This window comes from Rhinoderma darwinii, chromosome 1 (genome assembly GCF_050947455.1).
Source record: "Rhinoderma darwinii isolate aRhiDar2 chromosome 1, aRhiDar2.hap1, whole genome shotgun sequence".
NCBI classification, from domain to species: Eukaryota; Metazoa; Chordata; class Amphibia; order Anura; family Rhinodermatidae; genus Rhinoderma; species Rhinoderma darwinii.
This window is the reverse complement of record NC_134687.1, coordinates 64094129-64238307: the sequence shown is the minus strand read 5'-3', so window position 1 is coordinate 64238307 and position 144179 is coordinate 64094129. Positions and strand designations below refer to the sequence as shown.

The 144179-nt window shown below is 44.8% G+C and overlaps 1 protein-coding gene and 1 long non-coding RNA gene across 2 annotated transcripts; both read right to left on the bottom strand.

Annotated features, from left to right (window-relative positions):
- Positions 1-43795: 43795 nt before the first annotated feature.
- Positions 43796-73524, bottom strand: UBE2K (ubiquitin conjugating enzyme E2 K). Its single transcript, XM_075859320.1, has 7 exons — positions 73255-73524; positions 60864-60957; positions 50632-50690; positions 49580-49662; positions 49135-49234; positions 47009-47137; positions 43796-45596 (listed from the first exon to the last, which is right to left on the bottom strand). Exons 1-7 carry the CDS (start codon positions 73315-73317, stop codon positions 45522-45524), a joined length of 603 nt encoding a protein of 200 aa, XP_075715435.1. The 5' UTR covers positions 73318-73524; the 3' UTR covers positions 43796-45521.
- Positions 73525-88668: 15144 nt separating this feature from the next.
- LOC142735483 (uncharacterized) lies at positions 88669-125641 on the bottom strand. Its single transcript, XR_012880546.1, has 3 exons — positions 124844-125641; positions 123298-123360; positions 88669-88782 (listed from the first exon to the last, which is right to left on the bottom strand). It is a non-coding gene; the product is annotated as an uncharacterized LOC142735483 (long non-coding RNA).
- Between the last annotated feature and the right edge of the window lie 18538 nt (positions 125642-144179).

The window sequence follows — 144179 nt, the reverse complement described above, 5'->3', positions numbered from 1 at the left end:
AATCGCTAAACCTACATTTTCTTTGAAAATATGTAGATTTTAATTTTCACGGCCTACTTCCAATAATTTCTGTAAAAAACCTGTGCTGTCAAAATGCTCACTTTACCCCTAGATAATTTCCTTGAGGTGTGTAGTTTCCCAAATGGGGTCACTTTTGGGGGATTTTCACTGTTTTGGCAACGTAAGAGCCCTTCAAACCTGACATGGTGCCTAAAATATATTCTAATAAAAATAAGGCCCCAAAATTCTCTAGGTGCTCCTTTGCTTCTGAGGCCGGGGCTTCATTCCAGTAGCACGCTACGGCCACATGTGGGATATTTCCAAAAACTGCAGAACCTGGGCAATAAATATTGAGTTGCATTTCTCTGGTAAAACTTTCTGTGTTATAAAAAAAAATTAATTAAAATTTAATTTCTTCAAAAAAAATATGACATTTGTAAATTTCACCTCTACTTTGCTTTAAATCCTGTGAAATGTCTAAAGGGTTAAGAAATTTTCTAAATGCTGTTTTGAATACTTTGAGGGGTGAAGTTTTTAAAATGGGGTGACTTTTTGGGGGTTTCTAATATATAAGGCCCTCAAAGCCACTTCACAAGTGAACTGATCCCTGTAAAAATCGCCTTTTGAAATTTTCTTGAAAATGTGAGAAATTGCTGCTAAAGTTCAAAGCCTTGTAATGTCCTAGAAAAATAAATGGATGTTCAAAAAACGATGCCAATCTAAAGTAGACATATGGGGGATGTTAATTAGGAACAATTTTGTGTGTTATATCTGCCCGTCTTACAAGCAGATACATTTAAATTGAGAAAAATGCTAATTTTTGCAATTTTTCGCTAAATTTTGGTGTTTATCACAATTAAATACTGAACATATCGAGCAAATTTTGGCAGTAACTTAAATTCCAATGTGTCACGAGAAAACAATCTCAGAATTGCTTGGATAAGTGAAAGCATTCCGGAGTTATTACCACATAAAGTGAAACATGTCAGATTTGAAAAATGAGGCTCTGTCAGCAAAGTCAAAAGTGGACAAAGAGGGAAGGGGTTAATGGTTTTAAATTTGGTTCTGATGTTCCTGCTTTTAAAGGTTCTGGTTGTTGCTGGGTGGAGAATTTAAAATCTATTCAGCAACATAAGGATATCGTATGTGATAAATTAATTAAATAACTTGAAGCTGGCAGGATTGCGAGTCCGTTTATTCAACCGCCTTTTAATGATTTTAGACTCTCCCCTTTGGGTATTGTACCTAAGAAAGAGCCTAATACATTTAGGCTTATTCATTTGACCAGGCAGTCTAACTATTGAGGCGTTTTGATCAGAATGCCCTGTTAGCTAAGGCGGATATTAAATCAGCCTTTCGATTATTACCAGTTAATCCTGCAGGTTTTAATTATCTTGGTTTTCAGTTTGATGATAAATATTTTTATAATAAATGTATGCCGATGGGTTTTTCGTTATCTTGTTTTTATTTTGAGGCGTTCTCTTCATTTTTATACTGGGTAGTTACATAGTTACATATAGTTACATAGTTCGTACGTTTGAAAAAAGACACATGGAGGGGGCGTGGCCAGCTATGGGAGAGTGAGGACGTGCTTTTCTTAGCTCCTCCACCAGCTTTGTAAGAATCGGCTAACATCCAATCTCTGCAATGGGGAAGGCTTCTAAAAAAGAATAAGGCTGCAGCCTCTACCCATCCCTCATCTCCCCAGGGTGGCATTGGGTCCTATTTTGGGCGAGTGACCCCGATGCAGCTGAGGACCTCGCTCCGGGAGGAAGCCCGAGGACAAGATGTCCTCCTGGCCTCTACACCTTCGCTGTCCCAGTGCTCCGAGCTTCCTGTGGTGTCCCAGGAGGACGGCACCTTACCTCACCAGGTTCAGCTGCTGGAGGCCTCTGACTCCTTGCCTCCTCGAGATGTGAAGAAGTATTCGGCACATAAACAAATGTGGTTCATAAATTCTTTTGTTTTATTGTATTGTACTCAATGCCATGGGCAGAGTGTGTGCAACGTTTCGGTCCAGAGACCTTCGTCAGGCACTATAGGTGTACAAAATATTACACGTAAGTATCTTGGCATCATTTCTGCACAATAAGAGTAATATATCTCATAACACAAATGATACAGCAATTTATCAAGACAAGAAATTAAAATTAAAACTAAATTTAAAATAAGAACAGAGTTTTTATGCAAAACACATACAGAGTTCATACTTTGTCAATATTCATATGACATTTCATTTGATAAAAAAATCATAAGCATGAGCATGTGTATGCCAAATGAAGACATCCCATCTGAGACACAATATCCAAGGCCAAAAAGTTGTGATATAAGGTAGAGTATCTCTTAGAGATCATGTTTAAATGGCATAATGACTTGATGAACAAGAGTAATTCTCTATAAATACCCCATGTGTATATTCAAAGAGATGCATCGAGGAAAACCTATATTAGCTAATAATCTTGTATCAGCGATCAAATATGACAAGATTCTGTTGCTGGGAAAACGATGTAGAGCATACCATGAAAACTATACAATGATCCTGTAGACGCTCTCTATATCTGGTTCCCATACTTAAGGAGAATGAATATTGTAACTTAGGAAAAAATTTAAAGTAAGACAAAAATAATGCAAAACAGTTGCGTCATTGATGCAATGACAGTATCCCCCATATCATGGAGAGCATAGAATCTATATGGTAGAAAATGGAAGCCTCTAAGGAGTGCCCTGTATTACTCTCAAAATTACAGCATCATCTGTACCTCTGAATGAGGTGTTGCACGTGTGTCGTCAGTGAATTCACTCATCACCCCTGTTTCAATATGACTGTCCTGGAGTAGGCAGCGTGTAGATGAGCTACCTCAAGACGTCATTCTTGTGACCTTGGATGTATGTAGCCTCTACACTTCCATCAAACACTCAAAAGGGCTTGTAGCAGTAGAGGAAATACTCAAAAAAAGCAGGGAAAGATAGAAAAATTGTAGACCTTAGTCTGGATCTACTAACCATTATTTTAAACGATAACTACTTCCTCTTTGAAGATACATATTACATCCAACAGAGGGGCACGGTTATGGGGGCCTACGTGGCACCACCATATGCCAACTGCTTCATGGCCCATTTTGAGGAGAATTTTGTTTATCCTACAACTACATTCAAGGAGCATGTATTGCTTTGGAAAAGATATATCGATTATATATTTTGTGTGTGGATGGGCTGGAATGAGTCACTTATAGAATTTTTGGAGTACCTTAACGACATCTGGCCAGAACTTAAATTCACACTAAATCATCATGTATCTAGGATCAGTTTCCTGGACACCATGGTCATCAAGGATAATAGGGGCCACCTCAGCGCAGATCTTTTCACAAAGGAAACAGATAGGAATGGGCTCCTACACTATGACAGCTGCCACCCCATAGCGACCAAAAAATCTTTACCGAGGTCCCAGTACAAACGAGTAACGAGGATAGTGGATGACACCGAAAACAGAACCATGAGAACGACCAACATGACACAAAAATTCAGGGAGAGAGGCTATCCGATTCGTACACTATTGGAGGCACAACAAAATACTGGCAGTAATAGGAGCGGTACTAAACCTAAATGCATACCATTCGTACACACGTACCACCCCAGTGCATATAGGGTCCACCATATAATTAGAAAGCACTGGCCCCTCCTTAAAGAAGCATACCCTAAAATCACAGAATTCCAATCTTCTTTTCTACCTTGCTTAAAAAGACCGCGTAACCTTAGGGACAAGTTGGTTAAAGCGGATGTTGGTTCAGCCAAAAGACCCTCAAGACAAACCTTCCCGAACACCCCCAAACAAGGGACTTTCCCATGCCGATCTTGCATGCAGTGCTCCCATGTGATCAAGGGTAATACGTTACAGTATCCTCAGACTGGCGAACGTATACCAGTGAATGAGTATTTCACTTGCAATACTAATTATGTCATCTATATGATAAAATGCCCCTGTGGACTAGCATATGTTGGTGAAACGACACAGCGCATACAGGATAGAATCGGACAACATAAGAGTAACATACGCTGCAATAAAACCTTACTACCAATCCCAGCGCACTTCTTAACAAGAACACACAACATTTCGCAACTACAATTCCAGGTGATAGAACATATACCAGCACCCAGGAGAGGCGGGGATAGAATTAGGACACTAAAACTTAGGGAAGCTTACTGGATCCATAGATTACAGACACTGGAGCCCCGAGGTTTGAACAGGGAATATGAAGTCGGCAGCTTTTTATAACTGTAGAACAATATTTTATAACTGTAGAACAATATTTAATGCATTATATTGATCTGAATATGTTATTCATGGAAACTAATGCTTCTTTTACTCCATCACAGACACGCTGATCTATCACATGGCATATAGCACACCTCCATCCGGTCCATCCAGACTACGGTATCCTTGATAATACTCAGTATTGAGTTTAATATTAAGTATTTAGTCAATTGGATTATGTGTAGTAGTGGTAATATACATAGGACACTCAATTTATAAATAACATATTTACTATACAGGTCTGTAGCATCACACACCAAACTAAGGCTACACTATGTGGAAGTGACACCACTGACCGTTGTCTTTCAATATATGGTTAATTATGTACCCCTGATTGATCAAATACAACCATCGTTACGACTACCAACACAGCATGAGATACCTCTTAATAATATACGGTCTCGATGTGCCTACCTTATTAGATCACGATATTCTAACACCTCCTGCTGAACTACCCCCTGATTTCATGCTCTCTGGGTATGGTGATATGTGTGGCATGGCAGGATTAGCTTAAGAGCCAGTTTTACGAGAGTGCAATACCTTCCGATAAACACGCCCCCGATAGCGGCGTCATACGACACACACCCACCTCCCATAGGAGCACCCTCCGAGTGACGTGCAGCCAATCACGCACACAGAGAACCGCCCACTGCCCGCCCCATGTTCAGAGCATTTAAACTGCAATAGTAAACACTGCAGTTAGCGCCAAAAACAAGCGGTAAACCGCCATACGAACGACAGCGCTCAACAACAGGATATATCCACGCCAACGGGGTTCTAGGTAAGAATATATACAAAATCCTTTTCACTCACTGTAGCCTCTTCCCTGCCACTACTATGTATCTCATACTGCCTTAAAAATGACATACACGCTGCCTACTCCAGGACAGTCATATTGAAACAGGGGTGATGAGTGAATTCACTGACGACACACGTGCAACACCTCATTCAGAGGTACAGATGATGCTGTATTTTTTAGAATAATACAGGGCACTACTTAGAGGCTTCCATTTTCTACCATATAGATTCTATGCTCTCCATGATATGAGGGATACTGTCATTGCATCAACGACGCAACAGTTTTGCATTATTTTTGGCTTACTTTACATTATTTCCTAAGTTACAATATTCATTCTCCTTAAGTATGGGAACCAGATATAGAGAGCGTCTACAGGATCATTGTATAGTTTTCATGGTATGCTCTACATCGTTTTCCCAGCAACAGAATCTTGTCATATTTGATCGCTGATACAAGATTATTAGCTAATCTAGGTTTTCCTCGATGCATCTCTTTGAATATACACATGGGGTATTTATAGAGAATTACTCTTGTTCATCAAGTCATTATGCCATTTAAACATGATCTCTAAGAGATACTCTACCTTATGTCACAACTTTTTGGCCTTGGATATTGTGTCTCAGATGGGATGTCTTTCTTTGGCATACACATGCTCATGCTTATGATTTTTTTTATCAAATGAAATGTCATATGAATATTGACAAAGTATGAACTCTGTATGTGTTTTGCATAAAAACTCTGTTCTTATTTTAAATTTAGTTTTAATTTTAATTGTCTCAATAAATTGCTGTATCATTTGTGTTATGAGATATATTACTCTTATTGTGCAGAAATGATCCCAAGATACTTACGTGTAATATTTTGTACACCTATAGTGCCTGACGAAGGTCTCTGGACCGAAACTTCACACGCACTCTGCCCATGGCATTGAATACAATACAATAAAACGAAAGAATTTATGAACCACATTTGTTTGTGTGCCGAATACTTCTTCACATACGATTGGGTTGGGACCCTATTCGTGCACCTCCTTCAGTCTAGTGCACTCTGAACCAATACCGACCTGCCTCCTCGAGATGTCGGTGGTGCGGAGGCCCGGCCGACGCCGCCGTTTGCCGCCGTCCAAGATGGCCGCCGGGACTTCCAGATGCTGGAGATCGGGCCTGCTCAGGCGAGTACGGCCCTCCAAACAGCCTCGGGGAGCTCCGGCTGCAACAGTACTGAAGCCCTCACCTGTCCTGGCAGCCTCCGGTGACTCTGCTGCGGCGGCCGCTCTCCATGCGGCTGAACACGTGGCTCCCCAAGATGGCCGACGGCACTCTCCCGAGGAGACACATCCGGATCCCTCACCTGTCCTGGCAGCTTCCGGTGACTCTGCTGTGGCGGCCGCTCTCCATGCTGCAGAACACGTGGCTCCTCAAGATGGCCGCTGGCACTCTCCCGAGGAGGCGCGGCCGACGGGACTCTGCCTCTCACACACTCTTCTTCCATGGCCTGCGGGCTGGATTCCGTGTCGGCGGTCTCTGGTGCAGTGGACTTCCCTCCTTCATCTGCCGGTGGACAGCTGGAGGCTACATCCAGGAGGCACAGTGAGTACCGAGGTCATGGGCCTCATGACACCTTGCCTGCTGCTAGACATTCAGGGCTGGGTGCCCCACAACTCCCCCATCCTCCCCATGGCCCTGTGTTGGTAGGGGTTTCCCCCTCTTGGTCCTCTGGCTCCTCATGGGGCAGCCCTCCTAATATACAGCCAACCATACCACCGTCACTGCCTCAGGGGTCTCCCCCACACCACTGGACTTTGCCTGTAGTGCACACCCAGAGTCCAACATCTCTGTTGCATTCCTCTACTCATCCGCACCAGTAATTTTTCATCACGGCACACAGATCCGTATCTTGCATACACTTGCGCAAAGATCTGCTCTTAAACCCCTTCTGGAAGTACTCCGGAGCCGAGGCATCATCTACAGATGGGGCTTCCTTTTTGCCCTGATGGTCAGGCAAGATCGTCACACCTACACTATAAGATCCCCAACGGACTTGCCTGTTTTTTTGCGGGACTTAGACCTTCCTCGTGTTTCACTACCGGAGTTGCCCTCGCTGTTATCCTCTGCAGGCGGAGGATCTTGAGCGGGACGTCCGCTCACTGCATTTGCCTACCCATGAGGGTCGCCCCCCACGCGGATCCAACAGACGGTCTAGACGTTGTCAGGAGCGTGACCCTTCACCACCTGTGGAGATTGCCCGTTCGGCGTGATGATCCGAGTTGCTTTGTCGCTGTCATATAGACTTTGGGTCTTATGTTATTGTGGTAGCTGCAATTGTTCCATCAGCTCATAGAATTTAGCCACTTATTTGCTGGTCAATGTAGAGCGTGCCTTTTGTTTTGAGTATTGTTTTCAAATGCCTTACAGTGCCTTCCTCCCTCTTTTATTTACAGTATATAAATAATGTTAGCTGTTCATACTTATAATAATGTGAGCTGGGGAGTGCGGATAGCTCTTATGCGTAGCTGTCACCTTCCCCCTGTAGGTATTGGACCGAACCTTTGGTCCTCCGCATGTTTGAGCTTAGCTTGCGCGGCAGTTGTTTTCTTACTGCCTTTTTTGTTTGAATTTTTGTCTTTGTTTTTGTCTTTCTCTCATGTTGTGCCTAGCTTGTCTCCTTCTCTCCTCATGGCGACGCTGGACTCCTGCCTTTATTGTGTTTTCCGGAACACCTCAGCGAGCCGTTTAGTCTGCATCCATGGCTGACCTTACTATTGCCTCCTTCAATGTGAAGGGGCTGAACACTCCTGAAAAGCGGGCGCAAATCCTACACCATCTACACAAGCGTAAGGTACACATTGCATGCTTCCAGGAAACACACTTTAAGGAAGGGCACTCCCCTGCCATCAAGCATAAATTTTACACTAATTGGCATTTCAATAATAATCCCTTTTCCAGATCGTGTGGAGTTGCCATAGCTCTCCACAAATCTCTCCCCCATCAGGTCGTAAACTCTGTTGTAGAGCCCGATGCTAGATGCATCATCCTAGTGCTTAATATTGGTGGGCTGGAGTTCACTGTGATTAATGCTTATGCTCCTAACCAGGGCCAGGTGCCTTTCCTTCTTCAACTCATAGATACGGCCCTTCCGGTGGTCCAGGGGACTGTGGTGTTGTGCGGAGACTTTAACCTTACTTTGGATCCGACGGTAGATAACTCCACTGGTCGCTCTAGTGTTGCACATGGTGCTATTAAGCGGGTGAGACGTGCTCTCTTACAGCTTCAACTTTGTGATGCTTGAGCCTTCAACATCCCACTGATAAGGATTATAGTTTTTATTCCCATCCGCATGGCACCTACAGTCGCTTGGATTACATTCTTCTTCAGCATCATGCTCTTCCCTGGGTCACCTCTACGTCCATCGGCAGTATCCTTTGGTCTGACCATGCCCCTGTGTATTGTACCTTACATCTCCCCTTCCTCACTAAGGGCCCCTGGACTTGGAGACTTAATGAATCCCTGCTCCTGGATGGGGTGTGCCATGCTGATCTGCTACAAACAGTTGAGCATTTCACATCTGATCACGCCCATGATGACAAGCCTCCCATCGTTCGATGGGAAGCCCTTAAGTGTGTACTTAGAGGGGTCCTTATAAAACACGGTGCACGCCTTAAAAGAGAGAGGTCTCATTCCCTTAAAACTGCTCTCCAAAAAAATAGCTCCCTTGAACTGGCTCACAAGCATGCGCTTTCTCTCCCGATTTTGCGGGAGATACAGATTGCCCGACAGGACATCAGACATCTGTTGGACTCGGCCCAAAAGCGTGCCCTTCAAGTCTGTCGTAGTAAGTTTTATGAATTTGGCAACAAGAGCGGACGCATGTTGGCCAGAGCTTTAAGGGCTAGGGTATCCCAGTCACATACCAAACACTAAATCTCCCTCTGACCAGGTTGTTCACACGACCCCAGAGATAGCGGATTGCTTTCATAAATTTTACTCTGATTTCTACAACCTTAGTCGGGTCGGGACTCTTTCTCCTCTCCCTTCACACCTTTGTCCAGGGAGATAGCTGAGGAACTTGATATGGACTTCACCTCTTCGGAGATCCTTGCGGTTATAACCGACCTTCCTGGGGGGAATAGTCCTGGTCCGGATGGCTATACTGCCAAGTTTTACAAAACATTAGCTGACCGTTTGCTGACGCTTTTGCTACAAGCTTTTAATTCTATTTCCCTGGAGGTCCTGTTTCCTCCTAGCTCCACTCTGGCCCATGTCGCTGTCATCCCTAAGCCGGGTAAGGATCCTCAACTCTGTTCCAGTTATCGTCCCATCTCATTACTCAATGTTGACCTAAAAATTTACGCCAAATTGCTTGCCAATAGACTGAATAAATATCTGCCTGAGCTAGTTCCACTGGACCAAGTGGGGTTTGTACCCGGTCGGGAGGCCCGCGACAACACCCTTAAAACCTTAGATATTATTCACCATGCCCAGACTCACCACATCCCACTCATGATCCTATCCCTAGACGCCGAAAAGGCGTTTGACAGAATACCATGGCCCGCCCTTTGCCAAACCCTTCAACATGTAGGAATAGGACCTTCCGTCCTGGCTAAAGTTATGGCATTGTATCGCTTTCCTTCCGCCCAAATAAAAATAAATGGCTCCCTCTCTGCACCTTTCACTATTCATAATGGCACAAGGCAGGGCTGCCCCTTATCCCCACTGTTGTATGTGCTGGTCATGGAGCATCTCATGGCCCCCATTCGGAACAGCACGGATATTAAAGGTATTACCATAGGAGGGACGGAATACAAATGCTCTGCATTTGCTGATGACTTATTGGTTTATCTCACAGACCCGCATGTCTCTCTCCCATCATTGATGTCCGAGCTGTCCCGTTTTGGAACATGGTCTAACTTCAAGATCAACTTCTCCAAGTCTGAAGCATTGAATGTTTCTCTTCCGGTCCCGTTAGTTTCGCTTCTCAAAAGCAATTTCCCCTTCTCTTGGCCCTCTAGGGGTATAACATACTTGGGTGCCCGTATAAGTAGTGACCTCACACAACTGTTTACAAATAATTTCATTCCCCTACTAGCCAAGTTTCGCACAGATCTCAATTCCTGGCATAAGACTGAATTTTCCTGGTTTGGCCGTATTAATATTATCAAAATGTCCCTTCTTCCCAGATTACTATTCCTCCTGCAGACGATCCCCATCTCCATCCTATCTTCTTACTGGTTGCGAATACAGCAATGCTTTGGATCCTTCATATGGCCAACAGGTCGTCCACGTTTGAGTCGAGCTCTTCTTACTCGATCCAGAGATGCGGGTGGGGTTGGTCTGCCGGACTGTCGGCTCTATTACTTGGCGTCGACTCATGTGTGTGTTTTGGATTTTTTTAATAATCACGAGTCAAAACTGTGGGTTCGTTTAGCCCAACAACTCTGTCCTAGTACCATATCTACCCTGCCGTGGACCCTGTCTGGGAACAGACCGACTCAAGCCTCATTTGTTGTTTACCATACCCTCTTGGCATTGCGGTCTTTAGGGCCGGGAGGTTCGCTCGTAAACCCATTGGGTCCTTTAACCCCTATTGCTGACAATCCAGCCTTTCCTGTTGGCAGTGCTGGTTGCAGGTCATCCATCAATCCTATGTATTTTGCTCAGGTCCTCTCTGATTCCTCTCTACTCCCTTTAGCCTCCATCTGCCCCGCTGATACGCCCTCTACTCGCCATATGTTTGAATACTCCCAGTTAAAGCATTTTTACGGTGCTATTAATCGCCGCGCCCATCTTCACCGCTGGCTGACTGATTTTGAACGCTTATGTGTTTCCACCCTGACCCCTACCCATGCTATCTCCACATTATACAAACTACTCCTTTCCCAGCGATCCTACTAACTCCCTTCCTTCTGTAGGGCTTGGGAGAGAGAATTACATACTAATTTCACTGACGCACAATGGAAGTGGTGTTTCTCCCTTTCTCAAAAAGCCTCTATTGCCATCAGGGCCCAGGAAACTAGTTACAAAATTGTCTCTAGATGGTACCGGGTCCCGGCTGCTCTTCATAAATGGTATCCGTCCGTGCCTGACAATTGTTGGCGTTGTGGTGCTATGGGAGGTTCCATGTCTCATGTTTAGTGGAGTTGCCCCTCGTTGAGGAGTTTTTGGGATGCGGTACTTAAAATAATATTAGAGGTTACTGGTGTCTCTGTTCCCAAGTCTCCTGAAGCGGCTCTTTTATTTATGTTCCCTATGTCATTACACATTTATAAGAGTTCCCTAACTAGACATCTCCTTCAGGCGGCAAAGTCAGTGATCCCGCATGGGTGGAAAATGGCGATACCCCCAACGTAAGATGAGTGGTATCAAGAGGTTGCCTTGATACGGAGAATGGAAAACCTGGTGGCCCATTCCCCGATGCTTCTGTAAACTACATGTCTACGTGGTCTCCATGGATTGTGTTCCTTTCTTCCCCCTCCAATCTTACTGCTGTAACTTGAGTCCGACTGATATCCGCAATGGATAGTCAAACTGAAACCACAGCTTCCCTTTCAGTCACCATTGATATCAATGGTGACGGAAACATTGCTAATGGTGACGGAAACATTGCTAATGGTTTCCATTCGTCACCATTCCACCAGGTTTCCGTTTTAACGACGGAATCAATAGCGCAGCCGACGGAACCCCGGAACGGAAAGGCAACGCTGTTGTAAACAGGCCCTACGCCTAATTTAAAGCCATCTACTGTCCCTGCTGTGACTAGCTCCTGCGGTAGACTATTCCATAGATTCACAGTTCTCACAGTAAAGAAGGCTTGTCGCCTCTGCAGGTTGAACCTTTTTTGCCTCCAGACGGAGGGAGTGCCCCCTTGTTTTTTGAGAGGGCTTTACATGGAACAGGATTTCACCATATTTTTTGTATGTGCCATTAATATATTTATATAAATTAATCATGTCCCCGCTTAGTCGTCTTTTTTCAAGGCTAAATAGGTTTGATTCTTTTAATCTTTCCTCATAACTTAGATTCCCCATGCCCCTTATCAGCTTCGTTGCTCTTCTTTGTATTTTTTCCAACTCCAGGGCATCCTTTCTATGAACTGGAGCCCAGAACTGAACTGCATATTCTAGATGAGGCCGTACTAATGCTTTGTAAAGTGGTAATATTACATCCCTGTCCAGCGAGTCCATGCCTCTTTTAATAGACGACAATATCTTGCTGGCCTTTGATGCAGCTGATTGACATTGCATGCTGTTATTTAGTTTTGATTTACAAGTACACCCAGATCCTTCTCAACAAGTGACTCCCCCAGTGTAGCTCCCCCTAGGACATATGATGCATGCAGGTTGTTCGTACCCAGGTGCATAACTTTACATTTATCTACATTAAACCTAATTTGCCAAGTGGACGCCCAAACACTTAGTTTGTTTAAATCCGCTTGCAATTCACAAACATCTTCCATAGACTGAACATTACTACATAGCTTGGTGTCATCTGCAAAAATAGAAATAGTGCTATTAATTCCATCCTCTATATCATTAATAAATAAGTTGAATAATAGTGTTCCCAGCATGGAACCCTGGGGTAGACCACTTATAACCTGGGACCATTCAGAGTAGGAATCATTGACCACAACTCTCTGGATACGGTCCTTAAGCCAATTCTCAATCCAATTACAAACTACACTTTCTAAACCTATAGTCCTTAAAGAGACTCTGTCACCACATTATAAGTGCCCTGTCTTCTACATAAGGAGATGGGCGCTGTAATGTAGGTGACAGAAATGCTTTTTATTTAAAAAAAACGATCTTTTTTCACAAAGTTAGGAGTGATTTAAGTTTATGTTAATGAGCTTTCTTAATGCCCAAGTGGGCGTACTTTTACTTTCGACTAAGTGGGCGTTTTACAGAGGAGTGCATGACGCTGACCAATCGGCATCATGCACTCCTCTCCATTCATTTACACTGCACTAGCGATATAGATATATCACTATGTGCAGCCTCATACACAAGCCCTAACATTACTAGTGTCCTGATAATGAATACACATGAAATCCAGCCTGGACGTCATGTGTACTCAGAATCCTGACACTTCTGACTCTTTTCTGTGAGATTCCAGCAACGGATACGAAATCTCGTTTAGCTCCGAGATCTCGCGAGATTTCGTATCCGTTGCTGGAATCTCACAAAAAAGAGTCAGAAGTGTCAGGATTCTGAGTACACATGACGTCCAGGCTGGATTTCATGTGTATTCATTATCAGGACACTAGTAATGTTAGGGCTTGTGTATGAGGCTGCACATAGTGATATATCTATATCGCTAGTGCAGTGTAAATGAATGGAGAGGAGTGCATGATGCCGATTGGTCAGCGTCATGCACTCCTCTGTACAACGCCCACTTGGTCGAAAGTAAAAGTACGCCCACTTGGGCATTAAGAAAGCTCATTAGCATAAACTTAAATCGCTCCTAACTTTGTGAAAAAAGATCGTTTTTTTTAATAAAAAGCATTACTGTCACCTATATTACAGCAGCCATCTCCTTATATAGGAGACAGGGCACTTATAATGTGGTGACAGAGTCTCTTTAATTTACCCATTAGATGTCTATGAGGGACAGTGTCAAATGCCTTTGCAAAGTCCAAAAACACTACATCCACAGTGGCCCTGCTGTCTAGGCTTCTGCTCACCCCTTCATAAAAACAAATCAGGTTACTTTGATAACTTCTGTCCTTAGTAAAACCATGCTGGCTGTCACTTATAATACTATTTTTTGTCACATAATTCTGTATATAGTCCCTCAATAGCACCTCAAACATTTTTCTCACAATGGATGTTAAGCTTACTGATCTATAATTACTCGGGGAAGACCTAGAGCCCTTTTTGAAAATAGGCACCACGTTTGCCCTGCGCCAGTCCCTTGGCACTATACCAGTCACTAGAGAATCTCTAAATATTATGAAGAGGGGGACAGAAATAACTGAACTAAGCTCTTTAAGAACTCTAGGGTGTAACCCATCTGATACCGGGGCTGTAATGATAGGGGTAGGGAAACGGACAAGTGAGCCCTAATCTACCCGCCACTCTGTCCCTGCCTACTTGCAACGACCCGCCCTAGGCGACGGGGTACAACTGGGCGGCGGTCCCTACGCTCAGTAAGTGCACGAGACAAACATACAAGGGAATATAAAGCAAAGGGAAAGGGGCAGTTGCCCACGGCAACACCGTGAGCAACAGAGTGGTGAACGAGCCAAGTCAAACCAGGAGAGCACGAGGTACCAAACGCAGAGCAGAAGAGTAGTCAGAAAGCCAGGGTCAGTATGGAGCAGGATCAAATAGTAGGAGCTGTAGCTGGGCCAGGAAACCACACGGAAAGAATCACAAGCAAGGAGGAACAGGAAAGGCAGGTATAAATAGACAGAGGGCGGGAGCTAGCTGAGTCTGGCCAGGCTGCTATAGGCTCTCCCATTCCTAAGCCTGCCAGCCTGAGTGGTGGAAGCTGGAGTCAGTCTCAGAGAGATAGACTCAGGTGAAGACTGATTACCTCTGGAAGTTAACCCCGAAGCTGTGCCTAGCAGATCCTTTACAGTACCCCCCCTTTTATGAGGGGCCACCGGACCCTTTCTAAGTGGACCTGGTTTACTGGGGAAACGAAGGTGGAACCTCCTGACCAATACCCCAGCGTGAACATCCCGGGCGGGTACCCAAGTCCTCTCCTCAGGCCCGTATCCTCTCCAATGGACCAGGTACTGGAGGGAGCCTTGGACCATCTTGCTGTCCACAATCTTGGCCACCTCGAATTCCACCCCCTCAGGGGTGAGAACGGGAACAGGAGGTTTCCTCGAGGGAGCCAAGGACGGGGAGCAGCGTTTAAGGAGGGAGGCATGAAACACGTCGTGTATACGAAAAGATGGGGGTAACTCCAGCCGGAAGGAGACACGATTGAGGACTTCAATGACCTTATACGGCCCAATAAACCGGGGAGCAAACTTCTTGGACGGGACCTTAAGATGCAAGTTCCTAGACGATAACCACACCAGATCCCCGACCATAAACAAGGGGTTAGCAGAACGTTTTTCTATCAGCCTGAGTTTTTTGTATGCTCTGGGACGCCTCTAGGTTCTTCTGAACCTGGGCCCAGACTGTGCACAGTTCCCGATGAACGACCTCTACCTCGGGATTGTTGGAACTACCAGGTGAAACGGAGGAGAACCGTGGATTAAACCCAAAATTACAGAAAAAGGGGAGACCACTGACGAGTTACTGACCCGGTTATTAAGGGAAAATTCAGCGAGGGGAATGAATGAGACCCAATCATATTGACAGTCAGAGATAAAACACCTTAAATATTGTTCTAGAGATTGATTAGTCCTCTCAGTTTGGCCATTGGTTTCAGGATGGAAAGCAGAGGAGAAGGACAGATCAATCTCCAACTTCTTACAGAAGGCTCTCCAAAACAAAGAAACAAATTGTAACCCTCTGTCCGAAACAATATTGACAGGGACCCCATGGAGACGGAGGATGTGTTTGACAAACAAGGTAGCTAACGTCTTGGCGTTGGGTAGTTTCTTGAGGGGCACAAAGTGGCACATCTTACTGAAGTGGTCTACTACCACCCACACCACCGACTTGCCTTGGGATGGAGGCAAATCGGTGATAAAATCCATGGAGATATGTGTCCAAGGTCTCTGGGGAATGGGCAACGAACGTAGTAAGCCCGCTGGTCGGGACCTGGGAGTCTTGGACCTAGCACAAACCTCACAAGCGGCGACGTAGGCCTTAACGTCTTTAGGCAACCCAGGCCACCAATAGTTTCTGGCAATGAGGTGTTTGGTACCCAGGATGCCTGGATGACCAGATAGTGCGGAGTCATGATTTTCCCTAAGTACCCTTAGCCGGTATTGCAGGGGAACAAACAGCTTGTCCTCAGGAAGGTTCCCGGGAGCTGAACCTTGATCAGCTGCAATTTCAGAGACTAAATCAGAATCAATAGAAGAAATGATTATACCGGGAGGCAAAATACAAGCAGGATCTTCCTCCGAAGGAGGGCTGGCCATGAAGCTACGCGACAGTGCATCGGCCTTAATATTTTTAGACCCAGCCCTATAGGTAAGCAAAAAGTTGAATCTGGTAAAAAATAGCGCCCATCGAGCTTGTCTCGGGTTTAGTCTCCGGGCAGATTCTAGGAAAACCAGATTCTTGTGGTCGGTAAGGACCGTTACCTGGTGCCTAGCCCCCTCCAGGAAGTGGCGCCACTCTTCAAATGCCCATTTAATGGCTAAGAGTTCGCGGTTGCCAATATCATAGTTACTCTCAGTGGGCGAAAACTTCCTGGAGAAGTAGGCACAGGGGCGGAGATGGGTGAGGGACCTGGTACCCTGGGACAAGACAGCCCCCACTCCCACCTCGAATGCATCAACTTCCACGATAAATGGCTCCATTTGGTTGGGCTGAACCAGCACCGGGGCCGAGATAAAGCACTTCTTAAGGACCTCAAAAGCCTGGACAGCCTCTGGAGACCAGTGGAGGAGATCAGCACCTTTGCGAGTGAGGTCCGTAAGAGGCTTAGCGATGACCGAGAAGTTAGCAATGAATCTCCTGTAATAATTAGCGAACCCCAAAAAATACTGTAACGCCTTCAGGGAGGCAGGTTGGACCCATTCCGTCACAGCCTGAACCTTGGCGGGGTCCATGCGGAATTCATGAGGAGTGAGGATTTGACCCAAAAATGGTATCTCCTGTACCCCAAACACACATTTTTCGGTTTTTGCAAACAGTTTGTTTTCCCGAAGGACTTGGAGCACCTTCCTGACATGCTCAATGTGGGAGGGCCAGTCCTTGGAAAACACCAGTATGTCATCAAGGTACACTACAAGAAATATCCCCAGGTAATCTCTCAAAATCTCATTTATGAAATTTTGGAAGACCGCCGGCGCATTACACAACCCAAAGGGCATGACGAGGTATTCGAAATGACCTTCGGGCGTGTTAAACGCAGTCTTCCACTCATCCCCCTCTTTGATGCGGATAAGGTTATACGCCCCCCCGTAGATCAAACTTAGAGAACCATTGGGCCCCCTGAACCTGATTAAAGAGATCAGGAATCAAAGGAAGGGGATACTGGTTCCTTACAGTGACCTTATTCAGGTTACGGTAGTCAATGCATGGCCTAAGACCACCATCCTTCTTCCCTACGAAGAAGAAGCCAGCACCTACCGGAGAAGTAGAGGGGCGAATGTAACCCTTGGCCAGGCATTCCTGGATATACTCTCTCATGGCTTCACGTTCGGGACAAGAAAGATTAAATATCCTACCCTTAGGAAGCTTAGCTCCTGGTACCAATTCGATAGCGCAATCGTATTCTCTATGAGGAGGTAACACTTCGGAGGCCTCCTTAGAGAAAACATCAGCGAAGTCCCGAACAAACTCAGGTAGCGTGTTCACCTCCTCAGGGGGAGAAATAGAATTAACAGAAAAACATGACGTCAAACATTCATTACCCCATTTGGTAAGCTCCCCAGTATTCCAGTCAAACGTGGGATTATGCAACTGCAACCAGGGAAGGCCTAAAACCAAATCAGACGATAATCCCTGCATCAACACTACAGAGCACTGCTCCAAATGCATGGAGCCAACAAGGAGTTCAAAAACAGGGGTATGCTGTGTAAAATAACCATTAGCAAGAGGAGTGGAGTCGATACCCACTACCGGGACAGGTATAGGCAAATCAATAAGAGGCATAGCAAGAGACAGAAAATTCCACAGACATGATATTAGCAGAAGACCCTGAATCCACGAAGGCACTGCCGGTAGCAGACCTACCACCAAAAGAGACTTGAAAGGGAAGCAAGATCTTATTACGTTTCATATTTACGGGAAATACCTGTGCGCCCAAGTGACCTCCCCGATGATCACTTAGGCGCGGAAGTTCTCCGGCTGCATTCTTACGCTTAGGACAGTTGTTCACTTGATGCTTGTCATCCCCACAGTAGAAGCAGAGACCATTCTTCCTGCGGAAATCTCTGCGTTGTTGGGGGGACACGAAGGCCCCGAGTTGCATAGGTACCTCTGAGTCTTCCGGGCAAGAACGAAGCAACGGAACCTCGGGAGGCATCATGGGGGAGTCGGAGGAGAAAACACATAAACGTTCGCGTTGTCGTTCCCTGAGACGTCGGTCAAGTCGTACCGCTAAAGCCATTGCCTGGTCTAGGGAGTCAGAAGAGGGATAGCTAACTAGCAGGTCTTTCAGGGCATTCGACAGACCCAACCTAAACTGGCACCTTAAGGCAGGGTCATTCCACCGAGAAGCTACGCACCACCTCCTAAAGTCAGAACAATACTCCTCAACAGGTCTCTTACCCTGACGTAAGGTCACCAGCTGACTCTCGGCAAAGGCAGTCTTGTCAGTCTCGTCATAAATGAGTCCGAGAGCAGAAAAGAAAAGATCAACGGAGGAAAGTTCAGGGGCGTCAGGAGCCAAGGAGAAGGCCCATTCTTGGGGCCCGTCCTGGAGCCGGGACATAATTATACCCACTCGCTGGCTCTCAGAACCTGAGGAGTGGGGCTTTAAGCGAAAGTAAAGCCTGCAACTCTCCCGAAAGGAGAGAAAAGCCCTCCGGTCCCCTGAGAACCGGTCGGGCAACTTGAGGTGGGGTTCAGGAATTGAGGTGAGGGGAACTACCAAGGTAGCATCAGGCTGGTTGACCTTCTGAGCCAGGGCCTGGACCTGTAGGGAGAGACCCTGCATTTGCCGAGCCAGGGTCTCAAGGGGGTCCATAGTAGTGTCAGGGACCAGGGTAGACTAGGTATATGGGCTTGTGATTATGTAATGATAGGGGTAGGGAAACGGACAAGTGAGCCCTAATCTACCCGCCACTCTGTCCCTGCCTACTTGCAACGACCTGCCCTAGGCGACGGGGTACAACTGGGCGGCGGTCCCTACGCTCAGTAAGTGCACGAAACAAACATACAAGGGAATATAAAGCAAAGGGAAAGGGGCAGTTGCCCACGGCAACACCGTGAGCAACAGAGTGGTGAACGAGCCAAGTCAAACCAGGAGAGCACGAGGTACCAAACGCAGAGCAGAAGAGTAGTCAGAAAGCCAGGGTCAGTATGGAGCAGGATCAAATAGTAGGAGTTGTAGCTGGGCCAGGAAACCACACGGAAAGAATCACAAGCAAGGAGGAACAGGAAAGGCAGGTATAAATAGACAGAGGGCGGGACCTAGCTGAGTCTGGCCAGGCTGCGATAGGCTCTCCCACTTCTAAGCCTGCCAGCCTGAGTGGTGGAAGCTGGAGTCAGTCTCAGAGAGATAGACTCAGGTGAAGGCTGATTACCTCTGGAAGTTAACCCCGAAGCTGTACCTGGCAGATCCTTTACAGGGGCCTTGTGTACATTTATTTTGTTTAATTTAGGTTGGACTATCTCTACATTCATCCAATTCAGTATATCAACTGATGTATTAACAGCACTGGCACCGGCTACATCAGCTGCTCTTTCTTCTGTTGTATATACAGAGCTGAAGAACCTATTTAGTAACTCTGCCTTCTCTTGATCCCCTGTTACCAACTCCCCATTACCACTATCTAAGGGTCCTACATGTTCAGACCTAGGCTTTTTTGCATTTATATACTTGAAGAATTTTTTGTGCAGAAGCAAATCCAAGAAGGTGGTGTTCTGCACTACTTAGAATATTTTTTATTTATAGGTGAATCTAGTTCTGTTGTTTGTAGTTCTCTGTTGTCAAAGTTTTCTGAGTTTATGTTGTTTTTTGGTGTTTCACTTGCAGGAGAAAAGACTGTTCGTCCTTGTAGATCATTAGAGTTTTTAGGTATTAAAATTGATACAGTTAAGATGGAATCAATTTATGCACGCCGGTAGCATTAGTACTGCGGGCTAGGCATGATTCAAAAAAGAAGCGTCCCCCCATAAATTACCACATAGGCAGCTCCATAGTATATACCAACCACAGAAAAGAAAAAAGAGCTTGTAGCCAGTAATATATATAGAAAATAAATATTTTATTCACATAAATAAACAAACAAATTTAAAAGAATGAATGAAAGGACAAGACCCTAGTAAAAAGGTTAGGAGCGATTACTGACACTTATAGTACAAATAGGGTAACAGTGCTACCAAATATCTCATCATATCATATATTCATGTACAAGGTTCCCCTAGATCCATTGGAAAGTGTAAACAATCAATGTTAAGATAAAGAAGCCAAGGAAAACCAATAGTATTCATAAAGTGCTAGTGCATAGGTATAATAGATGAAACAGATGGCAGCAGCTTACCCATAGATATAAGATAGTAATGGTCAGTGCTCGCTCCAGCACATAAGCCCCAACGCGCGTTTCGCTGACAAGGTGCTTCCTCAGGGGGAGATGTGTGTGCATGTTCTGTCCCTTGCTACCCTTTTATAGTGTAATGTGTATGAGAATGGCACAGTGGCGATGATTCTCGGCGCATGCCCCGTGACGCGACCGGAAGCGAGGACTGCCCCATTTCCGCATCCAGGCGATGGAGCGCACATCCGTTTTCCCGACGCGTAACGGGTGTTCCGGACATGCGCAGTGCACCAATCGGAGACGGAGCGGGGACAGCGTCGCCACCAGCAGCTGACACGGGCATGCGCACTCATCGCACCTGAGGGACTCCAAACATGTGTGTAGAATAGTGTCTATTTAGATGTAATTAGATGCGTGTGTGCACAGGAACCATACCCAGTTGGAATCCTACAAACATGGATCATGACTTAGAATCTAAACAAGTCATAAGAGATTACATAACTGTTGTAATGGGAATGAAAAATTAAGTTTAGGAAAAGTGCTTCCAAATCATAATGTATGTAAGAGTAATATATGCATGTGACACAAAGAAATATAAAAAATTTAAATGTTGAAGCTGCTCCCATTGCAAAAAACGGGGAGAGGACACTAATGAATAAAAAAATAAATAATGAAAAAAGTAATAAAATGTAATAAAAAAAGGGGGTGAAGACTATGATAACAAGTGGAAAAAGAGGAAAAGACAATTCTATATACATAATAAATAAAGAACAAATAAAGAAGTGTGACAAATAAAGATAGTATGTAAACAATCATATTATGACAATAGCACAGGCTATTGATCTCCAAAGTGACGAAAGTGCACCATTAGTAATATCTGACCCAAAAATAAACAAAAAAAAACCAAATGCATAGAAAAAACATGAGTGCACAAAAATGTGCTAAAGTACAAAGTGATATAAAAATAAATAAAGAATAATACAAAATATACTCAAAAGACAGTGAAAACAGACATAAATTTGAAATGAAATTACATTCACATATGTCAAATAGACGTATATATCTCTATATATTAGTTGCAAATAATGACAGGTGTTATTAGAATGACAAAATTCCCTATATCAAGGAAAGAGGCGTATACATATCAATAACACAAATCTTCAGCACAATGACAAATTGTTTAAATTAAAAATGTTGTTAGTATGTTATCACAGAAGAAATGTACATTGCGTGATATGCAGTCTTTGTTAGGTTTATTGAATTTGCTTCCAGAATCATTCCCATCGGAAGAGTATTTTTCTACTAGGGGCCTTAAAGAGACTCTGTCACCACATTATAAGTGCCCTGTCTCCTACATAAGGAGATGGGCGCTGTAATGTAGGTGACAGTAATGCTTTTTATTTAAAAAAACGATCTATTTTCACAACGTTAGGAGCGATTTTGGTTTATGCTAATGAGCTTTCTTAATGCCCAAGTGGGCATTGTACAGAGGAGTGCATGATGCTGACCAATCGGCATCATGCACTCCTCTCCATTCATTTACACTGCACTAGCGATATAGTTATATCACTATGTGCAGCTACATACACAAACCCTAACATTACTACAGTGTCCTGATAATGAATACACATGAAATCCAGCCTGTACGTCATGTGTACTCAGAATCCTGACACTTCTGACTCTTTTTTGTGAGATTCCGGCAAGTGAAACCAAATCTCGTTTAGCTCCGTAATCTCGCGAGATTTGGTTTCACTTGCCGGAATCTCACAGAAAAGATTCAGAAGTGTCAGGATTCTGAGTACACATGACGTCCAGGCTGTATTCATTATCAGGACACTAGTAATGTTAGGGCTTGTGTATGAGGCTGCACATAGTGATATATCTATATCGCTAGTGCAGTGTAAATGAATGGAGAGGAGTGCATGATGCCGATTGGTCAGCATCATACACTCCCCTGTACAACGCCCACTTGGTCGAAAGTAAAAATACGCCCACTTGGGCATTAAGAAAGCTCATTAGCATAAACCAAAATCGCTCCTAATGTTGTGAAAATAGATCGTTTTTTTTAAATAAAAAGCATTACTGTCACCTACATTATAGCGCCGATCTCCTTATATAGGAGATAGGGCACTTATAATGTGGTGACAGAGTCTCTTTAAGTCTCCCAGGGCCCACATTAGGTTAACGGTACAGCTCAAGGAAGATTTAGCTTTGTGGTTAGACTTTATAGGAAAATGTAATGGCCATAGCTGCAGCAGGTAGCATTGGCTATGGCGCTTTTTTAATGGCCAATGGTCGGCTGATTCTTGGCCTGATGTGTGGTTCAATAATAATGTTACTAAAAACATTGTTTTATTGGAGCGGTTTCCTGTAGTAGTAGCTATTGTAATATGGGGTCAGCAATTTAAGAATAGGAGAATTTTATTGTACACGGATAATAAAGGTGTGGTGTTTGCCATTAACACTTTATCTTCAAAATGTGATTTGGTGGTTAAGTTATTAAGGTATTTGACGCTGTGCTATCTTAAATTGAATTTATGGCTTAAAGCTAGTTATATAGAAGGTAAACGTAACGATATAACTGATTCTTTATCTCGTTGTCAGTGGCAGAGGTTCAGGAATCAGGCGCCGGAAGCGGACTTATGCGGACTTCCTTGCCCTCCTAATTTATGGAATCTAATTTAGGATTAATCTCTGCCAATATTCAGAGTTCTTTAGCCCCAAGAACCTGGGCTGATTATGCAGCAGCTTGGAAGGAGTGGATTTGCTTTTGTCATTTTATATGCTGTAGTTATTTTCACAATGAGGTAGGTTTAGTTGCAAGTATTACAAATTGTATGCCATCTGATTCAGAAGAAGCTTTAATTTGCTTCTATTTCCAAGATCCTTGCAGGTATCTCTTTGTTCCTTAAATTAAATGGTTGCCAAGCTATTTGCTCTCTCTTTCCGGTTAAACAAATGTTGAAAGGTTATCATAAATCGTCGCCGGTTTTTGATAAAAGATGGCCTATCTAGTTGAATTTGTTATTGAATTTATATGATGTTTTGCCTTTGGTCTGTGTTAATGAATTTGAAGTTTGCTTGTTTAGGACGGCGTTTGTATTATTCTTTTTTGCCGCTTTGCGTATTAGCGAATTAGTTGCTGAAAATAAGTTTTCTGTTTCTGGTTTGTTGTTTCAGGATGTTATCTGTAATAGGGATCATGTGTTGATCTTTTTGAGGAAATGGAAGACTGATCAATTAGGGAAAGGTTGTTTTATTAGAATTAATAGTTTTCATGGTTCTGTTTTATGTCCTGTGCCAAATGTTACACAATGGCTATCGTGCAGGCCTAGTTCCGGTGGTTCTTTTCTAGTTCACCAGAATCGTTCTAATTTGTCTAAGTTTCAGTTCAATTCTGTTTTAAGCAAATGTTTGAAGTGCTTAAAGGAACAGTGTCATCACAAATTATTTTTTTATATGTTAAAGATGTTAGTGCTTTATTAAAAACGTTTATATTCATTTGTGTGTTTGTGTTTTACTCTTTCTTATTTTTACACTTTTTCTTCCCTATGGGGGCTGCCATTTTTTGTTCCATTTCTGTGTGTGTCGATTAACGACACATACAGACATGGAATACGGCAGCCACAGTCCCATAGGGACTGCGAACGGCTCCCGTCCCATTGACTGCAGTGTACGGCGTCTGTGTGGGAACTGCCCATGCGCCGCTCCCACACAGTCCTATTCGAAATTGGCGCCGTCCGGCGCCATTTTCCTGTGGACCGGAAGTCGCGGCCGGACAGTAATATTACTACTTCCGGTCGCGGCTTCCGGATTTATGCACTTGCACCAGCGACAGCAAACGGAGCGGACGGGCCGGAGGGAGCCGCGGCGGCAGGAGCAGGTAAGCGATTTCAATGTATGTTCGTGTTTTTGTGTGTTTACTACTGTATGTAAACCTACTACACTGTGGGTTAGCTCAAAAAATGGCGACACACAGTGTAGGAGGTTCAAACCCCTCGTTTATCCCGGCACTAGCCAGGATAAAGGAGGGGGGGATGCCGAGAGCTCACTAGAGCGAGGGCTTTTAACCCAATGTTGCAATGCTGCAATTTTGGGAACAGCTCCATCTAGTGACCAAAAATGGGTAGTATTATAAATTAGAAATAATTTATAATATTTCCTGGCTCGTGCAAAAAAAAAAAAAAAAATTTGAACAATGTTTAATCACCCACACACTAAATGTTTAATTTTTAAAAAAAAAACATGTTTTTCTGGCAACACATTCCCTTTAAAGTTGGAATATTTAAAAACCTTTTTCACTCATTTAGTATTGGCGCAGCTACTGAAGCTACTCGCCTGGTTATTGATGAAGGGATTATAAAGAGAATTGGTAGATGGGATTCTAACAGATTTAAACTGTACATTAGACCTGATTTAGTACTTTAAATGGAATATTTTTCAGGTACGAGTTTGGTTATTTGGATCCTTGGCCACTCTTATATATTTTGGGCGCAGAAGAGAGCTGCCAGAAGGTCTTATTCTGAGAATCTGTCTTTGGATTCTTTAACCCCTTCCCGCTTTTGGGCGTGACTGTACATCTACATTCAAAGTGTGTTCCTGCACAAGGGCGTACAGTCACGCCCTGTAGATAAAGCCGGCAAAGGAGCTGTGCGCGCTTCATCTTCAGCGGCTGTCAGCTGTCATACACAGCTGACATCCTGCTGCAACGGCGGCGATGGAAGTCACCGTCGATCACCGCCGTTTAACCCCTTCAATGTGGCTGTCAATGGCGTCTGTGGCATTGAAGTGGTTGACAGAGGGAGGGGGTTCCCTCTGTACTCCCCTGCCCTCCCCGCGATGGATCGTGGGTGGCGATGGTTGCTATGGCAACCAGGAAGCCGTTGCTAGGCTTCCTGGTTGCCCAAGTACGGAAGCCTATTAGGTCCTGCCCGAGGTAGGACCTAATACGCTAACTGTCAGATGAAGAATACATAAGTAGTGCAGTGTATCGTACCGGGGATCAGAAGACCAGATCTTCAAGTCCCCAGGTAAGTGTAAAAAAAAATGTGAAAGAAAAATAAATAAATAAAAGTTTTAACTAATAAAAACAACAATCGCCCTGTTTCCCTGATCAACTCCTTTATAATTAGAAAAAATATTAAAACATGAAAAAAAAACTATACATAATAAGTATTACCGCGTTTGGAACGGCCTGATCTATAAAAATATCACATTATTTTTACCGCACGGTGAACACCGTAAATTTTTTTAATAAAAAATGATGAGAGCATTTTATTTTTTGGTCATCTTGTCTCAAAAATTTTTTAATAAAAAGTGATCAACATGTTGCAAGTAACGCAAAATGGTACCAATGGAAACTACAGTTTGTCACGCATAAAACAAGCCCTCCCGCAGCAAAATCAACTAAAAAATAAAAAAGTTATGGCTGTCAGAATATGGCAACACTAAACATGATTTTTTTTAGAAAAGAGTATTTTTATTGTGGGAACGTAGTGAAACGTAATAAAACAATATGAATTTGGTGTCGCTGTAATCGTATCGACCAACAGAATGAAGTTAACATGTTGTTTATACTGCACGGTGAACACTGTAAAAAATAAAAATAAAAACTGTGCTAGCATTGCTGTTTTTTGGTTTCCTCATCTCCCAATAAATTGAATAAATAGTGATAAAAAAAAAATTGCATGTACCCCAAAATGGAACCAAAAAAAGCAAGCCCTCACACAGCTCCGTCAACGGAAAAATAATACGTTATGACTCTCAAATCGCAATGATGCTAAATGATGGCCCAGACTAATATTTTAGGTCCAGTAGAATTTTACTAAATACCCCAATGGGTGTAGTTTGCCAAATGGAGTCACTTTTGGGTAGTTTCCACTGTACTGGTACCTATGGGGCTTTGCAAAAGCGACATGGTGCAGAAAAACCAATCCAGCAAAATCTGCTCTCCAAAAGCCAAATGGCGCTCCTTCCCTTCTGAGCCCTGATGTGTATTACAAATGTTATGGTTCTTTTTCTCCTTTATTTGATGAGAAAATTAAACATTTTGACCTAAAGCTACGTCTTAGTGGAAAAATATGTAATTTTTCATTTTTACTGCCCAATTCTAATGAAATCTATGAAACACCTGGGGGGTCAAAATGCTCACTACACCCCTAGTTGAGTTCCTCTAGGCAAGGGCGTAGCTAGGGGGGGGCAAGCGGGGCATGTGCCCCGGGCGCAGTTCAGACGGGGGGCGCCAGCGCCCCCTCCTCCTGCACTATAATTGTACCTGTGTCGCAAGGACACAGGTACAATTAGAAGCAATGAATGATCGGGCACGTTCCGTGCCCGGCCATTCAGCGCCTTTCCACGAATGAAGCGACTGGTACCTTTTGTACCAGTGACGCTTCTGTCGATGAAAGACGCTGACTGACTGACAGGGAAAGTCATCCTGCCCAGCCAATCAGCGCCTTTCATAGACGCTGTGTTCAACCCCCTGGAGACCTGCGCAGAAGAGAGCAGGTCTCTATAGCTGCCGGACGGCGTGGGAGCGGGAATAAGGTGAGTTTGAAATTAATTTTTTTAAATTATTATTTTTAAATTGTAATAGAAGTGCGGCTGTATCTGCGGGGGGGACTTTGTCTACACGGGGGACTTTATCTATGGGGGGTGTCTATCTACAGGGGGACTATATCTACAGGGCTGGGCTATATACAGGGGGACTATATCTACAGGGCTGGGCTATATACAGGGGGACTATATCTACAGGGCTGGGCTATATACAGGGGGACTATATCTACAGGGGGTGGGCTATATACAGGGGGACTATATCTACAGGGCTGGGCTATATACAGGGGGACTATATCTGCTGGGCTATATACAGGGGGACTATATCTACAGGGGGCTATATCTACAGGGCTGGGCTATATACAGGGGGACTATATCTACAGGGGGTGGGCTATATACAGGGGGACTATATCTGCTGGGCTATATACAGGGGGACTATATCTACAGGGGGGCTATATACAGGGGGACTATATCTACAGGGCTGGGCTATATACAGGGGGACTATATCTACATGGCTGGGCTATATACAGGGGGACTATATCTGCTGGGCTATATACAGGGGGACTATATCTACAGGGGGCTATAAACAGGGGGACTATATCTACAGGGCTGGGCTATATACAGGGGGACTATATCTACAGGGCTGGGCTATATACAGGGGGACTATATCTGCTGGGCTATATACAGGGGGACTATATCTACAGGGGGACTATATCTACAGGGGGGCTATATACAGGGGGACTATATCTACAGGGGGGCTATATATAGGGGGACTATATCTACAGGGGGGCTATATACAGGCTGACTATATCTACAGGGCTGGGCTATATACAGGGGGACTATATCTACAGGGGGGCTATAAACAGGGGGACTATATCTGCTGGGCTATATATACAGGGGGACTATATCTACAGGGGGGCTATAAACAGGGGGACTATATCTACAGGGGGGCTATATACTGGAGTGGGCTGTCTATAGAGCACCATATACAGGGGTGGGCTATATAGTATATAGCCCCCTGTAGATATAGCCCACCCCTGTATACGGTGCTCCATAGATAGCCCACCCCAGTATATAGCCCCCCCTGTAGATATATTCCCCCTGTATATAGCCCACCCCTGTAGATATAGCCCCCCTGTGTATAGCCCCCTCTGTAGATATAGCCCCCCTGTGTATAGCCCACCCCTGTATATATAGCCCCCCTGTGTGTATCCCAGCCCTGTAGATATAGCCCAGCCCTGTAGATATAGCCCAGCCCTGTAGATATAGCCCAGCCCTGTAGATATAGCCCACGCCTGTAGATATAGCCCAGCCCTGTAGATATAGCCCAGCCCTGTAGATATAGCCCACCCCTGTAGATATAGCCCAGCCCTGTAGATATAGCCCACCCCTGTAGATATAGCCCAGTCCTGTAGATATAGCCCAGCCCTGTAGATATGGTCCCCCTGTAGATATGGTCCCCCTGTAGATAGCCCACCCCTGTATATAGTCCCCCTGTAGATATAGCCCACCCCTGTATATAGTATCCCACAAATAGCGCCCCCCTATAGTGCTCCACAGAAAGCCCACCCCTGTATATAGCCCCCTTGTACATATAGTCCACCCCTGTATATAGTGCTCCACAGATAGCCCACCCTTGTATATAGTATATACAGGGGTGGGCTATCTGTGGAGCACTATATACAGGGGTGGACTATCTAGTGGAGCACTATATACAGGGGTGGACTATATGTACAAGGGGGGCTATATACAGGGGTGGGCTATCTGTGAAACACTATATACAGGGGTGGACTATATGTGGAGCACTATATACAGGGGTAGGCTATATCTACAGAGGGGCTACATACATGGTTGGGCTATCTGTAGAGCTCTATATACAGGGGTGGGCTATATCTACAGGGGGCTATATACAGGGGTGGGCTATCTGTAGAGCACTATAGGGGGAGTTATTTGTGGGACACTATATACAGGGGTGGGCTATATGGGGGCACTATCTACAGGGGCTCTATGGCAGGGGTCACGGTGTGTGTGGGGGACACGGTGTATGGTGCTATTATAACTAGAGGTGCAGTGTTTGGCGCTATTATATTTAGGGGTGTAGTGTGTGGTATAATGATAACTTAAAATTAAATGGGAACAGAATGTAGGAAATATTTTTCGAAAGAAGAATGGGCGGAGTTGACTGAATCTTCTAGTTGTCTGTCAGTTAATATGGCTCGGAGAAGATCGCAATTATTCCTTATACATAGAGCCTATAGAACCCCGGAGGTATTGAGAAGTATGGAGGTGAGGGCTGATGCCCGTTGTTCACGCTGTCCAGAAGAGAACACTGGTCTTTTGCATACGTTTTGCTCTTGTGGAAAGCTGGGGGAACTGTGGACAGAGACGACAAAGCTAATTAGAAAACTGTATGGGGTGAACTTACCGGAAACACCAAAAGTCTGAGTTTTGGGCATTGTGGAAGATGTGGTGGAAGATAGGATGGAAAGATTGGCAGTAGCAAAAATTTTGCATCATGTCTGAAAGGGTATAGCAAAATATTGGCTGCAGGCAGAACCGCCTAGTATAGGGGAAATTGTAAACTCTGTAAATGGTACCATACTGATGGAAAGAACGGTTTACTTGAAGAGGGGGGCTTCTAAAGAGTTTCACAAACAATGGGGGAGGTGGATAGACTATCCGGGATTGGCGACAAGAGAATTACTTAAAGGAACAGTGTCACCACAATTTTTTTTTTAATATGTTAAAGATGTTAGTGCTTTATTAAAAACGTTTGGATTAATTTGTGTGTTTGTGTGTTACTTTTTCTTATTTTTACACTTTTTCTTCCCTATGGGGGCTGCCATTTTTTTTTCCATTTCTGTATGTGTCGATTAACGACACATACAGACATGGAATACGGCAACTCCAGTCCCATAGGGACTGCGAACGGGGCCCGTTCCATCCACTAACATGTACGCCGCTGTGTGGGAACGGCGCATGCGCCGCTCCCACACAGTTCAATTTGAAATGCGCACCGTCCGGCGCCATTTTCCTGTGGACCGGAAGTCGCGGCCGGACAGTAAGATTACTACTTCCGGTCGCGGCTTCCGGACTTGTGCACATGGAGCAGCGGCAGCAGACGGAGCGGATGGACCGGAGGGAGCGGCGGCGACTGGAGCAGGTAAGGGATTTCTATGTATGTTTGTGTTTCAGTGTGTGTTTACTACTGTATGTAAACCTTCTACACTGTGTGTTAGCTCAAAAAATGGCGACACACAGTGTAGGAGGTTAGACCGTTCAAACCCCTCGTTTCTCCCGGCACTAGCCAGGATAAAGGAGGGGGGATGCTGAGAATTCACTAGAGCGAGGGCTTTTTGCCCAATTTTGCAGCATAAAGCAATGTGGTTGCTTTACCACATGCAATGCTGCAATTTTGGGAATGGCTCCATCTAGTGACCAGCAATGGGAAATATTATAAATTAGAATCCAATTGAATCCAATTTATAATATTTCCTGACTCAGGAAAAAATAAAATAATTAGAACAATGTTTAATCACCTACACACTAATTGTTTAACAAACAAAAAAAAACAAACATGTTTTGCTTGCAACACATTCCCTTTAAATATAGAGAAGGAATTGCTTTATCTGTAATGGCTTAGGTGGCTGAAGGGAGATAAGAGGTGTGAGGGGGTGGTTGGAGGGCTCTGGTAGGGGAAGAGATTAGGAGATTATGCAATAAAAGGGGTGTTTGTTTGGGGGGCTATGGGGGTTTTAAGACATAATGATGCTGCCATTTTATTTGAATGTGTGAATGTCAACACATTAACTTTACTTAACTAATTAACATTACTATTGTACAGCTGTGATTTATTTTATTTATGTTTGTACTGTCACAATAAACGAGTTGATTTAAAAAAAAAAAAATGGTTCACACGCTTAGCAAAAAACATCTGAAAATACAGAGCTGTAAACAGTTCCTGATTTTCAGCCGTTAATTAACTAGCGTTTTTCGCAGCGTTTTTTACGGCCGTTTTTTAAGTTGTTTTTCTATCAATGAAAAACGGCCCCAAAAACTTCTTTCCAGGACAGTCTTCTAATCTCTGTTGGAGGTTCAAATGGAGGCATAGTTAACCCTTTTAATGCAATGTTTAGGTCCCAGGTGGGGACTAGAATCCTCTTTTTTAAAGACAGCCTGTAGGCTCCTACAAAGAATCTTCTAATCAATCTGTGAGTAGCAAGGTCTTGATCGAAGTATGAACTTAAAGCTGATATATGTACTTTATTTTTGCTTTGTTGGGATGAAGAATATTTGTTTTTTCACCTCCACACCAGCAGAGGATTTTTTTCCAAACCTTGTTATATATCGCATTGGTCACTTCTTTTTTATACTTTTTTGTAGCGTGTTGATTACTGATTCAGATAGTCCTTTTGGAGGCTTCAGAAGCCAGGCTGCTAGTTGGAGCCTTTGAGGGGCTGTATTATTGGCAGTATCCATGGTTCTATCAGTTTAAGGGTATGTTCACACGCAGTGACCAGAAACGTCTGAAAATACGGAGCTGTTTTGAAGAGAAAACAGCTCCTGATTTTCAGACGTTGTTTGTGCCACTCGCGATTTTCGCTGCGTTTTTTACAGCCGTTTTAGGAGCTTTTTTCAAGAGTCTATAAAAAACGGCTCCAAAAATGTCGCAAGAAGTGTCCTTCACTTCTTTTTCGCGGTCGTTTTTTTACGCGTTTTGTTTACCCTGCCCCTTTATGTATTGCCTGAGATTTGTTGTTGTTACCCTAGTTTGTCTCTGCAAATGGTCTCCTAGTGTCTTCCAGTTCCCAGTGTTTCTCGTTCCTGCTACCTGTAACCTGTATCCCGTGCTATCCTGGTCAAGTGCCATATCGAGTTGGAGTCGTGCTGTGCCGTATACCACGCCTGTCCTGTTATACCACACCTGGTGTCCGCCTGCTGCCAAAGTCCCATCCGAGCCTGCCTTGCTACTGTCCGAACCTACCTCAGGTACACCTATACGAACTATAGACTTTGACCTGTGTCCTGTTGGCCAGCTGGCATACCGTTAAGGCGGTACGGTCGAGTGGGTCCACGTACCCAACGTGACAGTAAGCTCAGGCCATGGACCCCGCTGGTCAATCCAAGACCATGATGACGTCACCAGTGATGCGGGTGGGTATGCTAGACCGCCGGTCTCGACAGGACCAACTCTTCCAGGCATTGAACATTGTTGCACATCGGCCGGATATGCAAGCTGCCGTTCCTCTACTACACCTCCTGGCAGTACAGATCCTCCGACTACACCTCCTGGCAGTGCTGATCCCCGATACTCTTTGCCGCTTCCTGACCACTATGATAGAGACGCGAAGACCTGCAGGGGATTTTTCAACCAATGCCAGATCCACTTTAGCCTGTATGCAAGGGCATTTTTGTCTGACGGTGCAAGAGTCGCTTTCATCGTCTCTTTCCGCACTGGCAGGGCCCTTGCAAAGACGAAATCTATCTGGGAGAGACAAGGACCAGAGACCCGTGACTTTCAGGGGAACCTATGGACATTTTGCACGGTATTTGAGGAGCCTGGAGGAGTCTCATCTGCAGCCGCCTCCTTGCTGAACCTACGCCAGGGGGACACCTCCGTGGGCGAGTACGCCATCCACTTCCGCACCCTGACAGGAAGGCATTGTTGTGTGAGGCCCTGGTGGCTACATTCTGGCAGGGACAGTCTCCTGAGATTAAGGAAGAGCTTGCCGCCCGAGATCTACCGTCTACCCTTGATGACCTCATCATTCTGGCCGCCCGAATTGATATAAGGATCTGAGAACGGTTCCAAAAAGCTCATCGGGAGGGACGACTCCTGCTCTCCTCAGATGCTGATCCTCCAAAGGAGTCTGTGAGGACGGACCAGTTTAAGCTGTCTACCCAGGATAGACAACGCAGACACACCTCGGAACTGGTGGGAGAGACAACCCTGGGCAAAGAAGGACATTTGTTTAAATTGTCCATTCCTGTGACCATAGTGTCTGGCAAAAAAACGCACTGGGTCTCTGCTTATCTGGACTCTGGATCCGCTGCTAATTTCATTCGAAGGGACCTGGTGGATCTTCTCCAATTGCCCACAACCCCTCTGTTTATGCCTTTGATGGTTGCATCTGTGAATGGGCTACCTCTGCCAGACCCGGTTGTAGCTGTGACCAAGCCAAGTGGGAGCCCTCCATTCTGAGCTCATCTCGTTCTTTGTCCTGGCTAAAGCCGTCAACCCTGTGCTGCTGGGCCTGCCCTGGCTCCGACTACATGCCCCAGTCCTGGACTGGAATTCTGGAGAATTCTCCAGTGGGGTTCCGAGTGTCTCAACCGCTGCCTGGTACAGATTCGTTCGGCTCAGCCTCCTCTGCCTCGGTCCTTGGCAGGATTGCCTTGTCAGTATTCTGCATTCTCGGATGTCTTCAGCAAGAAAGAGGTGGAGACGCTGCCCCCACACCGGGCGTATGACTGCCCTATCGAGCTGGTTCCTGGTGCATCCCTTCCCCGTGGTAGGGTATATCCTCTCTCCTTGCCAGAGACTCTGTCCATGTCCGCCTATGTTAAGGAGACCTTGGAGAGGGGGTTTCATATGGAAGTACTCCTCCCAGTCTGGAGTCAGGTTCTTCTTCGTCAAGAAAAAGGATGGTTCTCTTCGTGCTTGCATCGACTACCGGGGTCTCAACCAGATTATGGTAAAAAATAGATATCCATTGCCATTGATCTCTGAACTGTTTGATCGTATACGAGGAGCCAAGATTTTTTCGAAGCTAGACCTACGGGGGCTTACAACCTAATCCGGATTCGCCGGGGTGATGAATGGAAGACGGCATTTAACACCCGTGACAGACACTATAAATATCTAGTAATGCCCTTCGGCTCCCGCGGTCTTCCAAGAGTTCGTTAATGACATCTTCCGTGACCTCCTCTATGTTTGTGTTGTGGTCTAACTTGATGACATCTTGATTTTTTTCTCCAGATCCAATGACTCATCGGAGACATGTCCGTCAAGTTTTGCTGCGGTTAAGGGAGAATCGCCTGTACGCCAAGATGGAGAAGTGCGTGTTTGAGAAAGATGCTCTAGCCTTCCTGAGCTACATCATCTCGAATGAAGGCCTCAAGATGGATCCTGAGAAGGTAAAGGCCGTCCTGGAGTGGCCACGCCCTCAAGGCTTGAAGTCCATACAGCGCTTCCTGGAATTCGCTAATTTCTACAGACAGTTCATTCCAAACTTCTCCCCACTGACATCTCCTATCTCTACCCTTACCAAAAAAGGCATGAATGCCAAGGTGTAGACTCCTGAGGCGGAATCCGCATTTGATAGCCTGAAGAGTGCCTTCGCATCAGCCTCTATCCTCCATCATCCAGATGTATCTCGACAGTTCTCGTTGGAGGTGGATGCCTCCTCTGTCGGTGCTGGTGCACTCCTGTTCCAGAGAGGTTGCATGGGCAAGACAATGGTATGTGGCTATTACTCTAAACTCTTCTCTTCCGCAGAACGCAACTACTCGATTGGGGATCGGGAGTTACTAGCCATCAAATTGGCTCTGGAGGAGTGGAGACATCTATTAGAGGGAGCAGTTCATCCCATTCTGATATTCACGGACCCTTCGAGATTTTGCAACAAATCAACCCTGTCTCCTACAAGCTTCGGCTACCCTCAAGATCCCCAACTCCTTCCATGTCTCCCTGCTGAAGCCTGTGATCTTGAACCACTACTCCAAGACTTCCACTCCTGCAGTGGCTGCCAGCGGTTCATCAGATACTTTTGAGGTTAAGGAGATCCTGGGCACTAAAAAAGTAAGGGGAAGAACCTTTTATTTAGTAGATTGGAAGGGGTTTGGTCCAGCAGAGAGGTCATGGGAGCCAGAAGAGAATCTCAATGCTCCTACCCTCATTAAGAAGTTTCTCTCTCGTTCTGGTCTCAAGAGGAGGGGGCGTAAGAGGGGGGATACTGTAATGTCCGTGGTCACTGACCACGAACTCCTTCCATCCGGTCGATGCCCTTCTCTCCAGAGATGTCTGCACATGCGGCCATCCTGTTCCACAGTAACCACAAGGGTGCGCTCCAGAGCTCAGTCCAGACCTAAGGAGCCAGAGCACACATAGGTGTAAGTTTGAGCTGATTGCTCCCAGAGCACACTGGACTATAAGGGTATGTGCACACATAAACTGCATTTACGTCTGAAATTACAGAGTTGTTTTCAGGAGAAAACAGCTCCGTCATTTCAGACGTAATTGGTCGTACTCGCATTTTGCGAGGCGTCTTTGACGGCCGTAATAGTGAGCTGTTGTTCATTGGAATCAATGAAAAACGGCTCAAATTACATCCAAAGAAGCGTCCTGCACTTCTTTGACGAGGCTGATATTTTACGCGTTGTCGTTTGACAGCTGTCAAACGACGACGCGTAAATTACAGGTCGTCGGCACAGTACGTCGGCACAGTACGTCGGCAAACCCATTCAAATGAATGGGCAGATGTTTGCCGACGTATTGGAGACGTATTTTCAGGCGTAAATTGAGGCATAATACGCCTCGTTTACGCCTGAAAATAGGTTGTGTGAACCCAGCCTAAGAAGGGATCTGCCCCTTCCTGTATTGCCTGAGCTTTGTTGTCGTTACCCTAGTTTGTCTTTGCAAATGGTCTCCTAGTATCTTCCAGTACCCAGTGTTTCCTGTTACCTGTATCCTGTATCCCATGCTATCCTGGTCAAGTACCGTATCGAGTTGGAGTCGTGCTGTGCCGTGTACCACGCCTGGTGTCCGCCTGCTGCCATAGTCCCATCTGAGCCTGCCTTGCTACTGTCCGAAGCTACCTCAGGTACACCTATACGAACTATAGACTTTGACCTGTGTCCTGTTGGCCAGCTGCCATACCGTTAAGGCGGTACGGTCCAGTGGGTCCACGTACCCAACGTGACACCCAGCATATCCTTACTATAGTTTGGGCCATGCTGGGAGCTGTAGTTTTACGCCATACAAACCTATATGGCAGGGGTTGCACTAAAGTCAGCTGTATTTGTTCTGGTGTTGTATATATGTACTGAGCTTGGTTCTGGGGCTGTATATATGTACTGAGCTCGGTTCTGGAGTCGTATATGTCAGAGCTTGGTTCTGATGCTGTAATTATACAGGATATATTTATAATAACAAAATTGCAGGGCAGATGGGATTGTTTTCAATTCATTGTGTATTTAATGGGAACCTGTCTGGTAGCTTTAACCCCTTGAACCGCCTACATGCATGACCTGAAGTGTCACACAGTCCTGCCTCCAAACCCAGCTTTCCATGTTTGCTTGACATCTTCCTGCCTTTCTTGGTTGCACCATTGCCTTGTACTACTTGGGCATGCACCGTGCAGTGAGTTGTACTCTGCCCGGCTTCATCGCTGCACTGCGCATGCCAGGGGAGTACAAAGCAACGGTGCATCCGCAAGAGTTTGAGGAGGCTGGTAGTGATGTAGAACAGCCAGGGGGATGCCAATCAAAATCTGGGGGGCGCCATTTCAATTTTCGCCTCCGGCAGCAGAAAAGCTAGAACTGGCCTTGAGGCTGCAGGCCACTATAGGCCTGCAGCCTATAAGGTGCTGGAAAGACTCCCTGCGCAGGCCGACGTGATGACGTCACTGCATCACGCTGGTCTGCGCATGTGTCCCAACCGGAGCCTGTGCAGCGCTTGGTCCGTCGTAAGAATGGGACAAGGTAAATACAATATATATATTTGGGGGGGGGCTGTGTGGCACTATATACAAGGGGGGAGCTGTCTCTATAAGGGGGGCTGTGTGTGGCACCTGGGGGGCCCCCAGTCGAAAGTTTGCTATGGGGCCTATTTACGCCCCTGGACACATAGTTTATTTTTTCCCCACAATCCAGGAAACATCTCATCCTGGATCGTAAGGGTTTTTTTTTTTGTATCTCTTCTACCCCCATAGTGCTTCCTACTGCACTAAGAAGTTCCTGCATATTTTTACTTGAAAAATAAAATGTATCATCCTTTTGGGGAGCAGAAAGCCCCGGTAGTTCCCACAAGGATATGCTCTGATATGGAGGAAAGCTAGCTACCCACTTCAGACCCTGAATACCCTTCTGCCACAATTTTCCTTTTCTTAGGTGTGGGAGGGGGTTGAGAGTGAAAATATGCCTGAGAGAAAGTGCCAAGATAAGATTGAATCCCCCTGCTTGACCATCCCCTTAATCTCTTCCATAAATGGCGGTTGTTCATCCCTGATAAACCTTTCTGTGCAGTAATGGCATAGGATTTTTTTTTTTTTTTTAATAGAAGATAATGTTTTGTAACATATAGCACATTTACGAGATGGGTGTTTCCTAGATGTCTCACACTGAAACAACTATAAGGAAGGGGGCGGGTTGAGTAACTAATCCCCAAACAATTCCCAGAATTTACTGGGTTGGAAAACACACTAGGCTTCACCACACCAGGTTTGGAGGCAGGCTTCTCAGACTCAGACATAAGGGTATGTCCACACGCACTATTTACGGACGTAATTCAGGCGTTTTACGCCTGGAATTACGGCCGAAAATACTGCTTGAAAGCGTCGGAAAACATCTGCCCATTCATTTGAATGGGTTTTACGATGTACTGTGCCGACGGTCATTTTTTTTAGGCGCTGCTGTCAAAAGACGGCGCGTAAAAAAGATGCCCGCGTCAAAGAAGTGCATGTCACTTCTTGGGACGTAATTGGAGCCGTTTTCCATTGACTCCATAGAAAAACAGCTCCAATTACGTCCGTAATGGACGCTGCAAAAACGCCTGCACATGCCATTACGTCTGAAATTCCGGAGCTGTTTTCGCCTGAAAACAGCTCCGTAATTTCAGCCGTAACGGACGTGCACGTGTGAACATACCCGAACAGTCAAGATAGAAGTGGTACAAAGGCTCCTACCTAAGAGAATGAGGCCTCATGTCCACATGACTTTGACCCTAATCACCGGGACCTGCGTGTCAATATCTACCAATCAGTAGCGCGTTCCTCCTCTACTTGCCACCTGGAAGCTCTGTATTGCAGCTTATTCCATGCAGACGCCAATAACAGGGCACCGCCATGACACTTCGTTCCGCCCAAAGTGACGTAAGCATACGTTCTATGCTGGAACATACACTACATTAGAGCAGCAAGCTCATGGCGGACCAGAGCCTGCAATTCACACCTCCGCTTTACCCAGCACAGCAGGAGAGGTGAACGGGGTCCCAAGTTCAGGAAAGGCAGGAGCAGTGCTTAAAGGGAATGTGACGCTAGAAAAAAATGTATTTTTTTTTTTAGTTAAACAATTAGTGTATAGGTGATTAAATATTGTTCTAATTTTTTACATTTTTTTCACGAGTCAGGAAATATTATAAATTAGATTCTAATTTATAATATTTCCCAGCGCTGGTCACTAGATGGAGCAATTCCCAAAATTGCAGCATTGCATGTGGTAAAGCAACCACATTGCTCTATGCTGCAAAATTAGTTTAAACTCACTCGCTCTAGTGATCTCTCAGAATCCCCCCCTCCTTTATCCTGGCTAGTGCCGGGAGAAACGAGGGGTTTGAACGGTCTAACCTCCTACACTGTGTGTCGCCATTTTTTGAGCTAACACAGTGTAGTAGGTTTACATACACTAGTAAACACACAGTAAAACACTTACATACACAGAAATAACTTACCTGCTCCAGCCGCCTCCGGTCCGTCCGATCCGTCTGCTACCTACCGCTCCAAGTGCACAAGTCCGGAAGCCGCGACCGGAAGTCGTAATCTTACTGTCCAGCCGCGACTTCCGGTCCACAGGAAAATGGGGCCTGACGTCGCACAGTTCAACTCGGACTGTGTGGGAGCGGCGCATGCGCCGTTCCCACACAGACGGCGTACAGCATAGTGGATGGAACGGGCCCCGTTCGCATTCACTATGGGACTGTATGTGCCGTATTCCATGTCTGTATGTGTCGTTAATCGACACATACAGAAATGGAAAAAAAAAATGGCAGCCCCCATAGGGAAGAAAAAGTTCAAAAATAAAAAAAAGTAAAACACAAACACACAAATAAATATAAAAGTTTTTAATAAAACACAAAAATCAAACTGATGTAAAAAAATTTTTTTTCAGGACACTGTTCCTTTAAGTGGATGTAAGCACGACCCCGCACTACCTGGTGATTTTCCTTTATAACGAGCTAACAGACTGACACCAGCCCAGCCGGAAACAACCTGCATGCCCAATAAGGACCGGAAAACCCACTGGGGAGGGAGGCGGCGAGGGGCTAAACTCGTGTGTTTCCTGTCCCTATTAGGGTATGTTCACACGCAAACGCAAAAACGTCAAAAAATACAGCGCTGTTTTCAAGGGAAACCAGCTCCTGATTTTCAGAAATTTTTTAAGCCACTCACGATTTTTTACTGCCATTTTTAGAGCGTTTTTGTATAGTCTATGAAAAACAGCTCCAAAAACGTCCCAAGAAGTGACCTGCACTTCTTTTTTGCGGCCGTTTTTTTTACGCAACCGTTTTACAAAACGGCCGCGTAAAAAAACGGCCCGTCGGAATAGAACGCCATTTTCCCATTGAAATCAATGGGCAGATGTTGGGAGGCGTTCTGCTTCCGATTTTTCGGCCCGAAAAAAGGCCGTGTGAACATACCCTTATATCCTCCTGTAGCACCGTCATGGAGGGTAAAGTGAGAAAAGTTACCCTTTTTTGAGCTTCGACTATTTCAACTAACATTAGGTTTCCTTTAATGGAGTGTTTAGTCATCTGTCAGCACATTCCCGCTGCCCTAACTAATATCACAGACAGCAGGATATCTGCTCAGCTTGATTGACAAGTCTCTCCCTATACAAAAATAGGGACAGATCTGTGAATCAAGCTGAACCACAGGCAGAGAGAAGCCTGAGTAAAGGCCGTTTTACACCGTCCAATTATGGGCAAACGAGCGTTCACAATAATTGCCCGGTGTAAAAAGGGAAAGGATGAACTGATTAACAAGCAAACGCTCATTCAATCGCATCGGTTTCATTATTAAAACCGATGCGATTATCGGTGTAAACAGGGAGACGTGCTGCTGACAAGATAGAACTGCATGCGATCGGCGTAACACGCGCTCGTCCCCATATTAGCTCCTTGTGAAAGGCGCAAACGAACACCAATCAACAAGCGGTCTCGTTAATCGGCTGCCAAAGCCACCCAGTGGACAATACTCCACCTGCCCAGCAGTTTTCTGTAGAGGGGAAAAAAAACAAAAAACTACAACTGGATTTTACTTATCTGTTGCAGAATAGCAAATCCACAGCATTTCCTCAAGCGCACATTTGAATAAAGTTTAAATCAATCCAGAGAAAAATCCGCAGCACGATTTGATGCAGATTTATATTGCGGTTTTACCCGTTGGATACGCTACAGATTTTCCACAACAAAAATTCTGCAGGGTATCCGTCCCGTGCGGACATCTCCTAAAGGATTGTGCAGAATTAGTACGTTTTTTTCCCCCCACAAATAGTGCCATGCTTGTCTATGGGCTGTGTCTGGTATTGCTGTTCCATCAAATGAATGGGGTTGAGCTATAATACCAGACATAGCCCAAGGAGAGATGTTTTGTTTTTTTAATAAATCTAATCCGAGACATCACTTTTAAACTGCAGTTCAGAATAGTTACCTCTTTTCATGTTTTTTTGCCTTGAAGGCCGGATTCACACGAGACAGGGACTCCTAGCGTCATAGATAATGATGTGTTTGGTCCGGGAAATGTGGCCGACGTATGGACCGTATATCCCGGACCAAACGCGCGTGCGTGTGTGCATGTGCGTCTCCTTAGAACGGTAAACTCAATGAGGGGACGATCACACTGCTGTTCATCACCAACTTTTTTTTTTAAAAACCACAATGGATTCTATTAAACAGTTTCCTACTTTCCCCTAATGCTGTGCTGGATGAAATGGTTCTTAAACCTAATTTGCTAGCAGTTAGTACCTGAATATATGGTCTTGGGAAGATTAACATTTTAATCTACCCCTCCTCACACCATATCCATTCCAATATAAGGCTATGTTCACACGCTTCACAAAAAAAAGTCTATTTAATACGGAGCTGTTTTCAAGGGAAAACAGCCTCTGATTTACAGCTGTTTCCTTTAGCAGTTTTCTACAGACAATTAAAAACAGCTCCAAAAACAGCTCAAGAAGTGACATGCACTTTTTATGGGGTGTTTTTACAAACGGCACATAAAAAAAAACCAGCCAAAAAAACACCATGTGGGAACGAAATGCCATTTTTCCCATTGAAATTAACCGGCAGATGTTTGGAGGTCGTTCAGCCTCCGTATTTCTATCCCTTTTTCTGGCATTTACGGCCGAAAGACGGCTGAAAATAGGCCGTGTGAACATAGTCTAAGGGAAAACAGCTCCTGATTTTCAGCAGTTTTTTTTTTCTAGCAACTCGTGTTTTTTACGGCCGTTTTTGGAGCTGTTTTTCTATAGAGCTCAAAAAACCACTCAAGAAGTGACATGCACTTCTTTGCGGGCTTTTTTTTATTTTATTTACACAGGCAGATTTTAAAAACTGCCATGTAAAAATACACCCCGTCGGAACAGACCGCCATAGTTCCCATTAAAATCAATGGGCAGATGTTTGGAGGGGGTTCTGTTTCCGATTTTTCGGCAAGAAATATGGCCGAAAATAAGCCATGTGCACATACCCTAAGAGGCCATTTACTCAGTAGAAAGGTGTACAAGTTTTCCTAACTTACTCCTTAATGCTCTCGTATCTCTGGTGGTTAGTGTTTCCTCTAAAACAAAAAGTTCAACAAAAAAAAAGAGACACAAAAGAGCCAAGGTTTAAAAGTTTATTTTTCAGATTTTTTATTTTTTTTCGTTTCGTTTTATTTCTTGAACTATTCCAAACATTCCAAACCTTTGTCAGACGATGTGGAACGTACCACAGGTATGCAAATAACAATATTTCCATAGCTTTACATGTTTCCTTTAAAACAAACATTCGGGCTACTGAAAATGGCACAGACCTAGAAAATGTGCAGAAAAGAAAAATATACATCCGGTACAATGTTTCCATTTTATTTATTAATAAAACTTTTTGGAGCACTTCATGACATGTTCTACAGAGGCCAAGAGATGAGTAAGCAAATTATCCACCAGAAACACATCATCGACTTTCTAAAAGAGATGGGGAGGAGATTAAACTGAATGTGTTTCAAACTATTACTTGACATAAATTTGGGAATTTAATTTATTGAAACCAGTTCATGAGAAGTGCTACAGAAATTGCAGGAATTAATTCCTGAAGTGCTAGTGATGTCTCCAATGACTGTATTCTTCTATTGCCAAAAATGGGAAACGATCGCAGGAGGAAGTAGAAGACATTTCCTTTGGCTGCCGGCAGTGGAAAGAGAGTAGCCATTCCCAATCCAATCAGTGAAGAGACCTCAACTAAGGTTGTGTAACTGACCTCTGGCTCTGTCACAACATTATAAGTGGCCTATCTTCTACATGATGTGATCGGCGCTGTAATGTAGATTACAGCTGTGTTTTTTATTTAGAAAAGCTATAATTTGACAGAGTTATGACCTATTTATGCTAATGAGTTTCTTAATTGACAACTGGGCGTGTTTTACTTTTTGACCAAGTGGGCGTTGTGGAGAGAAAAGTGTATGACGCTGACCAATCAGCGTCATACACTTCTCCCCATTCATTTACACATCACATAGTAATCTTACTAGATCACTATGTGCAGCCACATACATACACATTAACCTTACTCAAGTGTCCTGACAATGAATAGGCATCACCTCCAGCCAGGACGTGATGTCTATTCAGAATCCTGACACTTCGGTAACGTTTGTGTGGGATTTACAGCAAGGCAAACCTAATCTCGCGAGATTACGCTGTAAACGGTCATTTAAAACGAGACCACGCTTGCCTTGCTGTAAATCTCACACAAACGTTACCGAAGTGTCAGGATTCTGAATAGACATCACGTCCTGGCTGGTAGTGATGTCTATTCACCGTCAGGACACATGAGTAGCGTTATAGTGTGTTTATGTGATTGCACATAGTGATATAGCTATTTGCAGTGTAAATGAATGGAGAGAAGTGTATGACGCTGATTGGTCAGCGTCATACACCCCTCTCCACAGCACCCACTTGGTCAAAAGTAAACCACGCCCAGTTCTCCATTAAGAAACTCATTAGCATAAAGCTAAAATAGGTCCTAACTCCGTCAAAAATTATAGTTTTTCTAAATAAAAACCTGCTGTAATCTACATTACAGCGCCGATCACATCATGTACAAGATAGGCCACTTATAATGTGGTGACAGAGCCTCTTTAAAGGGGTTGTCGAAGATTAGACACAAAGTCTGCCATTTCCCCAGAACCACCCCCATTCATATCATTGAGCTTTGTCTGGTGTTGCAGCTCATACCCCTTTAGGTGTAACAGTTTCAGGAATAAAACCACCAAATGCTTATCCTAATGAATAGGATTCCTGTTGTGGATTCATTCTAGCATTTGACAATCTTTCAGAGAGGTTTCAAGGGAAAATTCAGTAAAGACCGTTCAGATTCTCATGAGGAATCAGAACATCCCACAAACACCCTTCATTCTAGTGTACAAGAAAAGGAGCCATTGTCACTTGCTGATCTTTAGTGAAGTAAATGTATATGTAACAATTGTAGACGTGGACAATCCAAAAGATTTTATAAATCGCAAATCGTTACGTCTATGGTCCTGGAATTCCATTGGTAGTTTCACTTTATGCTCAAAACTTTTTCACAGTGGTCAGAAACATTCATGGGGGGGGGGGGACAGATGAAGAAAAAATTAACTGGAAAAATTCATACCGTACGAAATATCTTTTTGTGCATGGCATATTGTTTAATTGGTCTATGAGCAGTCACAGGTTTTACAAGTGTGGGTGCTGAATGCATAAATCCAAATTCTTAACTCATCAAGTTTTCAGACAAATCATTCACTAAAAACCACTGAAGTAATTCATGATAAGCAGGGTGGAGGGCAGTGTTAAGGGGGTTTTACACTGGGCAATTATCAGGCATACAAGCGTTCATAGATCGCTCGTTGCCGATAATTGCCCTGTGTAAACAGGGGATCGATCAGCAGATGAACAAGCAAACGCTCGATCATCTGCTGATCGGATCATTTGAAAAAAACTGAAAAATATTATCTTTGTCGGCAGCACATCTCCCTGTGTAGACAGGAGACGCGCTGCCGACACGATAATGTATGGGGACGAGCGATCGGAGTAACGACCGCTCATCCTCATCCATAGCTCCTTGTGACAGGAGCAAACGAGCACTCAACAAGCTCTCTCGTTGATCCGCGCTCGTTGCACTGGCCAAAATCGGCCGCTGTTATAGGGCCTTTACCTATAGCCACCAGAGCGTCACCTTCACTTCATTCAAAATCACAGATGGATCCTGGGTTCCATGGTCAACAACATGCTCTTCTCTCAATTGCATACATTACACATGCTACACTAGGCAGCAACAACAACATGCTGTAAACTATATCCACCTTCACAATCTTTTTTGTTATTACTCTAACGAACCTAAAATAAAACAACTTTGCAAATAGTCTGCATAGTAACTGTGGACACAAAACAGTAAGATTTTTAAATAAAGACAAATTGCAAAGTTGCTTCAATTCTTATTTTAGATGCATGAGAAGAACAAAGCAAATTGGTGACAAAGGTGGACATAGCCTAACACAACAAGATCTGATACTGGCTTAAGGGCGCCAGTAACGAAGCTGGAAAACTATTTCATTTGCTTCTTCATTGGATGGCTCCCACCGTTATCTTTCTTCAGTTTTAAAAAATAAAATAAAAAATAAAATATTATTGTGGAAAGTAAAATAAACCCAATATTATAGTGTGGTAGACATAAGCATCATTCTCTAACACTGTCTGACCACAGCTGGCATGAAGTGACGGCTGGCACACCGCATCATGTCTATGCCTAGTTTATGGAAACCTCATCTTTCATGGCTCCAGTACCTCATGGGAAACCCCCCCCCCCCCAAAAAAAAACAACCATACCCAATATATTATAAATGAAGAGTTTGGACGAATCAATATAACCTAATGTTGTGCATGCAAGTTCACAGACACAAAGGATGGTCGGTACTAGCAATATGGTAGACGGTGACTGGCAAAATGAAGGCCTAGAACCTAAAGAATGAGCCTGCTGGCATGTCCCCTTTGGAAGGGAGAAAAAAAAAAACAAAAAAAAAACCCGCCAGGGTCATGGTGCCGCTCTTGGTCACATGATAAAACACAAATGCATATTTTTTTTTTCCATTGGTTCTATTTCACAATAATTAAAGAAAAAAAAAAAATTATACTCATACCCCCTCCCCTTTGGTTGTCATTTAATTTACATGTTTAATAAGCTTTATTTACAGAGCAGTCCCCCCCCCCCCCCCCCATCAGTCTCCAGTATGGCCTAAACAGCATTGTCAAGCAGGAGGGCGCCGTTTGTTTTTTTCCTCTTTTATGCAGAATCTTAAAAGTAACAGATGTCGAACTCTCGGGGAGGGGCGAGCGAGGACCAGATGATTTCTCTCAGTTACTCAGAAGTAGTTCTGTTGCAGTCTCTACATCCCATGCCTTGGATGACAAGGCAGCTATTACTGCGTTCTGTAAGAGGGAAGCAGAGGAAAAGATGAGGAGATTTCCACAGACCTAATAAAAGACTCAAAAAACCCAAGGCCTGATTCACACCAATGTTGTAAACGTCCGTGTGCTGCTCGTTAAAACAACGGACAGGCCACGGACCACTGCAATTCAAGGGGGCTATTCAGACGTGTGATTTTTCACGCAGCGTGTTTCCACTGCGTGAATCTCACTCCATGTCATATTCTAGTCCTTTTTGTAGACCACGCGTGAAAATCACACACAGCACACGGACATCATCTATGTGCGGTCTGTGTTCCACGCAATAGTTGCTAAAGAAAAGCGGAGGGAAAAGAAAAACAAAAATGTGCAGCAACACTGACAAACGGATGCTACACGGAACACACTGATGGCACATGGAAGAATCGTGCGGGTTTTTTGCAGTCGCAAAACTGACACGGACGTGTGAATCTGGTCTTAACCTCAAATGCCCTTCAACAGTAAAAACAGAGCTCCCCAATGTATTTCCTAATGAGCCCCCAAATATGTTCTGGTCATTATAGCGTCTGTTGCTAGGCAGTCACCATGTGACCATGCTCATGACTTCCATGTGAAACAGTGTAGTCACCCACCAGTTTGCAGAACGGCTGGTAGTAGGTTGGTGCCACCAAAGCTTCCACACATAGGATTTCTAGATTATATTCTCTACTTAAAAAAGAGCTGTACACTTTGGGGCGAAAATTTGGCTTTGTACTGTAGACCCAAGTAATCGGAGACTAGACTGATTTTTGGGAACACAATGCCTGACAAGATCATAAAAAAGGCTTCAACCCCAGCCCAGCACCCGCTACGTGACAAACGGAAACAGGCCTCAGGCTAGTGGACCGATAGCCAAAAGTGCAGCACGGAAAGAGAGTGAGCGTGTGTACTAGTAAGGCTTCGTTCACATCTGCGTCGGGGATCCGTCAGACCTTCCCGTCAGTGGAACCCATGAACGGAAACCCAAGCTTTCCGTTTGAAATACCATTGAATTCAATAGTAACGCTTCTGTTGCTAATGGTTTCCATTTGTCTCAGTTCTGTAAGGTTTCCATTTTTTGGTAGAATTAATAGCGTAGTTGACTACGCTACTGATTCCGCCTAAAACCCAGAAACCTTACGGAACGGAGACAAATGGAAACCATTAGCAACAGAAGCGTTACTATTGAAATCAATGGTAATGCAAACTGACAGGCCTGACGGAACCCATGGACGGAACCCTGATGCAGATGTGAACAAAGCCTTAGCCAACTCAAAAAATCCACTATGTACATTTCTAAAATGGAGAGTTAATGACATTTTCCCTTTCGTAGTATATTCCACTTTGCAACAACTGCCTCTTCTGACTGGTCAGTCACGTTATACCAGGAGCGCAAATGTAGCAAGCGCAATACTTACTCTATCAAAGCCCATAGCACAAAGATTCTCTATTTTTCTTGTGTATTCTGGACTAGTGACTGGTGCGCCTGCGTATATATGTGCCCACAGCCGAGCAGTCTGTTTGAACATTTCTGGATTTTGCTTGTACTAGAGGGGAAAAAAAAGGAAAAAAATAAAAAGCATGTGGAGGCGAAAAGGTAAGTAATTCCATGATACACGTCAGAGAAACTAATGTCGGCTTCGTAGATTTTCATACTTGTTTTCTCTTGGATTTTAAGTGGTTACGTCATGAAGAACAGCCCTGTGTATATTAGGACACATGGATGTCAGAGAGGATGGCATCCAGCTCACCACCCCTGGGATGGAAAACATGTGCTAGTTGCCAATACTGAGAAATTAGCCAGCAAATTGCATACGGTACATTTCCCATGATTCCCAGCTAGCCGGGAATTACACATGCTCAGGAGATTTACCAAGTTAGTCACAAAGAGCTCCACATTACAGCACAGACAGGATACAGATTTAAAGTGATTCTGTCAACCGTTTTGACCCCTCAAAACTGCCGACAATGCTATATAGAGAATGGGGAGAGAAGCGTAAACATACCTGGGGGGGTGATCATGCAGGTAGCGGGACCAAGAAATCCTGGTTTCAATGTCCCTGGCAAGTGCTATGAGGTGCCCTTCGTGTGCAGTGCTTTGGGCTCTCTGCACGGAACGCTTCCCAGCTCCTACCCTGAGTGACAGATCTAGCGGTCTCCTGATTGGATGTTAAAGCTGTCACTCAGAGCAGAGGGGGAAGGGCTGGGAGGAGATGAGTGCAGAGGCGCCAAAGCACTGGACATGAAGGGGCCTCCTCCATAGCACTTACAATATTGGCACAGGAGACATTAAAACCTAGATTTCTCAGTCATGCAACCTGCTTGACCATCACTCCCAGGTATGTCTACACTGCTCTCCCCGTTCTCTATATAGCACTGCCAGCAGTTTTGAGGGGTCATAACTGTTGACAAAGTCCTTTTAACCCCTGAACAAATATATCCGTCCTAAGCAGGAGCTAAGTTCCTGCATAGCGACGGATATATCAGTCGCTCTGATCTCATGGGTACTGACACTGTACCCACTAGATCAGCAGCAAGAGCACGGCTGTTATACACAGCCTGGCTCCAGCCGCAACTGCCGGAATCAAAGCGCGCTCAGATTCCGGCAGTTTAACCTTATTAGATCTTGCTATCAATAGCGACAGCGGCACCTAATGTGTTTGTCACCCCGTGACTAGATCGCGGGACGCCGATGGGTTTCAATGGCGGCCGGGGGCCTAACAAAAGCCCCTAGGTCTGCCTTCAGCAACTGAGGCATGGCCTAATAGATTGCAAGTCAGTTTTACACTGACAGGCAATAATGCTTTGGTATACTCAGTATACCAAAGCATATCAGCGAGCAGAAGATAAAGTGAAGTCCCCTAGTGGGACAAAAAAGAAATAAAAAGTTAAAGTTTCTGAAAAAAAAATTAAAGATTATAGTAAAAATAAAATCACTTATGGTATGATTTAAAGTGTTTTTATTTAGTAAAAAGGTGTCAAACAAAATAACACATGTATAGTATCGCCGCGATCATGACGAACAAAAAAGTTAAGATTAAACCGCCGGGTTTAATTAAAAAGATAAAAGTTAAATCAATATGCATCCAAAAATGGTTCAATTGAAAAATACAACGCGTTCCGCAAAAAACAAGCCCACATATGGCTACATCAACGGAATAATAATTATATAAAAAAAAAAAATAAAAAAAAAAAAGTTATGACTCATGCGACAGTGAAAAAACAAAATATAATCCCTGGTTATTAACGTGGAAAAAGGCCTGGTCATTAAGCGGTTCTACGCTTTGGACAATTTTGACTTTTTAGAAGAGTACCTTGACAATAAGATCGCAAAGTGCCCCCCAGCAATCAATGGTTATTGAAGGAAAGACAGATACCAACAAATGACTATAGTATATAGTTATTGAATAGAATGTGCATCTACCCCTTCAATAGGCTGTCCGGCCCTGCTAATAGATACCCATCCAAAAAGATGTCAAGTCAGGAACACCATTGCCAGGTGGGCTTTGATTTAACACAAGGTCACGTAGTGTAATGGGATCACCTGATTAGCCACCACTGCGTCCTGTGGGTCATCTGGTTCTGCTGCAGCCAACAAAGCTTGCAATGATAACAACACGGTTCTTAATGTCATAGCCGCTGCCCTGTGGTGAGATAGAACAGTAATAAGACAAACCCAATAATAAGTGTATAAAACTTTACATGAACTCATATGAATTGTATTTACATGACCCTCGATGCTATACGCTTTAGGCCACTTTCAGATAGCTGCAAGACCCATACCCCCTGCGGCTCTTGCGAGAATCCTACGGTGACCCAGGATCGGTCTAATAGAACTGCTGGGGGGGGGGGGGGGGTGTCTGGGCCTTCCAGTGGTAAGTTGGTTAAAACATGGTCTTATTAGAGCCATCTAAATCCAGCCTAAGCCTGAATTCTCTACGTACTCCGTAAAGGCAATGCAGCAAATACAGAAATATTAAAGGTCTTACCATTGATCTTTCAATATATCCAAACATATGGCTCCTGTAACTGAACTAATATTTGGATGCCAAATTTTAGTAATAAACCGCACCTGGAAGAGAGAAAAGCGGCATTAGTACGACAGCCTCAATAATGTCACCTGCAAACAGATATCGTCCAAACGTCTACGGTGTCTTCCGCACTGAACGCTTCATGTCTGGCCATACACAGAAGCTGCAGATATTTTCTCCATAAACACGCCTGCTAGTCTCCCAAAGGATCAGATCAGTTAAAATCCAACCCTCCAGACCCTTGTTTCCCTGAAGTGCGTCAGGGGGACAGTCTGGCAGCTCCCATAGATTGCTGGTAGAAATGACTCGGACTCTATCATATAGAGAGAACTGGGGTGACGAGCGTGAGTGTGACACCCCTGATAAAGGTTCTGCTGTACTCTGCTATTGCACATGCCCGGAAGCCGTCCTATTCACCGCTACTGCACATGCCCGGAAGCCGTCCTATTCACCGCTACTGCACATGCCCGGAAGCCGTCCTATTCACCGCTACTGCACATGCCCGGAAGCCGTCCTATTCACCGCTACTGCACATGCCCGGAAGCCGTCCTATTCACCGCTACTGCACACGCCCGGAAGCCGTCCTATTCACCGCTACTGCACATGCCCGGAAGCCGTCCTATTCACCGCTACTGCACATGCCCGGAAGCCGTCCTATTCACCGCTACTGCACATGCCCGGAAGCCGTCCTATTCACCGCTACTGCACATACTCCTGCTAAAAACTGATCAGAAACAATCAGTAGCATCTGTGCGAGCACGGCCACCGTTGCAGGACCGCGGTAGCGACCGTAGTCATGGGAACCATGTGTAACTCGGAAAGGGACCTAATCTAGAACATAAAAAATCTCAAAAAATGAGCGGAAGAGAAAAAGGATATTGCCAAATATTCATAAATTGACATTGAAATATGATCATTGAGAACCCCTTTACATGAGATTTTAGTATTAATATTAACTGAAATTAAATTTTAAACAAAACACAACTGAACAATTCCTTGCGTCTTCTTACCTTTGGTGGATTAAAAGGGTATGTTTCTGGTATTTTAATTTCTAACTGATACCGCCCACCTGTAATAAAAGAAACCCGATACATTACTATAAACATCAGTAACGTCTAATAAAAGGAGAATATTTCATGTAAATAAAGCTTAAAGATCGGTTTATGAGAAGTTCTAATGTCTATGGGGGCCTCTCAGTGGCAGATGTTGGGGAAAGGAGGATTGGATTTCCCCTCTGCCTGCTGAAATTAACACGCACGTTCGCCCGTTTATATAATTGTGCTACAATTCCTCACCAGTTTTAAGATCTCGGTTTGCTGTCTGTGAGCGGAAACATTCATTATATCCAGACGCTGAAACCCCTTTAAGGGCTTTTCCCAATAATCGATATTTATCACCTATATGTGATAAATTTTTGATCTGTGGGGATCCAACCGCTGGGACCTTACCGATCCAGAGAATGGGCTTACCTTGCCGTTCCTGGGAGCCCCATAGGAATGGAGCGTTAATGCGCATGCTCGACCATAACTCCATTCATTTCTATTGCGCTGCCGAGCGCAATTTTTAGCAGCCCAATAGAAATTAATGGAGCCGTGGCCGAGCACACGCATCACCGTTACATTCCTATGGGGCTCCCAGGAACGGCAAGATGAGCCCATTCTCGGGATCGGTGGGGTCCCATCTGTCGGACCCCCACCGATAAAATATTTATCACCTATCCTATGGATAGGTGATAATATTTATTATGAGAAAACCCTTTAAAGGACCTAATGGGTCTTACAGTTGAACGAGATAAAGACCTCTGCAAAACCAAATATCTCCTGTCCTGATCGTGTACAATGTATCAGTGCAGTTACAATGAATCAGGTGGAATTCAGGTTATTTGGCTCATATAGAATTGCCTAGTCTGGATACAATTGTACCAAACTCGCAGCTGTGTGTACAATGTATCAGTGCAGTTACAATGAATCAGGTGGAATTCAGGTTATTTGGCTCATATAGAATTGCCTAGTCTGGATACAAATTGTACCAAACTCGCAGCTGTGAGAAGAATTAGGTCAGTAATCGGTTTTCTACTGTTGCTCGCAAACAAAAATGTTCCTATTCACTGACAGAAAGCAGAGATCTTTAAAAAGGTTGAGTAATTAGAATATAGTATATTAGGAAGTTGCATAATCTTTCACTTCACAGGATTTAAACTTTACATATAACCGGAAACTCCCTTTAAAAACAGGCTACAACACAATGTTAACCCCTTGACGCACCAGGACGTAGCGGTACGTCATGCATTGCAATGCTTTAACGCATCGGGACGTACTGGTGCGTCATGGATGTAAACGGTCACCCTGTCAAAGGATACGGTGACAGAACTGCGCCATCAACGGTTTATGACAGTTCAACGGCAGGGGACCAAATCACAGCTCCTTGAGAACAAGTGTGTGATGGAGCTGGCTCAGAAGCAGAGCCAGCACCATCACCGCCAGGTGTCAGCTGTATATTACAGCCGACACCCCGCTGTAACTGCCAGGACCGGAGCTAGGCGCCGATCCGGCCGATTAACCCCTTAGATGCAGCGACGTCCGGTGCCATTTCCTTGTGGACCGGAAGCCGCGGCTGGACAGTAAGATTACTACTTCCGGTCGCGGCTTCCGGACTTGTGCACTTGGAGCGGAGGGAGCAGACGGGCCGGAGGGAGCGGCGGCGGCAGGAGCAGGTAAGTTATTTACTACTGTATGTTAACCTACTACACTGTGTGTTAGCTCAAAAAATGGCGACACAGTGTAGGAGGTTTGACCGTTCAATCCCCTCCTTTCTCCTGGCACTAGCCAGGATAGGGGAGGGGGGATTCTGTGAGCTCACTAGAGCGAGTGAGTATTCCCAAATTTTGCAGCATAAAGCAATGTGGTTGCTTTACCACATACCAATGCTGCAATTTTGGGAATTGCTCCATCTAGTGACCAGCACTGGGAAAGGTTATAAATTAGAATCTAATTTATAATATTTCCTGACTCGTGAAAAAATAAAAAAAATTTGGACAGTGTTTAAGCATTCATACACTAACTGTTTAACTAAAAAGAAAAAAAATAATAATTTCTAGCGACACATTCCCTTTAAGGGGAATTACCAAAATTGTCTGTCAAATTTCAGATGTAAAGCCAATAACTGATATCAAGTAGATCTATATGCATTTCATTACTACAGAGAAAAAACTGGCTCCTCCTTGAAATGATAACAATTGGCGGTCCCAGGATCGCAGGACTCCGCAAGCCGAACAACTCTACATGCATCACTATGACACGAAATACCGGATTGCTCAGCTCAAAGGGTGCAACACTGTCCATCATGTGTGTTTCTACAGTGTCTGGTCCTATTATAGGCCACGGACACTAGCAAGTCGATCACTATGAAATGAGCGGGATCTGCCAGCCCTGGAAGCGACTAAAACAGCTGTCCATAACCATTAGACAGCTGTGGGCCAAATGCTGTATTGTGCTATAAATTGTTGTGGATTTTCGGAGCGGCTTCTAATCACACCCTTATTGTAACCACATAAAATAAACAGTAACACGTACAAGACGAAAAAACGAGTGACCAGGTTGACTCACACAGTTGTTAGTCAGTGGTGCAGTAAAGAACTAGTCAGTTGTTTTTTCGTCTTTTATGTGCGACTTATAATAAGGGAGTGTTCAGAACCGCACCTAATTCTGCACAGAAAATCGGCAACAATGTATTGATTTCACGGATACAAGAGAAGTTTCCATCACTTCCAGTGCCGGTCATCTGGTTTCTTCAAACCATTTGCAACAGGATGGGACATTGGACGGAGACTGGGTGAGCTGAACACTTTTTTTCTATTGCCACCACAATATATAGGCCCCTTTAGCACAGATTGACATCTTAGAGGAGGGTCTCTCGCTAAGGACCCCCCCCCCCCTGTGAGCCAGAATGGAGAACTGCTCCGCAACAGTGGTTCATACTCTGGCAGACTCTGCTTGTCCATGCACTCTAATGGCTGGCATGTAATGCTACATTTTCACTACATGGTATATATGTAGTCAGACACTACTTGCCCCAAAAAAAAAAAAAGTCAGACTCGTGGGAATAGACCAATTTCTAGATTAAAGGGGGTGGAGTCTTTGTGATACAGCCCCTTTAACAGGTTCCCGAATGCTGGCCGTATTTATACGGCCAGCGGTCAGGGTCTCTGAAGTTCGCCGTATAGACTATTTACGGCGGCACTTCAGAGACTGTGCACGCGCGATCGCGTGCACACAGCTCTATGCCCTGGCTGTTGCTAACAGCCATGGGCACTGGGCAGAATGTCAGGGGCCAATCTTTTGGCCCCTGAACATGTGATCGCTGTGACAACCAATCACAGCGATCACATGCATTTCTGCATATAAAAATGTGTGCACGTGATCGCGTGCACACAGCCCTGTGCCCACGCTGTTACCAACAGCTCTGGGCACTGGGCAGAGTATCAGGGACCAATCTATCAAGCCCAGAGTCAGCGCAGCGTCTACCAGGAAATTTTCGAGCACTTCATGCTTCCCTCCGCTGACAAGCTTTATGGAGATGCTGATTTCATTTTCCAGCAGGACTTGGCACCTGCCCACACTGCCAATAGTACCAATACCTGGTGTAATAACCACAGTATCACTGCGCTTGATTGGCCAGCAAACTCGCCTGACCTAAACCAAATAGAGAATCTATGGGGTATTGTCAAGAGGAAGATGAGACACCGGACCCTACAATGCAGGCGAGCTGAAGGCCGCCATCAAAGCAAGCTGGGCTTCCAGTACACCTCAGCAGTGCCACAGGCTGGTCGCCTCCATGCCACGCCGCATTGATGCAGTAATTCATGCAGAGTCGGAGCCCCGACCAAGTATTGAGTGCAGATACTGTACATATCTTTCAGTAGGACAACATTTCGATATTAGAAATCAGTTTTGAAATTGGGCTTATATAATATTCATTTTCTGAGAGACTACATTTTGGGTTTTCATTAACTGCCATAATCATCAATATTAAAAGAAAAACATGCTGGAAATAGATCACTCTGTGTGTAATTAATCTATAGAATATAGAAGTTTCACTTTTTGAATTGAATTACTGAATTAACCTTTTGATGATATTCTAATTCATTGAGAAGGACTAATATATGGAAAAGATGAGAAAGATCAAAGAGGCACAAGACGGAGCAACGCACGGCAACACGTTAGATAAACTATAGCAATCTCCTGTGTATGTGGTCAGGCCTGTTACACGCAAAAATGCTGGAAAAATTGTCCAGTGTGAACATACCCTGATAGGAACAAACATGAGAAGATTTAAGGAGGAGATGTAAGGAACGCTCGGTGGCTGCATACTGCGTACGGAAGGCTCCCATGTCATCTACGTTGTACAGATGTGTGGTATAAAATAAGAGTGAATGCATTTCTACAGAACGCCTCTGCTCTAGAAGACAAGCAAGCTGTACCCGAATAAGAAGTCACTGTCAGGGGGTCAGATGAGGAGGGAACAGCCGGTAAAAGAAAGTAAGTAAACCGCGTTAAGTAAGGAAATGACGGAGAGACGGAAACCACCTGATAAACGCTTAAAGAGGCTCTGTCACCAGATTTTGCAGCCCCTATCTGCTATTGCAGCAGATCGGCGCTGCAATGTAGATAAGAGTAACGTTTTTATTTTTAAAAAACGAGCATTTTTGGCCAAGTTATGACCATTTTTGTAGTTATGCAAATGAGGCTTGCAAAAGTACAACTGGGCGTGTTGAAAAGTAAAAGTCCAAGTGGGCGTGTATTATGTGCGTACATCGGGGCGTTTTTAATACTTTTACTAGCTGGGCGTTCTGACGAGAAGTATCATCCACTTCTCTTCAGAACGCCCAGCTTCTGACAGTGCAGACACAGCGTGTTCTCGAGAGATCACGCTGTGTCGTCACTCACAGGTCCTGCATCGTGTCGGCCACATCGGCACCAGAGGCTACAGTTGATTCTGCAGCAGCATCAGCAGGTAAGTAGCTACATCGACTTACCTGCAAACGCCGATGCTGCTGCAGAATCAACTGTAGCCTCTGGTGCCGATGTGTCCTCGCTCGTCTGACACGATGCAGGACCTGTGAGTGACGACACAGCGTGATCTCTGGAGAACACGGCTGTGTCTGCACTGCCAGAAGCTGGGCGTTCTGAAGAGAAGTGGATGATACTTCTATACACAACGCCCAGCTAGTAAAAGTAGTAAACACGCCCCGATGTACGCACATAATACACACCCACTTGGACTTTTACTTTTAAACACACCCACTTGGACTTTTGCAAGCCTCATTTGCATAACTACAAAAATGGTCATAACTTGACCAAAAATGCTCGTTTTTTAAAAATAAAAACGTTACTCTTATCTACATTGCAGCGCCGATCTGCTGCAATAGCAGATAGGGGCTGCAAAATCTGGTGACAGAGCCTCTTTAAGGAAAACCTATTGCTCATAAATAAGAAACAACTGGGAATTATAGAAGATTATATGGGGAGTGTCATGCTTTAGAACTTATGACCAATAACACACTGAACCCTTTGGAGCTACTTATTAGGTATTATAGATTAGATTTTCACTCGTTTCAGGGAGAACTTAAGTTTTAATTTTAGCGGCTCCACAATAAAAACCTTCACAAAAAACAAAATAGTTAGGCACCAATAGTAAATTTCTAGATATACGTTGGCAACCTGGAATTTTCTAGTGTCACCTTATTTCTAATACATAGATGCCTAAAACTAATGTATTGGAGGATCCACTGACAACTATCTAATCACAATGTGAGACTAACAGCAAATTCACATGCAGCAGATTTTGTTGCAAAAATCCCAGCGACTGTCTCATTCATCTGAATAGGGTTTACAGAAATCCATGCACATTATACTGGAACAACATCGTTCACATGTACAGTGAAGGAAATAAGTATTTGATCCCTTGCTGATTTTGTAAGTTTGCCCACTGTCAAAGACATGAACAGTCTAGAATTTTTAGGCTAGGTTAATTTTACCAGTGAAAGACAGATTATATAAAAAAAAAAAAAAAAATGAAAATCACATAGTCAAAATTATATATATTTATTTGCATTGTGCACAGAGAAATAAGTATTTGATCCCCTACCAACCATTAAGAGTTCAGCCTCCTCCAGACCAGTTACACGCTCCAAATCAACTTGGTGCCTGCATTAAAGACAGATGTCTTACATGGTCACCTGTATAAAAGACTCCTGTCAACAGACTCAATTAATCAGTCGGACTCTAACCTCTACAACATGGGCAAGACCAAAGAGCTTTCTAAGGATGTCAGGGACAAGATCATAGACCTGCACAAGGCTGGAATGGGCTACAAAACCATAAGTAAGACGCTGGGTGAGGAGGAGACAACTGTTGGTGCAATAGTAAGAAAATGGAAGACCTACAAAATGACTGTCAATCGACATCGATCTGGGGCTCCATGCAAAATCTCACCTCGTGGGGTATCCTTGATCCTGAGGAAGGTGAGAGCTCAGCCGAAAACTACACGGGGGAAACTTGTTAATGATCTCAAGGCAGCTGGGACCAGAGTCACCAAGAAAACCATTGGTAACACATTACGCCGTAATGGATTAAAATCCGGCGGTGCCCGCACGGTCCCCCTGCTCAAGAAGGCACATGTACAGGCCCGTCTGAAGTTTGCAAATGAACATCTGGATGATTCTGAGAGTGATTGGGAGAAGGTGCTGTGGTCAGATGAGACTAAAATTGAGCTCTTTGGCATTAACTCAACTCGCCGTGTTTGGAGGAAGAGAAATGCTGCCTATGACCCAAAGAACACCGTCCCCACTGTCAAGCATGGAGGTGGAAACATTATGTTTTGGGGGGGTTTCTCTGCTAAGGGCACAGGACTACTTCACCACATCAATGGGAGAATGGATGGAGCCATGTACCGTCAAATCCTGAGTGACAACCTCCTTCCCTCCACCAGGACATTAAAAATGGCTCGTGGCTGGGTCTTCCAGCACGACAATGACCCAAAACATACAGCCAAGGCAACAAAGGAGTGGCTCAAAAAGAAGCACATTAAGGTCATGGAGTGGCCTAGCCAGTCTCCAGACCTTAATCCCACCGAAAACTTATGGAGTGAGCTGAAGATCCGAGTTGCCAAGCGACAGCCTCGAAATCTTAATGATTTACAGATGATCTGCAAAGAGGAGTGGGCCAAGATTCCATCTAACATGTGTGCAAACCTCATCATCAACTACAAAAAACGTCTGACTGCTGTGCTTGCCAACAAGGGTTTTGCCACCAAGTATTAAGTCTTGTTTGCCAAAGGGATCAAATACTTATTTCTCTGTGCACAATGCAAATAAATATATATAATTTGGACAATGTGATTTTCTGTTCTTTTTTTAATATAATCTATCTCTCACTGGTAAAATTAACCTACCCTAAAAATTCTAGACTGTTCATGTTTTTGACAGCGGGCAAACTTACAAAATCAGCAAGGGATCAAATACTTATTTCCTTCAATGTATTTACAATTTCTACAACAAACCTGCCAAGTCTGAATTCACCTGAAGGCAGAGTTCACATGGGGTGGATACGCTGTGTAAAAGGCCGGCCTCCTGGGATGACCTTTCATCCCAGGAGGCTGCTGCAGCGGCAGTCACATGGGATGAAGCATCATCCCAGGAGGCCGGCCATCTGACATCATCCAGGCCGGCCACGTTTCATCCCATGTGAACACCGCTACAGCCTGTGATTGGCTGCAGCGTCACATGCGATGAAACTTCATTCCAGGTGGCCGCGCTGGAGGGAGGAACACAGACATCTGGGTATGTATGAGAATTTTTTTTCCATGAGTTGCGTTTTTTGCAGTGGAATCGTTGAACACGCCGCAAAAACAACGCTGCTATTTGCTGCGGGTTTTACCTCCCCATTGAATTCAATGGGGAAAACCTGCAACAAATTAGCCGCGTTTACGCAAATACAATTGACATGCTGCGGAATAACATTCCGCACTGTAGGTCAATCTAGGAGTGTTTTTTCCGCTCCGTATTTACGCAGCGTGTGGATGAGATTTGTTCTCTCACCCACATTGCTGCTACTGTATTTGCTGCAGATTTTCAGCAACGAATGCCGTTGCAGAAAACCTGCAGTATTTACACAACGTGTGAACCTACCCTTAGGCTATATTCACACGGGACGGATACGCTGTGTAAAAACCACACAGTGTATCCAACCTGGAACCCGCAGTACATTCAGTCGGAAAACTGCACCACAATTTTCCAGTTGCGATTTTTGCGGCGTAATCGCTACACATACGGCGCAAAAGTTGCAGCACTGCGCTTTGCGGGTTTTGCATCCCCAATAAATTCAATGGGGAAAACCTACAACTGAAAATCAACAAAAACGCAGCGTAAAAATGGAAATCCTGCAGAATTAAATTCCACACCGCAGGTCAATTTATTAACGTTTACGTTGCGGTTTTTTTCAGCAGAGTGGGCATGAGATTTGCTTAAACGCATCCACTTTGCTGCTACTGTAAATGCTGCGGAATTTCTGCACAGATATCAGTTGCAAAAATTACGCAGCACTTACGAAACATGGGAACCCGGTCTTATTGTATAAATGTCTGCATACCATACAAAATGGGGATGGTTTTACTACTCAAAAAAAACTTTTAACAGCAATCATTTTCTCTTCTCTGCAAACCATTTCCAAGTCTCACATATTCATGGATTGTAATAGAATCGATAGGACATGTGATAAATATTTGATTCATGGGAAGAAAGGATTGTTACAGAAGTGAAAGATATGGAGAAAACAATAGAATGACATCAGATCTCTCCACAAAGAGAAAATCTCATAACTAGATGAATCATCCACTTATTCAGGAACACTGGAAATGAAGTACAGAGATGAGATCATCGTGATCTGCTACTCAGCCAGACAAAAGTGCCGCTGCTCAAGGGTACACACCCAAAAGGGCGAGTGGAGAAATAAAACATAAAAACGTAATCATGTGTTTTATTTTCCCTTTTATACAATAAAAGTAAAAGTACACCATGTCCAATGCATAAACTCTACACTAATAAACCTACTTATCCACTGACCGCTTATACCGTGCAGTACTAGGATGATGAAGGGTAACCTGGTGACCCCAGTACTTGTCGTTTTAGCCCTGCTTTACCTACACAGGCATTCACAGGAGCCGCACTCCTAATACAACATTTACAGCAATTCAATCTTCGAGTGCAGACAACGGCTGTTTCCAATGAATATGAATGAACAACTATCACAGTCCCAACTCTGCTGAGTGAATCGCAGTCAATTGGAAATTCAGATTGTACCGTACTGAATGACAGATAAAAGAAAACAAGAAAAGGTGACAAAGTAGGTGGCTAGGTGTCAATGATTGTTCATGTGGTATAATTGAGATAGACGGCAACTTCCAATGTAAGAGAACAATTCCTGTATATGTGAATCTAATAAGGCAAAGTTCACTGCCTTAAAGGGGATGTCCTATTATGGTATATGAACATCGTAGAGGGGGTTCTCTGCTCGTGGCATCTTCAAAAGTGGTTTTCCTGCCCCATGAAAGAATATACTGGTCTTTTAAATCACCAGCTGCTTATCTAAACACTGTATAGCAGTGACATCGGCAGTCACGTGTCGAGAGGACACCTCATCTATGCCAGTGGCAAAATTTCAGCAAGTTATGGCAGAGCCACGTGATAGATCAAATACCTCATAGGTTAGGGTACTAGGGGTGGCGCCAGCACCTATTGGGAGTAAGGGTGCCCCCTGAACAGTTTACCGGTGACTGAGCCTACATTCTCCATTTACTTTAATAGAGATGTGGTCATGCTTGTGCGGCCCTCTCCATTGAAGTCTATGAGCGTTACGGAAAGAGCCAAGCATTGCTACAAATAGGAAAAGGTCCCTGAGGTGGGACCATAACCTATAAGGCATTTATGGCATATCTTGTGAATATGCCATAATTACCTAAGATGGGAATACCCCTTTTAAGCCACGTTTACACATTTCAGGTAAAAACAAAAAAATATAATGCATCAAAAACTGTGAAGCGGAAGGTATTTCTCTGCAGAGATCCCTCCACTCACATAGCAGCAGGTCAAATGGGTTCATTCCCTTTCCAAATATCCCTGATCCTCTCCCCAATGTCCTTCATAAACACAGATCAGCAAGCACAATATTTAGGTGGATGTTCTTACCTTCATACGGTGTGTCTGGCGGGCCAGCAATTTCACCTCTCAGCTCAGAGAAGTTCTCATCTACTAGGTCTACTTTGATTTGGTTTTTGCTAGTCTAAGAAGAAGAAAAAAAATACTTATAAAAATATGGATTTTACTTGAACATACATAAAATCTGCACTGTAAAGTCAATATGTAGAGAAGTAAATCGAGACACACACACACGCACACACACACGCACACACGCCAGAGATAAAATGTAACACTGAAGCTATAGAGCTCCATCATAGAACCTACGTGGTGGAAACATTTCAACAGGTGAAACATCAGAGATGTGGATCCGAAAAGCAGTATAAAAAACAAAAAAAGAGACAAACTTTTCTCCCTTGTATTTACTCCTGTGTTTGGCTAAAAAAAAATTGAAAAAAAAAACGGTGTGTGATTCCAGCCTAATCGAAGCGTAATCTCGTAACCTGTCATCTACAGCGTAATCTCGCGAGATTACGCTTGCTCTGCTGTAACTACCACAGAGTAACGAAGTGCAGGGATTGTGAATAGACATTCCGTGGAATGTCTATTCACTGTCTAAACACTTCAGTATCGTTAATGTGTTAGCATAAGAAAGCACATAGCGATCTAAAAGGATCCCTATGCGCTGTGCAAATGAATGGAGAGGAGTGTATGACGCTGATTGGTCAGCCTCATACACTCCTCTGTACAACGCCCACTTGGTCTAAAGTAAAAACACGCCCACTTGGGCATTAAACAACTCATTAGCATAAATCTAAAATCGCTAATAAAGTGGTGAAAACAGATCGTTTTTTTTAATAAAAAGCATTACTGTCACCTACATTACAGCGCCCATCTCCTTATGTAGGAGATAGGGCACTTATAATGTGGTGACAAAGCCTCTAAAAAACGTTTTGGGACACAATTTTCGCTAGCATTATCAGTATGACAGCGCCTATCAGATTAACTAGGAGATAGGGCTGCTCCTTTTTAACTGCTGAAATTAAAGATCCAATGTAGTCATTTGGAGAAATAGACTTAAAAACTATTATTGTAATAATTATTTCACTGGTAAATTAATTACGATATTTTTTCTGTTTTTTGTTGTACTTGCGTTTTACTTTTCCATAGTTCAGTTTTGCCCTTTCTATAGTAATACCATAGTAGTATTACTACCACATTGTTACAACTGAAATATCCTACACAACGAAGCCTGAAGAGTATTGCTGCGGTCAGTGATTCACTACAGGCAATGACTTTCTACCTCAGAAAGTGAAACTGAATAGCATGAACCGGTCAGCATTTCTGGAACGGTTTACTCACACAAACAATCTAAGGACAACTTGCTGACTCGGGAGTGAACTAGAAAAAGTTTTCCAATAATTGACATTTGAGGTCAGACTGTGTGTGTAGCAGCACCAATGCATTCTAGCCCAGGCAGTGCGCTGCTTTCCATGGCCGACAACCCTATAAGGAGCTGCCACCAGTCCCTATGGTTGTCCCCTTTGTACTGCCGGTCATGAATATGACAACAATAAGGGTAAGTTCACAGAGGGCAGATACACTGCGTATGCGCATTGGGCGCTGGGGGGAATGCTGAAAAACCGCACCAAGTTGTGGTGAAGGTTTTCGTCCGGTGTGTCCACTGCTAAAAATTGCACATAGAAAAAAATCAAGTTTCATACTTACCCGTAGCCATGGGGACACATCCCTCTGCCATCCTGCAGCCCGGCCTCCAGGCAGCTTTTCCGCCCCAAAAATCGCAATATCTGCTATTTGTTGCAGGCTTTAGCTCCCACTGAATTCAATGGGGAAAACCCGCAACAAAAAAGCAGCGATTACGCAAATACAATTGTATTAATTGACATGCTGCGGATTTAAAAAAAAAAACAAAAAAAAAAAACTCATGTGGATCAGATTTGTTCAAATCTCATTCACTCTGCTGTGGATTTTCGGCAACTAGATCGGTTGCGGAAAATCTGCAGTATTTACGCTACGCGCGAACCCAGCCTGACTATGTTTATACTACACAACAGACAATGAGACGTTTTCAGTGCCAGGATGGGCCTGTACACATCTACATTAATAACCAAGCCGTAATAATTATAAATCTAGAAAGCAGGTCACCTGTTTCATCATAGAACAAGTCACAACCTCCCAACAAGTGAAATTATTCAGAAGACAACCAGCTTTTCCTGTTGTCTGAATCTCCTCTCCAGATCATTTAATAAACGTTGTACGACAGGGCCGTCTGCTTATAGCATCAGGGCGGTTCTTCATAGAAACTGACCCCTCATGTAGTTCCATACATTATGCCCCCACATAGATGTAGATATTTGCCAGGTAAGCAGCAGATATTGTTGTGAACTGGATCCGCACAAGATCTCCATGACAACACTACCTGGCAAATCAGAGGAGGAAATGTCAGTAGTGCAGCCTTTGGCTTCTGGGGCCTGTAACTCCATAATATCATACATCAGCATAGCAGGAAGATATTACACGACCGAGTGCAAACGGACGTGAACAACGGCAGTATGAACGGCCCTATGTGGATGTTCCCACAGGCAGGAGATGGTGCAGATTTTCTACAACAGAAAATCTGCAGTGGAATATAAAAAAAAAAAAAAAAAAATCAGGTTAATCAGTCATAAAAACCAGCATCATATTGTCCGTTTTGCTGCGAAAATGCAGCAGATTATACGCAACGGTTTTACCAGATTTAGGCCAAATGCATACGATGCGCATCACATGCAGATTTCCTGCGAAAAATCTGCAGCATTATACAGTATTGACAAAGTAAAATATTTCACGTAATCCCATGTACACGTGGCGGAACTCTCCGCACCTAAATTGTCCTGCAGTGCGTATTTTAAAATATGCAGCATATCAATTCGTCTTACGTTTCTGCCTCAGAATTGTACGTGAAAATTATAAAAAGCAAAAAACAAAAATCTGCAGCATGAAATCCAGACCGGTTTCCGCATTAAAATGTAAAAAAACCAACCACCAACAAATGCAATTTTCCCTGCGTTTATCAGCAGTTTTGATGCGCATTTTCTGCACCACCTTGTGCATGCAGCCTTAGGCCTTATTCAAACAAGCATGTCCATTTTTCGTCCGCAAAAGAGCGGAGCGTATTTCATGCATTTCAGTTCCGTGCGGCGTTCCTGTTTTTTTCATCATTTCTTTAGCAACTGGTGGATGAAACACTGATGTCGTCCTTGTGCTTTCCATGTTTATCACGCACCCTTATTCACACGAACGTGTTTAACGTCCGTGATACGCTGTCGCACGGACCTATGTTAGTCTATGGGGCCGTTCAGACATTCCGTGATTTTCACGCAGTGTGTGTCCGCTGCGTAAAACTCACCACATGTCCTATACTTGGCCGTTTTTCGCGCATCACGCACCCATTGAAGTCAATGGGTGCGTGAAAATCATGCACGGCACACGGAAGCACTTCCGTGTGTCGCGCGTGATTCGCGCAACAGTAGATAAAGAAATAAAGTAAAAAATAAAAGCACTTCATTTCTTTTTCTAAACATCAAAACCGCGTGTCATAAGCATGGCATATGCGTGAAAATCACGCAGCCAACTCTTATGAGACACGGAACTGCAACACACAAAAAAAAGGAGCGTTTTTTGGGCACGCAAAACACACATTTGTGTGAATAAGGCCTTAGACTTCAATGGGCGACATGGTCAGCAAAAACGGACTAAAACAGGACATGGTGTGTTTCACGCCACGGAGACACGCGGTGTGAAAAATCACGCATGTGAATAGCCCCATTGATTTGAATGGGTCCGTGTGCGGTTTGTTATTTCAACGGAAAGCACATGGACATAAAATACGTTAGTCTGAATAAGGCCTTAGTTTAAAGAATAGATTATAGCAAACAATATGTGCACCTGCGGATTTTCTGCAGCAACAGAACTCAACTTGTAATTTTTAGTGAAGAATTACGCTCTCCATTTAAGTCTATTGGCCAAACACGCAGCACCTCCACTCCGAATATGCAGCATAAATTGACATGCTGCAGATTTGAAAGTTGCACCGCACAACACTTTCCGCACGACTTTTCTGCGATTTACATTTGCAGTGTGAACCCGCTACGTAGGTCACCCTAACCTAGGCCAACAATTTATTTTTCCAGTTATTACCGGTTATACCAAGAAACAATGCTGCACGGAATATCATATGAAAGGGTCGCCAGCTGGAAATAACATTGCTTGTATCACGGCAGATTTGTAAGTGAATTACGCCATTCTCCGATAGACCTACCAACAACTCGTTACTTTTCTAAAGAATGTGACAGTTTCTAACATGGCTCTATTTTATACAAGTATGTACACCCTCTTATCTATCACACCATCTTCACACAATCTGTTCACTCTTCACCACCATTCCGGTTTACATATACAATACATGAAATCCATACATACAGAATATATATCTATCTATTTACACATACACAAAACGACAAACAGTTGCTTTACCTATATTTCTGATCCTTCGTTAGTCTATCATTATCCAGGGGTGCATTCACAATTCTGCAGGCTTCAGAGCTGTAATCTCCCAGCATTCCTTGCTGGCTCAGTGTCTAGTGATTTACTGGGAAGTAAAGTCTAAACACCCAGCGCTGTGCCATAGTCTGCTTTAGAAAAAGTCAACTGTCCCTGTTGGAGGCTGGGTTCACATTGCGCATTTCCGTTGCATTTTGTAATGCAGCCAAAAAAACGCATGCGATTTTTAGAGAGGCTGTCACGAATCTAGTAATGCCCAAACGCCTAACTAATTGAAAGAATGCATGTGTTTTCAAGATGCTTCTTTTTTTTTTTTTTTTTTTTGCAGTGCTTAAATATTTTTTACATGTGTTTCTTTGTTTTGGTATATAAATTCCCACGTCTCTCAGTTTGAGTTCATCAACCAAATAATGTTCCACTATTTAAAAATGCGGTTTTAACACTGTATACCATTAGCGGGAGGCGGAGGAATGAATTTAAAGAAAAAGGAACGTTCTGTCTGGTTTCTGTATGGCAGCAGGCAAGAAAACATAACAAAATGGCAAAAAAAAGCATTAAAACAATAATGGCTCTTCAAAATCTGTCTCAAAATTCTTGGGGCCAGTTCACACCAGTTTTTTGGCGAGTTTTTTGACGCGAAAACCGTGCCGCAAAACGCGCCAATAAACGTCCGAAAATGACTCCCAGTGATTTCAATGGAAGGCGGAGGCGTTTTTTCCCGCAAGCGGAAAAACCGGCTCACGGGAGAAAGAAGGGACATACCCTATCTTCGGGCGTTTACGCCTCTGACTTCCCATTGACATGAATGGGAGGCAGCAGCGTATTTTGCAGCGTTTTATGCCAGTGGCGCTCAATGGCCGCGGGTTAGAAACGCAGCGAAAATCAGCGTGCAGGCAGAGGAACACCTGACTCAAAATTCCAAACTGAATTTTGAGGCAGATTTTTCTGCTGCAAAACACTCTGTGATCACAGTCTTGAAAGGAATTTTGAGGCAGAGTTTTTTTTTCTGCCTACAAATGTGTGAACAGGGCCTTCTAGGAACTCAACTAAGATGTTGGGGGATGTGTCTCGACAGCTTGTTGACTGTTTCTAATAATAACCAACAGAGATCATTGCAACTCCAAAGCTATAACTCAGCACCAGCAATGTACAGCAATATTCTTTTGAATGGGTTTTCTGGGACTACAACATTAACGGGCTATCCTTGGGACCCCGTCAATCATCAAAAAGAAGGGTCAGCTAGTCCGGTGCCATCGTGCACAGGACATACATGCTGGAAGCAGTTAGCCACGGCCACAGAATAGCGGCCGAGCTGCAGTACGGCCACTATGTACGGAGCCAACTACTTCCAGGCCACAACCACCGGAGCGGCTTATACGTCGGACCCGCACTGATGACATACGGATGACCTACCCGGTGGCTAGGTCATCAGAAGGTGGACAACCTTTTTAATGATTTTTTTTTTTAAAGGAGGGTAATCCTGCTGATAGGTACTCTTTAAAGGGAATCAGTCAGCAGTTTTGACGCCTCAAACTTGAGGACAGTGCGATAGGGGAGGGGGGCATTGTAAACATACCTTGTCTTGATCATGCAAGAAAATTAATGTTTCACTCCTCCAGCTCCGCAGTCGCCAGGGCCACTGAGGCAGGGACTTGCTCCCCTAGGCTAGCCCCGCCCTTTTCTCTGAGTGGGTGTCTCTAGTGGTCTCCTGATTGGCTGCTAGAGCCGTCAGTCAGCAGAGAGCAGCACTTGCCACCAATTTCCTGCTACTTTACCTACATTTGTTGTAACAAATATACGACTGCATGTACCTTCTTGATAAATCTATTACAACATTCATCACTGACACTTTTCCTATGCCCGGGCCTGTGTACAGTAGAGATGCAACTTTTTCTCACGTGTGACTTTTCATAAAAAGTATTTCACAAACGTGTGTGAATCCTGGCCAAGCAGTAAGTTACGCTCACATTTTGCTCCAATTTTATAAACTGATGTGCATGGTGAAAATGGCTTTAAATTGTTCGCACGATTGGTAAATAAATGCGTCAAAGCAAATTGGACACTATCTTGATAAATGCGGACCATTGAGTGGTCCTCTTTTTTAATGTTATAAAGTGTTTTCAGCAGTTTCTGGGCCAGATGAAGGATTCCCACAGCGAGGTTATTCAGTAGTCTAGGAACGCAGGAATCGGGGGTGGAACGACGTATTACATGACTACACAGATTTGACACTAAACAGTCTGGAAAGCCGAGTGACAACCCTTTGGGAGTTGTAATGCCTGACACACTGGTTGTCAGTCTGCTTTACTAGAATAAGAGATCGTTCTCCTAAGTTTTTCTTAGTTAAAACAGTCTCTGAAATACCTGGGTACCAATCAAAATGACAGCCATTACAACCCCCAAAGTAAATGTCATGTTCTGCAGCAAAACATCACTCATCTTTCATACTCACAGATAAATAGCTTCTGTAAGCACCAGCGTTTGCTCCTTCATCGGATGATCGTTCCCGTTTACACAGGGCAATGATTGGGAACAAGCGTTCACATCAACACTCGTTTGCCCGATAATTGGCGCGTGTGAAAGGGCCTTAAGTATCAGGCAGTTGGATTGTGACATGCCCGATTCTTTTGTTCTCAGGGAAGATAAGCCGCTGCCAGAGGTGTCAGCCAGCTGGCTTACTCCTCTCTCTCCATTCAGAATACATGCAAGTTTGGCCGAGTGTGCACGTCTACGGGGGGAGTCAGAAGGAAGAGTTGTCCGCCAGACCATCAGTGCTATGCCGACGGCTCAGTACAAGTAAATAACAAGTGCGCACAGTGATCTGGCCCGTCCGCCCAGCTTTATCCTCTATACTAAAGAATGTACTCTTACCCTGCGATCAGGCCAGGCCTCACCTCCCAAGAGCCAATTAGAACATCTACTATGACACTGGCATATCACCTGCCATGTGTAACCCCAAATTGGAGGTGAACACAGACATTCTGCTGGTAAGAGTCTATAAAGCAGAGCCGGGCAGTGTACGTCTAGTTCTCTTCTGTTATAAAAAGTTACATTTTGTCATTAGATCTCATACCATAGAGAGGTTTCATAGCAAATGGAATCCTTGGAGTAGATTCCCTCAAGATTCCATCGTGTTTCCCTCTTCATCTTCTCCCATAACATCAGGTACTGTGGCTAGCGGACTTACGCCTGTTATTGGTATATGTATACTTTGTGATTGGTCTGGTCATCCACCCCAATCTATACATTTGCTGAATATCATCTTATATCTATGCAATTGACTTTCTCAACTTTTCGATTGTAACCCTGTAACTTATGGTTACTGTTTTGTGTTCTTGTGGATACCTCATGTTGAGGCTCCACTGTACGTTATACTTTCTTAAAAAAATAATTAATAAAAAGCTAATAAAAAAAATTGCCTCACAGATCCCTGTTCCAGCGCCACCGCTCTGTTCCTCTTCACCACTGTGTATGCACATAGATGCAGCGATGACGTGCCCGTATACCTATGTGCAGCCTCAGCGATCCTACGCCGTATACCCACTGAGACCAGGGATTAGCTGCAGCGATCACGTGGGTATACAAGCACATCATCGCTGCAGCTATGTCAAAACACACAAATAATTCGGAAAACCCCTTTAACCCCTTAATGACCGGGCCATTTTGCGCGTTAATGACCAAGGATTATTTTTTGTTTTATTCCGGTCACATTCCAAGAGTCGTAACTTTTTTTTAATCCGTCGACATAGCCGTATAACGGCTTGTTTTTTACGGGACGAGTTGTATTTTGTAATTGTACCATTTTTAGATGCTTATAATATATCGATTAACTTTATTTTAGGAGAGAATTGAAAATAAGCAGCTATTCCAGCGTTGATTTTCACGTTCTAAATTTACGCCGTTTACTATGCAGCGTAAATAACATGTTACCTTTATTCTATGGGTCGGCACGATTACGGGGATATCAAATATGTAAAGGTTTTATATGTTTTCCTATGTTTGCACAATAGAAACACTAAGAAAAAAATTACTTGTTTTTGCATCGCCGCATTCCAAGAGCCGTAACGTTTTTATTTTTCCATGAATCTGGCTGTATGTGGGCTTGATTTTTGCGGGCCAAGGTGTAGTTTTCATTAGTACTATTTTGGGGTACATGGGACTTATAGATTAACTTTTATTAATTTTTTTTATGGGGGAAATGGGAGAAAAGAGAATTTTGCCGTTGTGTTTTTCCGTTCATCCGGCGGTTTAATGTGTTCATGTTATTGTTCAAGTTGTTACGATCGCGGGGATACCAAATATGTGTATGTGTTATTTGTTTTAACACTTTTACAAAATAAAACCACTTTTTAGTTTTATTTTAGTTTTATTTGATTTTGACTGTAAATTATTTTTTTTCACAAACTTTATTTAGCTGCTTATCATTTTTTCTTTTAGTCCCATCAGGGGACTTCACTATGTGATCTGCCGAAACCATATATAATGCTTTGGTATACTTAGTATATCAAAGCATTATTGCCTGTCAGTGTAAAACTGACAGGCAATCTATTAGGCCATGCCTAACAGGCATTTGCTGAAGACAGACCTGGGGGTCTCTGTTAGGCCCCCGGCTGCCATGGAAACCCGACGGCGCCCCGCGATTTCTTTGCGGGGGCGCCGATGGGGTGAAAGAGGGAGCTCCCTCCCTCTGTCAAACACATTAGATGTCGCTGTCGCTATTGACAGCGGCATTTAATGGGTTAAACTGCCGGGAATCGGAGCGCGCTTCGATTCCGGCAGTTGCAGCAGGAGCCAGGCTGTGTATAACAGCCGTGCTCCTGCCGCTGATCGCGTGTGTACACTGTCAGTACCCGCGCCATCACAGGACGGATATGTCCGTCCTCCTGCGCGAACTAGCAGCTGCTGAGGACGGATATATCCGTCCTTCAGCGTTAAGAGGTTAAAAGGAACTTGTCACCAGCATTTCACCTATTGAACTTTACTTATCCCTCACGGGCCGCTGCTATCATAAGTTAATTACCGTTATCCCCTCTCCTAAACTCCTCCTCCGACTGTAAAACTGTCTGCAAACATTTTGCGCCTTTTATCGTAATAATCCAGTGTCCCTTTGTGCGCACACACCAGAAGGGAACATCAATGCACAAGCGCTGGATTTTGTGCGCTGGGGGAAGGCGAGGAGCTGTCAATCAAACGTACAGAGGCGGGGTAAACTCAGAAAGACTTGAGGAATGAAGATATGACTCTTATGCTCATTAGCATACGGTGCAGGAACACTAAAAAGCTGAAAACCAAAGCTACAGAGCCGACTAAGAAGACAATTATAGGTTATATAGAAATGATTTGTCACCCACTACCCCCTGGTATTGCTGGTTTAATAGGTCAAATGCTGGTGACAGGTTCCCTTTAAGACTCCTGGAAAGCGGATTGAAAACTCCTTTGGGATATATAATGTAAATGTTGCGGTCACTACACAGTCATTTACATCGAAAAATTATCATTTTTAATTTGGCAACCAAAAATAAATAAAAAAATCTAGCACTAAAATTTTTAGATTTAGGGAGCCAAAGGCTTCCAAGAGATTATTTTAGCCTGAAGCCCTGAAGTGGTATTGCTAGGCCCAGAAACCTGGGGCACTTGTCAGTAGTTGCCACTTTCAATTGAATCGCCATCCTTGGGAAGTAGAAACAATGGAAAACTAGAAAGGTAGCAACTTAGTGACCGAGTCTGACTTGTGGAGCGGAGCACAACTCTGCGGCTACACACCGGATTCACGATGTCCACGATATAATCCCCAGTAATCACTGATTTTATAGTGGACATCGTGGATCCAGGGCGTAGCTGCAGTGGTTTCAGACTGGTTGTATAGAAGAGCTCTGGACTTTTCCTTCTCTTGAGCAGCTCAGCTGGGAAGTTATTTTCTATATAGAGAAGCTCGGAGGAAAGCGCAGGATGGGCAGTTAGAGCAGGGACGGCACTTTACGTTTTTCGGAGTAATGCTGGTGTCTAGGGAAGGCGTCCCAAATACAGCAAAGAAGAAAGACCGCCACAAACGTATTCATGCAAATTATTATTTTTATTCCCTAGGTTTCAAAGTAAACGCATCAAACCTGCGTAACATTTGACGTCTTAACTTTGAAACCTATAGAATAAAAATAGGAAGCGTGTTTACATGGGGCACCGAAGTCTAGACAGGCGGTTTATACTGCCAGCCCATCGAATAATTGCATTTACACGCAGCGACTTGCAGATTTTATGGTCAAAATTTGTAGTATTCCTGAAGATCACGATTTTGATTTTCAAAAGTGGTCGCCTACGATTATTTACATATTGAGACGATCGTAACTATTGAGATTTAATCAATTGTACACGTTAGCGGAGCGCATGAAGAACACAGCTGCATCTTTCCTGCTTAATGGGGTCCTGCGAACACTCGTGGCCAGTCAGATGAAAGGGAAGCACTAATCACAATAAAGCCCTGTTCACGCCGAGGATTTTGCAGGCAGACAAAATCTCCCTCAATATTCCGTTAGGAATTTTGAGGCAGATTTTGACCTGCCTGCACTTTCTTGCCGCGGTTTTCGCCTGCGGCAATTGAGCGCTGCGGGTGAAAAAACGCTTTTTCTGCCTCCCATTGATTTCAATAGGAGGTCAGAGGCGGAATCATAGCAAGAAAGAACGTGCCGCTTTTCTTTTCCGGCTATGGAAATTTTTTGGCACAGATTCCGACACTGTTTACATGACAAAATCAGCGCCAAAAAACTGAACTGGGCCTAAAGGGCATGCTTTCCTGTTGAGTTCAGGGGGACTCCTGTTACAGGTGGAGCAGAATCCATGCGAGAGGTCTGTATCGGAGAAAGAGTCTCTCAACATATTAGTCCTCTTCCATAATAGCGTACACAACACATGATGTGACATGTCAGGATATTACTGGGGCTGTGCGCTCGCCCATTATTCCATCCTAAAGGGATCCCACAAAAAATAAAAACGCATATCACGCTGCAAGCGTTATTTTAACACGGGAGCCTATGTATGACAGATGCCACTGAACGGCATCCATCAGAGGTATACGTTAAACGTATACCATGGAGAGCTACCTGAACCTCCTCTCAGGGACACCAGCCTTGGGGCAGCTCCTTACCATATATGGACAGTGAAGTCAGGGGGCTGTAAACTAGAGTCCCTGTCCATATATGGACAGTGATGTCAAGAGCTTCTCCGGGTACATCTCTTCAGGTAGCGCTCTGCCAGGGTGGCTTGGGCGACGTCTTCCACTGTATGCCTATACAGCGGGATCCTTCGCTACTTTCTGTCAGAGGTATACGTCGGGAGTCCGTCTGACATACCTCCAACGGAAGAAAAATAGGAGATGTGAACGAGGCCTTAGACCTCGTCCTGATTTATAGAATACACATAGCAGCCAGTGGCGCAATAACAGAGGTCAAGTATTCTGTACACCGTTTAGGAGATACTCAGAACACCCGGTCGCACGCGGCCACCATTTCCCTGGCACAATTACTGGATATGTACGTTGTGATCTCTTAATAAAAATGAAGAATCTTCAGCATTAGATATGAAGATTATCGCCACATGTTAATAATCACGACACACATCACATCCCGCCAGACACGCGCCCCATTGATACAAGGGTGACAATGATTTTTCAATGGGAAGTGGGTATAGCGGACACACCAGGCTTCATGATGCCAGCTAGTCTCCCACCATAGACTGTCTCCATGTGACTGGGCATGACTGGCAGAGGGACAAGGCTATATAGTAATGCACGGTGTTCATGGTTTCCGGAGTAGTCATACACATTAGCTGCTCAGCTTCACACATGAGGCCGGGCAGGATGACAGGACAGCCGGGAGCCCCCTCTCACCTCCTCGCTTTTTAGCACTTCTTTGAACTCCCTCTTGATCCTCTGCGCTGCGATATTGGCCATGTTTGCTGAGGTGCTGTCCTGGCGCTGATCTGCTTTTTCAACGGATGTGACGCCGGAATGAATAGCTCAAATGCTCCGGCCTTCCTGCAGTAATCTCCGGGCCCTGGTTCCACAGCCTCCCCCGCCCCGGAGAACGAGCCCCCGACACAACACTACACGGCAAAATGGTGGCCGGGGCATGCGCAGTGCACGGGTGGCGGCCGCAGGAAGAACTTCCTGACAGAGCTCTGAGGGACATCACGTGGGCCAGACCCACAGCAGTCATAGGCTGATAGGCGCCGGCCTGGTCACATGATGTGCAGCGCTGGCCCTGGAGAGAAATTGCTAAAAAAGCACGGAATAAAATCTAGGACAGAGAAGTAGTGGAGGGGGTGTTCACAACTGCAGCCAATTAGATCATTTCTTCCATTCTGTAACAGTCACTGGGAAAAATAAAAGCTGGAATCTGGTTGGTTGCTATGGCCAACTTTTTTCTTGTTCTATTTTTATGTATTTATTTTATACATCGCAGATGTGCGGTCCAGTGCTGTCAGGCTCAGCACGTCTCAAGCGTCCCTTGCACTCATGGACTTTATATCGCTGGTTTTGCTGAGCATATCTGCTGGGTGTGGCTAGTGGGCGTGGCTTTCCCCAGAATTTCTGCATTCAAATAATCGAACATATATGTCTGTACTAGTTTGGCTGACAACTACTATGGTGGCCGGTATCTCTCCGGTTATCCGGTTGTTTACACATAGGTGATGTCTCACTTTATCACTAGGACTAGGCGATATGTGCTGACACTACTGGCAGCGTAAAAACCAGTGTAGATGGTACCACACACCGCTCCCTGTAGATATTGCCACAGTGCCCCCTGTAGATAGTTCCGCAGTGCCCTCTGTAGAGAATGCTACCACGTTGCCCTCTGGAGATAGTGCCACATACACCCTGTAGATGGTGCCACGTTGCCCTCTGGAGATAGTGCCAGTGCCCTCTGTAGATAGTGCCACACTCACCCCTGTAGATAATCCATAGTGCCACAGGGCCCTCTGTAGATAGTGTCACAGTGCCTTCTGTAGATAGTGTCACAGTGCCTTCTGTAGATAGTACCACACCCCCTGTAGATAATGCCACAGTGCCCTCTGTAGATGGTGCCACACACACCCCTTGTAGATAGTGCCACACACACCCATGTAGATAGTGGCACACACACACACCTTTGTAGATCGTGCCACACACACCCTTGTAGATAGTGCAACACACACCCTTGTAGATAGTGCCACACACACCCTTGTAGATAGTGCAACACACACCCTTGTAGATAGTGCCACACACACCCTTGTAGATAGTGCAACACACACCCTTGTAGATAGTGCCACACACACCCTTGTAGATAGTGCAACACACACCCTTGTAGATAGTGCCACACACACCCTTGTAGATAGTGCAACACACACCCTTGTAGATAGTGCCACACACACCCTTGTAGATAGTGCAACACACACCCTTGTAGATAGTGGCACACACACACACACACACACACACACACCCTTGTAGATAGTGCCACACACACCCTTGTAGATAGTGCCACACACACCCTTGTAGATAGTGCAACACACACCCTTGTAGATAGTGCCACACACACCCTTGTAGATAGTGCCACACACACCCTTGTAGATAGTGCAACACACACCCTTGTAGATAGTGCAACACACACCCTTGTAGATAGTGCCACACACACCCTTGTAGATAGTGCCACACACACCCTTGTAGATAGTGCAACACACACCCTTGTAGATAGTGCCACACACACCCTTGTAGATAGTGCAACACACACCCTTGTAGATAGTGCCACACACACCCTTGTAGATAGTGCAACACACACCCTTGTAGATAGTGGCACACACACACACACACACACACACACACCCTTGTAGATAGTGCCACACACACCCTTGTAGATAGTGCCACACACACCCTTGTAGATAGTGCAACACACACCCTTGTAGATAGTGCCACACACACCCTTGTAGATAGTGCCACACACACCCTTGTAGATAGTGCAACACACACCCTTGTAGATAGTGCAACACACACCCTTGTAGATAGTGCCACACACACCCTTGTAGATAGTGCCACACACACCCTTGTAGATAGTGCAACACACACCCTTGTAGATAGTGCCACACACACCCTAGTAGATAGTGCCACACACAGCCACTTTAGATAGTCAATACTTGTAAAAAGCGCAGCACACGTTCTTGAAATCGTAAAGCAATAAAAACCTTTTATTTCATCATAACATCGCGATATTTCAACCCAAGTATGGGTCTTTTGCATGAGAAAGATCAATGCTTGGGTTGAAACGTCACTATGTTATGGTGAAATAAAAGGCTTTCTTTGCTTTACTATTTCAAGAAAGTGTGCTGCGCTTTTTCCAGATATTGTCGTTATATTGGAGTTGGAATGGCTACTTCTCGACACTGCTTGCACCAAGTTTGTACGCAGTTAAACTACTTTCTTTATGTTTCTGGGATTTGTGATGTACTGCTAATTTAGCATTTTTCCCCTGTAGATAGTGCCACACACAGCCTCTTGTAAATAGTTTCACACATAGATAGTGCCACATAGCCCCCTGTACATAGTGCCACACAGCCACCTGTACATAGTGCCATACCCCATTTTTTTTAGCCAGTGCCACACACTCCCTCCTTGTAGATAGTGCCACACACAACTCCCTTGTAAATAATGCCACACAGCCCCCTGTAGATAGAGCCACACAGCCCCCCCGTAGATAGTGCCATACAGTCCCATGTAGATAGTACCTCACTCCCCCCTTTTTAGATAGTGCCACACACTCCACCCTGGTACATAGTGCCACGCATTCCCCCAAGGTAGATTGTGCCACACACTTCCCCCTTGGAGATAGTGCCACACACTCCCCTTTAAAGAAGTGGAACACACTCCCCCTTTTGTAGATAGTGCTACACAGCCCCCCTTGTAGATAGTGTCATACCCACCTGTGCCCAGGTGCCCCCAAACAAATAAAAAAAAACGTATACTCAACTAGCCCCGTTCTCGCAAAGAACGGAGCTTCACAGCCTCGTCAGTACTGCATGAGGTGTCGAGATGGGATCCATGCGTAGGCCTTCGCTATAATGTCACTTGTGACCGGTGACATCATCGTGCCGGCATGCGCAGGGACCCTGTCCCAGCGTCTTATAGGCTGCAGGCCTGACGTGGCCACAGCCTAGTGAATGACCGAGCAGGGAGCGGATAGTTCCCTGCTCCGCCATAGGATTTAATTGTATCTGCGTCCTGAGGATGCAGATACAATTGAATATAAGGGCCGGGGTTTGCAGGGACACGTCCGGGACAGTAATTTGCCGGGATTGTCTCTGTAAATTCTGGGCAGTCCCGGCAAATTCGGGAGTGTTGGCAACTATGCAATAACATGCTGCCTACGTCATACACAGATCATGAAAAGCCTGGCAAAATGGTCAGGAAGTTTGTATTTAAAGGGGTATTCCCTTATAAGAATATTATGTTATATCCGTAGGATAACATTCTGATCAGTAATGGTACAACATCCATGTCTCCCACTGAGTCCCAAAACAAAGGGACAGAGGTCCCATCAGCATTTCCCCTGCACAGTGACGCCTCCTGCAGGGAACTGCTGCACGACTCCATTCAGATGAATGTGGCTATATTCCATGCACAGCGGATGGCCGACATCGCCGCTGTTCAGGGAAAATCAGCGAAAACTTTTAGAGTTTTCCCAGAATCATAAATTATCACCTATTCACCATTCACCATGCACCACCTGCTCCATTCAATGTCTATTAGGGTATGTGCACACGACAACGCCAAATACGTCTGAAATTACGAAGCTGTTTTCAGGAGAAAACAGCTCCAGAATTTCAGACGTTTTTACAAGTGCACGCGTTTTTCGCTGCGTCTTTTACGGACGTAATTGGAGCTGGTTTTCATTGGAGTCTATGAAAAACGGCTCCAATTAGGTCCCAAGAAGTGCCCTGTACTTCTTTGAGGCGGCCGTAATTTTACGCGCCGTCTTTTGACAGCGACGCGTAAAATGACAGCTCGTCTGCACAGAACATCGTAAGACCCATTGCAAGCAATGGGCAAATGTTTGCCGACGTATTGAAGCCCTCTTTTCAGGTGTAATTCGAGGCGTAAAACGCCTCCATTACGTCTGAAAAGAGGTCGTATGCATATACCCTCAGAATGACGGAAACAGTCAAGCGCGGAACTCAGCTATTTCCGTCATTCCCATAGACTTTGAATGCAGTGGCAAGCGCGCATGCTTGATGCCGCTCCATTCAATGTCCTCCTTACTGCGGTTGAGCAATGAGGAGTAACGGGGGGATTCAGGATCCCCGTTCCCATGATCGGTGGGGGTCCCAGCGATCGGAAAGTTATCAAATGGCAGTGTGGCCCATTCGTACTCAGGATCAGTGGGGGTCCCTATAGTCAGACTCTCACTGACATAATAAATAGCGTTAGGCGCAAACTGCTAGACTTAGCTCAATAGTCCAGTTTTTAAAGAGTCACTCAATTACCCTATAGTGGGAAAACATCTGTAATGCAAATTCGGTATATAAATTGGGAGTATGGCAGACCACTTTGCATGGTGAAAGATGGCTGGATTCGACCAGGAGGCATGGCTGCCTTCAGGAGAGTGAACAATGGGACTGGGTTATAGGGAATCATCTGTGCCTTGTGGCATGTGAGCCATGTTCTAATCATTTTGGTACTTTTTTTTGTATTCTGGATCTTAAAGGGAATGCGTCGCTAGAATTATTTTTTTTTTAGTTAAACTGTTAGTATATAAATTATTACACATTGTTCTAATTTTTTTAATTTTTTCACAAGTCAGGAAATATTATAAATTAGATTCTAATTTATAACATTTCCATGTGCTGGTCACTAGAGGGAGCAATTCACAAAATTGCAGCATTGGCATGTGGTAAAGTAACCTCATTGCTTTATGCTGCAAAATTGGAGAAGACACACTCGCTCTAGTGTACTCAAACAATCCCCCCTCCTTTCTCCTGGCTAGTGCCAGGAGAAAGGAGGGGGTTGAATGTTCAAACCTCCTACACTGTGTGCCGCCATTTTTTGAGCGAATGCACAGTGTAGGAGGATTAGATACAGTGGTAATCACACAGTATAACACGAACATACACAAACATAACTTTCCTGCCGCTGCCTCCGCTCCGTCTTCTCCCTCCGCTCCTAGTCCTTGCTTCTGAACATATGGACGGAAGCCGCGACCGGAAGTAGTCATCTTACTGTCCGGCCGCAGCTTCCGGTCCAAATGAAAATGGCTCCGGATGTCGCTCGGCCGAAGAACTTCCTTTTGGACTGTGTGGGAGCGGGGCATACACCGTTCCCAAACAGACAGCGTACGCTATAGTGAATGGAACGGCTCCCGTTCGCATTCACTATGGGGATGTATGTGCCGTATTCCATCTCTGTATGTGTTGTTAATCGACACATACAGAGATTAAAAAAAAATGGCAGCCTCCATAGAGAAGTAAAAGTAAGAAAAAAGAAAAAAAGTACAACACAAAAACACAAATAAATCAAATTTATTTTAATAACATACTAAAAGCAAAAACATCTTAAACATTTTTTTTTCGTGACACTATCCCTTTAAAAACAGCTTTGCGATCTATACATATGTGTTTTGACATTTTTATTTATAGCTGTCTTTCCTATGCAAGCTTTAATGAGCAATAATTGACCCAAAAGTTTATGAACAAACCTGCCATGTGCCTACCTTTGACACTGGCCACTACAGCAGTGTAGGATCTGCATCTGACAGAACGGACCGCCATCAGAAGGTTAGTGCAGTGGCTGTCACTGTTAGGTTATGTTCACACAGGGCGGATACGCTTCGTAAAAGCACACAGCGTATCCGCCCTGGCTGCTGCAGGGAACTCCGGCCAAAAAACCGCACCAAATTGTGGTGCAGTTTTTCAGCCGGAATGTCCGCTGCGGAAAACTGCACGTAAAAAAATAATTCATACTTACCTGTAGCCATGGCAACGCGTCCCTTTGCTGTCTTGCAGCCCGGTCTCCTGGGATGACGTTTCCTGTGATTGGCTACAGCGGCATTACCTACAGGGGGCTGTGTGGCATTACCTACAGGGGGCTATGTGGCATTACCTACAGGGGGCTATGTAGCATTACCTACAGGTGGCTGTGTGGCATTACCTACGGGGGGCTGTGTGGCACTACTTACAGGCAGGGCCGCCATCAGGGGGGTATTAGGGGTACTGGTGTGAGGGGCCTGGCCAAACCTAATTGAAAGGGGGGCCCGGCAACTGCCGCGACATTATTTTGTTAGGAAAAAACGGGCCCCTACAATGGGGCCCGTTTTTTTCACCAAAAGAATGTCGTGAGCTGCTGCTGCTGCGGGCCCCCTCCCCATCCCTCGTCATGGGGGGGCCGTCAAACCGTCCGCCCGCGCGCGCGCACCCGATCGCGCGCACAAGGAAACGCCCGCGCGTGCGCACTCGCGAGCGCGCACCCACGAACGCCCGCACTCGAGTCCGCCCGCGCACCCGCGAAAGCCCGTAAGCGCGCACCCGCGATCGCCCGCGCGTGCACCCGCGATCGCCCGCGCGCGCACCCGCGAACACACATGGACAAAACTTACCTGGAGCCTGGCTGGAGGTGAAGGACTGGACGTCTGGACCGAAGACCTCGCCTGGAAGAGGACTGGAGTGGGAGCAGCTCTTCTGACACAGTGAGTAAATTATCTCAAAGTGCTGTTTATGTATGGCCCTGTTCACACAGTATTTTGCAGGCAAAAAAAAATCTGCCTCAAAATTCATTAAAGAATTTTGAGGCAGATTTTGACCTGCCCACACTATCTTGCCGCGTTTTTTTGCTGCGTTTTTTGCCCGCGGCGATTGAGGACAGCAGACAAAAAACGCAGCGAAAAATGCATTTTCTGCCTCCCATTGATTTCGATGGGAGGTCAGAGGCAGAACCGCGGCAAGAAAGGACGTGCTGCTTTTTCTTTTTTCCGCGACTGGCTCCCATTGATTTCAGATTAAATCAATGGGAGGCGGTTTTGGAAGTTTTTTGGTGCTGATTCTGACGCAGTGTCCGAGTCAATATCAAGGCCCAAAAACTCTGTGAACTGGGCCTTATTGTTAGGGCTTATTCAGACGAACGTGTAATACGTCCGTGCAACGCGCGTGATTTTTACGCGCCTCGCACGGACCTATGTTAGTCTATGGGTCCGTGCAGACTGTCAGTGATTTTCACGCAGCGTGTGTCCGTGTGTCCGCTGCGTAAAACTCACGACATGTCCAATATTTGTGCGTTGTTCGCGCATCACGCACCCATTGAAGTCAATGGGTGCGTGAAAATCACGCCCAGCACTTCCGCAGCCGTATAAACTATGAATGAAAACAGAAAAGCACCACGTGCTACAAACATACAAACAGAGTGTCATAATGATGGCGGCTGCGCGAAAATCACGCAGCCACGCATCATACACTGCTGACACACAGAGCTGTTATGGACCTTTTGCATGCGCAAAACGCCACGTTTTTGCGCGCGCAAAAAGCACACGCTTGTGTGAATCCGGCCTTAGGGTAGGAACACACTAGGCATGAACCCTGCGGATTTTATGCAACACATTTTATTGTGGAAAATCCGCAGCGTATTGCAGTCGCAGCAGAGTGGGTGAGATTTTAACAAATCTCATTCACACGCTGCAAAAATAATGGACCTGCAGTGTGGCTTTTGGCTTTTTAAGCTGCAGCGTGTCAATGTATTCTGCGGAATCGCTGCTCCTCTGTTGCGTAAATGCTGCGGTTCTGCCGCAAAAATCACAAATGAGAAAAAAAAAAAGGTACTTTTTTAAATTGATAAAGTTTAGACTTACCCCGGCCGTAGTCCTGGTGACGCGATCCTCTATTCTTAGCGCAGCTCGGCCTCCTGTCATGACGTTTCATCCCATGTGACTGCTGCAGCGGTCACATGGTCTACAGCGTCATCCCAGGAGGCGGGGCTACGTTCAGGAGAGAGAGAGACGCGTTGCCCTAAACTACGGCCGGGGCAAGTCTAAACTTTTTTTTCCCTACAGGATTCCCGCAGCGGACATGCCTCACGAAACCTGCGCCACTATTTGGTGCGGTTTTGCTGGCAGAATTCCCTGCGGCTACCGGGGCGGATAAGCTGTGGAGTTTTACTCAGCATATCCGCCTAGTGTGTCCCTTATGATGTCGCTCCTGGAGCTGCTGCCGGTCTCTAAATAGGCAGTTGGTCCAGTAGAATTTGGAATTATTTTTTTTTTGTGAACCAGCTTAAAAAAATACAAAACTTTTGTGTTAGGGCCTGTTCACATCACCGTTCGCTTCCGTTCCGGGGTTCCGTCTGAGGTTTCTGTCGGGTGAACCCCGCAACGGAAAGTGAAAGTGACAGCACAGCTTCCGTTCCGGGGTTCCGTCTGAGGTTTCTGTCGGGTGAACCCCGCAACGGAAAGTGAAAGTGACAGCACAGCTTCCGTTTCAGTCACCATTGATCTCAATGGTGACGGAAACATCGCTAATGGTTTCCGTTCGTCACCATTCCGGCTGGTTTTCGGACGGAATCTATAGCGCAGTCGACTGCGCTAATGGTGACGGAAATGGAAGCTGTGCTGTCACTTTCACTTTCCCTTGTGGGGTTCACCCGACAGAAACCTCAGACGAAACCCCGGAACGGAAGCGAACGGTGATGTGAACAGGCCCTAACACAAAAGTTTTGTATTTTTTTAAGCTGGTTCACAAAAAAAAATAATTCCAAATTCTACTTAACCAACTGCCTATTTAGAGACCGGCAGCAGCTCCAGGAGCGACATCATAAGGGACACACTAGGCGGATATGCTGAGTAAAACTACACAGCTTATCCGCCCCGGTAGCCGCAGGGAATTCTGCCAGCAAAACCGCACCAAATAGTGGCGCAGGTTTCGTGAAGCTTGTCCGCTGCGGGAATCCTGCAGGGAAAAAAAAGTTTCGACTTGCCCCGGCCGTAGTCCTGGTGACGCATCTCTCTCTTCTGAACGTAGCCCCGCCTCCTGGGATGACGCTGTAGACCATGTGACCGCTGCAGCAGTCACATGGGATGAAACGTCATGACAGGAGGCCGGGCTGCGCTAAGAATAGAGGATCGCGTCACCAGGACTACGGCCGGGGTAAGTTACATAGTTACATAGTTACATAGTTAGTACGGCTGAAAAAAGACACATGTCCATCAAGTTCAACCAAGGGAAGGGAAAAGGGAAGGAAAAATTTCTACACATAGGAGCTAATATTTTTTTGTTCTAGGAAATTATCTAACCCTTTTTTAAAGCCATCTACTGTCCCTGCTGTGACCAGCTCCTGCGGTAGGCTATTCCATAAATTCACAGTTCTCACTGTAAAGAAGCCTTGTCGCCTCTGCAGCTTGAACCTTTTTTTCTCCAGACGGAGGGAGTGCCCCCTTGTTTTTTGAGGGGGTTTTACAAGGAACAGGATTTCACCATATTTTTTGTATGTGCCATTAATATATTTATATAAGTTAATCATGTCCCCCCTTAGTCTTCTTTTTTCAAGGCTAAATAGGTTTAATTCTTTCAATCTTTCCTCATAACTTAAATTCTCCATGCCCCTTATTAGCTTCGTTGCTCTTCTTTGTATTTTTTCCAACTCCAGGGCATCCTTTCTATGAACTGGAGCCCAGAACTGAACTGCATATTCTAGATGAGGCCTCACTAATGCTTTGTAAAGTGGCAATATTACATCTCTGTCCCGCGAGTCCATGCCTCTTTTAATACACGACAATATCTTGCTGGCCTTTGAAGCAGCTGATTGACACTGCATGCTGTTATTGAGTTTATGATTTACAAGTACACCCAGATCCTTCTCAACAAGTGAATCCGCCAGTGTAGCGCCCCCTAGGACATATGATGCATGCAGGTTGTTGGTACCAAGATGCATAACTTTACATTTATCTACATTAAACTTCATTTGCCAAGTGGACGCCCAAACACTTAGTTTGTTTAAATCTGCCTGTAATTCATGAACATCTTCCATAGTCTGAACTATATTACATAGCTTGGTGTCATCTGCAAAAATAGAAATAGTGCTATTAATCCCTTCCTCTATATCATTAATAAATAAGTTGAATAATAGTGGTCCCAGCACTGAACCCTGGGGTACACCACTTATAACCCGGGGACCATTCAGAGAAGGAATCATTGACCACAACCCTCTGGATACGGTCCTTGAGCCAATTCTCAATCCAATTACAAACTATATTTTCTAAACCTATAGTCCTTAATTTACCCATTAGGCGTCTATGGGGGACAGTGTCAAATGCCTTTGCAAAGTCCAAAAACACTAAATCCACAGCGGCCCCTCTGTCTAGACTTCTGCTCACCTCTTCATAAAAACAGATTAGGTTAGTTTGACAACTTCTGTCCTTAGTAAAACCGTGCTGGCTGTCACTTATAATGCTATTTATTGTCACATAATCCTGTATATAGTCCCTCAATAGCCCCTCAAACATTTTCCCCACAATTGATGTTAAGCTTACTGGTCTATAATTACCCGGGGAAGACCTAGAGCCCTTTTTGAAAATAGGCACCACATTTGCCCTGCGCCAGTCCCTAGGCACTATACCAGTCACTAGAGATTCTCTGAATATTATGAAAAGGGGGACAGAAATAACTGAACTAAGCTCTTTAAGAATTCTAGGGTGTAACCCATCTGGTCCCGGAGCCTTGTGCACATTTATTTTATTCAATTTAGCTTGGACCATATCTACATTCATCCAATTCAGTATATCAACTGATATATTAACAGCACTGGCACCGACTACATCAGCTGCTCTTTCTTCAGTTGTATATACAGAGCTAAAGAACCCATTTAGTAACTCTGCCTTCTCTTGATCCCCTGTGATCAACTCCCCATTACCATTATCTAGGGGTCCTACATGTTCAGACCTTGGCTTTTTTGCATTTATATGCTTGAAGAATTTTTTAGGATTTGTTTTACTATCCTTGGCCACCTGCCTTTCATTTTGTATTTTTGCTAATTTTATTACATTTTTACAGATTTTATTAAGCTCTTTATATTTTACAAAGGCTACAGCTGTACCCTCAGATTTGTATTTTTTAAATGCCCTTTTTTTGTCATGTATTGCCCCTTTCACAGAAGGTGTAAGCCATGTGGGGTTTAATTTGAGTCGTTTATACTTATTACCTGTAGGAATAAATTTTGCACTATAATAACTCAAAGTAGATTTGAAAATCTCCCATTTATCATTTGTTCCATTATTTGACATTAGTTCTTCCCAGTCTATATCCTGAATTGCAGCCCTCATCCTGGGGAAATTGGCTTTCTTAAAATTAAATGTTTTTGCCCTCCCAGCCTGCGTTTGTTTTTTACAGTATAGGTAAAATGTAACTATATTATGATCACTGTTACCGAGGTTTTCACGAACATTGACATTCCCAACAAGATCTGCATTATTAGAAATGACCAGATCCAACAGAGCTTCACCTCTAGTCGGGTCTTCCACAAACTGGCCCATAAAATTTTCCTGCAACAGGTTGAGGAAATGTCTCCCCTTTGCAGTTGAAGCCGAACCATGACACCAATTAATATCCCGGAAATTAAAATCTCCCATTATCACTACAGTACCCGCCTGTGCAGCCCGCTCCATCTGTTTATATATCTGACCTTCCATCTCCTCAGTTATATTGGGGGGTCTATAGATTACACCAAAAGTAATTTTTTCAGTGTTTACCTCCCTTTCTAGTTCCACCCACAAGGTTTCAACCTCCTCACAGTCTTCACCCACTATTGTCTCTTTCACACTCGCCTTCATATCACTTCTCACATACAGACATACACCACCACCTTTCCTATTTGTCCTGTCTTTACGAAAAAGTGTAAAACCCTGTAGATTTACAGCCCAGTCATGTGAAGAGTCCAGCCATGTTTCAGCAACACCAACTATATCTATATTTTCTTCCAGTATCAAGGCCTCCAGCTCCCCCATTTTGCTTGCTAGACTTCTGGCATTTGTGAACATACACTTTAACTTGCCTGTCAGTTGTTCACTTTTATTATCAGAAATGTGATTTGACATTAATCGGTCCTTTTTATTTACACTGATGTTTTGTAACGAAAGGATCTCCTTATCTTGTTGTCTAGTCCTCTCCCCACATTCTGTTTCTCCCCCCACCAATATAGTCTGACCCCTCTCTAACCTGGCTACCCCTTTTTTTTCTACATTGACCTCCCTCCTCAGCCCTAGTTTAAATACTCCGCCACCCCAGCTAGAATTCTCTCCCCCAGCACAGCGGACCCCCTTCCATTTAGGTGCAAATCATCTGCAGAATACAGTTTGTACCCCAATGAAAAGTCAGCCCAGTGCTCTAGGAACCCAAATCCTTCTCCTCTACACCAAGACTTCAGCCATGCATTTAACTCCCTAAGCTCCCGCTGTCTTTCCTGTGATGCGCATGGCACAGGCAGTATTCCTGAGAATACAACCTTGGAGGTCCTTCCCTTCAGCTTGTAGCCTAGTTCTTTAAAATTATTCTTAAGGCTCCTCCACCTACCATTTATTCTGTCGTTGGTACCGACATGGACCACGACAGCTGGATCATCACCAGCCCCTCCCAGCAATTTGTCCACCCGTTCCACCACATGCCGAACCCTGGCACCAGGGAGACAGCAAACCATTCGGTTGAGGCGGTCTTGGCGACAAATTATTCTATCCGTCTTCCTGATTATAGAATCCCCTACAACTATCAATTGTCTTGGCTTGCCTGCATTACCATCCCGCCGACTACTAGCTGGGCTGTTCTCCCGGCTGTTAGGGAGATCAGTATCCACTAGGGCTGCCTTTTCTGAGACTGACACCCTTGCATCATCACCCAACCTGGCAATTTTGCTTGGAATGCCAGAAACCGGATCGGCCTTCCTTGTCTTTGACCCCTTTCTACTGCCCCTAACTACATTAACCCAGCTACTTACCTGATCCTGCTCACCCATGTCTTCACCCTCCAGTTCTAACCCACTAACTGCATGCTCTGTGAGCAGCAAGCTCCGCTCAAAATTGTCTATCCTCCTCAGTGTTGCATTCTGCTCCTCCAGATCTCTAATACGAGCTTCCAGGTGAACAACATGCTCACATCTGCCACAGAGATATTCACCCTGGAACTCCGGCTCCAGTCGTGTATACATATGACAAACTGTGCACTGAAGAAAACCTCCAATCTTGCTATCCATTATCCAAGTTACACCAAAACAGCGAACAATTGTCAAAGAAAAAGAAGAGTACTTACTGGGGCTTCAACTCCTCTTTTCAACTCCGGTTTTAGAACTCCACTTAGTTCACAAGCCACTTAAACCACCAAGCTCAGAAAAAAGTACCTTTTTTTTTTTCTCATTTGTGATTTTTGCGGCAGAACCGCAGCATTTCCGCAACAGAGGAGCAACGATTCCACAGAATTCATTGACACGCTGCGGCTTAAAAAGCCACACTGCAGGTCCATTGTTTTTGCAGCGTGTGAATGAGATTTGTTCAAATCTCATCCACTCTGCTGCGACTGTAATACGCTGCGGATTTTCCATAATAAAATGTGTTGCATAAAATCCGCAGTGTTCATGCCTAGTGTGTTCCTACCCTAAGGCCGGATTTACACGAGCGTGTGCTTTTTGCGCTGGCAAAAACGTGGCGTTTTGCGCATGCAAAAGGTCCATAACAGCTCTGTGTGTCAGCAGTGTATGCGTGGCTGCGTGATTTTCGCGCAGCCGCCATCATTATGACACTCTGTTTGTATGTTTGTAGCACGTGGTGCTTTTCTGTTTTCATTCATAGTTTATACGGCTGCGGAAGTGCTGGGCGTGATTTTCACGCACCCATTGACTTCAATGGGTGCGTGATGCGCGAAGAATGCACAAATATAGGACATGTCGTGAGTTTTACGCAGCGGACACACGCTGCGTGAAAATCACTGACAGTCTGCACGGCCCCATAGAGTAACATAGGTCCGTGTATTACACGTTCGTCTGAATAAGCCCTAACAATAAGGCCCAGTTGACAGAGTTTTTGGGCCTTGATATTGACTCGGACACTGCATCAGAATCAGCACCAAACAACTTCCAAAACCGCCTCCCATTGATTTAATCTGAAATCAATGGGAGCCAGTCGCGGAAAAAAGAAAAAGCAGCACGTCCTTTCTTGCCGCGGTTCTGCCTCTGACCTCCCATCGAAATCAATGGGAGGCAGAAAATTCATTTTTCGCTGCGTTTTCTGTCTGCTGTCCTCAATCGCAGCGGGCAAAAAACGCAGCAAAAAAACGCGGCAAGATAGTGTGGGCAGGTCAAATTCTGCCTCAAAATTCGGTGCGCGGGAGTTTGCGGGTGCGTGCGATCGGTCGCACGGGCGGCGGTGTTTGACGGCCCCCATGCTACCCAGGGCCGCTATCAGGGGGGGTATTAGGGGTACTGATGTGAGAGGCCCGGCCAAACCTAATTGAAAGGGGGGCCCGCAGCTCATGACATTCTTTTGGTGAAAAAAACGGGCCCCATTGCAGGGGCCTGTTTTTTTTCTACCAAAGGCAAGTCGCGGCAGTTTGCCGGGCCCCCCTTTCAATTAGGTTTGGCCGGACCTCTCATCAGTACCCCTAATACCCCCCCTGATGGCGGCCCTGGGTACCATGATATAGTGCTGGACGGAGTACCGTTAACAGGCGGTGCCACGGTAGGGCGGCCCAGAACATTTAGCTGTAGGGGGCCCTGAAATTCCTGCTTACAGGGGGCTGTGTGGCATTACCTACAGGGGGCTGTGTAATTGGGGATTCCGCTCCTACAGGGAGCAAAAAAATACGCTCCTCCACCTCCTCACATACACTTCGCACTGGGAGGAGGAGGAGAATAGAGCGAGCGACGGAAGACACGCCCGTCACTCGGAACACATTCAAGTGATGGCCGTCTATTACCCAGCCCCATAGACCTTGTGGAAGAAAATAAATAAATACAGCAAAAAAACGTAAAAAATATAACAAAAATAAGTAACTGACTTAAAAAATATATTTAATTTGCGACACATTCCCTTTGTCAATTGCTGTGTCTACTGAACTACTACTCCCACTGTGCTCAGTCAGCAAAATTTGTTATTGTAAATGACGCAGGACATCACAGCAGATCAGTGAATAACAGAGAAAACAGGTCTTTACAATTTGACTTCTGGCAGCACTGCAGCATTGCACATCACTACTTGCTTTTGCGTAAGCAGGTGTTTCATGAGCATGGACACGTACACATACATGCACTATAACGTACCTGCTCCATCCTATTTACCCAAGTGGAGGCAACTACTGGGGCAAATATGCTCCTACAGGGTAGGCCATCGGCCTGTGGGGAGGCAGATGTCTGGCTTCATGGAAATCTGATATGTGGACCCTGCAACCAAGAATGAAAAAATAAAGATACAAAACATTTTAATTGGGTGTTAAATGGTCTCACCTATGACTACACTAAAAATGGCAAACCCCCGACTCACGAAGAGTCAACCTTCAGCACTCAGGAGAGGAAAAACCACTGTGGAGGAAACCTCGAGGGAACTAAAGCCCCATGTACACAACAATATTTTCATCTATCCCGAAATACAGACTGTAAATACGGATAAGTAGGCATCTGTATTTCATCCATATATACGGAGGGGTGTCCGTAAATACAGTCCGTATTGCATCCGTATATACGGATCCGTACAAAAGGAGGGAGGTTTCAAATGATGTCATCAACATGTTGCCTAGCAATTCTTCCGTAAATACGGACGGTATATGGATGAACATCAGCAGCCGTCCGTATTTACGGAAGCTCCCATAGACTTCTATGAAAGAGTCTTTGCCGTAATTACTGACAAGAATAGGACAGGTTCTATCATTTTTTTCAGCACGGATACCCATCAATAAAAATACTGAAAGGTGTCCGTCAATAGAATTGAATGGGTCCGTAATTACTGTCATTAATTACTGTCCGTAATTACTGATGAAAAATACTGTGGTGTGCATGGGGCCATGCACACGGCCGTGTCCGTAATCACGGCCCGCGAAGTACAAAGTATTGGAGCACGGCCCGTAGAGAATGAAAAGTAGGACATGCTCCATATTTCCCGGCACGGTTCTACAGCACGGACACCCTTCCGTAGCGATACGGAAAGGTGTCTGTGGCCAATAGAACCGGGGGGTCTGTAATTGCAGACCGTATTGCGGTCCACAATTACAGAGATTTTTCACGGTCGTGTACATGGGGCCTAAGGCTGAGCATTGCCCTTCCCCTGGGCTTAGCAGGTTAATGCACCATAAAATGTAATCTAGGACCTTAAACTCACGGTCATATATATAGTACCTATAAAAAAACATAATTGTATTTATTTTACACTTAAAAAGTATACAAAATACAATAACAATCGATGGATCAAAAACCAGAAAAAAGACACCGGCGTCAGCAGATTATATTACTATGTAACTACCATGAAAACCAAATTTTGACATGGGTATAGGGACATAGGTAATGTATATATATAATAGAATAGAAAATAATGAACTCGAGGCTCTTTATCCGGCTGATAACCTGTATACATATAAATCTCAATGATCGTGTGATTAAAGTAAACCATATAATAAATATCATATGTCAACATATACCCTGTCATATCATTACCTGTAAATGCTAACTGCTGCGCTGCCCCACTGCGCGTTTCGCATCTGCTTCGTCAGGAGGCATGCAGAGTTGGAATTGGGGCTGGCAATTTAAGAGGCCATATAAGCCAATATGAGATCGAAATGCGATCACATGATCAGATGATGACTGCAGCTGGAAATCTAAAATGGTGCATGCGGACTAATGACCCCAAGGCAAAGATGGCTCCTTCGGGTCCCTGCCTTGAACTGTGCATGTCCAAGACCGTTGCAGCATGAGATGGTGCATTGTCATGCATGAAGATAATTTTGCTACGGAAGGCACGGTTCTTCTTTTTGTACCACGGAAGAAAGCGGTCAGTCATAAACTCGACATACTTTGCAGAGGTCATTTTCACACCGTCAGAGACCCTAAAGGGGCCTACCAGCTCTCTCCCGATGATTCCAGCCCAAAACATGACTCCGCCACCTCCTTGCTGACGTCGCAGCCTTGTTGGGACATGGTGGCCATTCACCAACCATCCACTACTCCATCCATCTGGACCATCCAGGGTTGCACGGCACTCATCAGTAAACAACACGGTTTGAAAATTAGTCTTCATGTATTTCTGAGCCCACTGCAACCATTTCTGCTTGTGAGCATTGTTTAGGGGTGGCCGAATAATAGCTTTATGCACACTTGCAAACCTCTGGAGGATCCTACACCTTGAGGTTCGCGGGACTCCAGAGGCACCAGCGGCTTCAAATACCTGTTTGCTGCTTTGCAATGGCATTTTAGCAGCTGCTCTCCTAATCCTATTAATTTGTCTGGCAGAAACCTTCCTCATTATGCCTTTATCTGAACGAACCAGTCTGTGCTCTGAATCAGCCACAAATCTTTTCACAGTACGATGATCACGCTTAAGTTTTCTTGAAATATCCAATGTTTTCATACCTTGTCCAAGGTATTGCAGTATTTCATGCTTTTCGGCAGCAGAGAGATCCTTTTTCTTTCCCATATTGCTTGAAACCTGTGGCCTGCTTAATAATGTGGAACGTCCTTCTTAAGTAGTTTTCCTTTGATTGGGCACACCTGGAAAACTAATTATCACAGGTGTCTGAGATTGATTACAATGATCCAAAGAGCCCTAAGACACAATACCATCCATGAGTTTAATTGAAAAACTAATAATTAAATGTTTATGACGCTTAAATCCAATGTGCATAATAATTTGGAACACGGTGTATTGAGATTTTTTGTGTGGAAAAGTAGTAAGTATAACAATTTTAAAATATATCATACTCACCTCCCCTGGTCTACCAAAGCGACGCTTTACTGCTCCCACGTCTGGTCTCTATGGTGCCCACTTCCTGGGATGATGTTTCGTCCCATGTAAACGATGCAGAGAATTAGGGTAATTTCACACGGGGCGGATACGCTGCGTAAAGGTACACAGCTTATCCGCCCCGGTGGCTGCAGGGAATTCCGGGCAAACAATTGCACCAAATTGTGGTGCAGTTTTTCGCCCGGAATGTCCGCTGCGGAAAACTGCAGCATTAGCTAGCCTCCAGGAGACCGCTGCAGCCTGTGAATGGCTGCAGCAGCGGTCACATGGGATGAAACGTCATCCCAGGAGGCCGGTCTGAATGACGTCAGAGGGCCAGCCACCTGGGATGACGTTTAATCCCATGTGACCGCCGCTACAGCCTGTTCTTGGCTGCAGCGGTCACATGGGATGAAACGTCATCCCAGGAGGCTGGTGCAAAGGATCTGCCAGACGCAGCTTCTGTGTCGACGCCCGTGGTTAATCAGTCTGCACCTGCTCTTAAGTCTGATAGAGTGACTCGATCTGCTACCACTCAGGCTGGGAGGCTGAGGAGTGGGAGAGCCTATCACGGCCTGGCCAGACGGTTCTAGCTTCCGCCCTCGGTCTATTTATACCTTCATTTCCTGCTTGTCTCTGCCTGTGATTCTTTCCTGTTTCCTGGCTCTGCTGCTCCTGCTATCATTATTGACCTTGCTTCATTTTTGACCCTGGCTTTACTGACTACGCTCCTGCTCTGCGTTTGGTACCTCGTACACTCCTGGTTTTACTCGGCTCGTTCACTACTCTTGTTGCTCACGGTCTTGCCGTGGGCAACTGCCCCATTTCCCTTAGCTTCTGTGTACCCTTGTCTGATTGTCTGTCATGCACATATTGAGTGTAGGGACCGTTGCTCAGTTGTACGCCGTCGCCTAGGACGGGCCGTGCAAGTAGGCAGGGACTGAGTGACGGGTAGATTAGGGCTCACCTGTCTGTCTCCCTACCCCGTCATTACAGCTGGCCTGAAGAACTTCAGTGGTAAGTATAAGGTATAGTATGTGTTTCTTTTGTCATAAGTTGCGATTTTTTTGCGGTGTAATCACTGCGATTTCGCCGCAGAAGTCGCAACAAATGACTATTTGTTTAAAGTAGAGAAAAAAAGAGTCCATTGCTATCTCCTTTTTTGACAGAGGAGGTTTTTAGATGTACATATTTGAGTAGATATATTTCTAATCCTGGTATAAAGATCATGTGATTTTCTCATGCTATGTATACTCTCTGTACCTGTTATGATAGTGTACATTCTAATGGTGATCCAGATATAGACCTGTTTCTTAGATTTTCTGTTTTGTCTACAATTAATAAATTTTCTATTTTGTCATAAATGGTAGCAATGGACTCTTTTTTTCTCTAGTTTATATATATATATTCCTGTTGGAGTCTCCATCTCTATCAACTTATGTAGGTGGTTGATACCTATAATTCCCACCTAAGTATTCATGTGTCCTGTGAGACTTTTTTGTCTAATTAAATGACTATTTGTTGTGGGTTTTAGAACCCCATCAAATTGAATGGGGAAAACCAGCAAAAGAATACCGGTGATTCCGCAATCACAATTGACATGCTTCGGCTTAAAAAAAACGCACCACTTAATGCTGTTAGACAAGATACTGTAAACATGTCGCTCAAAATTGGAGAAGGCCGTCACTTTCAATTACAGCAGTAAAAAAATCGCATGAATAAAATTTTGGTTTACGAAAAACTTAATGCCGTTAGACAAAATACTGTAGCACAATTTGATAAGATTTGGTCCCCATGGCTGCGAACTATGGCGGTCCCAAGCCTTTCTTATTATTTAGCAATATGATGTTCTCTGTGTGTGGTGGAGGCAGTGGCGTAACTACTGCGGTAGCAGCCGTAGCGGTACCTACGGGGCCTGCGGCTTGAGGGGGCCCGTGCCGCCAGCCGACACGCGCTCCCCATATGCCCGGGGGCGCCGCTTGTAGCTGTTATGGCTGCTACAGTGGTAGCGCCGCTACTATGGGGCCCGCGCCGCCGAGCCTCCAACAAATATGGGCCAGGTGACACAGGCCCTCTCATGCCCGTAGGAGTCGCTAGCACCGGGGCCCCGGTGCTAGTGACAGCCAAATACATGCATTTGCGCTGATTGGCCCGACCATTCAGCGTCTTACAATGATGCTGATTGGCTAGCGGCGTGATGACGTAATCGCGCCGCTTCCGTGCTTGAAAGGCGCTGATTGACAGGGCAAGTCATTCTGTCCCGCCAATCAGCGTCATTGGACGACGCTCGTTCAGCTCCAACAGACCTGCTCAGAAGAGAGCAGGTCTGCATAGCCAGCGGACTGCGCGCGAACGGGATCATGTGAGTATGTATAGTTTTTAGTTTTTTTCTCATAAAACTGTGAGTGGCATTATCTATAGTGGAGGCTCTATCTATAGGGGGGTCGTCTAAATGTGGGCCACTATATAAAGGGGGGGTCTATATGTGGGGATTTGGGGCACTAGCTACAGGGGTGGTCTGTATGTGGGGATGTGGGGCACAATCTACAATGGGGGTCTATATGTGGGGATGTGAGCCACTATATACAGGGGTGTCTATATGTGGGCCACTATCTCCAGGGGGTGGGGATGTGGGGCGCGATCTACAGGGAAGTCTATATGTGGGGCACTATATACAGGGGGAGCTATATGTGAGACACTACAGGGTTGGGCTATATGTAGAGCACTATCTATAGGGGAGATATTTTTAGGGCACTTTCTATAGGGTGGGCTATATGTGGGACACTATATACAGGGTGTCTATATGTAGGGCACTGTTTACAGGAGTGGGCTATATGTGGGACACTATATACAGGGGGAGCTATATGTGAGACTATCTACAGAGGTGGGCTATACGTAGAGCACTGTCTATAGGGGAAGCTATATGTAGGGCAGCACGGTGGCTCAGTGGTTAGCACTATTGCCTTGCAGTTCTGGAGTCCATATGTGGGCACTATCTACAGATGGCTGTATGTGGGACACTATCTACAGAGGGCTGTATGTGGGACACTATCTACAGAGGGCTGTATGTGGGACACTATCTACAGGGGTTTCTATGTACGTCACTACAGAGGCTCTATGGGATCACTATCTACAGGGGGCTATGGGGGCACTATCTACAGGGGGCACGGTGTGTGTGTGTCTGTGTGTGTGTATGTGTGTGTGTGTGTGTGTGTGTGTGTGACAGTATATGGTACTATTATAATCAGGGACAAAGTGTATGGCGCTATTATAGTTAGAGGTGCTGTGTATGGTGCTTTATTATATTTAGAGGTGTTGAGAATTTTAACTTCGTTTATAGGTGCAGAAATGTTTTAAAAGTGGGAATGTAATGGCAGGAAGGAGGTGAAGGGAAAGTGAGCCCTAATCTACCCACCGCCCTGTCCCTGCCTACTTGCAACGACCCGCCCTAGGCGACGAGGTACAACTGGGCGGCGGTCCCTACGCTGGCTAAGTGCACAGGAAGACAAACAGGGAACACGCAAGGGAAGGGGCAGTAGCCACGGAACGCCACGAGGAAACGGGGCGGCGAACGAACAGTCAGGACCAGGACGAAGTGAGTACACCCGAGCGGACACGGAGACAGAAGCAAGCCAGGGCAAGCAAAGCAGGTCAAGCAGAACTGCAGCAAGGCAGAAGCACGGCAGAAGCAGGCTGGAGCAAGCAGCAGTGGGGCCAGGAATCCAAAAGAATTACAAGCACTGAGGGAGAGCACAGGGCAGGTAATAAAGGGCAAGGGGCGGAGCTAACTCCGAGAGACCAGGCCGCGATAGGCTCTCCCACTCCTGAGCCTGCCACCCTGGTTGGTGGGAGAAGGTGTCAGTCGAACAGGTCTGGCCTCAGGTGTGGATTGATTAATCCCAGGAGTGTAGCTAGATGAAGTACCTGGCAGATCCCTAACAGTACTCCCCCTTTTATGAGGGGCCACCGGACCCTTACTAAGGGGACCCGGTTTAGTGGGGAAGAGGAGGTGGAACCTCCTGATCAATACCCCAGCGTGAACATCACGGGCAGGTACCCAAGTCCTCTCCTCCGGCCCGTATCCTCTCCAATGGACCAGGTACTGGAGGGAGCCCTGGACCATCCTACTGTCCATAATCTTGGCCACCTCGAATTCCACCCCCTCAGGGGTGAGAACGGGAACAGGAGGTATCCTCGAGGGGGACCAGGACGGGGAGCAGCGTTTAAGGAGGGAGGCATGGAAGACGTCATGTATGCGAAAGGATGGGGGGAGCTCCAGACGGAAGGATACAGGGTTGAGGACTTCAATGATCTTATAAGGTCCAATAAATCGGGGAGCAAACTTCCTGGACGGGACCTTAAGGCGCAAGTTCCTGGACGACAACCAGACCAAATCCCCGACGACAAACCGGGGGTTAGCAGAACGTCTACTATCCGCCTGAATCTTTTGTGCGCTCTGGGACGCCTCTAGGTTCTTCTGAACCTGGGCCCAGACAGTGCACAGTTCCCGATGAACCTCCTCTACCTCAGGATTATTGGAACAACCAGGGGAGACGGAGGAGAACCTAGGGTTAAACCCGAAATTACAGAAAAACGGGGAGACCCCTGACGAGTTACTGACCCGGTTATTCAGGGAAAATTCAGCAAGGGGAAGGAATGAGACCCAATCGAATTGACAGTCAGAGATGAAACACCTTAAATATTGTTCCAGGGATTGGTTGGTCCTTTCCGTTTGGCCATTGGTTTCGGGATGGAAGGCGGAGGAGAAGGACAGATCAATCTCCAACTTTTTACAAAAAGCTCTCCAAAATAAGGAAACAAATTGTACCCCTCTGTCAGAAACGATATTGACTGGGGCCCCATGGAGACGCAGGATGTGTTTCACAAACAAAGAAGCTAACGTCTTGGCGTTAGGTAGCTTCTTAAGGGGCACAAAGTGGCACATCTTGCTGAAGCGGTCGACTACCACCCACACCACCGACTTGCCCTGAGATGGAGGCAAATCGGTGATAAAATCCATGGAGATATGGGTCCAAGGTCTCTGGGGAATGGGCAAGGAACGTAGTAGGCCCGCAGGTCGGGACCTAGGGGTTTTGGACCTAGCGCAAACCTCACAAGCGGCGACGTAAGCCCTAACATCTTTAGGCAACCCAGGCCACCAATAGTTTCTGGTAATGAGGTGTTTGGTGCCCAAGATGCCAGGATGACCAGATAGAGCGGAGTCATGGTTTTCCCTGAGTACCCTCAGCCGGTATTGCAGGGGAACAAACAGTTTGTCCCCAGGGACGTTCCCGGGAGCTGCACCCTGATCAGCCGCGATATCAGAAGCTAAATCAGAATCCGTGGCAGAGACGATTATACCAGGGGGTAAAATACAAGCGGGATCCTTCTCGGAAGGAGGATTGGCCATGAAACTACGTGACAGAGCGTCAGCCTTAATATTCTTGGACCCAGCCCTATAGGTAACCAAGAAATTAAATCTGGTAAAGAATAGTGCCCACCGAGCTTGTCTAGGATTAAGCCTCCGGGCCGATTCTAGGAAAACCAGATTCTTGTGATCCGTAAGGACCGTTACCTGGTGTCTGGCCCCCTCCAGGAAGTGCCGCCACTCCTCAAAAGCCCATTTAATGGCTAGAAGTTCGCGGTTGCCAATATCATAGTTACTCTCCGTGGGCGAAAACTTCCTAGAGAAGTAAGCACAGGGGCGGAGATGGGTGAGGGAGCTGGTACCCTGGGACAGGACGGCCCCCACTCCCACCTCGGAAGCGTCAACCTCCACAATAAATGGCTCCTCTTGGTTGGGCTGAATCAGCACAGGGGCCGAGATAAAGCACTTCTTGAGAGTCTCAAAGGCCTGGACGGCCTCAGGGGGCCAATGGAGGACATCGGCACCCTTGCGGGTAAGGTCCGTAAGAGGCTTAGCGACGACCGAGAAGTTGGCAATAAATCTCCTGTAATAGTTGGCGAACCCTAAAAAACACTGTAACGCCTTAAGGGAGGCAGGTTGGACCCATTCCGCCACAGCTTGAACCTTGGCAGGGTCCATGCGGAATTCATGAGGAGTGAGGATTTGCCCTAAAAATGGTATCTCCTGTACCCCAAAGACACATTTTTCAGTCTTAGCAAACAGATTATTCTCCCGAAGGACCTGGAGCACCTTCCTGACATGCTCCACGTGGGAGGACCAGTCCTTGGAAAACACCAGTATGTCATCAAGGTACACAACAAGAAAATTACCCAGGTACTCTCTCAGGATTTCATTAATAAAATTCTGGAAGACAGCAGGGGCATTACACAGGCCTCCTTAGAAAACACATCGGCGAAGTCCTGAACAAACTCAGGAAGTGTGTTTACCTCCTCCCGGGGAGAAATAGAGTTAACAGAAAGACATGACATCAGACATTCATTACCCCATTTGGTGAGATCCCCAGTATTCCAATCAAATGTGGGATTATGCAACTGCAACCAGGGAAGGCCTAAAACCAGATCAGACGATAATCCCTGCATCACCAGTACAGAGCACTGCTCCAAATGCATGGAGCCAACCAGGAGTTCAAAAACAGGAGTATGCTGAGTAAAATAACCATTAGCAAGGGGTGTTGAGTCGATTCCTACTACAGGGATAGGATAAGGTAAATCAATACAAGGCATCTTTAGAGACATAGCAAATTCCACAGACATGATATTAGCAGATGAGCCAGAATCCACGAAAGCACTGCCCGTGGCAGACCGGCCAGCAAACGAGACCTGAAAGGGAAGCAAAATTTTATTGCGTTTCACATTAACGGGAAATACCTGTGCGCCCAAGTGACCTCCCCGATGATCACTTAGGCGCGGAAGTTTTCCGGCTTCTTATTCTTGCGCCTGGGACAGGTGTTCAGTAGATGCTTGTCGTCCCCACAGTAGAAGCAGAGACCATTCATTCTGCGAAACTCCCTACGTTGTCGAGGGGACATGGAGGCCCCGAGTTGCATAGGTACCTCCGAGTCCTCCGTGGAGGGGCGAGGAGACGGGACCTCGGGGGGAATCGCAGAAAAGTCAGAGGGGAGCACACTGAAGCGTTCTAGCTGACGTTCCCTGAGACGTCGGTCAAGTCGTACTGCTAGGGCCATAACCTGGTCAAGGGAGTCAGGCGAGGGGTAGCTAACCAGCAGATCCTTCAGGGCGTCAGATAATCCTAACCTAAACTGGCACCTTAGGGCCGGATCGTTCCACTGAGAAGCTACGCACCACTTCCTAAAATCAGAACAGTATTCCTCAACCGGTCTTCTACCCTGACGTAAGGTCACCAGCTGACTCTCGGCTAAAGCAGTCCTGTCAGTCTCGTCGTAAATGAGTCCGAGGGCAGAGAAAAAACGATCAACAGAGGAAAGTTCAGGGGCGTCAGGAGCCAAGGAGAAGGCCCACTCTTGGGGCCCTTCCTGGAGTCGGGATATGATGATACCCACCCGCTGGTTCTCGGAACCTGAGGAGTGGGGCTTTAGGCGGAAATACAGTCTGCAACTCTCCCGGAAGGAGAGAAACGTCTTACGGTCCCCTGAAAACCGGTCAGGTAACTTGAGGTCGGGTTCTAGAGGTGAGGTGAGGGGTACTACTAAAGCAGCGTCACCCTGATTGACCCTTTGGGCCAGGGCCTGGACCTGTAGGGAGAGGCCCTGCATCTGCTGGGTCAGGGTCTCAAGGGGGTCCATGAAAGCGTCAGCGTAGGAGAAATGGTAGACTAGGTAATGGCTTGTAATTATGTAATGGCAGGAAGGAGGTGAAGGGAAAGTGAGCCCTAATCTACCCACCGCCCTGTCCCTGCCTACTTGCAACGACCCGCCCTAGGCGACGAGGTACAACTGGGCGGCGGTCCCTACGCTGGCTAAGTGCACAGGAAGACAAACAGGGAACACGCAAGGGAAGGGGCAGTAGCCACGGAACGCCACGAGGAAACGGGGCGGCGAACGAACAGTCAGGACCAGGATGAAGTGAGTACACCCGAGCGGACACGGAGACAGAAGCAAGCCAGGGCAAGCAAAGCAGGTCAAGCAGAACTGCAGCAAGGCAGAAGCACGGCAGAAGCAGGCTGGAGCAAGCAGCAGTGGGGCCAGGAATCCAAAAGAATTACAAGCACTGAGGGAGAGCACAGGGCAGGTAATAAAGGGCAAGGGGCGGAGCTAACTCCGAGAGACCAGGCCGCGATAGGCTCTCCCACTCCTGAGCCTGCCACCCTGGTTGGTGGGAGAAGGTGTCAGTCGAACAGGTCTGGCCTCAGGTGTGGATTGATTAATCCCAGGAGTGTAGCTAGATGAAGTACCTGGCAGATCCCTAACAGGGAAGCTGAAAACATCTGAGCGGAAAACTGCAGAAATGGGTCATGGCTGGTAGAATTCCATCATAGATGTCTGGACCGGAGGGAAAAGAAAAGAACTAGAATCTGAGACGTCACCGGTGAGTCACTTAATGTTAATGTTTATTCTGCCTCTAATCAGTAATGTAGTCACTGTATGATTTTTTTTGTGAAACAGCATTTCCCAGCATATCCTCACCATTGTTCGGGCCATGCTGGGAGATGTAGTTTTACGCCGTACAAACCTATACGGCAGGGGTTGCACTAAATTGAGCTGTATTTGTTCTGGTGTTGTATATATGTACTGATCTTGGTTCTGATGCTGTATGTAAGTACTGAGCTTGGTTCTGGTGCTGTATATACGTATGAGATTGGTTTTGGTGCTGTATATATGTAATGAGTTTGTTCTGGTGCTGTATATATGTACTGAGCTTGGTTCTGGGGATGTATTTATGTGCTAAGCTTGGTTCTAGTGCTGTATTTATGTACTTAGGTTGGTTCTGGTTCTGTACATATGTACTGAGCTTGGTTCTGGTGCTGTATATATGTCATAGCTTGGTTCTAGTGCTGTATTTATGTACTAATCTTGGTTGTGCTACTGTATTTATGTACTGAGCTTGGTTGTGGTACTGTATATATGTCAGAGCTTGGTTCTGGATCTGTAATTATATAGGATATATTTATAATAACAAAATTGCAGGGCAAATGGAATTGTTCTCAATTTATTGTATATTTAATGAGAATCTGTCAGGTTGTTTTAACCCCTTGAACTGCCACCATGCGGTAATACATGACCTGACAATATTTCCAAACATTCCCCTGTATGTTTTTTTTCAGATGCAGCAAAATCCTTAAAATCCACTTTTAAAACGGTGCACACTATATGTTAATTACTCATTAGAGGGTAATGGGGCGGTTCCGCTATCCTGAAGAGTCAAATTGTCCTGCCTCCAAACCCACCTTTTCATGTTTGAGTGATATCTCCCTGGCTGATACAATTTTCTCGGATGCACCATTGCCTTGTGGCACTATACACAAGTGGGAGGGGGGCTGTGTGGCACTATACACAAGGGGGAGCTGTGTGTCACTTTATACATGGGGGAACTGTATGGAACTATTTACAAGGGGGTGGGCTGTGGCTCTATCTACAGGTGGCTGAGTGTGGCGCAACCTACAGGGGTCTGTGTGTGGCACTTTCTACAAAGGGGGGGCTCTGCTGCACTTTCTACTAAGGGGGGCTGTGTGGCACTATATACTAGGGAGGGGGGCTGTGTGGCACTATATACAGTGGGAGCTGTATAGCGCTATATACAGTGGGGCATTATGCCGATATCTACAGGGGGGCTGTATGGCACTATCTACAAGGTGGAGGTGGGGGCGCTATCTACAAATGGGATATGACACTGTCTATAGGCGGGGCAATATAGCACATTCTACAGGGGGCAATATTTATAAGGGGGGCTGCTCGTGGCACCCGGGGGAGCCCCGGTCAAGAGTTTGCTATGAGGCCCAGTCTTTCCTAGTTACGCCCCTGGGTGGAGGAGTGCTCGGGTCCCTAGCCTTATTCTTTGCTTTGCCTATTATCAAGATTTTGTGATTTGGACTACACCAGGGATGTTTCTATATCCACCCATGTGACTCGCTGAGTTTTTAGGCATATGTTTTTTCTCTGCATGCTTCTTATTCCACGGACACCATGTTCATACTGTTTTAATTTTATCCCGTTCCTTTAAATAATATACCCTGCTGGATATAGTTTATTTGACTTCCTGCGTGAATTCTCAACTTATCATCTCCATATGTAAACTGCTTATTGTCTATCCGAATTCTTTGAAACATTAAAAAATGCACCGCAGGTCAATTTGTGTGCGGAATCTACGCATATCACGTACGCAGCGTGTGGATGAGATTTCTTGAATAGTCATACACTCCTCTGCTACTGTATTATTCTGCAGATTTTCCACAACAAAATACATCGCAGAGAATTTGCAGTATTTGTTCCATGTGTGGACTAGCTCTTGCAGAATTTGTTTGCAGCAAATCCGGTAAATGTCAATGTACACTTAGGTCCTATTCACACGACAAGGTTTCCCGGCCATGTGACAGCCGTTCAAAAAACGTCCGTCACACGGCCGCAGTAGGAACAATAGACCCCAAATGGGGCTACTCACACGACCGATTTTTTGACGGCCCGGGAAGATGGAAAGTATTAAAAATTAAATAATAATTTGACATGTTTTCTTATGTTGGCCACCAGAGGGAGCACTTCCCAAAATTACAGCAAAGTGAATCAGGCAAAGCAGCCTGATTTACAGCTGATGTAAATGTGGGAGGGAGACTCACCCCCTCCCTATTTTTGGCTACAAGCCAGGAAAAGGTGTCTTCAAATTGCTATGCATTGTCCAGCTCAATTTTGGGAGTGTTTTTACAATGACAGCTGGTAAAAGGCTAAGAATGATGAAAGAGGGAAGACCCTGTGGTGAATGACTTTTCAGTTGACAGGTTCGCACGGCATGTATTTGCCGCTGTTTTGGGGGCATTTTACGTGCCGAAAAATGTGTCAAACGCTTGATTAAGCTTCCCATTTACATCCATGGGGTTATTAAAAAACGCATTGCGGAAAAAAATAATTGTCTTGTCAATTCTTTGGCACGTAAAGCAAATATTCCAATAGTCAAGCAGTTTATGGCCAGCAATCCCACCTCATATAATGCCAGAGTTCAAAACTGGACCTACAGAACTAGTGGAACTCCAAACATTTTGGGGCCTTTTGTTAAACATGGGCCTCATAAAAAAAACACTTATCCGGGACTACTGGACCTCTGACGTATTGTACAATACACCCCTCTACAGTACGGTGATAAGCAGAACACGTTTTGAGGCCCTGCTCAAGTTCTTGCATTATAATGACAAATCCCATTGCCCACCACCCCAGGACCTCCATTATGACAGGCTATATAAGATTAGGCCTGTCATCGACCACTATAATATAAAATTTTCCGAAAATTACACCCCTGAAAAAAATATAGCGTTCGATGAATCCCTCGTAAATTTCAAAACGGAGGCTGCACTTCAGGCAATACCTCCCAAACAAAAGGACCCGGCATGGCATAAAAATATACAAGGTGTGTGAGAGCGCCACCGTGTACACACACTGTTTTAAAATGTACGAGGGGAGAGATTCAAAAATTGTACCCCCAGACTGCCCCTCATTTCTTGTTATCAGCGGCAAAATAGTTTGGGACCTTATACACCCTTTACTAGGTCAGGGATATCACCTATACGTGGACAATTTTTATAACAGCATTCCCCTCCTTTTGTCCCTTTCATCCAGATCCACCGTGGCCTGTGGCACCATCCGGAAGAATCAGAACGGCCTCCCCAAAACCCTGCTGGGGCAGAAGTTGCAGAAAGGAGAAAGTAGTGCCGTCTGCAGCGATAATCTGCTCTTTCTTAATTTTAAGGACAAAAGTGATGTACATATATTGTCCACCATTCATAATTCTAGCAGCAGACCTGTTATAGTACGTGGATCCAGCACCCCAACCACCAAGCCTACCTGCATCCTGGACTGTAATCGGTTCATAGGGGGGTGTGGCTTGAACGTTGGGGAGAGCAGACGTGTTCCTGCAGAGCTCTGCCGGATCATCCACAATCTGCCTTCATCTGGTCTCCTCGGTACTGGAGTGGCCTGCCATCATCTCCATCTGATCCCCGCTGCTCTGGGGCACATTTTAACACCGGTTCTGACCGGTTTGGACCATTTTCCAGTTCGGGCCTAGTGGAGAAGCCGAATCCCCGGCCTCGATTTAGACCGGAAGTGCGCGGGCCGCGCTCCCGCCGGACCGGAAGTGCTATTTGCACTAACAGAGGGCACTGGTTTGCTGGACAGTACCCAACAAGGTTAGTGGGATCGCTGGGCACTGTACAGGCTCCCCCTGAAGAGACATCCAGAAGCACGGCAGCCATTTTAGACTCTCCTACAGATTGTATCTTGCGGTCTTCACCACACTCCCACTGTCCTCACATTGCTCCTGCTGGGCACCTGTTGTGTCCTGACATTGCCCCATTTGCTGAACCTGCCCTGTTCCATTCTGTGTTGACGCCTGTCCGACCCCCTCTGCAACTTTCTATATCAGTCACAGGAGCAACGAACATTGATATTGACTGACGGCAATAAAAGCATCAGTATTTTTGTTAAGGGGCATTGCTCCAATTTTTTCAACTGCATCCATAGTGCATTTTACGACTTGACTTGAACATCCTATTGACTTGGGAAGATACAGTTCAATATTTGGTGCTGGATGCACTACCATTAGGGTCTGATTACCTCATTTTTCTTGGCACGTCATGGAAATGCTTGTGATGGCCAGCGTTTGATCTACCTTTGGGAAAGATACAGGGGAATTATGTTATACTAGCAAATACTATCTACAACGTCACAGTGATTGAGCTCTCATATGACAGCGAGAGATAAGTAGATTGTCTAACATGGTGAAAATTGGCAAACAAGAGGGGTGATAATAGCAGGGAAAAAGGGAATGGGAGGAAACCTCCAGCTCACCAGCTTCACACTCCTGTGTTCAATATCGCCCGGATCAGCCGCGACGGCTCACGGCAGGTAACAGTAGCAAAAAAGAGGAATGATCCAGCGATGTGCAGTATAGATGGGGGAAACTCCGTTCCCACTTTATTGGAAAAATAATCACACGGAAGATACAACAAAGTGACAGAAAACACCAGGAGGGTAACAAGGTGGTAGAAATGGCACGAAATGAAGCCTACGCGTTTCAAGCACTGGCTGTGCTCTTAATCATGGCTCAGACAAATGAGCTACTGCAAGGCATGGGGGTAAATGTATCCTGGGAAAATGGGAGGATGTACTTGGAACGTAACAACGCCCTCTAATATGGTAATTTCAGATCCAGGAGACAGGTTCCGTAGGAGGGTATGTATCAAATACAAACTAAATATATCTAGTATAACAAAATGATTCAAAATAAATTGCAAGATTATCACTGCATGTATACGGTTTCAGCCTCCGTGCATACTAGCATCTGTTTCAGCCTATATTCTTAATCATCACAGGTATATCCTGTTGTCCTTATTGAAATTTGGCTACAAGGTGGTTTCTCACATATACATATGTTTTGGCATTATGGGACACAACGAATAAGAGACTCCCATTAAGAAATTTTGCTATCAGCAACAGGAATCAGGAATTCACTGTTTTTTTTTTATTCACGGTTATCTTGTTATACATTTGATGATATCAATATGACACAGGATTTCAATAGATCCAGAGCCGAGAGGGCAGCAGCGGTTTTTGGAGATACCAATTATACTCAGAACCCTGATACAACCCTGCACAGTCATTTCAGAGAACTGGAGAAACTTCTAGCTCATGAAGCACGAGTTTGGTGGGATCTGACTACATTGAGGAATTATATCTCCAAAAATATGATTCCACGAGGATTACGCCTACGAAAAATCCCGACTTTCAAATATTCTATTGAGTTTTCAGAGGAATGGAACACTATTCTATCGGATTGCTCCCTGAAACTCATGAGCCTCATTACTCAACAGGAGGAAATCAAATTGACTGAATTAAATTTGGAGATCGACAGGCTTAAGGAGGAAATCAATAAATCATCCAGCTCACCTGATTTTTCTATCCTAGAATCCAGAACACAAAAACATCTTGATCAATTAGAACAAACCATCATGGACACCAAAAAAAGCAAGTTCCTCAGAGATACAGAGGATTACGCTAAAGGAGAAGTGTTCAACTGGACCAAAAGGGATCATTCTCATAACAGATCTAAATCCATTCTCAAAGATCGTAGAAGACCAAGACAACGTCACAATAGCCAACGTAGAGTTAGCTTCAGCTCTACTGAGCCAGAGACAACAGATGGAGGCGAGGGGACATCAGACACGGATTTACCTAGAGAGTCCGGATCCTATAGACACTCTTTCCCTGCCATACGTGGTCCCCCAAAAAACGGGGGCGGAGGGGGGGCAGGAAGCACAGGAACCGGGGATACCATACTACCACGACGACTACGCAACCAGAGACTCTAATGGACACTACAGATGTCATCAATTTGTCCCAGACACCTCTCTCTCCTATTCAAATAGAAGTACTCGGTCTCGGTCTTAACTTTGCCCCCAATAAAGATTTAGATTTTTTTCAAACACTGTTAGATATCAATAAGTTTATCCGCAACTTGACCATTAAAAGGCACTTTTTATCGGACACTGATGCACCCTCAGCAAACAGTTCCACCTCTTTAGACATAGTTCCATCAGACACTAACATCTATCGTTCGCTCATGTTTAAAGGAACAGTGTCACCACAATTTTTTTTTTAATAGGTTAAAGATGTTAGTGCTTTATTAAAAACGTTTGGATTAATTTGTGTGTTTGTGTGTTACTTTTTTTTATTTTTACACTTTTTCTTCCCTATGGGGGCTGCCATTTATTTTTCCATTTCTGTATGTGTCGATTAACGACACATACAGACATGGAATATGGCAGCTCCAGTCCCATAGGGACTGCGAACGGGGCCCGTTCCATCCACTATCATGTACGCCGCTGTGTGGGAACGGCGCATGCGCCGCTCCCACACAGTTCAATTTGAAATGCGCGCCGTCCGGCGCCATTTTCCTGTGGACCGGAAGTCGCGGCCGGACAGTAATATTACTACTTCCGGTCGCGGCTTCCGGACTTGTGCACATGGAGCAGCGGCAGCAGACGGAGCGGATGGACCGGAGGGAGCGGCGGCGACTGGAGCAGGTAAGTGATTTCTATGTATGTTCGTGTTTCAGTGTGTGTTTACTAGTGTATGTAAACCTACTACACTGTGTGTTAGCTCAAAAAATGGCGACACACAGTGTAGGAGGTTAGACCGTTCAATCCCCTCGTTTATCCCGGCACTAGCCAGGATAAAGGAGGGGGGGATTCTCAGAGCTCACTAGAGCGAGGGATTTTTACCCAATTTTGCAGCATAAAGCAATGTGGTTGCTTTACCACATGCAATGCTGCAATTTTGGGAATGGCTCCATCTAGTGACCAGCAATGGAAAATATTATAAATTAGAATCCAATTGAATCCAATTTATAATATTTTCTGACTCGTGAAAAAAAAATAAAAAATTAGAACAATGTTTAATCACCTACACACTAATTGTTTAACTAAAAAAAAAAAAACATGTTTTGCTGGCAACACATTCCCTTTAACGAACAAGTCACCTTACTCAACCTAGTTGACCTGGCTGAACAGAACACACTGCCTTTAGATTCACTAGCGACCGTATTCCCCACATCCAATCCAACTTATTATCCTGTTCAGTCTAGAACTGACTCGATGGACAAATTTCAGTCCATCATTGAGAGGGAACTGCATAATATTGCCAGTCATAGTCGTAAAATGAAATCACAACAGAATCTTACTATCAGCCAGAAAGATGCGATTAAATCCCTCAAAGACAATAGAGATATTGTTATTCGCATGTCGGACAAAGGGGGTAGTGTCACTGTAATGGATCGCAATATGTACGTTCACCAACTAACAGAGCTATTAAGTGATACCGAAACATATATTAAATTAGATCACAACCCCACCTCTAAATTTCAGAAGCTTCTTGACGTGCTACTCAATAGGGGTCTGGAGGATGGCATTATAACACAAAAACAACTTAATTACTTGTCAGTTAAAAATCCCATCACTCCAATTCTGTATGCATTACCTAAGACCCACAAGGGCATTATCCCCCCACCCATGCGTCCTATTGTCTCAGGCATCGGGTCACTCACAGAGAAACTCTCTGAGTGGCTCGATTTTTTGTTACAACCTCTGGTACAGCGTACCCCTGGACATCTCAGAGATACTAAGGATGTATTACACATCCTTGACAACAAAATATGGGACCTTAATCATTCTTGGTTAAGCTGTGATGTGGTGGCGTTATATACGTCTATACCCCACCACATAGCCATACAAGCTTTAAAACACCATGCAGCAAAATACAGTACATATGATGTCAGGTTACAAACTTTTATGCTTGAAGTATTGTCATTCCTGATGACCCATAATTTTTTCAATTGTGAGGGACAATATTTTCTTCAAAATAGAGGTGTTTCGATGGGTGCTAAATTTTCCCCCTCCATTGCCAATTTGGTCATGGCGTGGTGGGAGGAAACCACCCTTTTTTCTGCCCACAATCCGTTTTTTCAATACATCCACTGGTATGGCAGATACATAGACGACCTCCTGATCATCTGGGAGGGTGATGTATCTGCCATACCTAAGTTTCTTGAATTTATCAATTCCAATTTATTCAATTTGGCATTTACACATATTCATCATCCAGTTAGTATCCACTTTTTGGATTTGACATTAACAGGATTGGTGGGCAAAAGCATTCAAACAGAGATCTTTCACAAACCCATCTCGGGCAACACAATTCTCCACGCTGCTAGCAGTCATCCAAGTCACACCATCTCGTCTATACCTGTAGGTGAACTTACTAGGGCGAAAAGAAACTGCACTACCAACCAAGGTTTCTTGCTGGAACAAGCTAATATCTGTAATAAACTCACAAATAGGGGCTACAAAAGATGGACCCTAGACAGGGCTCAGGCCATTGTTAATCTTAAAGATAGGAAAGATTTACTTTCCATACACCATTCAAATAGGGATGCATCAAAAATTAATAATCTGTCCAAACCGACGTTAGTTTTGCAATATAACAATCAATTTCAAGAAATACGTGACATGGTACATCGGTATATCCCAATATTGTTTGATGATCTGAAATTAGAATCTATACTGAAAAATGGGTACCGCATAGTTTCCCGTCGAGCTCCAACTTTGGGTAATATTCTTTCCCCTTCATACTTGCCATCAAATAGCAAGCCTCCAACTTGGTTACAATATACGGGGTACTACAAATGTGGGTCCCACCCGTGTAAAGTTTGCACTCTTAGTAAAATTACTAAAACCTTTTCAGATTCTAACGAAACAACTAGCTTCCCTATCAAAACCTATATTAATTGTAATAGTGACCATGTTGTCTGCATAGTTGAATGTTCACACTGCAATCTAAAATACGTGGGTTGCACCACAAGGAGATTGAAGGTCAGGATATTAGAACATCTTAGCTACATCAGGACCCCGGCCATTGTCAACATTTCTAATGCGAGTAGGCACTTCATTACCTGTCACAATAGGAACATCGACTCTTTTCAAAAATATGCCATAGAAAAAATTATTAAAACCAACAGGGGAGGTGATCTCAAACACAAATATCTCCCATATGGGGATTAATTTCCTTTCATTCATCATTATTCATCACATTTATATGCAATTCTTTAATTTCAAACTAGCTACTTAAATCTCAACATGAATGTACGGATGGTGTACTATTTATGGCTTTCATTTGCCGACTTCACCATTCCCGCCAAAGAATTATATAATTATATGTTCACATATTTTCATTTATCATGTTTTGTATCATTTCATCCAATTTGCATATTTATTGTTTCATGTTATTTATACTGCAAATTTTTCCCATATGATTTTCCCATTCCTTTGTTCTGACATATTTGTTTATGACTCATGACGCTCTTCAAGCGCCAAATATATGGATACCTTTATTCATTTTTATTTTTATTTTTTTTATTAGTAGTTCATATTATTCACTAGTATATTTTCCCTTTTTTCATTTTTTATTTTTCCGGGGGGTTTCCTTTCAGTTATCTTGCAATTTATTTTGAATCATTTTGTTATACTAGATATATTTAGTTTGTATTTGATACATACCCTCCTACGGAACCTGTCTCCTGGATCTGAAATTACCATATTAGAGGGCGTTATTACGTTACAAGTACATCCTCCCATTTTCCCAGGATACATTTACCCCCATGCCTTGCAGTAGCTCATTTGTCTGAGCCATGATTAAGAGCACAGCCAGTGCTTGAAACGCGTAGGCTTCATTTCGTGCCATTTCTACCACCTTGTTACCCTCCTTAGTGTTTTCTGCCACTTTGTTGTATCTTCCGTGTGATTATTTTTCCAATAAAGTGGAAACAAGAGGGGTGTTTACTCCAAAACAACACAAGAAATCGCAATCCGATATGGATAAATTCCTGACACAAAGATCCCCATCTACTAAGAGAGTACCACCTAAACCTGCACCCATTCTGACTCCGGTGTCGGAGAATATGGAATTCTCGGGGGACAGCTCAGGGGAGGAAGATCCATGGGGAGCTTCCTCGTTTATTCACCTATCGCAGCAAACTATGCAGAAAATAATTGAAAATGCTCTTAAACCAGTTGTCAAAGAATTGAAAGACATTAAATATGAAATGAGACAACTCAATGGCAGGGTCGAACACCTGGAGGAAACTCAGAGTTCGCTCCTCCATCATGGCAAAGCCATGACCGACGCTTTACAAACCTGCCAAACTCACCTGAATAGCCTTCTTACTTATGTCAAAGAGCAGGACAATAGAGGTAGGAGGAATAATCTCCGCTTGAGAGAAGTGCCAGAATCTGTCCCGATTACTGAGATAATGGATACTAACTACAACTGCCATTCTGAAAATGCTATTAAATGCTGAATTAGCTTCATCTCTGGAGATTGAAAGATCCCATAGGGCATTGAGACCAAAGCCTAAAGATGGAGAACCGCTCCGTGATATAATTTGCAGAGTTCTCAATTCCACACATCGAGATGCTGTCCTTAAGAAGTCGAGAGAACTCCAGGATATGACTCATAGTGGTTATAAGATTTCTATCTTCCAAGATATCTCGCCAGTAACTCACAACAAACGGAAACAACTTAAACCTGTAACGGATATTCTTAGGGATATAGCCATCTCCTATCGTTGGCTCTTCTCTTTCGGCTTATCGTTTGTGCTCAATGGAACTCTCAGGCTCATCAATCGTCCGGAAGATCTTCTTCCCATATATGAAGATCTGGGGCTTGATCCGAAGAAACCCTTGTCCTGGCTAATGATCACAGATGTTGCGGGACTCCCGAATTTTCCGGAGGCCATGCCACAGATTACTGCTAAAAATTGCTCCTCACGCAAGAGACTTACCAACCAGTTGGATTGATCACATGCGGAGATCTCCTCCTTCTTCAAAACAGTGCTTGGCAGGTAGTCCTTGAACACCACTTGAACGTTTTTTATGTTAATTCTTTCAATCAAAGTTATAATATATAAATAGTTCTGTAGAGCTGATCCCTGGGAGGAAAATGCTATGATATGTATATCTAACGATGTGCCTCCTATCCATGCTTATATCGACTCATACAATCTATAATATGTTTGCTGTTTAAGTATTAACATGTGTATACTGTGCATGTAATTAATTCTTTCCCCTGATATCTCCCGATATCCGGGCACTTGTTATTTTGCCAACGACCAACTTGGAGTCAATTCATTTTAATACTTGACTCTTGTTTTTCGTGTTTAATAGTTGATTAATTTTGTTAACTTGATCTCTGTTAACTTTATAAGTATTTTATTATTGTATAATGTCCACAGTACATGTTGCTTCCTGGAATGTAAAGGGATTGAACTCGCCCACAAAGCGGTCTAGAATTCTCCAAACTCTCAGATCTCACCACACAGATATAGCGATCTTGCAAGAAACACATTTTGCTTGGGGTAATCTCCCGACTTTACCATGTACATATTTCTCCACATGGTACCAACCTCAGCATCACTCCTCCAAGAAAAGGGGGGTTACGATTGCATTTAAAAAATCTACCCCTTTTTCTTTAATCTCACAACTAAGCAACCTGGAAGGCAGGTTCCTTCTTGATAGGGACGATTGTGAACACACTGGTTACCATAGCTGGCCTATATGCCCCTAATACCCAACAGATTCCATGGATAATTGACACTCTGACACAATTGAAAATCTTTCAATCAGGTATATGTATTATAGGAGGTGATCTTAATCTTACTCTAGAGCCTCTTGTAGATTCCTCTAGTGGACATTCACAACAGTCATTTAGGAGTTTGAAGGCGCTCCATAGAAATTGTCTGACTTCCATTTGAGAGATGTTTGGAGAACCTTTTTTCCATCAACCAAAGATTACACATATTATTCTGCTCCACATCATTCCTACCGAAGAATTGATTATTTCTTTGTTAGGTCTCAACACGTTCCACTAGTAACTTCTTCTACTATTGGTCATATCACAGTCTCTGATCATGCACCAGTTTTCATGAACATGAACATTTTATCACTACCCTGAAAGCCATATACTTGGAAACTCAATGAACTCCTTCTTAACAATGACAAACATAAGCAATGTGTAGCAAAAGTTCGCTAACTTTTAACAGGAAAATGGGCAAGACCAAACCCCGCTGTCCATAGTTTGGGAATCTCATAAGTAGAGATGAGCGAACTTATGAAAAGTTCGGTTCGGCTGGTTCGCCGAATTTCACGAAAAAGTTCGATTCGGACCGAACTAGTTCTGACCGAACCTGTAATTTCCGTGCGCCGAGCATGGTACTGTCCAGGGTGCTGAAAGAGTTAATGGGCTGCACTAACTCTTTCAGCAACCTTGACAGTACCATGCTCGGCGCGCGGAAAATAAAATTTTAATGTAATAAAAAAAATAATAATACGTTCATACTTACATTCCTCCTGTCCGGCCTCCAGCGATGACGTTTCATCCATGTCGCCGCTGCAGCCAATCACAGGCTGTAGTGGCGGTCACGCACGTCACTTGACCGCCTCTGCAGCCAATCACAGGCTGCAGCGGCCTCTGCAGCCAATCACAGGCTGCCGCGGCCTCTCAGCGTCATACACTCCTCAACATCTGCACGCTCCTCTCCTGAAATATTCTGTGCTGCTGTGAACTCTGCTCTTACCATTACGTAGCTCTCAGTCTGTTACCTCTCCTCCACTCCTGTCCTCAATAACACCTTCACATGATTGGCAAGTCACCACCCCGCACAAGATCCGCACGCTCATCTCCTGAAATACTCTGTGTTGCCTTAAACTCTGTGGACAGGTCAGGATCCTGTTTCTTTTAAATGCTGCTGGGGAACCCGCTCGATCCACTATATAAGGCTGCGCCTCCATCCTCTTCTGCCCCAGTCACTTATTCCCAAGCACTGTAAACTTTCAGATTGGTTGCGCTTTGAATATTCGGAGAACGTGATTGGTTTATGTGCAGGGTAATGAACATACAGACAAGCAGTAGAAGACTGACTAAGGGCTGAGCATTTCATTGAATTCAGTCTTCTACTGCTTGTCTTGTATGATCAGATAACACAATGGCCTTCAGTCACGTTCCGTAGAGGTAAAAACATTAGGGATAGGGTGATGCAGAGTTGTTTTGACCCTATAATACAACAAGGAACTTGGTTGGACAGGCAGATACCGGGCATACACAGATGTGGCAGTTGCAAAGCTTGTGATTTTATCCAAAGTGGGAAGAAATTCAAAAGTGTCACCACTAAGGTTGAGTATGACATTCGAGACTTCGTGAACTGCAAAACAGCTGGGATGGTCTACTTAATAACATGTCCGTGCCCACTGAACTATGTGGGCAAAACGGTGCGGCAGTTTCGGCGCCGGATTAGGGAACATGTTGGAGATGTTACAAATTCGAGAGATACTCCCATATCAAAACATGTACATGCAAAACATCAAGGCCGGGCAGACTGTTTAAAATTTCAGGTGATTGAATTAGTACGTCCTCCTAAACGGGGAGGGGACTGGGACAATCTCATTCTGCGCAAAGAGGCCCAATGGATCTACAGACTGGCCTGTGTACAGCCTGAAGGTTTAAATGAGCAAACAAATTATACCTGTTTTATTTAAATATACAATTCATTTGAATATACATTGTGATGTTAGTTTTCTAGGTAGGTGTATGGCCATTATATCCTGGTCCTCGTATAGCTAAATTGCAGCAAGTCATTCAATAGTAACAGGCATGGTAGATCTGTCCAGGAGGGTTTTCAAAGTCCAAAGTGTGGCAGACATTAATATTGCTTATTCATTCATACAATATGTATTTCCAGGGAAGGTGCTTCAAGTGTGGCAGTCCAGTTGCGGTTTTGAACTGATCCACAATATGTATCCAACCTGTTATTGTTATACTCTATCTTTCATTAGAAGGAGCTTATGTGCAGCAAGTAGATACGTCTACAGCCTTCCATTGAGTCTGCGCGTTCTTTGGCGTTGACAGTGTTGCTTCCGGGTATGTCAGCTGACGGCCGGGAGTCACATGGTCGGACGTCACGAATGTGGTGGGCTGGTGTGATTGTCTGGTTCGAAGTATGCCGCCGAGGCCAGGGGGAGGAGTATCTAGTTATAGTAACTCAGAGTCCCGTAGTGAATCATGCCGCTGACATCTATGCGTGCATGCTTCCGTGTTGTGCAGTAGAATATCTGCTGCTGAAGAAATATCGCTGGCATCCTGGCCAGAGTGACCAAGCTACAGACCCCTGATGATGATAAGTATAGAAACGCGTAGGGTCAGGTCAAGCAAGGGATTTTAGCGTAGGGGACAGTGGCATCGTTGTGTACCTTAGCATCCGGAGATTTAGGTGCGGTTATCGCAGGCTCCGGTGTGTTTTAGGGTCTAAACCACTGTTACACCAATGTTTAAACGCTGATTCCATATTGGTATCTTTATAATATATCCAGTCATAGAGGGTTCACAAATGAATCAGGACCTGGAGTATTTGTTTAATACGTTTTTAATATACACGGTTGGGCTTTTCACAGTGGTGATTGTACCCCTGTTTTTAGAGAGTTATGAAATAAAAGTTATACATTTTACTCATATATCACTTCAGTGAATTTACAAATTTTCATATTTTGTGGGAGCACAATATATATTGCTTAAATACAGTGAATTATTACGAATCAGTACAGTTCATTATATATTATACTTTATCTGGGTATGGCAGCCTTTGCACTCTCTGATTTAAAGAGGCTCTGTCACCAGATTTTGCAACCCCTATCTGCTATTGCAGCAGATAGGCGCTGCAATGTAGATTACAGTAACGTTTTTATTTTTAAAAAACGAGCATTTTTGGCCAAGTTATGACCATTTTCGTATTTATGCAAATGAGGCTTGCAAAAGTACAACTGGGCGTGTTGAAAAGTAAAAGTACAACTGGGCGTGTATTATGTGCGTACATCGGGGCGTGTTTACTACTTTTACTAGCTGGGCGTTGTGTATAGAAGTATCATCCACTTCTCTTCACAACGCCCAGCTTCTGGCAGTGCAGACACAGCGTGTTCTCGAGAGATCACGCTGTGACGTCACTCACAGGTCCTGCATCGTGTCAGACGAGCGAGGACACATCGGCACCAGAGGCTACAGATGATTCTGCAGCAGCATCGGCGTTTGCAGGTAAGTCGATGTAGCTACTTACCTGCAAATGCTGATGCTGCTGCAGAATCAACTGTAGCCTCTGGTGCCGACACGATGCAGGACCTGTGAGTGACGTCACAGATCTGCACTGCCAGAAGCTGGGCGTTGTGAAGAGAAGTGGATGATACTTCTCATCAGAGCGCCCAGCTAGTAAAAGTAGTAAACACGCCCCGATGTACGCACATAATACACGCCCAGTTGTACTTTTACTTTTCAACACGCCCAGTTGTACTTTTGCAAGCCTCATTTGCATAAATACGAAAATGGTCATAACTTGGCCAAAAATGCTCGTTTTTAAAAAATAAAAACGTTACTGTAATCTACATTGCAGCACCTATCTGCTGCAATAGCAGATAGGGGTTGCAAAATCTGGTGACAGAGCCTCTTTAAGTACAGAAGGATGGATGAATGAGGCCAAAAGCGTCTCCTCTGAGTGTGAACTTGTGTATACAACGCAGGGTGCGTCCCTTAAATCCACTTTTAAAAATCTCACTAGATTACATAAGGATTATACAAGGAGTTGGTGGGAAATTCAGAGTCTAGAGAACTATCTCAAGAATAAAATAGTACCTAGAGGCCTGAGAGTCCCTATTGCCCCTGCCTCCAGATTAAAGACATCTAATATAAAAGAGAGGTGGGAGCAGGAGATCACAGGGAGTTCACTGAGATTAATGCAAATTTTGGTTGAGGAAGAGATAATCCAGTTTGATCATATCAGTGTTGATTTGAAAAAAGAGATTGAGATAGTCAAGACTCTGGTGGATACCCCAGGTTTTGACAAAAAAGACAAAACCTTGCAACACTCCTTAGAGAGGTTCACTAATCATCTAAAAGAACGTAAGCACTTCCAGTTCCAGAGAGATCTGCAGGAGTTTAGGGAGAAAAAAGCTTATGATTTTGTTAATCAGCAACAACAACAGCATCAGCAGTCTAATAGGGGTTTAAGAGAATCGGACCCCTCTACATCTGAGAGTGAAACAACACACCCTGAAAGAGTAGGCCCATTCTTTGGGACTGGTGGTGGTAGACAAAAATACAGGGGAGGCGCCAGAGGTAGGAATAGAGGCCAGGCTAGAGCTTCTTCCAACAGTGGCAGTAATTTTTTATCCAACAATCCCCCCATTTCCCGCTACATGCTGAGGGGACAAAAGGATTTATAAAGGGAATAGGAACGGATAAGTTACAAATTATCAATTTATCTGAACACAAATTGAGTCTATCTGAGATCATGCTTTTAGAGACGGGGCTTTCATTTGTCCCCACAGTGAAATTCGATTCATTTACCTGGATTAAGGATTTGAATTTGTTTGCTCGTAAATTAAAATGGATTAAGTTTTTCAAACATCATAATAAGAAAAAGTGTCTGGAAATGGGTTTAGAGGAATCTGATTTAGAAGGCCTAGAAGCCTTGGAAGGGTTGCTTGAGGAATCAAGTAGAGCTCCAGGACTGGGTCTTTTTATCAATTTAAAAACTAGAAGTAGGAAGTTGCCGCCATTGGGAGATTTTACCAACGTAGATCTGTTCGTAGATTTGGTGGGGGAAGAGATCAAGGCTTTGGGTCAGGATGTGAGGGGTATTGATAATAATCTGTCTTGGTCTGAACGTGTAGCTCTTACCACTTTGGAAAAAAGATGTAATATCATTTTAAAAGCATCCGATAAGGGTGGGAACATTGTGGTCATGAGTCGAGAAGACTATAAGAAAATGTGTGAGGACATTTTGCTCAATCCTGACTGTTATACCATTTTAAAAGAGAACCCCACAGCACTGTTCAAAAAGGAGCTTTTAGGCATCCTACGTGATGCAAAGAGCAGGTCCCTGATCAGTGCTAATGAATTCAACTTTTTATTTCCACAATTTCCCATCATGGCATGCTTCTATAGCCTACCAAAAATCCACAAAGGGTACCCTCCCTTACGTGGTAGACCTATTGTATCAGGTATCAATAATCTAACCCAGAATGTAAGCACATATATAGACCAGGTGTTGCGTCCGTTTGTACTAGGTCTTACATCATATGTACGTGACACTATGGATGTTTTAAAACAAATTGAGGGTATCACACTGGAACAAAATACTTTTTTGGCCAGCTTGGATGTGGAGGCTTTGTATTCCTCTATTCCACATAGTCTTGGCGGTGAGGCAGTGGAATATTTGTAAAAATCTAGAGGTACTCAATATGTGGCCCATAACCAGCTTGTTTTACAATTGCTACATTTTCTGTTAGAGAGGAATGTATTTATCTTTGAACACCGCATCTTTCACCAGCAACGTGGCACAGCAATGGGGAGTCCTACTGCTCCCACCTATGCAAATTTGTTTCTTGGCTGGTGGGAAGAGACAGTAGTGTTTGGGGATAAATTTGCTAAGTGGACTTCATCAATAGGTATCTGGATGAGATATATTGATGACGTGTTGTTGCTTTGGAATTCCACAGTGGAGGAATTCAATACTTTTGTGGCAGCCCTTAATGTAAACGACCTAGGGCTAAGGTTCACATGTGAAATCAGTGATCAGGAATTATCTTTTCTAGATCTTAAAATTATTAAAACTAAGGAAGGCGCAATACGTACCAAAGTACACCGAAAGGAGACAGCAACTAATAGTTTCCTTCAATGGAACAGTTGTCACCCTTATCCCCTTAAACGAGGGATCCCCAGAGCCCAATTCATGAGAGTACGCCGGAACTGTAGCTCGATGGATGATTTTGAGATACAGGCACATGACCTCGCAAATAGATTAAAGGAGAGAGGCTTCCCTAAGGGGGTAATTAGAAAGGCCTATGAGGTAGCGAGGGATGCAGACAGGCAGAGTCTTTTAGTCCCTAGACAACGAAAAGAGGAAAGGGTCACGAGACTCATAGGCACTTATGACTCCAAACAATCTGAGATCATGGAAATACTAAAAAGATACTGGCGTATTTTGGGTGCTGATGTGGACTTGGCGGATCAGATAACACAATGGCCTTCAGTCACGTTCCGTAGAGGTAAAAACATTAGGGATAGGGTGATGCAGAGTTGTTTTGACCCTATAATACAACAAGGAACTTGGTTGGACAGGCAGATACCGGGCACACACAGATGTGGCAGTTGCAAAGCTTGTGATTTTATCCAAAGTGGGAAGAAATTCAAAAGTGTCACCACTAAGGTTGAGTATGACATTCGAGACTTCGTGAACTGCAAAACAGCTGGGGTGGTCTACTTAATAACATGTCCGTGCCCACTGAACTATGTGGGCAAAACGGTGCGGCAGTTTCGGCGCCGGATTAGGGAACATGTTGGAGAGGTTACAAATTCGAGAGATACTCCCATATCAAAACATGTACATGCAAAACATCAAGGCCGGGCAGACTGTTTAAAATTTCAGGCGATTGAATTAGTACGTCCTCCTAAACGGGGAGGGGACTGGGACAATCTCATTCTGCGCAAAGAGGCCCAATGGATCTACAGACTGGCCTGTGTACAGCCTGAAGGTTTAAATGAGCAAACAAATTATACCTGTTTTATTTAAATATACAATTCATTTGAATATACATTGTGATGTTGGTTTTCTAGGTAGGTGTATGGCCATTATATCCTGGTCCTAGTATAGCTAAATTGCAGCAAGTCATTCAATAGTAACAGGCATGGTAGATCTGTCCAGGAGGGTTTTCAAAGTCCAAAGTGTGGCAGACATTAATATTGCTTATTCATTCATACAATATGTATTTCCAGGGAAGGTGCTTCAAGTGTGGCAGTCCAGTTGCGGTTTTGAACTGATCCACAATATGTATCCAACCTGTTATTGTTATACTCTATCTTTCATTAGAAGGAGCTTATGTGCAGCAAGTAGATACGTCTACAGCCTTCCATTGAGTCTTCGCGTTCTTTGGCGTTGACAGTGTTGCTTCCGGGTATGTCAGCTGACGGCCGGGAGTCACATGGTCGGACGTCACGAATGTGGTGGGCTGGTGTGATTGGCTGGTTCGAAGTATGCCGCCGAGGCCAGGGGGAGGAGTATCTAGTTATAGTAACTCAGAGTCCCGTAGTGAAGCATGCCGCTGACATCTATGCGTGCATGCTTCCGTGTTGTGCAGTAGAATATCTGCTGCTGAAGAAATATCGCTGGCATCCTGGCCAGAGTGACCAAGCTACAGACCCCTGATGATGATAAGTATAGAAACGCGTAGGGTCAGGTCAAGCAAGGGATTTTAGCGTAGGGGACAGTGGCATCGTTGTGTACCTTAGCATCAGGAGATTTAGGTGCGGTTATCGCAGGCTCCGGTGTGTTTTAGGGTCTAAACCACTGTTACACCAATGTTTAAACGCTGATTCCATATTGGTATCTTTATAATATATCCAGTCATAGAGGGTTCACAAATGAATCAGGACCTGGAGTATTTGTTTAATACGTTTTTAATATACACGGTTGGGCTTTTCACAGTGGTGATTGTACCCCTGTTTTTAGAGAGTTATGAAATAAAAGTTATACATTTTACTGATATATCACTTCAGTGAATTTACAAATTTTCATATTTTGTGGGAGCACAATATATATTGCTTAAATACAGTGAATTATCAAAAAATTACATAGAAAAGAAATTGATAATGTTTTGAACAAGATATTACATCTGGAGGAGCGACATAAAAAAATCACTGGCGATTGAGGTTCAGCAAGAGCTTACTGTACAGAGAGAACATTTGAGACAATTGCTGAAACTCAAGGCAGCCAAAGCATACTTGTATAATCACAACAAAATGTATGTTCACAGAAACAGGGGGTCCAAATTGATGGCTACCATGGCTAAGAAGATACAAGAACAAACATACATTAAAGGTATACGTACTGAGGTAGGTAATTTACTTAAAGAAACAGCTGACATTGCTAAAAAAATTAAATCTTATTATGATCTACTTTGTAACCTTAGAAATAATGAGTCCGAAACAGAACTGCATGGAAGGAAATTAAAAATGTATGCCTTTTTACGAGATTTACATTTGCCTTCTCTTATTCCTTCCCAACAAGACCTCCTCTCTAAACCCTTTACTCTCTTAGAATTAGAAACCGCCCTGAAGGATACTCCCTTGGGGAAGAGTCCTGGACCAGATGGTTTGCCTTCTGCATATTACAAATACTTCCCAGATTTCATTTTACCTCAGATGTTAAATACATTTAATTCCCATCTTCACTCTACGGGATTTCCCAAACAATCTCTAGAGGCGCACATTTCTATACTACCCAAAGAGGGTAAAGATACTGCTGAATGTAGCAGCTATAGACCAATTTCTCTGTTAAATATCGACATTAAGCTTTATGCTAAATTATTAGCCAATAGACTTAAGCCTTTATTCTACGGGGGACTTTATCTATGGGGGGACTTTATCTACACGCGGGGGGCTTTATCTACGGGGGGTGTCTATCTACAGAGGGGGCTATATACTGGGGTGGGCAATCTATGGAGCACCATATACAGGGGTGGGCTATAGCTACAGGGGGCTATATAGCCCCCCTGTAGATATAGCCCACCCCTGCATACAGTGCTCCATAGATCGCCCACCCCTGTATATAGTCCCCCTGTAGATATAGCCCACCCCTGCATATAGTATCCCACAAATAGCTCCCCCTATAGTGCTCCTTAGAAAGCCCACTGCTGTATATAGCCCCCTGTACATATAGTCCACCCCTGTATATAGTGCTCCACAGATAGCCCACCCCTATATATAGTATATACAGGGGTGGGCTATCTGTGGAGCACTATATACAGGGGTGGACTATCTAGTGGAGCACTATATACAGGGGTAGACTATTATGTATAGGGGGCTATATACAGGGGGGGGCTAACTGTGAAACACTATATACAGGGGTGGACAATATGTGGAGCACTATATACAGGGGTGGGCTATATCTACAGGGGGCTATATACAGGAGTGGGCTATCTGTGGAGCACTATATACAGGGGTGGGCTATATCTACAGGGGGGCTATATACAGAGGTGGGCTATCTGTGGAGCACTATATACAGGGGTGGGCTATATCTACAGGGGGATATATACAGGGATGGGCTATCTGTAGAGCACTATAGGGGAGACACTATATACAACGGTGGGCTATATGGGGGCACTATCTACAGGGGGCTCTATGGGGGCACTATCTACAGGGGGCTCTATGGCAGACACTATCTACCGGGGGCATAGTGTGTGTGTGGGACACGGTGTATGGTGCTATTATAATTAGAGGTGCAGTGTATGGCGCTATTATATTTAGGGGCGTAGTGTGTGGTATAATGAGAACTTTATCTTTATTTATAGGTGTAAAAATGTTGGAAAAGTGAGAAGCTGAAGACATCTGAGCGGCAAACTGTAGAAATGGTCTGTGACCGGGAGAAGTCATCATAGAGGTCTGGACCAAATGGAGAAAAAGAACTAGAATCTGAGACGTCACCGGTGAGTCACTTAATGTAAATGTTTAATCTGCCTCTAATCAGTAATGTAGTCACTGTATGATCTGCAGCGAGGTGGGTGGTATGATTATGATAGGATTTATTTTTTGTGAAACAGCACCTATCAGCATATCCTTACCATTGTTCGGGCCATGCTGGGAGCTGTAGTTTTATGCCGTACAAACCTGTACAGCAGGGGTTACACTAAATTGAGCTGTATTTGTGCTGGTGCTGTATATATGTAATGAGCTTGGTTCTGGGGCTGTATTTATGTACTGAGCACTATTCTGGTGTTGTGTAAAGAACTATATTGCTTGTAAAATGTAGAAATGTTTTTTTGCTCGCATTACATAAAAAGAAATGTGGAAAAGAAATGACACGTCTATTGGTAGGGAAAACAAACACGGTGAGGGGGAAGGAGATGTCGGGAAAGAGGTTGGGGGGGGGGGGCGCTAAACTGAATCTTTGCCCCGGGTGCTGGAGAACCTAGCTACGCCTCTGCCCTATCTTATCAGATATATTTGACCATTTTCATGACCTATCAAACTTTACGATTAATCCAGTTAAATCTAATGCACTTAATATCACATGTCCCCCTCAGATGATACTTGCAGCCCAGACTGTATCTCAGTTTCCCTGGTCTTCCTCCTGTATAAAATATTTAGGCCTGCAGATTTCCGCGTTTCTGGATTCCTGGTTTGCACTCAACTATACCCCATTGTTAGACAAAATCTCAATGATTATGAAATCTTGAAATCCCCCATATGTTTCTTGGATTGGACGGAGTAATTTACTTAAGATGCTCATTATCCCTAAACTGACATATTTAATGCAATCTATGCCTATTTATTTACCCTAGAGCTTTTTCCGCAAGATCCATAGGCTTCTATTGAATTATATATGGAATGGGAAGTGCCATAGTTTATCCTTAAATACCTTGACTCGTCCGAAGTATCTGGGAGGGATTAATTTCACAGACTTAGGCCCCATGCACACAACCGTAAAAAACCTCAGTTTTTGCGGACCGCAAACGCGGTCCGCAAAAATGGACCCATTCACTTTCATTGAACGCGGACACCTTTCCGTAGCACTACGGAAGGGTGTCCGTGCCGTGGAAATGTTCCGGAAATTATGGAACATGTCCTTTCTTTGGCATTTTGCAGGCACTTTGTATGGGAGCACGGCCCGAAAATGCGGCTGTCAGTGGGCGGCCGGCCGTGCCCGCAATCATGGGCCGTGATTGCGGGCACGGTCGTGTGCATGGGGCCTTACAGGTGTATTATCAAGCGATTCAGTTGGGTAAAGTTATTGAATGGCATAATCAGTATCATCCTAAAACGTATGTATCGGTGGAGGAGGAAATATGTGAATCTTCATTGACGCAAGCACTTATTTGTTCTGATTATTTAGGGGGCACTGTACCTAAAGTCAATCTATTGACAAAAGCAACCATATGTGTATGGAAAATGTTGTCTGCTACAATAGCATTAAGTCCTTCACCTTCTCCATTGATGAAGGTGGGCGAGTTATTGGGAATGGAAGACCCAGCCCTGAAATTATGGTCCTCCTTACAAAACTCTTTAAAGGGGAAAGTGATTGGGGACATAATGCTAGATGGAACTTTTCCTCCGTTTGAACTGTTTCAACTCGCATTTCCTACCACTCCTATTAATCACTTACGTTATTCTCAATTGCTATTATACTTTAGGAATCTTTCAAAAACAGGGCTCTTTCCTATGAGATCTCACATGGTTTGAACAATTGATGTTTGTGACGCAACCTGTTCCCAAACTTACCTCCAATATATATAAAAATCTCATCTTGAAGGCACACCTTCCTCAGTTGCCTTATATTCGGGCCTGGGAAAAAGAGTTAGATATTACATTTAGCCCCACTGACATATCTCATATATGTCTCTAGGTGTGTCGCTATACAAGAGACGAGTTACAAATTGGTGAGTAGGTGGTATAAAACCCCGGCTCTCCTTCACAAATACGCCAGCAATATTCCCCAGACTTGTTGGAGATGTTTATCACATACAGGTACCTACACTCATCTTTGGTGGGAGTGTCACCTTATTAAACCTTTCTTGGCTAAAGTAGAGGACATATTGTTATCCGTTTGTCCACAAGTTCCTCGGTTATCCATGAAACTTGTGTTTTTAAATTTGCACCCGATTCTGCCAACTTCATTTAGCAGGGTGTTGTGGTTACATATGCTATCAACTGCTAAAGCCATGATTCCAGTTTACTGGAGGAAGGAAGATACTCATCCAATCTCTCAATGGTTGAATAAAATGACCCAGATCTCTAGACTGGAGGAGTTATGTCACGTAGCTCAGAGAACCATGGGGAAGTATAACCTAATATGGTGTGCATGGCATTTCTTTCTTCAAGATCCACAACAATATGGTAGACTCTCTTCATACTTTGTATAACTGATAGTCAACTTGAGTACAACTCTCTCCTCTACTCTCTATGTTACCATATAGTCAATTCCTCTTCGACTGTCTAGTGGTATATGATGGGGAATTTAGCCCAACTTTTACACATATTTGCCTTTAGACGTGTCACTTACTTATTACTGAAATTCCTAAGAGGTATGCATGTACTGGATTCGCGGTTTGCTGATTAGAGATATTTCTCTGCCATTCATTCTGTAATGGTTTACTGTGTTCTTTTTTCTTATATTTCTTTTTTCTCCTTTGTAAATGTATGTACACTAAAATATGCTATTGTTTTGCAGTTTTTGCAGTTTTTGCTACTGATGATTGTACCTTTATTGAGTACGTTGTTGTAAAGCGAAAAAATAAAAATAAAAACATATTTGAAACAATCGCTTAATGGGTGGGGTGGACCTATCCGATCAAGTGATCAAACCATATAGTGCCATGTGTAAGAGCAAAACATGGTACAAAAAGCTGGTCGTCCACCTCACCCAAATTGCATTTTATTATGCGTTTGTGGTGTCCAGTAATTTTATTTATTTTCCCATTTTCTGCCCACTGACTAAAAATGTTAATAATCCCAAAACAAAACGAAAAAGTCTCACTATACCCGTAGATGAATACCTAGGGTGGTGTCGCCTAACAAACGATCACGCAAAATTAGAAAAACTGGTAAAACCATAAAACAAAACTAAAAATTCTTACTATACCGCTAGATGAATATATTGGGGGTTGTAGTTTTTAAATGTTTGATTTTTTTATTCTGCCTGTTATTATGGTTATGTCCTTGTCACGGTGTGTGGGTATGTGGACCCACTAGGCCCCACCGCCGTAGCAGGGAGGCAGCTGGCCAAACAACAGGAACCCCAGAAATACAAAGTCCCGCACAAGGGTACCTGGATAGTCCAGACATTGGCCGCAGCTCTGGCATGGATGGAGGTGGGTGCAGCAGGTAACGCCAGACCTGGCGGGTGACAGCAGGTGCCGCAGGTTGCGCCAGACGTGGCGAATCCCTCTGGACGTGGCAGATGACACAGGACGTGGCAGATGACAGCAGGTGCCGCAGATTGCGCCTGACGTGGCGAATCCCTCTGGACGTGGCAGAAGACAGGACGTGGCAAGGCAACAGCAGGTGTAGTGGACACGACTCCAACTAGTAGGCACAAGAAGAAGAACACAGCACGGGATACAGGTAACAGGTCACGGGTATCAACTGGAACGAGAAACACTAAGGGACCATTTGCAAGACAGACTTGGGAATACTAACAACGCTCAGGCAAGGATCTGAAGGGCTGGGGCCTTCTTATAAACCAGGAAGTCATGTGGTTGATGATGATGATTGTTTTACAGCGTGCGCGCGCACCCTACGGGACACAGCAGACCGGAGCGGAAGTGAGCGCTGGCGTCTCCTAGGAAGGAGATGGGGACCAGCGCTCACGGATCCATGGCTGCGGGCGTCGGGAGGTGAGTTATTTTCATTCTTAGTACTTTTTAACTTTTTGGTGATACGGGCATAGCTCTTTTTATTTGGAGGGTATACGAGCTGTTCCTGATCAGTGCAGTATGGGCTTGTTTTACGGTTTTGTGCAACTTGTTCTACCCGATAATACTGCTGGTAAAGCTGACAATAACTTGTGGATTAGTGATCCTTTACTGTATCTATACATACGGTGTTGTATACTGCTCCTGCTAAGGATCTGCCAGGCACAGCTTTACGCCCATAGGTAATCAGTCTGCACCTGCTTCTATGTCTGTGAGACTGACTCCATCTTCCACCACTCATGATGGCAGGCTTAGGAGTGGGAGAGCCTATCACAGCCTGGCCAGACGGAGCTAGCTCCCGCCCTCTGTCTATTTATACCTGCCTTTCCTGTTCCTCCTTGCTTGTGATTCTTCTCGTTTGGGTTCCTGGCCCTGCTGCAGCTTCTTGAACTATTTGACCCTGCTTCATATTGACCCTGGCTTACTGACTACTCACCTGCTCTGCGTTTGGTACCTCGTACACTCCTGGTTTGACTCGGCTTGTTCACTACTCTCCTGCTCTGCGTTTTGTACCTCGTACTCTCCTAGTTTGACTCGGCTCGTTCACCTCTCTTGTTGCTCACGGTGTTGCCGTGGGCAACTGCCCCTTTTCCCTTGCTTCTGTGTACCCTTGTCTGTTTGTCTGTCGTGCACTTATTGAGTGTAGGGACCGTCGCCCAGTTGTACCCCGTCGCCTAGGGCGGGTCGTTGCAAGTAGGCAGACTGAGTGGCGGGTAGATTAGGGCTCACTTGTCTGTTTCCTTACCCCCATCATTACAGCTCCTTTATATATTCTGCAGGTGGTTGGTTGTTTTACGCACATTTCAGTTCCTACCTTGCCGGGCAGAGATCTGTTATGGAGTGCCAGCGTCACTTGGCACGTTTGTCCCTCATATAGGGATTGATTGTGCTAATGAAACGTTGTACAACCAGCACCCTTAAAAAAATAAAAAAATTATATAGCCCAATGGCTGTCCTTTTATTCTGTGAACTGTGTTTCCTCCACTTTTCAAATATATTGCCTTTCACTTCAAAGCTGTTTCATATATTCTTACAATTTTTCCCAATCTAACTTACTATATATCAAAGCGAGATGCTGTTCTTAACTCTACGGACTGACACATTTGTTGGTCATATGCTTTTTTAGCACAACATAGTTATTTGTACAGGCAAATGCAATGTTTAGGGACAAAAAAGACAAATAACCTAAATAACACCTAAAACTTTGCGATCAACATGCTCAATATACCCCTAGATAAATACCATAGGGGGTATAGTTTCCAAAATGGGGTTACTTTAAGGGGGGTTTCCACTATTTTGGTCCCTCCAGTGCATTGCAAACGCGACATGGCACCGGAAACCATTCCAGCAAAATTTGCGCTCCAAAATCCAAATGGTGCTCCTTCCCTTCTGAGCTATGGAGTGGGTCTAAATAGCAGTTTATTACCACATATGGGGTATTTCCGTAATCGGGAGAAGATGCTTTACAAATGTTGTAGTGCTTTTTCTCCTTTATTCCTTGTAAAAATTAGAAAATTCTATGTTTTTTCAGAAAAACAGACTAATTCCAATAAATTTACCAAAAAAACTGTGGGGTCAAAATGCCAACTATACCCCTAAATAAATTCCTTGAGGGGTGTAGTTTGCAAAATGGGGTCAGTTTTGGGTGGTTTCCACTGTTTTAGCACAACAAGGCGGAACACGCAAGAAAAGAAACGCTGCTTTTTTCCCCCTGCGAACGGTCCAAAGCCACCCGTGAAAAAAACGCCTCTGCCTCCCTTTGAAATCAATGTGGGGAGATTTCAGGGGTATTGTGGCACTGATTCCGACGCGGTTTCCGCATGAAAATTAGCGCCAGCAAGCTCTGTGTGAACAGGGAGTTATATTTCTGTTATTTAATACTTTATTACCACCTTAGTAATGGCAGTTGTCTGTTTGAGGACGTCCATTACTAATGGCTTAGTATTAGCCAGTTAGAAGGCTAGCCGTAACCCCCCATTATTACCCCAGTACCCACCACCACCAGGGGTATCGGGAAGAGCTGAGTACGATCCAGTACACGACCATCTGTAGTGATGGGTACTGGGGCGGCCGCAGGCTGGTACTATTAGGTTGGGAAGGGCCAAAAACAGTAATGAACGTCGACAAACAGACAACTGCCATTACTAAGGCTCTAATAAAGTATTAAAAAACCCGAGATAAGAATATCTTTTTCTTATTGAAAAAAAAACTCCCCCACACCACCCTCTTTCACCATTTTATGTAAAGGAAAAAAAAAGTAGATAATCGAAGTAGTCCAACGAATCTACGACGTAGTCCAAATGGTCCAGTGGAACCTGCAAAACAAAACAAAAAAAAGTTAGTTATATGCCGCTGCTTCTTCATTCCTTGCTCCTACTGTGAATCATCATGTAGTTACACGGCGGTTCACAGTAGGAGCTAGGAACAACGGAGCAGTGGTGCTCGCTGCTGATCCTTCAAAACAGCTGATAAGTGGCTATGAAGGATCAGCGGCGCTCTGGTTCTTCATAGCACCGCTGCTCCGACGACCACCCACACACACACACACACACACACACACACACACACACACACACACACCCCTACCCACAACCAAACAAACCACCCGCATGCACAGCTTACCTGCAGCTGGTCTTCACCAAGATGGCGCCGGCTTTCCCCCTACAAACCAGCTTCTATGCTGGGTCGCTCTGAATTGCGCATGCACAGTACAGAGCGAGACCGCAAGATGTAACGAATGGGTCCCGTTCGTTGTGTCCTATGCCTTGTAGCTGCCATATTCCAGACACAGTCGAGTCGAGTCGAGACACATAGACAGATTATATAAAACATGGCAGCCCCTAGTAGTGTAAAAAAGTGTTAATACAAAAATAAAACCAAAATAAATAAAGTACATATAAAATTTTATTAAATAAAAACACATAAATTAAAGAGGTTCTGTCACCACATTATAAGTGCCCTATCTTGTACATTATGTGATCGACGCTGTAATGTAGATTACAGCAGTGTTTTTTATTTAGAAAAACAATCATTTTTAACGGAGTTACGACTTATATTAGCTTTATGCTAATGAGTTTCTCAATGGACAACTGGGCGTGTTTTACTTTTTGACCAAGTGGGCGTTGTGGAGAAAAGTGTATGATGCTGACCAATCAGTGACCAATCAGCGTCATACACTTCTCTCCATTCATTTACACAGCACATAGCGATATAGCTATATCGCTATGTGCAGCCTCATACACACACACTAACATTACTGCAGTGTCCTGATAATGAATATACATTACCTCCAGCCAGGACGTGGTGTGTATTCAAAATCCTGAACACTTCTGTAGCGTCTCTGTGATTTACAGCATAGCAGGCGTAGTCTCGTGAGATTACGCTGTAAGCTGTCATTCACAGCGAGATCTCGCTGTGCTGTGCTGTAAATCACAGAGAAGTGCAGAGAAGTGGTCAGGATTCTGAATACACTATACTTCCTGGCTGGAGGTAATGTATATTCATTGTCATGACACTGCAGTAATGTTATAGTGTGTGTATGAGGCTGCACATAGCGATATAGCTATATTGCTATCTGCAGAATAAATGAATGGAGAGAAGTGTATGACGCTGATTAGTCAAAAAGTAAAACACGCCCAGTTGTCCATTGAGAAACTTATTAGCATAAAGCTAATATAGGTCATAACTCCGTCAAAAATTATCGCTTTTCTAAATAAAAAACACTGCTGTAATCTACATTACAGCCCCGATCATATCATGTACAATATAGGCCACTTATAATGTGGTGACAGAGCCTCTTTAATTAAAAACAAGAAATTCATGACACCTTTCCTTTAACTGCTGTAAGTTTGAAGGGAAGTAATAAACACAAAAGGATCCCTAAATAATACCATGGATTTGCTGCTTGTAATTGGCTATAACTGTGATATCTTGTAACTTGATATTATGTCACTAGATGGCAGAATCACGATGATACAAGCAGAGGTAATGATCCCATGGATTCGAGTGCCACTCTTTCTATTTAACACAACCCCTTTAAGGACCTAGCTCAATTTCAGTGAGTGCTGAGCAATGCTTCATAAGCACTCCCTGGTCAATTCTTCCAGCAATAATAGCTGATTTTGTGGGTGTCAGGACTCATTGGACAAATTGATTTTTTTATGTGGCCATAAAAATTTGTCGCTTATTGTCAGCACATCTTCCCATCAGGGGCGTAGCTAAAGGCTCATGGGCCCTGGTGCAAGAATTCAGCTTGGGCCCCCCTACCCCTCCCCAACACCACCAGACCCCTGCGCGCGCCTATGCCCAGCCGCCTTGCCCAAGGACAGGACCAAAATCTTATCAGGGGAATACATTTTAATCCTATAAATGCATTATCATAATAATAATAGGTATAACATCTAATATGATGATTGACACTTAAAGAGCTATTCCCTACTCAGATATTTCTGCCAAAGCCACAGAATGACATTAAAGGGGGTTTCTGGGACTGAAAAATTGATGACCTACCCTTACGATAGATCATCATAATATCAGTACACAGTATAATACCCCCCATAGCTGCCCCCACACCATATAATGCCCCCCATAGCTGCCCCCATACAGTATAATGCCCCCCATAGCTGCCCCACACTGTATAATGCTCCCCATAGCTGCCCCCATACAGTATAATGCCACCCATAGCTGCCGCCATACAGTATAATGCTCCCCATAGCTGCCCCATACAGTACAATGCCCCCCATAGCTGCCCCCATACAGTATAATGTCCCCATAGCTGCCCCCACACAGTATAATGCCCCATACCTGCCCACAGTATAATATCCCCATAGCTGTCCCCACAGTATAATGCTCCCCATAGCTGCCCTCATACAGTATAATGCCCCCAAAGCTGCCCATCACACAGTATAATGTCCCCCATAGCTGCCCCGGACCCCACACAGTATAATACCCCCCATAGCTGCCCCACACAGTATAATGCCCCCCATAGCTGCCCCTACATAGTATATTGCTCCCCATAGCTGCCCTCACACAGCATGATGCCCCTCATAGCTGCCCCACACAGTATAATGCCCCCGTAAATGCCCCCATACAGTATAATGCTAGCCGTAGCTGTCCTATACAGTATAATTCCCCATTAGCTGCCCCCACACAGTATAATGCCCCCATAGCTGCCCCCACACAGTATAATGTCCCCGTAGCTGCCCCCACAAAGTATAATGCCCCCATAGCTGCCCCCACACAGTATAATGTCCCCATAGCTGCCCCCACAAAGTATAATGCCCCCATACCTGCCCACAGTATAATGCCCCCATAGCTGCCCCCACACAGTATAATGCCCCCCATAGCTGCCCCCATACAGTATAATGCCCCCAAACCTGCCCACAGTATAATGCCCCCATAGCTGCCCCCACACAGTATAATGCTCCCTATAGCTGTCCCCACACAGTATAATGCTCCCCATAGCTGCCCTCATACAATATAATGCCCTCAAAGCTGCCCATCACACAGTATAATGTCCGCCATATCTGCCCCGGACCCCACACAGTATAATACCCCCCATAGCTGCCCCACACAGTATAATGCCCCCCATAGCTGCGCCTACATAGTATATTGCTCCCCATAGCTGCCCTCACACAGCATGATGCCCCTCATAGCTGCCCCACACAGTATAATGCCCCCGTAAATGCCCCCATACAGTATAATGCTCCCCGTAGCTGTCCTATACAGTATAATTCTCCCTTAGCTGCCCCCACACAGTATAATGCCCCCATAGCTGCCCCCACACAGTATAATGCCCCCCATAGCTGCCCCCATACAGAATAATGTCCCCATAGTTGCCCCCACACAGTATAATGCCCCCATACCTACCCACAGTATAATGCACCCATAGCTGACCCCACACAGTATAATGCCCCCCATAGCTGTCGCCACACAGTATAATGCTCCCCATAGCTGCCCTCATACAGTATAATGCCCCCAAAGCTGCCCATCACACAGTATAATACCCCCCATAGCTGCCCCACACAGTATAATGCCCCCCATAGCTGCCCCCACATAGTATTTTGCTCCCCATAGCTGCCCTCACACAGTATAATGCCCCCCATAGCTGCCCCTACATAGTATATTGCTCCCCATAGCTGCCCTCACACAGCATGATGCCCCTCATAGCTGCCCCACACAGTATAATGCCCCCGTAAATGCCCCCATACAGTATAATGCTAGCCGTAGCTGTCCTATACAGTATAATTCCCCATTAGCTGCCCCCACACAGTATAATGCCCCCATAGCTGCCCCCACACAGTATAATGTCCCCATAGCTGCCCCCACAAAGTATAATGCCCCCATAGCTGCCCCCACACAGTATAATGTCCCCATAGCTGCCCCCACAAAGTATAATGCCCCCATACCTGCCCACAGTATAATGCCCCCATAGCTGCCCCCACACAGTATAATGCCCCCCATAGCTGCCCCCATACAGTATAATGCCCCCAAACCTGCCCACAGTATAATGCCCCCATAGCTGCCCCCACACAGTATAATGCTCCCTATAGCTGTCCCCACACAGTATAATGCTCCCCATAGCTGCCCTCATACAATATAATGCCCCCAAAGCTGCCCATCACACAGTATAATGTCCGCCATATCTGCCCCGGACCTCACACAGTATAATACCCCCCATAGCTGCCCCACACAGTATAATGCCCCCCATAGCTGCGCCTACATAGTATATTGCTCCCCATAGCTGCCCTCACACAGCATGATGCCCCTCATAGCTGCCCCACACAGTATAATGCCCCCGTAAATGCCCCCATACAGTATAATGCTCCCCGTAGCTGTCCTATACAGTATAATTCCCCCTTAGCTGCCCCCACACAGTATAATGCCCCCATAGCTGCCCCCACACAGTATAATGCCCCCCATAGCTGCCCCCATACAGAATAATGTCCCCATAGTTGCCCCCACACAGTATAATGCCCCCATACCTACCCACAGTATAATGCACCCATAGCTGACCCCACACAGTATAATGCCCCCCATAGCTGTCGCCACACAGTATAATGCTCCCCATAGCTGCCCTCATACAGTATAATGCCCCCAAAGCTGCCCATCACACAGTATAATACCCCCCCATAGCTGCCCCACACAGTATAATGCCCCCCATAGCTGCCCCCACATAGTATTTTGCTCCCCATAGCTGCCCTCACACAGTATAATGCCCCTCATAGCTGCCCCACACAGTATAATGCCCCCCGTAAATGCCCCTATACAGTATAATGCTCCCCGTAGCTTTCCTATACAGTATAAAACCCCCTTAGCTGCCCCCACACAGTATAATGCCCCCATAGCTTCCCCCACACAGTATAATGCCCACCATGGCTGGTGGGCGCCTGTCTGCGCCAAGCCGCTCATGGCTCACGGCAGAGTGAATGCTGGAGCAAGGAGCCGTCAGCTTCTTGCTCCAGCATTGAATTCAACTGTATCTGCGTCCTGAGGACACAGATACAATTAGAATCGGTGATGTCTGAGAAGAGAAAAAAGTACACAGCGCCACATGGTGCAAGATAAACCTTGATAGGTAAAATAGTGGATAGCAATGGTAAGTTGTTACACTCACCGTAAGCGCTTGTACTGGCAGGTACAGCTTGGGGATGTAGGCAGTAGTGTTACAAGGTTGCAGCTTCCAATATCCAGGTACCGGCAACAATAATATTGTGCCGCGAGTGAATAGCGATTAAAGGGTATATATGTTTTCAAAAAAACATATATGTTAAAAACTGGATGTTTAGAAAGCGCTACACAAATGGAATGATAACCAGGGTGATGATGATAATGATGGATTTATTTGTACAAAAGGAAAGCAACGCGTTTCAACGCAGAACCTGCGTCTTCATCAGGCCAAGATCAAATGAAAACAGAAATGAATACACAACTTAAATACACATGTGGATGAGGGGGAGGGGATCAAAGGAAAAAAAACGCCAAATGCAAACAATCAGATACACAGGTAAAAACAAGTGTGAATGACATCATCAAGAGATCAGTCCCAGAGCTTGCTGGTAAACATGAAGTACAGAAATAAACACTTGGACAGGGAAATGCAAAAATAAGTGAACATAAAATAATTGCAGTTAGAACATAATAAAAGTTGTTTACCGGAGTTCAGAAGAGTTGTGGTAGACAGATGCCGTGGTAATGCTGCAGCGAGGAGCAGCAACGAAAGGAAGAACGGAAGCAAAGCCAGCCTGGGTTAACGTGGACAAGATAACCTGAAGGGCTGTGTTCAGAGGGTAAAGGTGGAGAAGGTTACAACGGCGCAGTCAGCGAAGAGGCTGGAGCGGAACGAAGGAAGAAAAAAGAAAAAACAGCCAGCCGGCGTCAGCGTAGTCAAGGTAACCTGGAGAGCTACGGTGGCCGTGGAGGGAAAGAAAGGTGGCAAAGGCAAAGTTGATGCCGCAGGAAAAAGGAATATATGAGAGGGAGACATGGAAAGGGTAAAGTGAATGCTTAATTATGAAACAAGTCGATTGTAAGCATACTAGTTATGTAAGTAAACAAAAGATAAAGAAAAACATTTTTATCCTTATCAGAGAGGGAGTGGGCTGAGTATGAAAAAGGTATAATAAAATAAATTATTTTTTGAAGAGACAGAATCATGTAAAGAGAGATATTTGGGATAAGACTGTAGAAGTATATTAGAGTCATGTAATACGCAGGAACTATATGACTTAACAGACATAATGAACATAACACATAAGGGGGCCACATATTAATTAGATTGACACATATATTTTTGGACAGGTTCCATCATGTCAGTCTAGTTCAGTCTAGTTCAGTCTAGATTCAGAAATATCATTGAGACCAACATGTTGTAGACAGGACAGTTTAAGAATCCAATCGTTTTCCCTCTGTTAAAGCTTATTAAACCTATCGCTATCGGTTGCTGCGATGGATTCGATGGGAGTAACCAGAATTTTTCCAAAGTCGTTATCATGTACAGTTGAAAAATGACGTGAAACACTATGTTTAACCCCTTCCCGACATTTGCCGTACATGTACGTCATGGAAAGCATTGACTTCCCGCAAAATGCCGTACATGTACGTCAAATGTTTGGCACCGGCTCAGAAACTGAGTCGGTGCCATCATCACCGGATCTCAGCTGGATCTTACAGCTGACATCCGACTGTAACGGCGGGGACCGAAATTAGCTTCGATCCCCGCCATTAACCCCTTAAGTGCAGCGCTCAAACGCGATCGCTGCACTTAAGGTGTTTGCAGCTCATCGGAGCCCCAGCAATGAAATTGCCGGGGTTCCGGTGGCTGCAATGGCAACCGGAGGCCTAATACTGGCCTCCCGGTCTGCCTAGCACCGAAGCCGGTCAAAATCCGCCCGGCGGCGGAGCCTGATCGGCTTCCGTAGCTGCCAGCAAGATGGCGCCGGGTCAGGAGCTGATCCGGCGTCATCAGCGGTGGATGTCAGCTGTACTGTACAGCTGACATCCACCTGTAACGGCAGGAACCGGAGCTAGCTCCGATCCCTGCCATTAACCCCTTCGATGCAGCAATCAAAAGCGATTGCTGCATCGTAGCGGTTACTAGCAGATCGCCAGCCCTGACAGGCAATCGGGACTGGCGACTGCTGTTATGGCAACAGGAGACACAATGGTCTCCTGCTCTGCCATTACGGAAGCCGATTTAGGCCCCGCCGGGAGGCGAAGCCTAATCGGCTTGCTGTAAGTGAATGACTGACAGATCTAATACATTGCACTACATAGGTAGTGCAATGTATTAGAAAAAAAAAAATCTGACCGTTGGCCTTCAAGTCCCCTAGTGGGACTTGAAGAAAAGTGTAAAAAAAGTATAAAAAAGTGTAAAAAAAAGTGCAAAAAATAAAAGTTTGAAAACAATAAAAGTTTCAAGTAATGAAATAAAACACAATCCCCCTTTTACACTTATCAAGTCCTTTATTATTGAAAAATAATAATAAACCATATGTATTTGGTATCGCCACGACCGTAACGACCTGAGGTATCAAAATATTGTATTATTTATTGCACGCGGTGAACAGCGTAAAAAAAAACGTAAAAAACGTTACCAGAGTTTCTGTTTTTTAGTCACTTTGCCCTACAAATATTAGAATAAAAAGTGATCAAAAAGTCGCACGTATCCAAAAATGGTACCTATAAAAACTATAGCTCGTCCCGCAAAAAACAAGCCCTCATAAACCTCCGTCGACAAAAAAATTAAAACGTTATGGTTCTCACAACTTGGCGACAGAAAAAAAATACATTCTTTTTACAAAAGTTGTAAAACATAAAAAAATGCTATAAATTAGGTATCGCCAGAATCGTACTGACCCGCAGAATAAAGTTAACATGTAATTTATAACGCATGGTGAACGCTGTATAAAAAAACCGAAAAAAGCTGTGCCAGAATTGCGTTTTTTTGTTTACCTGGCATCCTAAAAAATAGGATAAAAGGTGATCAAAAAGTCACATGTACCCCAAAATGGTACCAATAATAACTACAGCTCGTCCCGCAACAAACCAGCCCTCATACCGCTACGTCTATGAAAAATAAAATTAGTTATGGCTCCAATAAGTCAGGAAATAAAAAAATATGCAGTTGTACCCGAGGGGAACATTTCTTTAGTTTGAAGAGGCGATTTATCAAGGACCTAAAATTAGGGAACCAGGAAAGGGAGGGCCCAAACATATCCGCTGGAAGCGACGGTGCCCGTATTATACCAGGACAACACTTCCCAGCAAAATTCCTCAAACTACAAAGGTGCGGAGTGTGGACCAAAAGGGGGATAAGAAATTACACCATTTATCAGTGCGACACTGGCCTGTGCGGAAAGGATTGCTTCACAGCATAACACACATCTATGGATTATTTTATTTTTTTCATACCACCTGACTATGCCCCTTATATACTCCGCCCCGCTTACATGTACCCCCACATTATAAAACACCAGCAATACTCAAACAAATTTAGTACCAAGCAAAATCCGCTCTCCAAAAGCCAAATGGTGCTCCCTCGGCTCTGAACCCTACAGCGTGCCCAAACAGCAGTTTCCTTCAACATATATGGCATCGTCATACCCGGGAGAACCCTTTTAACAATTTTTGGGGTGTGTGTCTCCAGTGTCATAAGCTTGGCATGACATATTTGCCACTGAATGGCATATCTAGGGAAAAATATAAATTTTTAATTTGCACCATCCGCAGTGCATTCATTTATGGAAAAGACCTGTGGGGTGAAAATCCTCACTACACCTCTTAATAAATGCCTTGAGGGGTGCAGTTTCCATAATGGGGTCACTTCTCAGGGGTTTCTTTTTATTATTTCACATCTGAACCTCTGCAGTTGTGAACCAATACTTTGTAAATCGCCAAATTAGGCCTCCACTCCGCATGGTACTCTTCACTCCTGAGCCCTGTCATATGTCCAGGCAAAAGATTAGGGCCACATGTAGGGTGTTTCTAAAACCGGGAAACACCGCATAATAATTAGAGGGCTGTCTTGTTATGGTGGCACAAGCCGGGCACCACATATTGGCATATCTATGGAAGAAAATCCCATTTTCGCTCTGCAACATCGAGTGAACACTAATTTCTACAAAACCCCTGCAGGGTTAAAATGCTTACTACACCCCTTGGTAAATGCATTGAGGGGTGTCGTTTCCAAAATGGGGTCACTTCTGGGGGGTTTCCACTGTTTTGGGTCCACAGGCGCCCAGAAACCAATCCAGCAACATCTGCACTCCAAATGGCGGTCCTTTCCTTCTGAGCCCTGCCGTTTGCCCAAACAGCAGTTTATGACCACATATGGGGTATTGCCGTTCTCGGGAGAAATTGCTTTACAAATTTTGGGTTCTTTTTTTCCTTTATTTGTTGAGAAAATGAAAAAATTTGCGCTAAAGCTACGTCTTATTGAAGAAAAAGGACTGTTTTTATTTTCACTGCCTAATTCTAATAAATTCTATGAAACGTCTGTGGGGTCAAAATGCTTACTACACCCCTAGATGAATTCCTCAAGAGGTGTAGTTTCCTAAATGGAGTCCCTTTTTGGGCGTTTTCATTGTTTTGTCCCCTCAGGGGCCTTGCAAATGTGACCTGGCCTCCGCAAACCATTCCTGCTAAATATGATCTCAAAAAGCCAAATAGTGCTCTTTCTCTTCTAAGCCCTGCCGTGTGTCCAAACAGCCGTTTATTACCACATGTGGGGTATTGTTTTACTTGGGAGAAATTGCTTTACAAATTTTGTGGTGCTTTTTCTCCTTCAGTCCTTCTGGAAATGAGAAAAAATTTGCTAAACCTAGATTTTTTTTGAAAAAATGTAGATTATTATTTTCAGGGCCTACTTCCAATAATTTCTGCAAAAAAACTGTGGGGTCAAATCGCTCACTATACCCCTAGATAATTTCCTCAATGGGTGTAGTCTCCAAAATGGGGTCACTTGTGGGGGGTTTCCACTGTTTTGTCCCCTCAGGGGCTTTGTAAATGCGACATGGCCTCCGCAAACCATTCCTGCTAAATGTGATCTCAAAAAGCCAAATAGTGCTGTTTCCCTTCTAAGCCCTGCCGTGTGTCCAAACAGCCGTTTATTACCACATGTGGGGTATTGTTTTACTCGGGAGAAATTGCTTTACAAATTTTGTGGTGCTTTTTCTCCTTCAGTCCTTCTGGAAATGAGAAAAAATTAGCTAAACCTAGATTTTTTTAGAAAAAATGTAGATTATTATTTTCAGGGCCTACTTCCAATATTTTCTGCAAAAAAACTGTGGGGTCAAATCGCTCACTATACCCCTAGATAATTTCCTCAATGGGTGTAGTCTCCAAAATGGGGTCACTTGTGGGGGTTTTCCACTGTTTTGTCCCCTCAGGGGCTTCGTAAATGTGACATGGCCTCCGCAAACCATTCCTGCTAAATGTGGACTCCAAAAGCCAAATGGCGCTCTTTCCCTTCTAAGCCCTGCCGTGTGTCCAAACAGCCGTTTATTACCACATGTGGGGTATTGGTTTTACTAGGGAGAAATTGCTTTACAAATTTTACGGTGCTTTTTCTCCTTCAGTCCTTGTGGAAATGAGAATAAATTAGCTAAACCTACATTTTCTTTGAAAAAATTTAGATTATCATTTTCACAGCCTACTTCCAATAATTTATGCAAAAAACCTGTGGGGTCAAAACGCTCACTATACCCCTAGATAATTTCCTCAATGGGTGTAGTTTCCGAAATGGGGTCACTTGTGGGGGGTTTCCACTGTTTTGTCCCCTCAAGGGCTTTGTAAATGTGACATGGCCTCTCAAACCATTCCTGCTAAATTTGAGCTCCAAAAGCCAAACGGCGCTCTTTCCCTTCTAAGCCCTGCCGTGTGTCCAAATATCCATTTATTACCACATGTGGGGTAGTGTTTTAATCGGGAGAAATTGCTTTACAAATTTTGCGATGCTTTTTCTCCTTTAGTCCTTGTGGAAATGAGAAAAAAAATCGCTAAACCTACATTTTCTTTGAAGAAATGTTGATTTTAATTTTCACGGCCTACTTCCAATAATTTCTGTAAAAAACCTGTGCGGTCAAAATGCTCACTAGACCCCTAGATAATTTCCTTGAGGTGTCTAGTTTCCCAGATGGGGTCACTTTTGGGGGATTTTCACTGTTTTGACACCGCAAGAGCCCTTCAAACCTGACATGGTGCCTAAAATATATTCTAACAAAAATAAGGCCCCAAAATCCACTAGGTGCTCCTTTGCTTCTGAGGCCGGTGCTTCCTTCCAGTAGCACGCTACGGCCACATGTGGGATATTTCCTAAAACTGCAGAAACTGGGCAACAAATATTGAGTTGCATTTCTCTGGTAAAACCTTCTGTGTTGTAAAAAAATTGTATTAAAAATTTATTTCTGCAAAAAAATATTAAATTTGTAAATTTCACCTCTACTTTGCTTTAATTCCTGTGAAATGTGTAAAGGGTTAAGACATTTTCTAAATGCTGTTTTGAATACTTTGAGGGGTGAAGTTTTTAAAATGGGGTGACTTTTTGGGGGTTTCTAATATATAAGGCCCTCAAAACCACTTCACAACTGAACTGGCCCCTGTAAAAATAGCCTTTTGAAATTTTATTGAAAATGTGAGAAATTGCTGCTAAAGTTCTAAGCCTTGTGAGGTCATAGAAAAATAAAAGGATGTTCAAAAAACGATGCCAATCTAAAGTAGACATATGGGGGATGTTAATTAGCAACAATTTTGTGTAGTATAACTGCCTGTCTTACAAGCAGATACATTTAAATTGAGAAAAATGCTAATTTTTGCAATTTTTCACTATATTTTCGTGTTTTTCACAATTAAATACTGAATGTATCGACCAAATTTTACCACTATCTTAAAGTCCAATGTGTCACGAGAAAACAATCTCAGAATCGCCCGGATAGGTGAAAGCATTTCAACGTTATTACCACATAAAGTGAAACATGTCAGATTTGAAAAATGAGGCTCTGTCAGGAAGGTCAAAAGTGGCTAAAGAGGGAAGGGGTTAAGGAAGCCTGTCTTCACATTGAACCTGTGTTTGTTGATACTGCAACGTAGTTGCTGGGTCGTTCTCCCAACATATTGCAGGTTGCAAGGACATTTTAATAGATTTATCACGTAGCTGTTGCTACAGTTCATAAAGGTTTTAATGGCGAACGTCTCATTTGTGACAGAGGAAGTAAAAGAAGTGCAGCCATGTGTTATGCTACTGCAGCACAAGCATCTCTGATGGCCACATCTATATGAACCGATGACAGATGGTAATGGGTTATCTTTTCTCAACTTCACAGATTTCAGTCTGCTAGGAGCTATAATATTACGTATAGTTTCCGATCTCCTATAGGTTAGTTTAGGTTTTTCAGGTAGTATATCCTTGAGATAGGGATCACTCTTCAGTATGTGCCAATGTTTATTGATAATTTTCATGCATGCATTACTGCCAGAGTTAAATGTGGTAATAAAATTATGGTTAAAATTTCTGTCAAGGTCAGGTTCAACATTCTTGTGGTTAGATGAGATGCAGGCGTCTTGCGTCAATAAGGTGGCTTTTGTAATGGCTCCCTGAATGAGACTTGTAGGGAAATGTTTATCCTTAAAACGTTTTTTTAAAACATTGAATTCAGACTTAAATTGCTCACTGTCTGTACAATTTTTTCTGATGCGCCTAAACTGCCCAAAAGGTATGTTTTTGAGCCATGAGGGGTGGTGTGCGCTTTTAAAATCCAAGTGGCTGTTAACGTCTACAGTCTAAAAATACCTTTGTTGTCTTTATTAATCGTAAGGTCAAAAAAATCTATTGATGTAGCAGAGAAATTGTGTGTGAAAGTGAGCCCAAAATAATTTTGATTTAAAAAGTTAATAAAAGAAGAGGCATCTGTTGCATTGCCCTTCCAAATAAAAAACAAGTCGTCAATATAACGGCGATAGAAGACAATATTCTCACTGAGAAAATGGTCACTAGATATATAGGAGTCCTCAAATTGTCCCATGTAGAGGTTAGCATATGAGGGTGCAAATCCACCTTTACCCTCTGAACACAGCCCTTCAGGTTATCTTGTCCACGTTAACCCAGGCTGGCTTTGCTTCCGTTCTTCCTTTCGTTGCTGCTCCTCGCTGCAGCATTACCACGGCATCTGTCTACCACAAATCTCCTGAACTCCGGTAAACAACTTTTATTATGTTCTAACTGCAATTATTTTATGTTCACTTATTTTTGCATTTCCCTGTCCAAGTGTTTATTTCTGTACTTCATGTTTACCAGCAAGCTCTGGGACTGATCTCTTGATGACGTCATTCACATCTGTTTATACCTGTGTATCTGATTGTTTGCATTTGGCGGTTTTTTCCTTTGATCCCCTCCCCCTCATCCACATGTGTATTTAAGTTGTGTATTCATTTCTGTTTTCACTTGATCTTGGCCTGATGAAGACGCAGGTTCTGCGTTGAAACGCGTTGCCTTCCTTTTGTACAAATAAATCCATCATTATCATCATCACCCTGGTTATCATTCCATTTGTGTAGCGCTTTCTAAACATCCAGTTTTTAACATATATGTTTTTTTGAAAACATATATACCTTTTAATCGCTACAATTAGAATCGGGACCTTGGTGAGTGGCTTGCGACCCCCCGGAGGTCTTTACCTGACCTCCCAGGGGGTCGCGACCCACAGTTTGTAATGTATAGTATTGTGCTGTCTCTGTTTGAGTGTACCATGTGACCATGACGTCTAAGGAGCCCTGCCCATCAGTGGCATAACTACCGCCGTAGCAGCAGTAGCGGCTGCTACAGGGCCCGCGGCATGAGGGGGCCCGTGTCGCCTGCCGGCACGGGCCCCCACCATAACCGGAGGCTCCGCTAGCAGCCGCTATGGCTGCTACAGCGGGACGCCACTGAACAGTACGGCAGAGCAGGGAGGTATCTCCCCGCTCTGCCATTAAACAAAATACATGTATCCCCTATCCACAGGATAGGAGATACATGTGTGATCGCTGGCATTGATAGGGAGAACGGGGGACTGAAAGTCCCCTGAAGTTCTCAATCACAAACCTCGGACTTCCGGGGTCTGTGTCGGCAGCTCCGTAGAAATGAATGGAGCGCCGGTCGCGCTTGTGCCCATGCGTGACCAGCGCTCCATTCATTTCTACAGAGCTGCCGACACAGACGCCGGAAGTCAGAGGTTAGTCATGGAGAACTTCAGGGGACTTTCAGTCCCCCGTTCTCCTTATCGCTACCAGCGATCACACATGTATCCCCTATCCTGTGGATAGGGGATACATGTCTTTTATTAGGACACACTGTAGGTCGCATTTTTTTGGGAGGGGGGACGCTGTATGGCATTCCCCACAGGGGGGGGCTCTGTATGGCGTTCCCTACAGGGGGGTGACGCTGTATGGCGTTCCCTACAGGGGGACGGACGCTGTATGGCGTTCCCTACAGGGGGGGACGCTGTATGGCGTTCCCTACAGGGGGTACGCTGTATGGCGTTCCCTACAGGGGTGGGGGGCTGTATGGCGTTCCCTACAGGGGGGGGGGGCTGTATGGCGTTCCCTACAGGGGGGGACGCTGTATGACGTTCCCTACAGGGGGGGGACGCTGTATGGCATTCCCTACAGGGGGGAGACACTGTATGGCGTTCCCTACAGGGGGGGACGCTGTATGACGTTCCCTACAGGGGGGGCTGTATGGCTTTCCCTACAGGGGGGGCTGTATTGCGTTCCCTACAGGGGAGGGCTGTATGGCGTTCCCTACAGACCCCCCCTGTAGGGAACGCCATACAGACTCCCTGTAGGTAACGCCAGACAGCCCCCTCTGTAGGGAACGCCATACAGCCCCCCCTCTAGATAACGCCATACAGTCCCCCCTGTAGATAACGCCATACAGTCCCCCCAGTAGATAACGCCATACAGTCCCCCCTGTAGATAGCGCCATACAGTCCCCCTGTAGATAGTGCCATACAGCCCCCCCTGTAGATAGTGCCATACAGTCCCCCCCTGTAGGGAACGCCATACAGTCCCCCCTGTAGGGAACGCCATACAGTCCCCCCTGTAGGGAACGCCATACAGTCCCCCCCTGTAGGCAACGCCATACAGTCCCCCCGTAGATAACGCCATACAGTCCCCCCGTAGATAACGCCATACAGCCCCCTCTGTAGATAGCGCCATACAGTCCCCCTGTAGATAGCGCCATATAGTCCCCCCCTGTAGGGAACGCCATACAGTCCCCCCTGTAGATAACGCCATACAGTCCCCCGTGTAGATAACGCCATACAGTCCCCCCTGTAGATAGCGCCATACAGTCCCCCTGTAGATAGTGCCATACAGCCCCCCCCTGTAGATAGTGCCATACAGTCCCCCCCTGTAGGGAACGCCATACAGTCCCCCCTGTAGGGAACGCCATACAGTCCCCCCCTGTAGGGAACGCCATACAGTCCCCCCCTGTAGGGAACGCCATACAGTCCCCCCGTAGATAACGCCATACAGTCCCCCCGTAGATAACGCCATACAGCCCCCTCTGTAGATAGCGCCATACAGTCCCCCTGTAGATAGCGCCATACAGTCCCCCCCTGTAGGGAACGCCATACAGTCCCCCCTGTAGGGAACACCATACAGTCCTCCCCTGTAGGGAACGCCATACAGTCCCCCCTGTAGGGAACGCCATACAGTCCCCCCCTGTAGGGAACGCCATACAGTCCCCTTGTAGATAGCGCCATACAGTCCCCCTGTAGATAGCGCCATACAGCCCCCCTGTAGATAGTGCCATACAGTCCCCCCCTGTAGATAACGCCATACAGTCCCCCCTGTAGATAGCGCCATACAGTCCTCCTGTAGATAGCGCCATACAGCCCCCCCTGTAGATAGTGCCACATAGTCCCCCCCTGTAGGGAACGCCACACAGTCCCCCCCTGTAGGGAACGCCATACAGTCCCCCCCTGTAGGGAACGCCATACAGTCCCCCCGTAGATAACGCCATACAGCCCCCTCTATAGATAGCGCCATACAGCCCCATCTGTAGATATCTACAAAGGGGGCTGTATGGCGTTATCTACAGGGGGGCTATATGGCGTTATCAAAAGGGGGGGTTTGTAAAAAAGGCACTATCTACAAGGGGGGGGGTTGTGTGACACCCGGGGGAGGGGGGGCCCCAGTCAAAAGTTTGCTATG

Excerpts from the sequence above, each read along its gene's own strand:
- UBE2K (XM_075859320.1), bottom strand. The coding sequence starts at position 73,317 with ATGGCCAATATCGCAGCGCAGAGGATCAAGAGGGAGTTCAAAGAAGTG. Across the intron at positions 49,235-49,579 it reads GATATATTGAAAGATCAATG|GGCAGCGGCTATGACATTAA; the intron begins GTAAGACCTTTA and ends ATCTCACCACAG. Across the intron at positions 47,138-49,134 it reads ACGCAGTGGTGGCTAATCAG|TACAAGCAAAATCCAGAAAT; the intron begins GTGATCCCATTA and ends TTTCCCCTCTAG.